Source organism: Symsagittifera roscoffensis, chromosome 1 (assembly GCF_963678635.1).
Source record: "Symsagittifera roscoffensis chromosome 1, txSymRosc1.1, whole genome shotgun sequence".
NCBI lineage: Eukaryota > Metazoa > Xenacoelomorpha > Acoela > Convolutidae > Symsagittifera > Symsagittifera roscoffensis.
The window spans coordinates 6,665,194-6,809,372 of NC_087062.1; the positions used below are offsets into that span (position 1 = coordinate 6,665,194).

Below are 144,179 nucleotides of genomic sequence, written 5' to 3' on the forward strand. Positions count from 1 at the left end.
TGCATATTATTCTACTTAATTTCTTTCCTCGCCGATTTTAAAATTGCGATAAAAATTATTTGATCTACAACTACAAATCAAACTTGCCAGCAAACCAGCAAACGTGTAAGTTTTATAGAGTTAAATTTTACGTAACTTTTTTTTCAAATTCGAGTATATTTCTAGGATCTACTTAACTATCTCCCATTTTTGGGACCTATGGATGCGCAACCTCTGTGGAAAAAAAAACTTTACCTTTGTTGATTTTTGAAACTTCAAAAAAACCGCTAAATATTTTTCTTTTCATCTTAGGGAGTTATTTGAGTTAAAAAAAGTGGGTGCCGGACATCAAGCCGGCGGGACTTCAAGCCGAATCGTAAAATTAGGGACTTCAAGCCGAATAGTTCTTTATAAACTCGTGAAGTATGATTAATTTGAAAACTTTTTTGAAGAATTTCTGAATTTCATGATTCGCCCAATCGTTTTCGCCCAATCGGTCCTTCGCGCATGAGAATAGACCCCCTATGGATGCGCACCTCTGTGGAAAAAAACCTTTACCTTTGTTGATTTTTGAAACTTCAAAAAAATGCACTTTTTTCTTCTACTTAGGCAATTATTTGAGTAAAAAAATTGTCGTTTCAAGCATAAAAATTGATTACAATGTTTGTTATTATTTCGATTTTTTGTTCACTCTTTTTTTTTCGACTAATTAAGACTAACTTTTGGTTTCCGTTCAGCAATTCGACCTCGCAGCCGAATGATCCCGCAGCCGATAAAGTTGTGAATGTCGCAATTTTATCGACTGCAATTGCGCAAGGGGGCTTATTCGTTAGAAGGTACCATAGGGGGGAGATAGTTCATTTGATTTACAAATTTTCCTTTCTTTGGAATCTGGATACTAGAATACAATCAGAAAGTGCAAACCCACAGAATCGCATTCCCGTATAGCCGAAAAAACTGACAATTTCATGCTATGGGAATTAGGAACAAAACAGCATGACTAAATTAGCAAATTCGGAAGCTTTTTACATATTCCGCCCTAAATCGATATTTCATATTCTTAAAATGAAATTATTGTGCTCGAATTGGATGATGGCTGAAAATAGCCAATCAGATAATAATATATCAATTCGAAATTAAAAAAAACTTTTAGCAGACCCATATAAATCAGGCGAATTGCTCGAAAGTATAGATTGTTCTTGTAAAATATTCGAATTACTCTCAGCTGATCAAGTTAACATCCTCCCCCCCCCCCCCCCCAAAAAAAACCCAAATACCACGTAAAATGTTCGATGATTCTGATTGGCTGAAAAACAGAAAATAGTTTCAAGAGAAAAAAAAATATTTTGACCACCCTCACATTCACCCAAATAGGCACGCCATTTCAGCCTTGTTGGCAATCGTCTAAATAAAAAATTAGCGAACTAATTGTACTTAACTACCATAATTACTTTCATTGTTACGACTTTCGAAGAAAACCGAATGTTTATGCTCGGTTTGATTTTTTTTATTCAATCAGTTTTTCGCCGATCGAAATAATAAGTTCGACAAAATTTTTTGGTTGGGTAAGACAGTGCCGAAGTAAGAGAGTGCCGAAAACAAAAATTTGTTAAAGAGTGCCGAAAATTTGTTAAAGAGTGCAGAAACTGACTTATTTGTCGTGAACTAATTGAGAAAAGAAAAGAAAGTTTTGTTTGCTCATCGATTTTGGCGCCAAAATTGAGTCTGAACAAGTTTATTTGTCGTGAACTAATTGAGAAAATAAAAGAAAGTTTTGTTTGCTCATCGATTTTGGCGCCAAAATTGAGTCTGAACAAGTTTCAAGTGTCATTATTAATTTTCCCGCCAAAAGCTAGCCTCTTAAATTGCGTTCCAATATTTCCCGCCTTTTTCGGCACTCTCTAACTTCGGCACTGTCTAACGCCCCCAATTTTTTATGCCCGACTTCTTGAGTTCAAATGTAACAAGACTGCTCGTATCAGGGTGAAGCCTTGAATGTTCCGACTGACTTTTAAGGTCTATGGAGGAGCAGTGATAACATTGATAGCAGCGAAATTAAATGTAATAAATTAAAACGATTTTTTTTAAATTTGAGATTTTTTGGGAAATCATCCCTCACACGCCATATAAAAGAAAAAGTTATAGATTTCGCTCCTTATAACAAATCAGTTATGGCGAGTAATCTTCCTTCAACCAATTTGGATTGATTTCTAAGATGGATTAAATTTCCGCCTTAGCGTTAATAGCGCGAAATATATCGCGCGTTAATTGTCCCAAATTGGCCAAAATGGCAACATTTAAACCCCCATAACTGTACGAAAAATGATCGCAGGTGAAATATCTTTTCAAATTTAAGCTTAAGCTCAGGACAACCATAGCTTTTGAATGATTTAAAAAAATTCCGTCAAAAATGGCTTGTTAAAAAGTCGAAATTTGTCTGAAGAAAAAAAACCCACCCGAGCACAAATATTCCGTTACTTTTGTTACGAAAGTGGGACCGAAAAGATATTTTACCTCCGATTATATTTTGTAAAGTTCCGGAGTTTAAAAATTGCCAAATTGGCTATGTTCTGGACTAAATTATGCGCGCTTTGAAGAATTTATTCATATTGCTGAGAGCATAACGCGAATACTTTATGCGTGGCGAGTTATACCGCACAACAAAATTGTTCCAAATTGATATCTGGCTAGCTAATCAGATTGGTCGTATTTATTTCGTACGACTCAAAATTTCACACTTAGATATTGTCCAAAATTATACGTTATCAATTTTTTCCTCAAAAAATATTCGATATGAATTAAGGGACAGTCGGAACATTCAGGGCTTTGCCCTAATATACGAGCAGTCTTGTTACGACTAGTGCTTTGTTCTTCGCTTTAATAATTTGACTTCACAAATTACAAAATTTGGGCGGAATAAGTAAAAAGAGTAAAAGACCCCAAATTGGTTTCAAAATTGCAATTACTTTATCCGAGAAATTGAAGCACCGCTTTATTATAATCAAAACTATAAAGTAATCAATAAGCGGGCCATGTACTTTGCCAGACCAATTTATACTAAGCCGACTTTCACCAGACAGACGTTTTATCAGACCAGAAGTTTAACTTATCAGAGCTCTTTTTTTATTCGAATAAATAAGAACGCAAAACACAGTAATTTTTTTTCGAAATATTACAACACAAACAAACCCGCACCAATTTTGCTTGGATAAAATAGATTATGTTGAAAACATCTTGCCCAAAATTTGGTCATTATAACCACTTTTGTTTAAACAATTTAGGCAACATTGGCTATTATAATAGCTAGAAAATTTATTATCTCCACAACGATTATATTGCACTATATTTCCATCAAAACCTTTTTATCCATATAATGTCAAGATAATCTATTTTATTTGCCATATCAATTTAATTTCGCCGCCTAAAGAATATTATCCTCCCCAATCCATTTAGGGGGGAGGATGTTAACTTGGTCTGAGTTCGAATTTTCAGCCAATCAGAATAGAGAATTTTACATGCAGCGCTAAGCAGATTTGAATTAAAATGAACGCTGGGTTGGAGGATCTTAATTTGGTCTATTTGGGGAGGGGGGATTTTAACTTGATGCTTTTTGTCATATAATTGCAACAAAATCAATTCTCCAGAAAATCTATTTAAACACATGTCACACTTTAAGCATAAATGTTTAGTTTTAATTTTTTTAGTTTAAAATTGAAAACCAGAGCAACCAACATGGATCACTGCGACCTCAAAATAACTAAAAATTATCTGTATTAGTTATTAATTTTTTTGCTAGAATTTTTAAAAAGTTTTTGATAATTTTCAGTTCCGAAACATTCTAAGGCAAAAAATTTAGGCTTAAAAAAACAATTACTTAAAAACCACAAACAACAAAAATAGTGCATCAGTAAAAACGTCAATTTTGGCTGGCTAGAGTTTTTTTAAAGTTCCTGATTAGTTTGAGAAACCATCTAAGGCAATAAAGAGAGACATAAACGTGCAATTTAGTTTTAAAAAAAATAAGCAAAAAAATGGAGCATTTCGACGATGAATTCATTAAAAATTGTTAGTAGAAAATTCAGCTTTAGTTCCAAAACAATCTAAGGCAATAAATTGAAGAATGGATAATCTATCGTTTTTTCTTTTGATAAGCCCAATAAAATATATCTTTTTTGTACAACATAATGACATAAAATCTATTGTCCCCATAAATTTGCAATACAAAGATGACGCATTGTTTACATGATTTTCTATTTTAAAACCAAAATAAAAATCATTGCTTTTATAAAATGCGCTAATAAACTGAAAATCAAGATTGATAAAAAAAGTTAGTGCATAAATTGAATTCACTAGTGTTAAGATTCTATAAAAGCAATGTTTTTTATTTTGCTTTTGAAGTAGAAAATAATGATTAGACCTAGTCAATTTTGTATTGAAAATTTATGATGAAAATAGATTTTTTATTGTCATTATGTGGTACAAAAAATACATTTTATTGGGCTTATATGAAGAAAAAACGATGGATTATGTTGCAGTTCTATGGAGACGAAAAATACTTTTCCTTGGTATTATATAGATAGAAAAACAGATTCTAATTCCAATATATATGGCAAAAAAAAATTCTTAATTGTTTTGGCTATATGAGCTTTCACTTTCCTATAATTGATTATTAACTAACAGAGAAAGTTCGGTGCGGGAAGGGTTAGCCCTGAATAGCGTAGTTTCGAAGAAGTTGACATTAAATTAGCGCTATTTCATCCCAATAATCGTACTCAGATATATTTCCCACGAGGTTCAAGAATTTCAGGTTCAACAATTTTTCGATCCAGTTACCGAGTTTAAGTTATACAATCAGAATTTTGGGGCTTTTCTCAAAACGCACTGAGAAAAATGGAACACGCAACCGCACAGTTTTGACGCAAAAAAAGTTCTGGAATCGCAGGCAAGTCAGTCTCATAGTCAGGAGTTATGTTGTCTGTCATAAACAAAATTCCAATACTTTCTTGGATTGTTTATCGTAAAAATCCAATATTTGACAGATTTCCTGCCTTCTTTTGCCTGAGGAAACCCATACGACAGGAATTATCCTCTTATCCTTTCTCAAGAAGACCCAAGTATAAATTAAAACTGGAAAAAGGGTGGAAGTGCTGTCTTAAAAGTTCCATCTGCCAATACTTTTTTTGATAAAGCCATAAATTCAAGGCCGTTGCTCGAAAAAATTACAGTTTTGGTTTCTTGATGCAGGAGAAAGCGTTTCATGTTCACATTCAGGGTCCATGGGGGCTCTATTTGAGCTCAGTCAGAAGTGTAGAAAAAATGGCAAAAGTTTGGATCTCTTTTGACTCATAATTTGGCGGAACTGTTCATGTCAGTATTTATTTTTTTTAAAGAAATTTTGAAAGAAATTTTTTAAGTTGGCAGTCGGATCGTTTTCAAGATTTTTAACTTTTGATCGAAACTTTTGGTACGCTATCTTTTCAAATTGCTGTAAATGGGTGTGACTAACTACACGGCGGGTCTTTAAAAACATTTCCTTAAGACAAAGGAAAGTCTCGACCCAGCTTTTTAAATATAATTATATTTGAGATAGAATCTACCTTTTTTTTGTCTTTTCATAAGAAGTCCTCGCAAATTAGATTTTTTCCACATTTTTTGCCCTTACTTTTGCAGAAAAAATCATTTCAAAAGTGTTATCAAAATAACCACTCTTATTTTTGAAGTCTTGTGATATCATATGAATAATCTTTTCGATAAACTGGTTTTCAAAAGATGTGGTTGTTTTTTTTAACTTTTGTGCCACTCTGTTTTTTTAACCTAAATCAATTCACATATTTGACGAGCATTGGGTGGTTTTTTGAATTTGACTACTGCAATTATAGTTTTTAGTTCATTTTGTTACACAGGCAATTTCAAACTATCTGATTATTCGGCCGAATTTTCCACAATAAGTGCTGGCAAATTCTCTAAAAACGAGAACTTTTGAGTATGAGTTGTTTGAAACCCGATAAGTGCAAAAATAGTACATCACTCATTTTTTGAAAGTTTTAGATCCATTCTTTGGCCAACACAAAATTTTTATCGGATTTTTACAGCCAATTTGATTCTGTGTCCGAATTCCGTGCTTTCAACTTCGAAAACTGGACAATCTGTTGCGGAAAGTTTTCATGCATTTTTCCATTTAAAAGTTGAAAGGAAGGCAAACTGCACAATCGAATAGCAAGTGTTTAAAAAGCACGCAAAACGTGATCGATTTCTAGTTTCGAAAGTGGAAATTAATTTACAGATTTCCCAACGGAACAGAAATGTTATCAAATAATCTAGTTTTTTTTCAAGTTGAGTTATTTTTATCAAAAAAAGTTTCAATCACAATTATTTTTTGAAAATCAAAGAGCCTTAAGGCCATATACATATTTTTTGATTTTCGAAATTTGAAGTTTTTTCAAAAAACAAGTCATTGTTTTTTCTATTTCTTTGTGTGCATGGCCTTTTTCGGACTGTCTGTTGGCTATGTTGTTTTATCAACTTGAGTTATTTGTTTTGTTTTTATGCACTTCAAATTAATACTACGACTTTCGATGAAAGTGAAGGAAAGTTTGTACTTGGTGTATTTTTTTTCGTCAGACAAATTTCAACTTGTTGTTGTTATGTTTTTTAAGTTACCCCACTAAATGGCAAATTAGATTTTCTGAAGAATAAACAAATGTTATTGGCTAAAATAAATTTGCAGTTAAACTTTTGTAACGCAGTAGTTTTCGTTAAAGTCGAAATCATTTTAATGGACAATATATTGAAAGACCTTATTGTTTATGGAAAGTAACATTGTTTTTTAAATTTTTAATACATTTTGAAGCCAGCAGTTTGGTTTTATTAATATCGTTTTGTTTTTTACATAGAGTGTAGGCAGATGAAACAAGATATAAAAAAGTCAAAAGTCAGTTTTTCAAAAATTTTAAAAAAATTTGTTTCAACTAAAAAAAAAATTTTATTGACGTTTGCGGAGAGTCGTGACATTCAGGGCTTCACCCTAATATGAGCAGTCTTGTTATGATTGATGAATAATTTTTTTTGAAAAACTATGAGTTGAAGTTGTTGGCGTTTTTTGGCTGATATGAATTGTGGCAATTGTATTTCGATCCCCTGCTATGGCAATGATAGTGTGTGAGGAGAGCTCTCACTTGACCTCTAGCTTCAGGTCTTACAGCGTGACCAAGTTCGGCTGCAATAGTGGTACCACGTGAAGTTCTAGACGCGTGACCAAGTTCGGCTGCAATAGTGGTACCACGTGAAGTTCTAGACGCGTGACCAAGTTCGGCTGCAATAGTGGTACCACGTGAAAGTTCTAGACGCAAAAAAAACGACTTTGAGTCGCAAAAAAAGCTACGCTCATCAAAATAACTCAGTCTGGAATGTAGGGAAATAAGAGAAACGGACCATGCGTAGACAAGCTAGATAGCTTTTCATTGATCCTCTGCCAATCGCAGAAACCACAATTATTTAGTTGCTCTTGAACTGAGTTTGTGTTACCTGATCTTGCGGGGAGAAAAGAGCCTGAATTTAAAATCGTTTCCAGCAAAAGAACGGAACAATAAGTCGGTTAGACTAAAAATGCTTTCGGCGAGAAGAGCTAAGTGTGAAAGCGTGTCGTTTTGCCATCCAAATTATTGGTTTATAAATTTTTTCAAACAATATTATTAGGAAACTAAGGATATAATAAGCACCAGATAAGAAAAAAAAATTGAATTGAAATCTCTCAATTAAGTAATTTTCAAAAAGACCGTTTATTCATGCCAACTGAAGATCAGACCAATTAGCATTTATTCAAGGTAAATTAAATTTTAACTAGTCACAGTTTTTCATCTAGATTGTTAGTTTTAAATAGTCCTCGGGTTTTTCTTGACTTAAAGCTAACAAAAAATAGGGAAGCTTTCAAAATTTTCATAATTATTTAAAGGCACCTAGATCTCTTTTCTTTGTAATTTTATTAACAAATTGCGATGTGATGCTATCAGGTCTTAAAAAAGATAACCGTTACAGAATATGTTTTCATACCCTTCGGAATTTCAAATTTGATATCTTACGCGCCATTGAAACATCGTCATTTCAATCGCAGTTTCATTTTTTGACCCGAGGCGAGAAAAGCAGCTGAAAAGATAGTGGAAAAATGTCAACTGGTTTTTGAATCAAGATTTGGTCAACGTATTCATCATCCTTGTAAGTTGATCTTCTCCAAATTTAAGTTTCATCTTGCTAGCCTGGAGAAACGAGTGAATTCCTGCATTTCTGAATACTCTCGATATCAAAGACAAACAAATTTTTATAAACTTATTTTATTTTTTGTTTCAAAGGGTTGTAATTCTTTTTCAGTATTTTTGCTCCCCTTTGAATTAAACATTTATAAAATTAATCATTTTAAAGCAGGCGCGATTTTAGGGGGGGGGGCACGTGCCCCCCCCCCCCCCTTTTGAAGGGAACCAAAAAAAGAACCAGTTTTTTCATACATATTTGAGTACATAATTTTCCGAAAAGCGCCTTCGGCGCACCATTTAATGACTATTTTTTCCTTGAAAAATCAGTTAAAGCGAAATATTTCATATTTCAGAGAGTTTATAACCAAACGGAATGTAAAATGGAATGAGTTCAAAAAATGGAATGAGTTTATCGTTGGAACTCTAGTCGTCGGTTCTTCTGGCTGAAACGGTTGATAATGTCGTCCAGGTCAATCTTGAGGTCTGAATGTACGTACATCATTGCAAGTCCCGTCAGACGCTCTTCTCCCATTCTGGACCTCAGATACGTCTTAAGGAGACGCAAAACAGAAAAGGAGCGCTCTGCTGAGCAAGTTGTCACTGGAAGGGTCGCAAGCACCGTAAGAAGAACACTGACATTCGAGAAGAAAGCTGGATCACAGTGCTCAAGAGCTTCCACGGCGGTTGATGGGGCATTTTCATCGTGAACCCACTTCTGTTGCCACAGCTCGATCTCGGCTGCGACACCAGAGGAACTGGGAAGAAGGGGGCCGTAAAACTCGAGGCAATCGCAAATGTCATCAGGATCAAGTGAGCAGTCGTGTATGCTGGAAGGCAGAAGACGAGCGAGTCCTGATATCTTCTCGGAGTGTTGCAGGAACCGATCGTTGAAGTCTTGTAGCAAATAATCTAAGAAAGGCAAATAAACTGTATGCAAATAGTGCGTTTTCGGGTCTGATGCTGTTGGTTGAGTAGTCGTTCTACGTCGTCGGCTGGCAGAAGGAAGGGCATCTATCCGAAGTTCGCCAACCATCTCTTCAGCATCTTTGTACTCATTGTCAAAAGAACCGCTCCCAGATCCGTCTCGCCATGTCTGTAGAAGGTTGCACACAGTCCGGATGTGTTTGAGACATCCCACCAGCTCGAGATCCACAGCTTGCAATTTGATGCTGACGGGCTTTGTCAGGATGAGCACATGTTTCAAGCACTGCAGAGAAATGACAAACTCATGACGGGAAATGGCTGCAAGAAGACATATTGCCTCGGAGGCAGCTTCTCTGTCGTTCCACTGGCTGATCTGCTCCAAAGTCATCGCAATTGAGTCGTAGAGCTCTGCGAAGACCAGGACTGCATCATGTCGCTCGACCCATCTGGTATCCGACAGACGAGGTAGCACTGTGTGGGACGTTTCGGGGTGGACAGCCTCTACTGCTGCTTTGAAAACTTCTGATCGTTTTGCAGATCTCCTCAGATGGTTGGCTACCTTGTTGATGAGGCCGTCAGCCGCTGTAATAGCTGGAACGTTGCTACTTGATGAGATTACCAAGTTGAGGCAATGGGAGGCACAGTGCATCCAGATTGCACGTGGAAACAACTCACGAACTCGCGATTGCACACCGCTGTGAACTCCCGACATCGCCGATGCCCCATCGTAACTCTGTCCGACAAGGTCTTGTGGGTCCAGTCCAAGATGGCGGATTGTTGAGAGTATTTTTTCTGCTAGCCCTGAACCAGTCAAGTCTTTGACTTCCACAAAAGCCAGAAACTCCTCGTTGATTCGCCCATCAGTGACGAAACGAGCACAGAGTGACATTTGCTCTTTGCGCGACACATCAGTTGTTTCGTCTGCGATCACTGTGAAAAACCTCGCTTTCTTGATCTTCTTGACGATTGTCTGTTGTATCTGGTCTCCGATGTCCCCAATGATCTCGTTCTGAGACTGCATGCCGAGGTAGGTAGCGTTTTTCTTGCAGGATATCAGGTGCTCTTTGAGGTCTTCGTCCCCACTGACCGCTCTGAATTGTAGAAGTGCTCTCAGGTTGCCACACTCGGCGTCAATGTCTTCCACCGTCTCTGGAACCGTCAGCGACCCAGAGTCTCGATGACCGCGGAGAGGAAGTCCCATCCGACCAGCAAAAACAATTGTGCTGACGATGGGCTTGAGGCGTTTCCGGTTTTCTGCAACTCTCTGATGAACCTGTTTGTCCAGTTGTTGATCTATTGACTTGGCGGGATGCTCGAATGCGTAGATAAAATCTAGTGCGACCAGGGAGGCGTCCTTGTGGTAGTTTGTGTTGCAGTGGGCGTCGAAGTATCCCTCACTGCCTGTGAGCCTGCTGTATCGGGTGCATCCTTTGTTGATGAAGGTCACGGGCGCTGTGCTGCCATTTCGTCGTCTGACCGCGTCCCGATCTGCGAAGAACAGGCAGACTTTGCAGAACAGTCCAGCTGGTTCATGTGAGTAACACAGCCACGATCCATGAATCTCGAAATGCCGTGCATTGAGGTGTCTCTTTTTTCCCGATCTTGTCTCATGCGGCCAGTTGTTTCCGGGGAAAACGGGTATTTGTCGAGTCTTCAGAAGAGCATATTTCTGTCCATCAGTTGCTGACGAAGGATCGCCCACAAAAACACCAATGTCAGCAGGGGTGTCCGTTGAAGCCTCATGGACTGCAGGTTGGGTACCAGAAGTGCTAGGCTGATTCTCGGTCACGACATCTGATTCTGTCACGGGAGACTGGGATAGGTCGCCTGAAACAAAACGTAGAGTTCCACAAACGATCAAAACGCTAACCAATAAAACAAAATTTTGATTGAAAAAATAATGAAAATAAAAATTGAAACTCACTGGATTGTGATGCTTGTGGAGTTGAAAAACCAAAGAAGGACGTAATCTTTGAGGATGACCTCGGTGACGGATTTGTTGTCGAACTGCGTTTAGACATTACTCTGAAAGTGAATTTGAGTGGAATGATTTTGTAAATTTAGCGTTCAAATATATACTGAATTTTGCGGCCAAAAAAACAAGTGTTAATAACATGTGTGAATTTCAAAGGACTCAAGTTTTCGCATCATTGTATTTCAAAAGTATTCATCCAGAACCGCTAATCACACATATTTCTGAAAAAGGCGACAAAATGAGGCGTGAATTTAACAGCTGTGACTCATTTTCGGAAAATCGCATTATGTTAGAAAGTGCCCCCCCGTTGAGAAAATCCTAGAATCGCGCCTGTTTTAAAGGTATTTGAAGTTCAAGTATTGAGGCGAATTGCTCTATTGGCGCGACCAATGCATTTTCCACTTGATCACAAGTGATTAACTTTTTACTTAACACCAGTTTTGAATCTAGGGTTTTTTCTTTTCTCTCCCAAAACACTATAAGCATCGTATTTTACCATTTGGGTGGGCAGGGGGCTGAAATTCCCCATATTGTAGCCAGGGGCGGATCTAGGATTTTCTTTGGGGGGGGGGGGCGGATTTTCAAATTTTTTTCAGGTCGACCAAATTGGTTTTCCGAGCTCTCTTAAAGCACTAAAAAGAAAGACGCTGTTTTGGCCAAATTTTCTGCGCCGCAGTAAAATTTTTGAAAAAACACGTCAAAAAAGCCGTTTTTGGGCACTTTTTGGAAAATTTTGACAAAAAAATCGCGTTTTTTTGGCGCGCGCTTCTCAAAGTTAGTATATATTGGCGCCTAAGGCGTCTTTAGAAAAATTTTAGGGTCGGTCGGCCAAAAATGGATTTCTTAAAAAGTACCAAAGGGGACCCTTTGGGTCGGCAGGGGGTCTAATCCCTGAGAAGGGGCGTCCACCTATGATAAGGTAGTTTGACGCGGCCTTAAAAATATTTCTTTTACAAGAATTCGAATTTAGCTGCAAGTGATAGAAAAGCTATTTTATCTGAAAGGCGATAAAGTTAGGTTAATTGAAACTTAGAAAACCGGTTACTCCTAGAAAACCATTTTTTTTCAAGTTCGAGATTTCCTAAGTAACCAACATTTACTCAATGACGATTCAAAAATGACGTTAGAACTTCATGTTCAACCAAATTTCATGTTGCTCCAATCTTTTGTCTCCTTAATTTGATTTCCTTCGTGTAATCTTTTCGTTAAAAGGTCAAGTGAACAATTTTGTCTTAAAACCAATCAAATGAACCTGTCTTTCAATATCGGAAAAACAAGCTTTAGCATTGGGTTAACTTGGTACAAAATTTTTAATTTCGATTGACAGAAAAAAAGACTATTAAATTACGCGAACCCTTTACCTCATTAAGTGATTGCAGAGGAAATTGCTCACATCAATGTCCGCTTTTAATAGAGCAATCAATGGTTTTACGAAGGTGACTGTTCTCATGACAGAAGAACCGAATAGCAGAAATTTTCCAGCCCCTCAAAGTCCTTTTAACTCTTCAAAAATTTGACTGCAGCCACGATTTCTTTAAGATTTTTTGAATACTGAAATTATTTCTTTTGCCTTGTGATTTCCACCCATAAAGGAAAGTGTTCACGTGATCCACTTTCGATCGACCCGTCTATCAGTTATTTCACGACATTTCCTGACATTTTGCTTTGATTTGGCTCCGGTCGGGTGGTTCCATTTAATGGCTCGGCTCTCAAGTTTGCAGCCGAGATTAATTGATAAAATTCTAGAAATCAACTCAGCGTAAACCCTCGATTGTTTACTTAATTGATATATCAGCTGAACAGAATCAAAAACTCAGATCAATGGTTTTTCCAATTCAATTGCTATATTTTTGTTTCCTTGCGTGTTGGCTCAATTCGAATTTGATAATCAATTTTTTAAATCATTTCTTTTTATTTAGCTTGATCGAATTGAAATAGAAATAAAATAAAAACTTTAAAAAAAAAAGTTTTGGCAATAAATTTCATTAATTGAAGTAATTGAAAATTAGTTGCCCTGGCTCATAATGACTATTAAAAAGTTGACCGAAGTGAACTTTACTCGGAATCCGCTTATTATAGTTGAAGATGTGTCGGTTACAGCTGAAAGTATCTCTAAGCAAGATGATTCAAAGGTAGGTTCAACATAAATTAAATTTATTCTTCATTTTTGCTCCGACCATTCGAAAAGTCGAAAAGAATTTTGGGTTCGGGTCGCTTTTGCTAGCCAATTTTGATAACTTCAAGAACGCTCGCAGGGGGTGTGTCGTAACAAATTAAAGCCCTTTTGGTCGTGATTCGGTTCCTATCAAATTTTGAATAATTTCTCTCAGTTTCGAGAAAAACGTCTGAATGTTTTCGTTTTTTTTTATTGGCAATTCATGCATTTGTTCGCCTTTTTCAATAGCCTTTTCTGGATAAAAATAACAATTTTGGCAAACAATTGGGGCAAAAAAATGCTTTCCTTATTCTTGGTTGTATCTTTAATCAGGTCGGAACAGTCTGTGCTGCACTACAGGAATCGCACTACAATATTATAAATGATAATTATTATCTTTGATTTGAAAAATAATTACTTAAAAATTTAAATTTCGTAGAAGTTATTGATGAAAATCAACTAGTCATAGTATTGCCTTCATTTTAATATATACGATGGAAATGTACAATTGCGTGTTCCGCAATTTTTCTTAAAAGTCATATGCTAGCGTTCGAATTCAGTTAACAAAAGCCTTTTTAGGAGAATTTTTAGGAGCCTATTGAAAAATTATCTAAGAAAGTCTGTATGTAGTTGCCGGGTAAAGTTTTGATGTACATTTTTTGGAAAGTTCTATGACTTAAACAAACGTAAAATGTTCTTTTTTGAAGAATTTGTCGAATACTTCAGGAATTAAAAGCATTTTTTTCAATTTCAGTCATCAGAACATAGTACTTCGCGTACAAGATAATCGATTTCAGTTCACAACGCTGTCTTTCTAGAAATTTGTGGATAATTAGAATACATTTTAATTTGCTAAAAACAACGAGTCTGCCGAGAAACTAACCTTTTAATTAGAAACTATCCGAAAGCGCATGTTTTTTGTGTAGAAAAATAGAATTTAATAGATTTTTTGAACCCCGTTTGTAACAGATTTATTGTACCGGTGTAAAGTTTGTAGTTCAGAAGAGCAGTATTTTCCTCTCACTTAAACATTTGTTGGTAAAAATCGTAAAAGTCTGATTTTTTTTTGAAATTCTGTATCAGATTGAGTCGCAGAATAAATCAGTAAAACTCCAGCTTTTTCAGAACAATCTTTAGAACTGGAAACTGTTAAATATTTCAGACATAGAAAACTTTCAGCCATTGTGACATCAATGCATGATGTCATGCATTCCTTATTTGCTATTTTATAGAATATTTTAAATAATTTATTTTGTTATTAGTTTCGAGCTCAATCATACTGTTTGCTTAAGTATATAAACATTGATGGTTACTGATACCAATCATAGGAAGGTTTAAACCGAGAAATATCTCGAAATCCGATTTTTTTTCTTTCGAATCAAGCGTTTTGTAAAACTGGCTGAATTGTCTCAGGCTGAATTTTACTCTGAGACAAAACTCTTACTCATCAATGATCTATTTCTACAACAGTTCATAAGATTTAAATTTTCGAACTTAGATGGCTGCATTGGCGCACAGACAATTCGGCCAAAGACAATTCAGCTTTATTTGCTATTTTATAGAATATATTAAATAATTTAATTTGTTATTAGTTTCGAGCTCAATCATACTGTTTGCTTAAGTATATAAACATTGATGGTTACTGATACCAATCATAGGAAGGTTTAAACCGAGAAATATCTCGAAATCCGATTTTTTTCTTTCGAATCAAGCGTTTTGTAAAACTGGCTGAATTGTCTCAGGCTGAATTTTACTCTTAGACAAAACTCTTACTCATCAATGATCTAATTCTACAACAGTTCATTAGATTTAAATTTTCGAACTTAGATGGCTGCATTGGCGCACAGACAATTCGGCCAAAGACAATTCAGCTTTATTTGCTATTTTATAGAATATATTAAATAATTTATTTTGTTATTAGTTTCGAGCTCAATCATACTGTTTGCTTAAGTATATAAACATTGATGGTTACTGATACCAATCATAGGAAGGTTTAAACCGAGAAATATCTCGAAATCCGATTTTTTTCTTTCGAATCAAGCGTTTTGTAAAACTGGCTGAATTGTCTCAGGCTGAATTTTACTCTTAGACAAAACTCTTACTCATCAATGATCTAATTCTACAACAGTTCATTAGATTTAAATTTTCGAACTTAGATGGCTGCATTGGCGCACAGACAATTCGGCTAAAGACAATTCAGCCAATTTGCTATTTTATAGAATATGTTATCCGATTTTTTTCTTTCGAATCAAGCGTTTTGTAAAACTGGCTGAATTGTCTCAGGCTGAATTTTACTCTGAGACAAAACTCTTACTCATCAATGATCTAATTCTACAACAGTTCATTAGATTTAAGTTTTCGAACTTAGATGGCTGCATTGGCGCACAGACAATTCGGCCAAAGACAATTCAGCCTTATTTGCTATTTTATAGAATATATTAAATAATTTATTTTGTTATTAGTTTCGAGCTCAATCATACTGTTTGCTTAAGTATATAAACATTGATGGTTACTGATACCAATCATAGGAAGGGTTAATTGAGAGCTGATTACCAATTGATGAGAACACTAACGTAATAAATTCCAAAACAGCTCGTACTTACCACTGTAAATAACTATATAGCCGTGCACGCCGTCCCCAAGGCACGCTATAATGCAGCCCGCGTCCAGACAATTCGGCCAAAGACATTTCAGCCGATTTGAAATTAAGACAATTCAGTCAAAATATGCAGACAATTCAGCCAGACACAATTCAGCCTATAATAGTGACAGCCGCAGTCGCGCCAACGTGTTGCGAGCTTGCCAACAGAGGGTAGGACTCTATACGATTTTTGGAGCCGGTTATCGCTGCGAAGCGGCGACGCTCGCTTAGTGAGCCCACGGGCGACCTTAAAGCGAGAAATATCTCGAAATCCGATTTTTTTCTTTCGAATCAAGCGTTTTGTAAAACTGGCTGAATTGTCTCAGGCTGAATTGTCTGTATACTTTTGACTGAATTGTCTGAATTTCAAATTGGCTGAATTTTCTTTAGCCGAATTGTCTGTGCGCCAATGTAGCCATCTAAGTTCAAAAATTTAAATCTAATGAACTGTTGTAGAATTAGATCATTGATGAGTAAGAGTTTTGTCTCAGAGTAAAATTACAGAAAATATCTAGGAGTTTCCGTTTTAAACTCTATTTGTCGGAGGTCCTAGATGTATTGTGTACATAATATAACAAGACTGCTCGTATCAGGGCGAAGTACTGAATGTTCCGACTGCCTTTTAACGTTTATGGAGCATTAGTAACATAAAAAAAATTAAATGTAATAAAATAAAATGAATTTTTTTTCTTCTAAAATTTGACATTTTTTTTATGAAATCATCACCCCACACGCCATTTAAAATACAAAAGAATAGATTTTGCTCTTTGTAAGAAATCAATTATGGCAAATAAGCTTCTTTCAACCAATTTGGAACGATTTCTATGACGGATTAAATCTCCGCTTCGCGTTAATAGGGCGAAATATATCGCGTGTTAATTGTCCCAAATTGACCAAAATCGCAATCTTTAAACCCCCTTAACTTTACGAATAAGTATCACAGGTGAAACATCGTTTCACATTTAAGCTTCGGACAACAATACCTTTTGAATGATATAAAAACATTACATCAAAAATGGCTAGTTAAAAAGTCGAAATTTGTCTGAAGAAAAAAAACCCACCCCGAGCACAAATATTCAGTTACTTTCGTATCGAAAGTCGGATCAATAAATTAAACGGGTAAGGGTATTAGGTGCCGAAGGAAGCAGGTCCGAATTTGTGGCAAATTTTGTTCACGACTTTTTGAAATCCATGATTTTTGTAACCAAAAAAATTGTTAATCAAATATTATATCTGATATAGCAAAACAAGCAGCACTGTTCTATCGATGCTTAAGTACTCCTACAGAACAGGAATTTCTTATCTCTAATCAGAGTTAAAGTGGCACTCTCTAGAGGCTGAAATAGGACTGGAATTTTACTGAAAAAATTACTGAAGCCTGTTTGATTTGCACTGCGAGAACACTTTTCTTGTTTGAAAACATTTGCGACGTACTTTCAAATGCCAATCGATTATCTAATTTAAAAAAAAGACCCATATACTTCACATGATCGGCTTCAATGGATTTTTAGGGTGATTGATATTCGATCAAAGTATCTTTTGCCTCAAAATTAGCTGAAAATGATATCTTCAAGCTAGCAAAGGAAATATTTGAAGACAAATTGTCTGCGTTCCAATCGGATTGTCGACGCCATCAAAGCCACTCACTTATCAAACTGCTCCATCTTTTCAGACATAATTATCACAATTGTTTTTCCTTTTTTCGCCTCGATGAATCTTGTCTTCGTCTGCCTTCAATTTGTCAGCTCTAATTAATTAACGGCGATTAATAAATTAGCCGAATATACCTCACGGTTACCTAATAGTTATGTAGCAATTATGTAACAATTACGAAATTCATGCAAGTTTCAATCAAATGAGGAAAATTTTGGCTGATTTACATAATCTTTGACATAATTATATGCTGGGTTATATGCCGGCGCAGTTTCGGCTGGTTTATACTTCGGCTGTTTTATTCACTCTCTAATTAACTACTGTCCTCTCAATTTTTTTGGGAGTGAAAAAATGCAATATTTGTATTTTTAAATTAGGCAAACAAATTTTAAGTAAAGTCAAAGTGGTTGCAATTTTTGCAGCTAAATGTCAACTTCAGTTAAACAATCGACCTTAGTCTGCGACGAAGTTGCTTTCTTGGTAAATGTAGCAAGCAGCATCATTATTTGGTTCCCAATTGGTTCAAGCGTCTCTCAATAATTTGAGGTAAGAGTACCTGGTTTTTGAACGACAGAAATTTTAGAGACAATTTTATTTAGATTAATGATGTGAAATTTAGCAAAGCTTTCATTATACAGATATGATATGGATGCAGTAACAGTTGCAGAAAAATGTTCAAACTTTTTAAACAAAGAGTTCGCCTATTTGGAACATTCAAAGCAAAATCGCCCTGTGAAGGCATGTATTTGGTGTTTGATTTATAGATAATGCCGAATTGAAGGCAGCACTTTTTGGTCAATGAGTCATGAAGACGTTCATTAACCTAAAAATGCTCATTTTGACATCCAATTCTATTTTCAGTTTTTTCAAAAAAGTCAATTACCCTAAAAATTACTTTTTCTAACAGATTGAAGCGAAGGCTGTTTATCCACGAGGGTACAGACCAGCATACGAGCTGTTAAGCTCTTTACGGCATCAACAACTACAGACGTTCAAAAAACGTTCCCGACGTTTTTCATTCGTAATGGTTTCTTTTGGCAGAATCACGTTGAATTTTTCTAGAGCCAGTACTTTTGCTTGAGTATCGGATCGTAATGAAACAATTTTTTTCTGCTGTGATCATTAAGCTAGGATATATTACCCTAAAATTTCCCTGTATCTCAAGAAAGTTTTTGAAGGAGAAGCATCTTGCTGAATCCACTCTAATCTTCATTCAAAAAACCCGAAGTAGCTTCGATCTTTTTTCAATCCAGTTTTTGAGTTTACTATTAACTGAATCTCAGTTAATTGTTCCGACCATTGAAAATGGGGAGCAACTTAGTATTCGAGTTTGTTTAGTTTTTTTTTGTTTTCCACCAGGTACCACGAACAATCATCAGACTGGGTTAAGTAATATATCATATTAAAGCCCTTTCAGTCGTGACTCGACCAACATTAACAATTTTTTTAAATCCTAGTGTCTAGAAAAACCGGTTTGAAGTTTTTGGTTTTTCGTCTAACTTCGACCGATAGTGATGATAGCTTTGGTAATTTAGACTAAAAAAGTATATTTCGTTTTTCCAAATGAAGGCTAGTTTCAAAAGCTATATTTGGCACTTCCTTGGCAAGAAAAGGAAATTTTATAAATTTTTTTATAAATGTGCAAAAAATAGAGTTTTTTAAAATTACTTTTCATTTTTTGTTTTTTATTCTTTTTTGAAGACAACCGTTGTCGATTATGCCTAATTTACTAACTTTTTGGGCGTTTGTATAGTTCATCATCACACCACGTACAAAAAACGACCTAATTGGAAGAACTTAATAATTTGAAGAACTTTTATTTGTAGTTTTTATGAATATTGTCGGATCATTCTAGGCTACTTGCACAGCAATCGGCTATCCTGGTTTATTATTTGTTATTTTTGTATTTTTCCATAATCATTTGGTAATCCATTCTGGTTGCCATATGGGATCACCTCTTTGATACTATTTTACGGTATCCATTTTTGGATGGTCAACACTAAATTTTTCTAAAAGCGCATTGGGGAATAATTTTGAGGGGGCAGCACGCGCCAAATAAACACCATATTGTGGCTAAACTTTTTCAAAAGAACCCAAAAGTTTAGTTTTTTTTTAAATTTTGCTTACGCGCAAAAATTTTTGGCAGCATACCGTCCTTATCTAGAATAGGGTTTAAGGGAACTCGAATAATCAAATTGAATAACCAAAAGTAGATGATCGACCAAATTTCCAAAAAAAATTTTTGAAAAACGCTCATTCGAAAAATTTCTGCGGATGCTTTTGTAGTGATTATTTTGAATTTCCGAGAATGTGCGCAACATATACAATTTTTATGGTGTTTCAATTTTCCCCTGATTGGGTTCTTTCTATCGCCAAATCAGGTGCCGTAAAAACGCAAAACACGTTCACCTTATTAGCTCGAAATTAGATCAAAAATTAAAAGTTTTAAACCGGTTTTTCTGGACATTGAGAAAACTTTTTCTAAAATTTTTAATGTCGTTCAAATGACGACCAAAAGGGCTTTAATATTATATATCATTCGAAACAATCCGATGATACCACTAATCTCACTAATTAAATGTTTATTGTTCGAAGCTTTTCTGTCGAAATATGTTGATTGTCTTTTTTTCGATTTTTTTGGACCGCTATGTGATAAAGAACCATATTCGGAATAATGTGAGAGAAAAATATGTTTTCTAGAAAAACTTGTTATTTTCTGTTTATTTTTGCGAAGATAATTTTGAAAGGAGTTTTCTGACCTAGATCCGCCCCTGCTCAAAGAAGCAAGAAACTAGATTTGCTATGCCCTAAAAATCCGGTGTGAACTTACACTTTTAAATAAAAGTGTTAATTAGTAGAATTTAGGCTGAGTAGAATTTGTGTATGATAATTAGAATTAAACTGATGATGTTCTATGGAAGTATTTTTAGGGGTGCGTATAGTAAACCGATGTGTCAGTAAGTTACCAGATCAATACGCCGATTTACCGTAATAGTTACATCAATTGCGGATTTAAATATTTATAGAATAAATGTTTCCTGAGCTAGAGCAATAATTTTAAAACTACGGGTCGCATGGGAAGAGTTATTTTATTCCATTTTTAGATTCAATTTTTGTTTTCAGGGAAAAAAATCACAGTTACATAATTGAATCATGAATTTTCGGCTTACTGATCTGGGCCGCCCGTTTTTGGTTCTCTGATACATCGGTTTACTGATCTACCACCTATTTTTATATCTCAATGAAAGCGGTTCATATCTTCGTCGGGGTTAAATTAACGCGCGCTGTTAAGTATTGTTTATCTCGTTTATCACAAATTTGTTTATCAAAAGTTCTGCGATTTAGTCCGCTCTCAAATTTATTACAAATTGAATTGATGCCCGCTGATTTGTCTGGCTGGTTTCGTACAAGTTTCTATTTTTTTAAAACTTTTTTGCTTATTATTTTTTCAGCACAAAGTATGCAAGACTATTTGAAGGACAATAGCTAACTCAAAGTTTTGCCCTGGTTCGACAGTATGGTTTAGCTAAATTTCCTGGTATTTGAGAAGTACATGTACGTTGGAACCAATACATTTTCCAATCTACCCCGTAAATTGTTTCCGGTCTTTTTCATTGTCCTCGATTGAATTGATGGCAACCAAATAATATAAACACTGCTAGTATTTTTTCTATTGGACATTCTGTTGTTATCATTCACTTGGTAGCTACCAGCTACCTCAACTTAGCTTTGAAACCTCACTGGAGAGTCTCAATTAATAATGCGCTTCAGATGAAAACAGCAACCAAGCGGCCTTGAATCTTCTTTGTCTTTTCCGTCTCATTTGGTAAGATGATTATCTCTCAAATTGGCAAAGCAGACAGTAAGATTAGCGAAGCGAACTGACTTTTGTTCTCATTATCTCCACTAAAGCGGGTTTTCAGTTACTACTCTTATTTTCTGTTTTTGTAGTATATAGTTATTCAATTCAATCCAGCCATCTCACTGAACTCATATTATTTTGAATCAAATGATAAAGAAAAGTTCCCGATTTTACAAACAGTCATCAACTAATGCCGTTGGCATCTAGTTTTTTTTGCGAATCCCAAAAACCGAAAACACCCGATTCAATAAAAACAGGGAGGCCTAAGGTTCGAGCCCCTGGACAGCTATTTTTTTGCACCATTCTCTGTTTTTTAGAGTATGTATCTTTTCAATGTCTGAAATGACTCGTACTGTAATTACCTTGGTCGATGTGGTACCCTACATTGCAATAGCATCCTGTATTTTTTAAATTCAAACTTGTGATAATTAGAATGCAAAAACAAACAAGACTGCTCGTACCAGGGCGAGGCCCTGAATGTACCAACTGCCTCTTAAGGTCTATGGAGCAGTAATAATATGAAAAAATTAAATGTAATAAATAAAAATGAACAGTTTTTTTACATGTGAGATTTTTTTGTGACATTCATCCCCCACACGCCATATAAAGAACAAAAGGATAGGTTTCGCTCCTGGTAACAAATCAATTATGGCAAATAAGCTTCGTTCAACTAATTTGGAACGATTTCTAAGACGGATTAAATCTCCGCTTACGCGTTAATAGTACGAAATTTATCGCGCGTTAATAGTCCCAAATTGGCCTAAATGGCAATCTTTTAACCCCGATAACTTTCCGAAAAATCATCACAGGTGAAAAAAATGCCGTCAAAAACGGCTAGTTAAAAAGTCAAAATTTGTCTGAAGAAAAAAAAACCCAACCCGAGCACAAATATTCCGTTACTTTCGTTACAAAAGTCGGAACAAAAAGCAAGGATAACCGGTTTTTGGGCAAGTACATTCATAAAAATATTGGTCAATTTGTGAAAAATGACTTTGGTAGAAAAACAATTAAGCCTGCTCAATTGCTTTTCGACCGAAATTAAACCAAAATGTTTACATAAATGTTTTTTCTCCGATGGGTATTTACCGATACCTTTACATTAATGCTTTTTTACCGATAACTTTACATTAATGTTTTTTTTACATAAATGTTTTTTGCCGATGGATATTTACCGATAGCTGCCTTTTTCCGATAAGTATGATCGTATACCTGATTGTTCGTGAAGAAGAAAAAAGAAAAAAAACCAAAACAAAAAAAAAGAAAAACTAAAACGCAAAAAAGAACAAAAACTGAAACACATGCGCGCGAAAACAAAATAGGTCGGAACAAAAACAATTCATTGCCTATGCTCATTATTTTCCTGCTCCGAACACTGTCGCTGGCTAGTCAAATTATTCATCAACATGCGTAGTCTTACAGCCCATGTATGCCTCACCAAAGACAAAATCCAAGTCTTAGTTTGGACCACCATATTATAATAAATATATAAGTTGTGCAATAATCCAACAGAAAAGAAAACTCATCATTAAAAAAACACCACCTTGAGCAGGCATAGAGGGTAATTCAAGCTGTTAAAATTTTAAAACTCTTATGTTTCACTTTGTTTGCATCTTGTTAATATGTTTTTTATAGAATCTATTCGAAAAAAAAATTCAACAATTTATTTCAATTAATACGGATTTTTGTGGATGTACGCTTTGTCAGTCATTGATTTTTTATCTGAAAATCTCGTTGATTTTTAGTAAATCATTTTGTTGAAGCAGTCGCAATCAATCAAATCAGTATCTTTTATTTTAATTATTAGGTTGTCTAAAGACTATTTAGGCTCAAGTAGAATGTTTTTGACGATATTCATATTGAAATTTATAAGAGACTTATGTAGTGCTTTATTTGATCAGTCACTTTTCATTGTTTTTTTTGTGTTAATTCTATTTGAGTGTTAGTGATTTTATTTTTCTAGTGGTGTCAAGTGATTTGTCTAGTTCTTGATTTGAAATAAAGTGTGTCCATTTTGTCATATGCATGACTGCAATTCGAATTTAAAGTTTTTTTGGAACTGCAGATATTTAGAGCGGTATTTTTGGCAACTCCATATGCTGAAATATTTTATTGATTTTTTGGTTGAATAAATTGCTTGTAAATTCATATGAGAACAGATGAGCTGAGAAACTAACTTGTTTGATTAAAAATGGGAAAGAATCGATTGCTTTTTTTCTTATTGTTTCAAAATGCTGGTTGAGTATAAGATTTTTATCAAACGGTGATTCAAAGGGTTTTATTTTAATTTAATTTTATCGAGTTCAGTTCCAGGAAGTTTTTTCAAAATTTTTCAATCGGTTAGGAGTCAGTCTTGATGTTTTTCCTTTGTTTGTAAATTTTCCGTCTATTAAGATTTTAATTGCAAATTTGTTTTTAGTCCCATAGTTTTGCTAAGTGTTCCGAAATTGATAGTGCCCCTGACATAAAGAATACTTTCACTGTGTTGAGGTTCATTTGGAGGACGATTGATCTAAATAAGAAAAAGAAGGAGACCACAAACAGAACCTTGCGGTACCTTCTTTGATGTTGAGCATTCTTTTGCATTAAAGTTGTACTGGTTTCTTTTGTTGAGGTATGATTTTAGTGATTTAAGAGGAACGCCTTTCAGCCTATAAAGCTGACATTTATAAATAAAAAGTGTGATGATTCACAGTATCGGAAGCTTTAGATAGATCTGAGTACGTGCAGTGTGCCAATTCATCAGAGTTTTTGCTGCAAATGAGACCTTTCAAAGTTTCCAGAGGAGCATCATTTATAAAACGTTCGTTGCGAAATTCAAACTGTTTATTGCTTAAGGCCTCAAAACTATTTTAAAAATGATTATTATCTTCGATAGAATGTTCTTAAAACATTTTTCTAGATTCGTAATTACAAAAATAGGTCTATAATTGCATGGAACTGACTTTTTGTCTTCTTTGAAAGAAGAAATGTTTTTTGCTGCTTGTAAATAAGTCGGATAAGCTGCTTCACTACTTATCTGAGTCAAATTACTGGTCACATACGCTGTTTTAATGGAATTTTTTAAATTAGTTGGGTAGTTTGAGAGACTCATGCCGTCCTTAGATTTTTTGTGGGTAATTGCTTTATTATGTCATTCACTTGCTTTTCATTAGTTCGTGACAGGAAAAAGGAATTCATTTTGTGATATTTTCAAAAAATCATTCTTTTTGTGGAATCCAGATGACAACTCTGGAACTATTGTGATAAAGTAAATGTTCAATTCTTGTACATTTCTATGATTTCTTTCAGTTTTTGATTTGTTTTTCCTTTTATCGCTTTTAATATCTCTAACAGAATCTTTAAATTTTTGCTTGGGTTGTCAGTTGCTTCAAAGACTAAGCCATATACATAATTTTATTTTCGCGTACCCCTATTTTGACCTTGGCAGTTTGCTGTTTCAGTTTTTACTTTGCTTCTAAAGTCCACTCAGTTTGAGAAGGTTTCAGTATTTTGTCTTTTTTTAGCACTCGGCTTTTTTTATTTCATTCGATATCCAGTTTTGTGAAGTTTTTTTTTTGACAACGGTAACATTGCATTCAGAGTAATGTGAATTACTGTTGCAGAAACTCATGTTTTCAAAGATATCAGTTTTACTGCCCAGGAATTCAATTTCGACTAATTTTAATATAAGAGCTAGCTCTTAAATGAAAATTAAAAGCTTTCTTCCGTTTCACATTTTTCTAAAAGGCCAATGATAAAGTCTTCTGTTTCAAAAAAATTTCTTCCGTTTCACAGTTTTCTAAAAAGCCAATGTTAAAGTCAACTTCTACACCAAAAGATCAGTGATTGCGTGTTCATTTATTTTGGTGATACATGGAGCGTTTGCAAACGCCAAATCTAGGGTTGGTTGACTGTTCTGTTTAACTCGTATAATTTCATTTTGTTCACATATCAAATTAAAATCAAGCAGTTTTAATTTTACAATTATTTTTATGCTATCTTGTGTCGCAACTGATACATCTATTACAAAATCCTCACTTACTGCATGTGTCTTAGCGTTAATTTTTTATTCAAACTTATGGGTCACTAAACCTTCAAGGACAATTGCTATTTTTCCGCTGGGCGACTTGTAATTCGCAGTTAGAAACAATTCTGTTTCTTACAGATCGTTGCGAAAGTAAGAAATTAAATATTTCTTTCAGGTTGTACATTTAGAAGTTTTTAAAAAGTTTTGTTCCCTGAAAAGAATTGCTACCCCTCCAGCTCTTTCTTGGTTTTGTTACATGTAGCAATTTGTTTAAAATCATTTTGGCAAAAATGTTAAGATTAAATATGTCCCTCAGCCAAGTTTCTGTTCGATCAACAAAGAAGTTTTGCTGCTGAAGCAGTTCATTCATTTCATCAAAATTTGCTCCAAGAGAGCGTATCTTTGTAGAAAAAGTCTTTCGACTTAAGGTTGATGTAAAAGCTTGGCCGTTTTGCCAGAACCGCTGTTAGTTATTACTATACAATTTTTGTCGCTAATAGTTGATAATGTTTAACGTGTAAAACGCGTCTTATGTATGTGTGTGTGTTCAAAACTAGTTGAGATAAAATTTCATTTTTGTTTCATTATTGATTTTTCACAAAGAAATCTGATAAGTGATCAGTTCATGCCTCGCTCTTTGTGGCTTTATTAATTTGTTTGAAAAAAAAGAGATGGTTTGGAGACGTCAGAGAAAATCGTTCTGATCTCCCGTAATTTTACTGTTTTCAAGTAAGCAATCAAACACTTCATTCAATTCTAGCTCCTGCGGCGAATCGCCGTTACCAGACATGAAAAATTTATTGCTAGCTTTAAACTTATCGTGTTTATTGACTCATGAACCCATTTTGTTTTTTGAATTTTCTATTTATTAAGATCAGCGGACAAACGCTTCACTTGGCACAAAAAAGAAGCTATCACGCTTGTAATAGATTTCAGTGGAAATAGCTTTCATCCATTATCTTATGTAATTCTAGACTAGTGGAAATTGTAGCCATTTTGTCGCTTTCACGTTAGCTTATAGGACATAAGTAATCCTTGTTTTTTTGTTGTCGAGATTTGTTTCCTTATTATAAACATTATACCATTGTAGACGGAAAATGTCAGGAGAGTTTCAAGTTTCATAACTTAACGTGAATATTAGGATCCGAAAAGAATTTTTGCGCAATATCTTATTATTAGGTTCTTATTAAAAAGCTCGGTATAAAAAGAATTTTAAAACAAAATACTTTCATTTAAAATCATTGGAATTTTTTCGAGATATCACCATATTTCAATATAAAAAGTTATTTTACTGTCGTAAATCACTGTGGAGTAGAAGTAGTATTACAATGTTTCTTAGTGAATCGGTATAATTTGGCATATATAAACCAAACTTACAAAGTCAGTTGAAAAACTAATTAGCATAAAATTTAACTATGAGATAAATTGATCAAACTTGTCAGCATAGTGGCACATAGCTTACCAATCATAGTAATCATCCAGCTAACTTTGTTTCGGAATCACATTGTTTAGTTTTTGAGCGCATGATTAAACCGTTTCAAAACCTTGATGATTGTAGTTTAAACACAATTTTTTCTTACAGCCGATAAGTGTAACCTAGTACCAACAACACGATAGCGTTACCTACAAACTAGCAAGAGCCAAACGTTTGATACATGTACTCTATTGTTTGTTTGTTTTTCTCTGCTCCTAGACAAATTAACAAATAATTCAGCCGATTTTTCATTCCTCATCACGGGAGCAATGTTTTGCTTGAAAGGGCTAGAACTGGAAGAAGTTCTCCCTTTAACGTACCGATGCTGGTTTTTCATAATGGTTTTTGCAAGAGCAAGTACATCTTTTGGTGATTTCACTCGTCGAGTCCACGTTTTTTTGCTTGCATCTTGTTGTCAGAGCAAAGAACAGATATACTGCACTTTTTCGTACAGTTCACATAATTAAGTGAGTCAGCAACATTCTTAGAGCAGGCTAATTGGTAGTAAGCACTCAACTTTAAAGATGTTTTTAAAGTTCATCTCTTTTCTATCATCTCTGTCATGTCTTCTGTGTCTCGGACTTGATTGAATTGGGCCATTGCTTTACTATCGTTAAAAAAATTTAAACTTTGGATATTGATGAATTATAATTTTGGATCAAGTTAACAAACATCCCTCATCTCCCAAATAGACCAAGTTAAGACCCTCCACCCAGCGTTCAATTTAATTTAAATTTGCTAAGCGCTGCCTGTACAATGCTCAATTTTGATTGGCTGATATTTTGAACTCTGAACCAAGTTATCATGCTCAACCGTAAACAGTTTTTTGCTGGGGGGGGGGGGGGGGAGAGATTGGGATGTTAATTTGGTCCATACTTTATTCCTGTATTTTAATTTTTTTTTTGTAAAAGCATTGATTATAAAAGTTATGAAACTTAATTGTTTTTATATTAACTCACTTTTATTTACACTACTAAATTTCATGTTTTTCCCGGTTGATCGGAGATATTGATACTTTTTTGTTACAGTTTTTTTTTGTTACTTCAAACAGTGGGCGAGAAATAAACGGCTGATCAAGTTTAGTAAAAAGAATAATAATAATATTAATCATAGTCCTAATGATAATTTCCACAGTCTGTATTCACACAACTCATAACAATAAAAAATCCAATCCTGGAAGAACACCAAAAACGCTTACTGGCCTTTTTGGTGTTTTAGCATGATGGCATTTTTTATTGTAATGAATGAGTTAAATAAAAATCGAATGGGGAGTGAATTCGGTTATCTTCTCGAATGAGTTTTTTTATTAGAGTAGTTTGTACTACAACTGCTGGAGTTTTTTCATATCGGCTTCAGAGCCTGCCTTATTAATTTTCGCGCTTCGCTCATAGCTTTTATTCTTTTTGTAAAGTTGTGACTTCATTTTATTTTTTTTCATCACTATGATTTAGAAAAAAGGCCTATTAATCAAACATATCATAATTTTTAATCAACAAATTCGAGCCATTTGATAAGTAGCTTTTGAGAGGTAAATCATCATTAGCTTTAACTAATAATTTTATCGGTTTTGCGGCTTTTCATGTGAATTTAGACTTTGCAGACCATTTTGAGAACCATTTCTAATTTAGTCTCAATTGTTGAAGTTTGAGCTCTCAAAAAAGGCAGAATCATACCGTGATCAGAACGTGATCAAATTACTACCACACGTATAGTTCGAATTCAGAAGTCAGGTAAGAGCTTTTACTGTTGTTTGTTCAAAAACCATACAACAGTTTTAGTGTAAATTTAGCTAAGAAAAACATATCATTCCGGATCAAAAGCATTTAATTCACTTTTTAAAGCCCCTTCCTGGAAAGAATTTCAGAGCCAAAAAGTCTGATGAAGTTATGAAGTTTTGTTAACCCAACGCTGATTTTAGCGAAAATCTTTTTGAGACAGTATTTTTAACCATTAAGCTTAATGTCGCAGTAAATGAGTTCTGTTTTTTTTCGGGCGGATGGTTTAAAATTCCCATGAAATCTTTTAAATATTAGACCATTTAAAACTTCGATTCATCATATTGATGGAATTCCTACGCCACGTGACTTCACACAAACTAAAATAATTTTCCACAGATTAGTCCAAGTCATTTTCTCGATATAATAAATAGCTCATAAGCTTTCAGATTATGGTTCAAATTGCGCCATTAAATTGCGGTTTGCTGCCTTTTCGAACAGACGCTCATTTTGTTGAAATCGGCTTTTGATTTAAATATTGGTTCCTTTCGTCTTTTCAAAGTTTGCTAGACAAAAATTGCTTCTCTAAATTAATAATTAGGACGCAAACTTAATATAAATTATTGTTTCGTTGTAACAAGATTTTATACCGAGACAAGATCCGTCTTATAATTTATATATCTGAATTAATTTTTCATTGACTAAACTTAAATCTCTATTTACTTTATCTAAAGCTTATTTCGCGTTTTAACTTGAATTGTGCTCAGGAAAATAGCAAGAAGCGATCTAGTTCAAGTTCAACCCAACCGATCAACGAGACACGCTCCAAACTGGACAAGCGAAGCTCAAACAATAAAGTAGTGGTGACGAGCTTCACCCTAGGTGACTCGGAAGCCAGCGACCGCGCTTCCAACAGCACCCTCAATAACCTTGAAGGCGATCTCGGACGACCGACAAACCTCGGGGTGACTCCTGGACCCGAAAACTCCTCGGATGCAGAGCAGTCTAAAAAAGCAACCAGTCCGACTTCTAAAGTCAGCCCCAAAACCCCGAGCAGTGACTCGGCATCGCCGAACAGCACGACAAGTGCCAACGACAGTCCGATTGTAGATGTCGAACATGGAGTGGAGAAAGATAAGAAAAATGGGCGCAAAAGCGCCGTCCGAGAGACACCGAAGATTATAGTGAGCAGGACAGAAACGGACGCAAAGAATGATCTGGCTAAGAAACAAGTGGATCCCAATTCAGTCAACATTGAGATGGTGGGAAAAGGAGACAATGAAAAAAAGGTGGGAACTATTTTAAGTTTTTTGGTCCGACCATTGAAACAGGTGTTTTTTATTTTTCTTTTCTGTTTTTCATGCAAAATCAGGTACCACAAATAATCATCGAAATAAATCAAGTGATATATCATATTAAAGACTTTTCAGTCGTGTTTCGAACGACATGAGAAGCTTTCAAAAAATTGTCCCAGTGACGAGAAAATCCGGCTTGAGTTTTAGTCTAATTTCGAGCGAGTTAAACGATTGAGCAAGCTTGTTATAGAAGAATACGCCATCACACTTTCAATCAACACCTTAAAAATTTGGTTTATAAAAAAACTACAAAAATTCAAAAAAAAACATTGAGAAAATTTTAATTTTTTTTCGTGTAATTTTTTGAAAAAACGGTCGTCCAATATGCCTATTTTATTAATACTATCGGATCTGCTCAAGTTTTAGGCTTTCATTCAGATCCTTCGATCACAGCACGCACGAAGCAAAACGACCTTAATTTGGAAAAATTGTTTTGAAGTTTTTTTAAATCTGGTCAGAACATTGTGCTTGCTAGTTACACACGAATGGGCTATCCTTGTTATTTTTTGTCAATGAAGTACATTTACTTATCCTAAATATGTAGCAAAAAAGTTACAAGCGTAGTTAAAGACTCGGTTTCCGCTAGCTTTATATGTGATAATTTTGATTTTATTTTTCGACTTGCAGCATTTCTGATTGTGCATTTTGTGTTCAGTTTTTGCTTGTTTTTTTTTCAGGTCGCGATAATTTTTTTCAGGAAAACTCTTAAAATTTATCAGGCTCAATTTTACTTTTTATCGGTTTGGTTTTTAAATTTTTTAATTTCAGATAATTTTCTGTCTTAAAAGAATGGCTAACTCTACTATAGAACAGCAAAAGGGTAAATTTCATGAATCACGCGATTGACTTCTGGTTTCAAAAATAGAATTTAATTTTCAGATTTCCCAGTGAATTGAAAACTATACCTGTTGATCAATTTTTCTCGAATTCGGTTAATTTTATCGAGAAAGTTCCTGTACTTAACCTGTTCTAGAAATTTAAATTAGCCTCAAACCCATCTTTTTTAGAAAGTTGAGACTTGTTCAAAAAAGTCAGTGTTTTTTTTCTGTACACATGGGTTCATTGACTCTTTGCCAACTGTCTGTTAGCTATTTTTGTTGGTTGCTGATTTAACAACTCCGATTTAAGCATATACATTTTTTTGAGTAGTTCGAAGTGCATTTTTTTGAAATGTTTTGGGTTGTTTCAAAATTGTTTTTAAAATTAAGTTTTCAAGATTGTTTAAAAAAGCACATTTTTTGTGTCTGCTTAAAAATTGTCAGATTTCTTAGCACTTTGTAACTTCTGTTTTGATGCTTATTCTATATTCAATTGTTTTACCTCCTAGCATATTTTTGTAAAACAAATCATTATTCTAGACGAAGTCCAGGCAAAGGTGATAAAGTTTTTGGTAGATCAACTATTTCAATTTTTTTTCTAAAAGTGAAATTTTCTAGGTTCCATCTCTGTTCCTGACAGATAGTTTGTCATGCTATGTATGTCTAGTATTGCAAGAAATTTCTAAAGATGCACGTAACTCAGTTCCAAGATTTTGGATTTGTTTTGCATTTTTTATATTTTTTTGATAAATAATTTTTGATAAAAGTTTCTTCGAGAGTCGATGAACGTATTTCAGACTCTTCTGTAGATCGTGATGATTTTTTTTCTTTTTCATGAAAAGTCGTTAAATTTTTTTCGGGCTCAAATTTGGTTTTTAGCTGTTTGACTTTTGATCTTTTTAAAGTTCAATTCTTTTTCTTGGTTAAAAGGATGGAAAACTCCACTATCGAACAGCAAAAGTGTAAAAGTCACGAGAAACGTGATCAACTTCTAGTTTCAGAATGGAGTTTAATTATCAGAATTCTCATCGAAATAAAAAAAATTTACTAATAAAAAGTCAATCATAAATTGTTCTAGAAATTTAAAAAGTCGTAAGGCCATCCATTTTGTTCTCTGAAATTTGAAAGTCAGTATTTTTTTTTGTTTTCATGCTTTTGATTCTTTTTCAATTGTCTGTTGGCTATGATTGTATTTTTTTCTAAGAGCAATTCTTAAATTTATTCATGCTCATTGTTTTTTGCGGCTGTTTGAATTTTGATTTCCTTTCAAGCTAGATTCTCGAATTGATTTTTTTCCAGCTTTCGAAAAAAATGAAAGAAAATTTTTGCTTGGAGTATTTTTTTCCAGACAACATTCGTGATCTTTTTTTTGCAAAACTAAAATGGTTTGAACGTGGGACTACTTTGTTGGCCATAATTTGAATTGGGATCAAATTTGTTGGCCATACTTTGTGCGACAGTGAGTATATTGCAAGTTGTCTTTTATTGCGAGTTGTCTTTTGTTGCGAGTTGTCGTATTACGCGCAAGTTTTGCGAAGCTCTGCTTCGCCTTTGTGTTTAATTTTAGGTTAGTGATTTTGAATAACATTAGCTATAACCGCTTCATTGAAACGCATTCAATGATGCATGGTTATTAATATTAGTGTGTGAAAATGTTTTTTGCCAGCTCCTATCTGTTAAGGCAAGCATGTGTGAAAGCATAAGTTTGTATTAAAAAATTAGGTTGCAAGGACTTAGAAGTCTTGAATATTGTGTTTTCCTTGGCCTTGAAGCGGATAATTTTGAGTTCATTATCAGCGTGAAGTTTCCTTTTTAATGTTTTGTTCTTTTTCAAAGCTTTTTTTGCCTTAGAAATTTTTTAGAGCTTCTGTTTGCCGCTTTTATTTTGTTTGCGGACTACAGCTTCGCCTCTTTGTGAAGCATTAATTTAAAAGAAAAAACTTAAATACAGATTTTGTGTGTATTTTGTTTCATTTGCTCAATATTTAAATGGAGATTTAACAGAAAAAAATCTGCAGATCATCTTAATTTACTTGAACATTACAACATTTAAGCATATTAATTGCACGATCTTCAATTTTTCAGCCTGTTGGGAACGGCCTTATCTTCGAGAACAACGGCTATGTTTCAAATGACGACACTTTAAACAGTCGCCCAAAACACATGGGAAGGTTCAAAGCCCAAAAAGTGCTCCTATCGCCGCCCCATGATCACCGCGGGCGACGTGGGTCGCACTCGTCGTATAACGACTCGAATGCGCCCGACAATGATAGTTCGGACGAAAACGGAACTACGATCAACAGTGTGAGTGATTTGAGGGCGCAGAATTTGAACTTCATCAACTCGGAAGAAGTAATGCTGCTGCACTCGGAACTGAAGAAGGTTCAAGTGAAAGATTTCACGAAGGAAGTGCGAGCTACAATGGATATCGAGGACTTCTTCAAGGTCAGTTGAGGTGTTTCAATATCCAGCCGCCTCTTTTTCGGTCGCCCCCCCCCCCCCCCAATTTTATAAATGCTAGATTTGGACTGAATGGAACATTAAGCAGAATTAGACAGATGCAGAAATTTGTTGTGCAGAAATTTTTTGACGAGGAGGATGGTGTGTTTTCGAGAAATTAAAATTAATTAATATTGGTGCCGATGTCCTCCCCAGAAACGTTTTTTAGGAGGAGGCGGATGACACTGAGGTCCCTCTGATCTCATCCGCTCCCGTTCCTCTGATTTAGGTGAAACTTTGTTTGCGGACAATTTTTATGACGGGATAATGTTTGATATGGTCCTATTCCTCAATTGAAATATATGTTCGTTTACAGGACGGAGACGTGTTCATTGACGTGCATGCAAATACACTTGAGGAAGTGCTGGAGCACATTCTGGACAAAATCAGACACAAGGAGAAAGATATCGGAATGTTCGATGCCAAAAACAGCATCCTCACATTCCCACTCGATGTCTTCACCAACTCGCTACAGGTAACAAAATGCTGAAATAACCTGACGCTAATAATGGAGGTAAATAAACCAGCCGAAGTATAAACCAACCGAAAATGTGCAGAGTGTATAAACCAGCCGAAAAGTTTCATCTTATGAATGAAATTTGCATAACTCCCGTAACTGTTACATAATTGTTGCATAACAATTATATAAGACTTATGTATTTTCTGCTGGTTGATACTTCCACTGGTTTGTATGCCACCGCTTATAATATCCTTGAATGGTTGACCTAAATTGTTAAAAACGTGAACCTATAGTGATGCTCAGGCGCGGATCTAAGATTTTCTCGAGTAGGGGAATATCAAAACCTTTTTTATCGACTTTTCTTAGCTCACAAGTGATTTTCCAAGCTCTCCAACACATTAAAGATTACATTTTACCCCATTTATCTGCCTTCTGGACAAATTGCTTAAGTTTCTGGAAGCTTGGCTAGTTTGTTTTTCGGTGCACGGCTCGCTCTTTACAACTTAATGTATTTTTTAAGACATTTTATCCAAGAGGGAAAGACCAACTTACGAGCTGTTCAGCTCTTTAAGGAGAATAGCTATTGTGACCTGGTTAAGAATTACATGTGCCTATAGATAAATTTTGAAATTTCTCTTTGATAAAAAGAGGTATTCTGAAAATGTATGGGATCGGATTTTTTTAATTATTTGAAAAAAATTTGACGCTTTGGAAAAATTTTTCACTTTTTTCTAAAATTTACTTTTTCTCAAAAACTACTCTGCTGATTTTCAAAAAAATGGCACCAATGGGAATTCCGCCTACTCCCCTGGGTGACTGATTTCTCATCTGATCTCTTTTCACCGTATCCCACTTTCTACAGCCTTCGAAAAATGCGTGGGTGTCAGTTTTGTTCCATATTTTTGGATTTTATACATTTTCTCGAAAACTACCCTCCCAAATCTCAGATTTTGGTTTCAATGGATAGAACAGGTTGTGCGAAGCCCCCCAGCCTTAGCGGCTACGCCCAAGTTTTTTCTACTCAAAAAGTTATGGCCCTCGGAAAAGTCAAGTTTACGATTTTTTGACCGTTTTTTGAAACTTTTCAACTTTTCTCGAAAACTATCATTCCAAAGTTGAGATTTTGGTTTCAATGAGTGGAACGGGTTGTGGAAAACTCCGCTGCATAAATTATTACGCCTAATTTTTTTACACAAAAAGTTATGACCCTCGGAAATGTCAAATTTTCGATTTTCTTACTATTTTTTAAAACTTTTCGACTTTTCTCAAAAACTACCCACCCAAATCTAATGAGCAACGTTTTTAGCATCTTTCAACCTAACATGCTCTTGTAATCACTTCAATATTTTAAAATTCTTGATTTTCTCGGAGGTTATTCTACCAAATCGATCTCAAAAAAATTCACTCCTAGTTAGTTTATAAGAGAACCAACTAAGGTTTTGGGTGAAGCCCAGTTTTTGAAATTACCCTTGCCCTTCCGCATCAGTACAAAAAAATCAAAAATTATCAAACAGGTATTTCCAGCTTTAGCTGGCCTCTAGTAAGTTAAGAGTCTAGAAGTAAAAGTCTATTTCGTAAACGTTGCAATCATTATGAAATCAAAATTCGTGATCTTGTAGATGCTGGTTGCCAAAGATCCCATGTCTACACGCTTCACCTCTTTTTCTTCGTTCTCTGTCCGTGAATTTTCCTGGGCCCAGAGGCGACGCAGTTCCAGGACTGAAAATCCAGTCGCTTATACGACAAGACGACTACAAACGTCTTCTTCGCTCTCTGTGCAACAAGCAGAGCGAAACAACGTGACTATACAATGCCTGCTTTGTTTGTTTCGTCTTTTTAAATCGGCTGTCAAGTTTGTTGCAAACGAATCACCTGTTTAATGGCTTGTGTGTAGCGGTGAACTTGACTGGGAAGCCCGAATTGTTTTTTAGGAGAACTCAAGCATTTCTTTTGAGAATTCAAGCAAACAATTGCTCGAATTTTCTTATGTAGGTCGTTTTGGACTAGAAAAAAAACGTCATTAATTTTAAAATATTGCCTATCCCTGGTTATCAGTTCAGCGCAAAAAAAAACTCTGTTCGCTTGTATTTGTATAACTAGTGGAACCTGATCTAAACTACATTTTATGATTGGATAATTTAGATATTTTACCAATGTAAAGTATTTAATATTAACCAATCATGATCCATCTAACTAACAACCCACTTATTTGTAAGTGCTGAAGTTACTTGTAATTTCAGCACCAGAGAGATTTGAATTTAACTTAGAAATTAGTTGGACTCTCCCGAGCACTTCAGCAGCCGCAATAAACCAGTATACCCTAGATCTATTGAGCCTAGCAGAGACTAGTTAAACAACCTGAGACTAGATAGTATAAGAGTAAGATTAGGATCGGTATTAGACTAAGAAGTTGCACGAATCTATCCGGCCGAAAATAAGATAGCGTGACGAGCAGACGGTGTACCCTATCCGAAATTACTCTATGAGTTAACCACTTCGGTCATAACTCATCTGGTGCGACCATAAGTCTCGAACAAGACCTTAATAGCTTAGAATTAACCAAAATAGATTAGAAATTAGACAAAAACATTTACAAAATGTTATACGACAATAATTTAATCGAAATGTCTCTACGACTCAATAGATCAGAGCCAATATTCCGAACCATAACAGAACTACCCGGAATTGGAAGAAGACCTCGAACCAGAGACGACATACGACAAAGTAGAAACTTGCCATATAGCTATATGATAGTTAGGCAAAAACCAGAACAAACTTTTATATTTAGAATACTACTGGCAATGAATTTAGATTTTCATTTGCAAACATAAAACCTTGAAGTTAATCTTCAAAATCATTTTAGGCGCTAAACAAAATTATTAATATACAATAACGATTGATAAAAAGATCTAAGATCGTTTTCCTAAAATTCTGCAGTAATATACAAAACATGTTTGAAAAATATTTATTGAAAAATAAAAAATAAAAATTAGTAGCATGACAATAAATGGTTAGTAATCATAAATCATCCTGTTGTTCCAGCTCCATCATCTAAAACATAACAGCAATCATAAACCAACTAATATCATCAAAACACTAAATCTTTCCTTTACACACATTTAAAAATTTATTAAAACTTAAATTCACTTAATTTTAAAACCAGATCATCAAGGCTTATCCTTGGATCTTAAATCATTTTCTACTTAATTAAATTTCAAATTTGATCATCAAGGCTTATCCTTGGATCAAACAGAACAACTTTGTTCTCCCCCACCCACTTAATTAGTGTCTAACGACCTCAAACGTCGATTCACTACCCAACCCTTTCTAAAGACCCAAGACTAATAGAAATTTTTAAACAAAACTAATCATTCAAATTAGGATAAATAGTGAAGAACTTCGGTTATTCATCCTTCACTTGACCCCCCCTCTTACTAGACCCAGGATAAATCTTAGACTTAGTAAGTTTAAAATAGTATCTAACGAACTACTCGCGTTCTAATTATACCTGAACCTTGTGGATCGATTTACTATTCTCCAACCCTTGAACACAATCACTACCCCTAAGTAAGATTAAGTAAGTTAACACCTTAACTTATACTAGCCACGAGAAAGTAAAAAATCATTCTTCGGAATCGATATACTTTTCTCTCCAACCCTGAACAAACAGACCCAGGTTAAGCTAACCAAAAAATCGTAAGAACTAACAGTTTAGGAAAATAGAAATCATTTAACAACCCTTTGCATCCGTCATTCTAAACCTTATGTCATTTAAAAACCTAGGAAATAAACAAACAATCGTTTTACACAATTGTGAAATAGATAACAAAAAATACGACCTTGTAATCACACCTCATACACAAACAGTTGGATACATTCGAACAAAACGACAAACACTAAAGAGAAAAATAATAACTAAACAAAGACAAATAACACGAAAAAGATTTTCAAAAAATCGAAACGCATTTTCAGAATCAGAAACCAACAGTTTAGACGAACTTTATAAACTAAAAGAATCAATAGATAAAAATTGCCCAATTCACGATCAATTATATTTCTCTGACTCAGAAACAACTTCAAATTCATCACAAAGAGGAAAAAGAAGAATAAAAAAGCAGTACAAACACAAACCAGTACATTTATACAATTGGAATCAACCAATTCGACACATTAATAATTACATATTAACAGTAATCGAACGAAAAAATGAGCTCAACGCACACTCCAGGTGAAGAAACTCCAGATGATGATGAAATCTTTCCTTTTATAGTAGACGCAGATACTGATAGAGGACAACACATATTTTGTAAAAATTTACTCGTAAATTTATTTGAACCCGGAATTAGTCCATGTAAAACAGAGTTCCCAGATGTAAAAATCAAAAGACAAATCATAGACCACTACTTAAAAGATATATGCAACATAACACAACAGTATGGAATCTACTCCATAGAATTCACCTCACCAAACCATAATAATAGAAAATATACAATTCAAACAGACGACCTTGATTTAGAATTTTCAAAAGTTTTTTCAGAATATATAAAAAGCATCCAATATCATAACTCACAAAGAGCAAACTCCATATTCACCAATGAAGTTTTCGCAATAATATATAGTTATATTTCGATATTAGAAAACGAAATCCCAATAACAAATGTCTCACCGACAGAAACATCTAAACATTTAAGAGTACGACATGAAATCACACTACTCTCTAGTTATTTAAACATCATTAAAGAAAATTTCACGAAAGACGACGTTTCACAACATACAAAACACGATCTACAAAAAATTTTGGCATGGTTCATAATAGATTATTTCACACACAATATTGATTTAATTGCACAAGCAAGAAAAAATTTTAGACCCCAAAACTCGAACGATGATACCGCTATCACAGAACAATCAGATTATGTTTGGGACCCCGAATGGTCTCATCCCGCATTTATAAGCTTCCCACAATCAATCTCAAGTCAAGCAATAAGTACGATATCTTACATAAGAGATTATGTAAGAGTAATACCATTAACCATTGATGCAACACCATTAAACTATAATACATTTTTGCCCGATACACAAAATAATAGTTTAAACTCTACAGTTATACACAATGAAAACCTCAATGGAACTAGGAATCTTACTCAACAAGATATCCAGACACCATCACACTTCATAAATGAAGAAATTGTACACACAACAACTACACAACAAAGTATTTCACCAATACGCCCAAATTTGACAACACCAAGAAATACAAATCCTTCACAAACACAGGTAACCTTACAATCAACCGTTAAACCTTCGGTTGCCCCTAAATATTCACATATGGATTACCAAACATACAGACCCATGACAATACCATCAAAAACACGCAAAACATTCACTAGAAACAACTTTACAGACCATAATTATAATTATACACATCCATCAAAAACATATAACCAACCACAAAGAAATTTTAACCAATATACAAGATCTCGAAATTGGGATAACCCAATGACCCAACCTAATTCAATAAATTTCCAAACAAATCCTCCACAGGATCACAGTGAAAATTACCCATTTTTTCAACAAAATAAAAATAAAAAACAGACATCTTATCAAATGGATTATTTATCCTCAGATGATGATTTCTTACAACCAGATATATTTGCACCAAATACTCAAGAATATCGTAGACAAGGAATACAGAGAACACGTACAAATCATAGAAATTTTTCTCCACAACCAATAGATGCACAACATCAACAACCAATTCAACAACAAAATCTAATTAATACACAATCCTTTCAACCAATTCAACAACAAAATCCAATGACTGCACACTCGTATCAAGCATCACAAATGCAAAATGAAATACCACTCCCATATTATCTCCAACAACATGAAATAACAAGAAACCAACTTTCAAATTTTTCTCAAATGCCAAATGCAGCAGAATCATTACAAATGACAATGAATCCATACCTTATGGGTGGATCATCAATAACATCAAACAAATCTTTAATGGTTTTCACAGGAACAGACCCTGAATACTCTGTAGAAGATTATTTAAATGCAGTAACAGCAAACCTGATTTTAAATATTGGACCTGAACCAATTAATACGCCACTACATCAAAACTGGATACATCGACGCACAGCGTTAATACAAACAACCTTAGATGGCGCAGCCCAAAAATGGTTTTCAGTACTACCTCTAGAAATAAAATCAAACTGGAAAAGGTTTACACAGGAATTTTCAAAAATGTTTGACTCCGAAAGAAACAAACAACAACAAAGAGTTTTATGTAATGAAATTCGCAGATTACCAAACGAAACCATCAAGCAAATAGCAGTACGAATCGAAACACTAGTTCGAAAAGCATATTCATTAAATACACATGACTATAAAAACACAAAGATGACAGAAATCTTAATGATGACCTTAACACCACAATTAAGGAAAATAGCAATAAAAAAGAGAGCATCCCATCCTTCTTCAATTCGAGAACCCGATTTAGATTTTCGAAAACTAGTAGACAAATTAGAACAAGCAGAAATCACGATGAAACTAGAAGAAACGGAAAATCTGAAATTACAATACGTTAACAGAATTGAAACGACTCCCACTAATATTAATAATATACAGGAATCAGAGACAGACCTCGTTGAAAAAATCACTGAAATACTCAATATTTATGAAAAGAACCCGAACTTTAAAGGCAAACCATCTTTCAAAAAATGGTGTAATTATTGCCGACGATACGGACATAGTATTTCCGAATGTAGACAAAAACAGCAAGACAATCAAAATAAACCTCAAAAATATAAAGAACCAAATAAATCATTCTATCAATACATGAAAAAAGATCAAAATCTACCGAACAAAACAGTCTACAGCAACAACAGTTCAGGAAAACCACTCCCGAACAATACAAATTATACAAGAAATCAATCACCATATAACTCAAGTTATAGAGGAAGATCACCAGAACGAAGAAACACGAATAATTCATCACAAAATCACTACAATAGACCAAATAGTCGAAATAACTACTCCAGATCAAATTCAAATACACAACGATTTGTTTCTAGATCTAATTCCCAATCAAGAAATAACTACTATCCAAACAACCAATCACGAAATTCATCATACAATAGGAATAGAAACTACTCCTATAATCGAAATAGAAGTTATTCAAACAACCGAAACCAGAATTACCCGAACAGTCAATCAAGGAATAACTCATATAATAGATCGAACTATAACAGACCAAACAATAATTACCAAAACAGATCGCGAAATAATTCACAAAATCGACACTCAAGTTATAATAATCGTTATAGAAATTATTCCCAATCACCACACCGGAATAATAATAACTATAATAATTCTAATAATCGCCACAGAAGTAGTACACCTAAACATCAAAGACATATTAATCAAGTACAATCTAACCCAGAAACAACATCAGACCCTCCAGGTATTGATGACACAGTAACTGACACGTTACAACTCAATCAAATAAACTGTACATCATCAGATTCAGAAAGTGATACTGAAAACACTCTTTCTATCAATATGATAAAAGTCGAAAATGACTATGAATCTGTCATATATGAACAACCCTTTTCATCACACATATATGAAAATCAATCAGAATTTCTTCAAAATTATTACACTACACCCATAAATTCCACACCAACGACGCAAGAAACAAATGAGATTAACACTACAAATCAAACCAATAAAAATACCAAAACAAAATGTTTGAATACAAACCACATTTATCAAAATATACAAAAAGAACAACCCAAAGAAAAAATTTGGACAATACCATTTCTCTTAGAAAGCCCAAGAAACAAAGAATTTCAACCACCAGACCTTGAAATAGATTTTTTAATTGATTCAGGAGCAGAATCAAACATAATAAACATCCCCACATGGAATGAAATAAAAACCTTACACCCAAAGCTAACACCTCTTGAAACCTCCAGCAAACTAGCAACAGCACAAGGATCAACATTGATAAACTACGGAAAAATCCAATTATTTCTCCTCCCCACCAGAACAATGGAACAAAGCAAAATTTTAAATAAGCCATTTAAACAAATATTCCATATCACTGATATTAAATATAATATCATTGGAATACCATTTATTTCGAAGTATATACCAACAATTAACATACTAAATAGTAAAATATTAATCAAAGATAAATATACAAAAACAAAAGAAACATCCTTAACATTTTTTCAAAGATTAAATAAACAACCACCATTCTTTTCAAAATTCTACCCGATATTTAACCAACAAAGAAAACACCTAAAACCACTATCAGGAAATATCTATAATTTTTCAATCAAACAAGTTCACCAATATGATAAAGAACAAAACAAACAAAAATTTTATATGTCAGAATTTGAATTCAAACCTATTCACAAATTTTTCAAAATCACAATCTCATCCATAAAATATTTGAAAAATTCGAATTCCGATATCATTTCCTTACATGTCTATAACAACACACCTTACCAAGTAACATTACCTTTAGGACTTTTAGGATATTGTGAAACCAACGCTACAATATCACCAATACACGAAAAAGCCTATCGCGTAAATAATATACTCCAATTACTAGATATTTGCCAATCTACAATTCTTAATGAAGAATTATCTATAAATAATATAATAAGTAACGAAAACAGAAATACGGATTATTTCACAAAAACTCCATATTTCAAACCTACATTCAACATAAGTAACTACACAGAGGACCAACAAAAATTTTTAACAATGTTTAATTTCCAACATTCACAAATAACACAAGACGAATTCGAAAAGTTAGCCAAACAGCTAATTGAATATTCATCAGTCTATGCAACATCAAAATTCGATGTTGGAAAAATCAGTTCATCACTACATCTCCCGTTAAAACCAGACGCAGTTTTCAAAAAACAGAGAGCAAGTAAAGTACCAATTCACTTACATGATAAAGTGAACAGATTACTCGATATTTTAGAACAATACAACATTATATCACCAGTTAATAAAGAAGAACAACCAAAAGGCAACACATTTATCAACCCCGTTATCATTCTAGCTAAAGGAGAATCATTAAAAATCGTTCTCGACGCTAGATACCTCAATTCACTCATAGATGAATCAAAATGTAATTGGCCCATTGAACCAATACAAGTTATTTTAACAAAAATAAACGGCAAATACTTTACAACCGCCGATATGAATAGTGCATACAATCAAATGCCACTAGATGAACAATCACGACGTTTAACACAATTTGTTATCGGAAACCAACAATATGAATTCAACCGCTTATTCTACGGAATATCCATAGGACCAGCAGCATTTTCAGCTTTTATGAGCAAAATTTTTAGACCACTAATACTCAAGAAAAACGCAATCACCTATTTAGACGATGTTTTTATGCAATCACAAACAAAAGACGAGATGTTCAATGTTTTAGAAAAATATCACCAAATACTTCAGAACGAAAATCTGAAGGCCGCCCCCGATAAATCCCACTTCTTTTTGACAAGAGTTAAATTCTTAGGACATAATATAGAAAGAAAAACAATCACTCCATTGAAATCACGCATTGACGCTATTCAAAAACTTCAACCACCAACAAATAAAAAGAAAATCCAAGATTTTCTTGGAATGTTAAACTTTTTAAGTAAATATGTTTATAAAATGCAATTATATCTACGACCATTTTATAACATCCTTAGACAACAAAATAATTTTGAATGGAACACAGAACATCAAACACGATTTGAAGAAATAAAGAAACTTTTAACTGAACAAATTTCAAACACAATTCCAGATTCAAATCAACCATTTTATGCAATGTGCGATGCTTCGAACTTTGGCATCGGTGCAGCACTATTACAATCACATAATGGTACAAATAAAATGAACCTCATATCAGCAAATTCTCGATTATTCACTCAAGCAGAGCTACGACTCTCAACTCTAATGAGAGAATGTACAGCCATAATATATACACTGACAGAATATGAATTTCTGATACTTGGATCAAAACATCCAACAGTTCTATTCACAGACCATAAACCAATCATCTTTCTCTTTACACAAAAATCTAACCCAAACCACCGAGTTTACAGATTTCAACTAATTCTAATGAAATTTCCAAACTTACATATAGTTTGGACTGCAGGAAAAAATCTTGCATTACCAGACACCTTAAGTCGAAATACACCACCTGAATTACTTACACGAAAAACAACAGTTGAAATACCCAAAAACATAAAATTCTACCTTGCAGAAAACGAAACATCACCCCGATTGGAATGCAAATATGCAGTAAAAACTGATATTGAACAATCACAAATAAATAGTTTACAACATTTCCCACTTTATTTAGATTGTCAAAATAATCATTATGAAGTTGATTTACTTGGAACATCAACTTTCAAACCAATCCCATATTCTCAATGGATAAAAAATAACACTCAACAAAAACGAACAAAACAACACCCGCCTAAGAAAGACCATTTTCCACTAATTGAAAAAGAAGATTTAACTGATAAAATAAATTTATCAGGACCACAAACAAATGATTCAAAATACACAATAAATCAAGTTTTTGACCTTCACGACCCACTTGATACAATACCCTTATCTAAATTAGAAATCGAAAACATTTTTCTCCCCCCAACAGAAATAATTACAATTTCAACACTGAAACAATATCAAAACCTTGACCCAGTAATTCGACAACTGAAATCATGGCACAAATATAAAACTAAACCTATCAAAGCAGATTCAACCATTTTAGGAAATAAAACACTCCTCCGATATTTTCGAAAATTCAATAATACAACAATTAACGAAAACACAGACCTTCTAGAATACAAATTAAATGAATCTACAGTTCCATGTCTCCCTTTAAGTATGATTCTTATAGCTTTTAATATTTCACATACACAAAATATTAAAGGACACTCTGGATCAGAAAAAACATATTCAAATTTTATACAAAACTTTTATTTCCCAAATGCACCAATTTGGATAAAAGTACTATGCAATGACTGTATAGTATGTCAACTAAATAAACCTTACCCAAATCAAAAACAAATAGCACAAAAACAAGATTTTAAAGGACAAAGTTTGTACTTCAATCATCGTATCTCATTTGATACTAAAGGACCAATTTCACCCTCATCAGAAGGAAACTCCTACATTATGGTAATTGTTGACGCATTTACACATTATGTAGCACTTAACCCAGTACCACATTGTAACGCTTATTACGCTTACACAACACTCTATGAACACTGGATAGCAAAATTCGGACTACCAGAAATTTTAGTTACAGACAACGGTACAGAATTCATAAATAATGAAATTATCACACTATGTCATTTATATAACATTAAACACAAACCACGTACATCTCATGCACCTTGGACAAACGGCTTAGTCGAAGGTATGAACCGTTCATTACAAGAATATCTCAGATGTATCATCAACGGAAATGATACAAAATATACCGAATGGTCAGCAGATGTAAAATTATTTCCCTTAGCGTATAATTCACAAATTACGACAACTTTAGGAATGTCACCACACGAAATGGTTTTTAACCAAAAGCCACGCAAACCAATAATGTTTACAGCAAACTCTCATAAAAACGCACAAGGTTATTGTCAACCAAATAAAGACTCAATTTGTTATAACCTACCTTTACATACACACGATGAAGATCATTTTCATCACCCACAAATTCTTAAACTAGCCTCCGGTACACACACCGAATGGATTCTAAATAGAGATAAAAAACACAATGAAATTTATCAAAAAATAACAAAAAAGTTATTACAAAGACAAAACATTAATGAACAAATCAATTCACGTTTTACACCAGCCTCCGAATTAAAAATTGGAACATTTGTTTTAATACCTAATTTTAATACACAAAAAGGAATTTCTAAAAAATTACAACCCCTTCGAAAAGGACCATACCAAATAATTGCAAAACCCACTGATGTCACATATAAAATTACCGACTCAAACAAAAAAGAAATCGTTCAACATCGAAACAACCTATTACCTTATTACCCAAAAGAATACGCACTCCGCGAATTAACTCAATTATATTCTTTCACAGGATTAAAAATCATTCAAAATGAACCACATCTGAAAAACACAGAACAAAATGATAACCCCACCGAAAATCAAAACACAAAACCAATCGCCACCAAAAACATTGCACAAAACCATAAAGAATCCCCAAAACAAAGAAAAAATAGAAAAATGACCGAACAAATAATACCCCAAGAACAAATCGACAAATCAGAAAATAGAAAAACAACAAGACTCCGAAATCAACCACGTAAAAACTATAAAATATTCATCCCCCAATCTAAAATTTTAAAGAAAGTAGAATTTCAAAAGTAATTTTAACATTTGCTTCACAATCTTGAAACCTCCGAAACATTTTTCATTTACATTTTTCAAAATAACATGCTGACAAGTACGTAATAATTCTAGTTCAAAATAGACCAATAGGATTCATCCAATCCGTCACTTTCTCTAACTCAAACTAAGACCAATTAGACGAATCATATAGAACTCCAGGCACATCTATAACTATAACTTTACGACCTCCAGGTCAAAAATAAGCAAACCACTCCAACTTGACAACTAAAATAAATATCACCATAATACCGTACCCCTCCCTTATCTAATAACCCAAAGATCAACAATATTTCCCCAACTCAGACCACGAATACCCCCAAAGCAAATTTGTTAACTTAGCCTAAAGTAACAAAATGAACATTTTAATTAGCCTAAAGTATAAAAATCTCACCATACCCCGGATCATTTGACAAACAAAAATAAAGAAAAAGACGACCTCCCAGTCACCATGAAAATTGCCCCCAACAATTTTTTACAAAACTCAACCCACTTGTCAAAAAAAACTAATAAATAATCCGACCACACTAGAAAATCGCCTCAAACAGCAAAAAATATTCGACCAAGAGATCATTTCTTAAATGCTCTTCTCTCAATCAGTTACTCAAATACTCATAAATCTTAAACATTTTTTTACAATACTTGAATCCTTTATAATATTTCTTTTTGATATACTTGAATCTTTTCTAATAATCCTAATCATTTTTTGTAACATTTTTTTAATTTTCTACACTATTCTCGAACTATTCCTCCAACTTTCCAAAACCCTTGATTATATCCACAGGTACGATTTATACAACTTGTCTAAATGATACGAACAATTTTCAGTAGAACCGATATTTTTTTATTGTTTGTAATTTTCATAGCATTCTTATCATCCCTCATTTTGACCATCTGTAAATGTATAAAGAAAGCAATCCTCACATTTGCCCTAGCAACAGTCCTTCTAATTCTTTTTTTGGAAGAATATTATAATAAACACAAAATTTCTCACTAAAGTAATAATTCAAAAAACCATCAAAAATTGCTACCCAACAGTCACAGAATCAGTCTTCACCGACATCATCCCAAGATAACCAAACACCACCTTCAACTACTCAAAATCCTCAAACATCTACACGAATTTCTTTTCAAGACAATCCATACACTTTTGAAGAACGACATGCTCGTTTATCAGAACCACTAGAACCAGTTCAACGACAAGCACCTTTAAGCGAACCAACATATAACCTATACCCAACACTACCACAAGAACTAAGTAGAATAAAAAATTCTAGTCAAAACCAAAATACAGTCGAAATAAATAAACAAATTATACATCCTCGACGAAACAGAAATCTTCAAACTCCACGAGTTCACTTTGATATACCTCAATCCCCATCACAAAACACTCCAGAAAACACCATTGATACATTACCAGAAACCCCTACGATTCTTTCACAACGTAGCACCTCAAGCCTACCATCAGATTACTTAGGTTCAACACCAACATCTGAGCAAATACGTGAAAATCCTTTCAACCCCACAAACCAAACATCACGATTCCCATATTGGACTACACATTCATTTACACAAGGTGAACCAAATTTAGTCAATGACCCCATAGATATTTCTACGGATACAACAACATCCTCATCACTACCAGAAACATTATCACTACCATCAACACCATCAATAAGCCAGTTTTCACCACCACCCTTTAACTTAAATTTTCCAAATAATCTCGACGCCAGATATCGAGAACAATCAACAACAAATATTCCTTTAAGACTAGATTGGAATACATTTACAGCACCTCCACCACTATTTGGACAACATCAAGAAAGTAACCGCCTTCATAACTGGGCACTTAATAGATTACAATATCGCCAAGATATTCACAACGATATCCGTGATCACAATATTCAAATACTCCAACAAAACAGTTTACAATTAAAGTTTGAAATCACAGTTAAGTTAAACAATATTACCCAACATCCCTACCCATTAAATCCACCTAACATAACAGCTCAATCACTACCACCACCGTTTATAACTACTGAAGTAATATACAAATACGACAGATATACCAAAAACACAATTGGCTACATTACATTTTATAATCCATACTCAGGATTATCATACACATGTATATTCTAAAATTATTAATTTTTCTCCAACTCCTTTTTCTAGTAATCTCAAATCAAAACATAAACCCTTCCCCTCGTACAGGACCACAAGATTTACTAGTAACACATTACGATTGTGAAGAAAATGAACAAAAAACACTACATAAATATGCAATAAATCAAGTATCACAATGTGAAACAGAACCACAAGCTATAGAAACCACAGATGTAATAGCAACACTCTATTCAAAAGCCCGAGCAACAACAGTTACAGGTTATAAATTCACAGCAACATTTTCCGAAAAGAAAGTACATTGTTCACAAGTCTCGAACGGAAACAAAAACCGACTAGACCATGAATCATTCTATCAAAGTAATATAGAACGTCTTTTACATCTCAATCCCGACGATTGTAAAAATGAATTACTCAGACTAAACATCACACAAAATAAAAACTCCCAAAGAAAGTTAGTTAATTTTCAAGTTTTTCCAGACTCTGTACATCAATCACAACTTGAAAGACACCAAGGACATATAAAACTAGACGAAAAATACCCGTATAACGGCGCACACGGACGATTAACCTATGACCTACACGATAAACATTGGATACCACACATTGGTATAAATGACCCATCAAACTGCAAAGCAGACACAAAAAATAAAGGATACCAAGAAATAATGTTTTTTGATTGGAAAATACAACTCGAAAAAATACAACTAACACGAGATTTATCAGATAATACAATGATCTATCAAGGAATCCGATTACCTTGTAAAAATGATCAAGGTTATTGCGACCCTACAACGAGAACACAAGCAACAATTGTTTGGTTCCCCGAAGATACATGTACAACATTTCAAGTAGCAAAAATACACGCTCGTATGATAAAATTTCACGAAAAATATTTTATACAATCAATTCCATATGAACAAGTCCATCCATCACGAAAACTAAGTTCTAATTTTAGAAACATAGACAATATAGAAAACAAATTGACACGTTTCCAAATATATCAAGAAACAGAACTTGCATGTAAATACAGGAATCCACTTCACAGAACACAATACTCTGAAATATTAGTTGAATACGAAAAAGGATTCGACATGACCACTGGAAAAGTAAAAATCGACCCATATGCCACAGGTCATCCTCTAAACGAAGGAACATCCTATATACCAGTTAATTTTGAAAAAAGCAACGGACAACCTGGTGGACATCTAAAACCCCATGACACCAGAAGCACACGCTTACAAGAATTATCACTAATGAATACTACATATTTCGGTAATATCCACTATGATATTCATTTAGATATGAAACTAGATTATACAATTAGCCGAATTTTTCAAGAAATGTCACTCTCAGAATTAGAAACACTACACCACCTATGCGAATTAGAACGAACACAAATATTACAATCACTTGCACTAGCAGTATTAAAAATACCCTATGCAGGATACTTATTATCTGGAAATAGATCAAATTTTTTAGACTATGAAGGAAACATCTTATGGTTTTATACTTGTACTAAAAAAGTATCACCACTATACGTTTTTGAAGATAAACGATGTTATAAAAGAATCCCTATCTTTTATAAGAATAAAGTACATTTCGTGGATACACTTTCACGAAGAACCTATTTCTGGGATACCGCAGTCCCATGTGGATCAGAAAACAGCCACAATGTAGTACAACTAAACCCTGATGAAAATAAATATTATCTTCTCACTCCATATCCCACATTAATGCAATCACTCAAAAAATTTTCACCAGAAAGCATTCGCGCTATTGCTCGAAACCCAAATATAGACTTACAATCAATAGGAATCTATTCAAAATCAGATATTCAACATCACATTAGAACACAACAATTCCAAGAATTATTAACACAAATGGACACTATACAAAGACAATCAATAGACCAAAATTTACGCAAACTTGCAGAAACCGCAGGATTTGCCGATATCTACACGCAAGACTATAGCGGATATTTTAAAGACATTAAAGATTATATATATCTAAACGGTGAAAAATACCGTCCCCAAGATATATCACCAATTAACATTTTTAGCTTTGTTACACTCAAAAATGAGATCCTCGATTTTCTAGGATGGCCCTACTACATCTTAGAAAAATTGACTATTTTATACGCAATGTTTAACTTTATTGGATTTCTTTTCTCACTTTTAAAAGGAATCTACAACACATGTGCTATACACACACAGGTCAATCGACAAGCAAGTGTAGCACGCATACTCTTTGCAGGATTTTTTGGAATCTTTTCTACATCTATAAACAAAATTCTTTTAGACGCACAAATAAAAGAATATAACACAAAAATAGCAACACGACAAAATACATACGACGAAGAACATAACAATGTAGACATAACGCCAACGGCACCACAATTACCACCCCTACCAAATAACCATCCACTATCCCTAGTCCCACGAAATTTTCGAAACTTAGCCATCACACATAATCCAAATTTTCGACTCACCACATCACAAAGTCCCATTCAACATATAATGACACACCAGTCACAAGATGATAATACTTATGAACAAATTATTGAACAACCCCATACCACCGCTTTTCAGTCTCAAAATAATCATTTTTTTAGCCCACGATGAGCCGCCAACTTGGATCACTACACCGATCAAATTCCCACCCAACCAATCTTACCTCCCCAATCCCAATAATACCACTTTTTGCTTTTCCGCCACCCGATTTTCCATCTAGTAATGTAACATCAGGCATGAATTCCGATACTAATTCACACATCTCAGTTTTATATTCCATCTCACAACTCAATAACCCGAATATTGAAACCCCCGATGAATTTGCCGACTCAGAACCATCCCCATCCAATAATTTTCATAACTCTTCTAATTTTTCTCAACCCCCTTTTCAACCCATATTATCCAATAACCCTGACCCAATCACCCCCACACCCTCTTATGCTTCCCAAGTTACCCCAACCTACTCCTCATACCATTCTGACCAATCATCTCATTCTCCAGACACCCCCCGAATCTCCCCAGAGCTAGATAATTTTATTACCCTTCAACAACAACCCTACCACCTTAATACCCCAACCATAAACCAAATCTCCTCCACAATAAATTCATCCAACCCCCCTACCCCTACACCCTCTTCAAATTATACTGAATCATTAGCACCATCATCAACATCAACTGAATCTTCACTCAACACTAATAGAGCTTACCGCACTTTTAAAAGAAAGTTCCCCAACCATCCTTTCCCAGCAAAACCAGGAACAGCCCGTGAATACATCAACCACCCCAAGCATACTAACACAAAAGAATTTTTAGCCATCACCTTACCCTCATTCCCACAATACACATTAAACACCCCCCACGACACTAACGAAACACGCAACTTCGTAGATGAATACGTTTTAATGCCCACTCTCTCTTGGACCTCATATTATCATTTTACTAACCCCCTTTGCTTACCATTATCTAACACTCACATCGATATAGAGCGAAATACGGACATGCTATATCGACTCACTACACCACTAACCGCTAGACAATTTACTTACGTTGGATATAAAAAATCACTAAAAACACACACTGCACCTAGAGCTAACGAATATACACTCGAATACTATGATCACAACATCATCAGAGCTAACCAAGATCAATTCTTAGACGACGATCGCTTCGCTAATCCACAAATTACCGAGAAATTTTTCATCAAGACACCATATATATTCACACTAAACATCTTCGACCGAAAGTTTGATCACATTATTTCAGAAGCACTAACAGACACACAAGCATACGAAAGTTTCAAAGAACGCTTCCAAATATTTTCACTAACCTTTCATTTCCTTGCACCACACGAAAGAGATTTACACTGCTCACACGATATTATGTTGCGCACTAAACAAACCCACACATATAGTTATTATCGTTTCATCCAAAATCACTTTGACCTACACACACCCTCTAGACAACCACACCATCGTTTTCAATTCATTAATTCCAAATACACTTCACCATTTTTCCTAAATTTCACATATTGTATTAAAGACACTAACCTCCATGGTATTCTTCGTAATTATGACCCCATAACCCAAATGTACATCTTCTGTCCCATCACCAAGACCTTCAACGCCGAAGAATCCCGACCCTTCCTTATCCCGCACGAGTTTGTACAACCTATAGAAATCCCAATTTTAGAATTCATCCACAACACTAAATTCAATCACAAATTATATAATCTAATCCAAAACACACCTTATGAGTTTGCAGTTGGCACTGAAGAACTAACCACTATCAAGGCACTTCAATTGCTTTGGCCACTGCTTCAGACTAAAAATATCATCCGCATCTTAGCTAAACTACTAACAACTTCAGAACTAATTCACGACATTTTCCCCCACGGTTTTTTCCCGACGACTAACAGGTAAGTATGAATTAAATGAATATAACTAACTAATTGAAATATTAAAAAACTCACCATACTTTATCCATGTTTTCTTTAGATTTTTAGCCTTCATCCGACGATCACCTACAAAAACCACAAAAAACAAATAAAGATCGCAAATTTCATCAAACAGACTTCAACAATTCTATTAATCTCTTACACTTATAAATTTATAAATTTAATACCAATGCAGTAAATTCATTTCTAAAATTTTCCCCACAAGCAGTAAATCTAATTATGATGAAAATTTGTAACTTAAAATTCCCCCATAACTAGCAGTAAATTTACAAATTCTATGCAGTAAATTAATAAAATGCAATTGCAGTACTAACCTTTTGATATTTTCATTTATTCGCACAGAAATTCTATCCACACTCGCACAGCTCGCCCACGAAGAATTGTTTAAAATAATGAATTTCAGTTTCAAGTTTTCACACTCAACAACTCTCACATATAATAACATGTTTCAAACTTTCCTTTAACCCGGTTGGAAAGGAATCATATACTAAACAAAACTAACCAACGCAGCTTACTAAATACCACAAATCATAGAATAACAGCATGACTAAGAAAAGGAAACCAACGGTACCCAAACCGGATTAACCCAGTTTAAAACTGGATAATTTATTCTTTTGAAGACTATTATAAAGTCTAAGAAAGAAATAATAAAACACAAAAAAGTCGAAAGACAAACCCATACCACAAACAATTTGATTTTTGAAAAAAGGACACAACCAACAAAACATAAGAAAAACCACAACAAACCCAACATAAAACGTTGTCACATAACAGGACCCCTCACAAAAACCGCATGAAATCATACTCCCACTCCTGGCCTAACCCACCAGGAAGGACGTCCTGAGTATGCTCTATAGCCGGCCTAACCCACCGCGCTACATCCACGCTTTGTGACCACACCACTATTTTTAATAAGAGCTACTCAAGTGTGAGTAACTCTTCAAAATAACCGAACTAAAACAAAAAGCTTTTGTGAAAACAACTAACTAAAATCATAATTAAAAAATATTAAACTAATAAATGTTTTATAAAATGTAAATTACATTATGCAATACATAGATCAGAATACAACACCAAGGACGAACATCTAAAGACAAAACGACCCCACTACACTCGAGAGAGAATGACCAACCACAATCGATATGCCACTCACAATCACAACTCAAAGGATTTAGAGTACGACTTGACTTCGCAGAAAAGGACTTCATTGAACTAGACCAATGACCACCTCGATGTTCAAGTATACGTACAGATCCGAGTAACCAGGCATCCCCTCCACGCACAATCTCCACGCCATTCCCAAACTAGACCAGACACAAAAGAAGTTCTCCACGCAGAACAGAAAAACCTGACATAGCCAACCATTCTGAAATCAGATTTGAGTTTGTTGCGAAGACTTAGTCGTTGTCACTAGAAGACACAACGTCTTATGTCTCTAACTCCAGCTTCCTGGAACTTCTTTAACAAAAAGGAAACAGAAGAAATAAGATGTTCGCCAAACACCAACTTCCATCATCCATCCTTCGAATTGCAGAAGAACTATTCTAAAAAACTCTGTAAAACCCGGATGGGTGGAACCTGATCTAAACTACATTTTATGATTGGATAATTTAGATATTTTACCAATGTAAAGTATTTAATATTAACCAATCATGATCCATCTAACTAACAACCCACTTATTTGTAAGTGCTGAAGTTACTTGTAATTTCAGCACCAGAGAGATTTGAATTTAACTTAGAAATTAGTTGGACTCTCCCGAGCACTTCAGCAGCCGCAATAAACCAGTATACCCTAGATCTATTGAGCCTAGCAGAGACTAGTTAAACAACCTGAGACTAGATAGTATAAGAGTAAGATTAGGATCGGTATTAGACTAAGAAGTTGCACGAATCTATCCGGCCGAAAATAAGATAGCGTGACGAGCAGACGGTGTACTCTATCCGAAATTACTCTATGAGTTAACCACTTCGGTCATAACTCACTAGGCTCTGTTCTACTATAGTGATATTCGCATAATATTTATGCTGTTTCAGAAATTTAGTAAATCGTTTTTTTTTCTTCTAATAACTGCCTTTTTTGGAGGTCTTCCAAGATACAATTTTTTCTAAGTTTTGCTAATAACTCGATTAAAAAAATTGTTTCCTTCTTGAAGAAAATTTCTTGAGGCGCCCGAAAACAAGCCCCTGCAGCCTGATAGCGTCCTCCCAATCTAAAAAAGTGTATAAATTCCTGATATAATTATGGTAACCTAGATTGGAAACAATTTTGTATGTTATTATTATTAAATTTATATGTATAATAAGTGCTTTTGCATCGTTTCAGGGTACGTGTGTGTACGACGGGTGGGTAGATCTGGACCAATCGTGGATTTGTGGCCTTTGCACCATGACATCCATTTCCACTCGGCGTATCTGCATTGCGAAGTTGAAACATGCCATGAATATGGGACCAACTACACAAGAGGTATATATTTTATTGTTAATGATTTAGTTTTGAAAGTTACGGAATACGTGCCTGGTATGCATGATGATTGTTTCTTCAATTAAAAATTTTTTTTTTAAAGAAGAAATTTCGAATTTAAAAATTTCGAAAATTAAAAAAGTTGATTTTATTCCCATCAAAACTAAGTTGCTTTACTAATTAAATGAAAATTTTTATGCTAAGATATAGTTATTGGATCTAATCGCTCGCTTTACTCGATCGAAAATAGACTAAAACACAAATTATTCAAATAGCATTTTCTCGACACTGGGACAGGTTTTTGAAAACTGTACTGTTCAAATCAAATCACGATGGGAAGAGCTTTAAAATGGTATATCACTCGACCTATTCCGCTTACTATTTGAGGTACCACATTTTGTGAGGATTAAAAACTAAAGCACGCCCGGTCAATAGTCGGAACAAAAATATTAAAGTTCAATACTGTTTGTCTTGTATAGGTTAGGTTCGTGATTCTGATCCTGACCCCGGCCAACTCTAAGAAGACAAAAAGTGAGCTGGAAGTGGGCAGGACCATCTCCACCCTCTTCTGTGACGTCAACTTCCGCTCGGAGATGATGAATGCGAAGAGCGACGGCGATGTGTTTGTGAGTAGCTCCCTTTAATGATCTATTTTTCAAGCTCAGAACTTCGTTTATTGTGTTTTCTACACAAGCAGACACTTGTTTTTTACGAGGTAACTTAGTTCCAAACGGTCTCGCATAAATTAGAGCTCGACAAAAGTTTTGTTTCAGTATCTGTGTACTGCTGTAATTCAAGTTCTATTTGGAAATTTAATAGTAGGTTTTATCCGCTTTATTGGTGGCTGGTAGGTGCTAGTTCGCAGTTGTGAAGACATTAGACTCTAACTCTGGAGGTCGGGGTGTTCTAAATAAGTGTCCAAAAAGTAGAAGTGCGAAAAGTTAAAGTTCAAAAAGTAAGAGTTGTCTTAAAACTGTAACATAAGGAAACTTAAGTTTTTAGATGCGCAAAATTGATTGAAAATTATTTTGAAAACATTTGCTTTGTGATTTTTAAATGTTTCTTTGAAATTTTAAATGTTTCTTTGAAAGAAGGTTAAATTTCAGTTAGATGTGACCTTAACTTCCTTTTTTATCATTTCTAGAAAGCGATAAAGCAAAGAGTGGAAGTCCTCAAAGACACCAGAACACGTGCAAGACTGCCGAAGGTATCTTCCGGAGCTGAAGTTACTTTCGACGAGGAGAAATTGCACATCCACAAAACTCCAGAGGACGAGAACTCAACTGCATTGCAATCGTATGGACGAAGAATAGCTAAAATGGACTGGCTGTTCCTAGGAGTCAGACAGGATATTTTGAGAAGGGGTCGCTATTATCTGAGAGATTACGTTGATGGTGTGACGGGAGTGAGGGCGCTTTCGAAATTGATCTCTACGACTCTCTTTCTGTACTTTGCGATACTGTTGCCGCTCTTGGGTAAGATTATTGTGCTACAGAGTTTTGCTGGCTATTTTAGTCATACAAGGTCCAAATGTACTACAGAGTTTTGCTGGCTATTTTCGTCATACAAGGTCCAAAAATTCGACCAATCAACATCTTGTACTCTGTCCATAACTGATTGATTGTTCAAGTTTCTGTTTCGACCACTGAAATTTTATCTTTTTTAAAGAGTAATGAACGTAGTGAAGACTCTTATATAGGTCTTGGTGATTTTTTTTGGTTTTTTTCAGGAAAAGTCTTGAAATGCTCTAATAACTACAGATGTGCATTCATACATATTAATAGATTTATAAATGTACTTAGTTATATATGCACTTTTTAAGTTCTATTGAAATTCATCTGCTGAAGGTTACGTAATCAGCACTCTCCAAATACGAACATGGAAATGGCGCGAAAAAAACGTGACCGGCTTCTAGTTCAAAAGAGGAATTTAATTTTTAGATTTCTAGCGGAATAAAAACTTTCCTTCTTGTTCAGTTTTCTCAAATTGAGTTAATATTATGAGAAATGTGCCAATTATTACACTTGCGAAGCGAGTGTATTAGTACCAACATTCTTTTTTTGCCAATCTCAGTCACAAATATTGGTGCCACTTTTAGGGCGCCTTTACAGCTTTTTCAAAGCATGTGCTTTGACATTCAAATAGTAATAATATAACACAGTTGATGCATTTTTAATTCATCAAATGAACCGAAAAAAAGTGATTTGTTTCAAACAACAACAATCATAAAAACTCGATTTCAGAAATTTTCTAACTCAATATATCTCGCAATTTTTTGAAATGCATAATTTATACATAATGTGGCTTTATGCCTTGCGATTTGTTACATGCAAAGTTAGTGTGAATGCCTTCTGTTTTTTATATTCCAAAATTTAACTTGCAAAATTGAGTCTGATTGTACTTGGTGCCACTTTTGCTGAATAGCATTGGCAGTGTTTTTCGGTTGTTAAGCTTGCGTGGCTGAGTATGTAGTGAGTGAGACTCAAAATCTCTTGATTGCAGTAGGTGGCTGGTTCGAATCCTATACGTAGCAGAGTTTTTGCTAATTCGAGGCTAATTTTGACTTTCTCTTATTCCGTTTGAAAGAGCTGCTTTTTGGCCGTGTTCTCACAAGTGTTTGCGATGCGCAGCTTCGCTTCTGTGTAAATTTTTCTAAAAATTCGAAGAGCTTAAAGGTCATCTATTTTTTTTTCATTGAAATTCGAAAATTGAGATTTTTTCAAAAGTCAGATTGTTTCTGTTTACTTGCGTTCATTTCTCTTTTCCAACTGTCAGTTGGCAATGTCTATGGTCAAAATGATGTATTAAGTGAAATTGAACGAAGTAAAGGATAAATGAATATTGTTCTTAAGGTTCGAAGAACGTAATTCAAACTCTTCTATAGGTCATGATGATTTTTTTTGTATTTTTTTTTCAGGAAAATGTTTAAAATGCTCTAACAACTACAAAAAGTGCATATATACATATGAATGCATTTATGAATGCCCTTAGGTGTATGGGCACTTTTTGAGTTCAATTCAAGTTCTTTTTTTAAAAGGTAGGTAAAATTCGCTCTCCAATTGAGAAAGTGTAAAAGTCACGAAAAATGTGATCGAATTCTAGTTTCAAAAATGGAATTTAATTTTCAGACTACCCAGAGGAGTTAACATTTACCTAGCTTTCCAGTTTTCTCAAATTAGGTTTTATTTTCATAATGAAAGTATCAATCATAAATTGTTTTGGAAATTCAACGACTGCATAGTCATCTATTTTCGTTCCGCCTTTCGAAGAAAGCGAGGAACATATATGCTCGGGTGTTTTTTTATTCGGACAAATTTCACAAAACTCTTTGCTCACTCGGGGGATCGATCTCCTAATCTGCATGGGCTTATCCGTGTGTGCAAACCACTATAGTAACCTGCTACGGTTCTTCATAAACTGCCCGTGTTTTACTTTACACTTGGCGAATGAACCCGCACTTCAAAATGTTCCAAATTTAATTGAGGCAGCTAATTGGTCGTACTAATTCCATATGCGGATTAAATTTTTCACACTTTAAATTTGATTTTATCAGCTTAAAATTCATAGTTTTGTCAATATTTTAATAGCCAAAAACTATTCGAGACCAAATGAAGGGTAGTCGGAACATTCAGGGCTTCGCCCTGATACGAGCAGTCTTGTTTACTTTGAATTTTGAAAGTTAAATTATTTTCTGTTTCTTTGCGTTCATGGACTTTTTCCAACTGTGTGTTGGCTATTTTTCTCTTCAGGAAAACTAATAATTTGTGGTTTTGTTTTCTTCGTCCTAAATACTGTTTACCAGTTCGAAATTTTGGTAAAACTCGGAATCCTGAAAAGTTACAGTCCGATATAATTTAAGAGCATAATGTGATGACAGAACTTTACAAACGTTTCAAAAAACGAATGTCAAAGATAAAAGCGAAAAATTGAGATATATATTTTTTATTTTTTTCATTTTTTTTGCAATTTTTATTTTAAAAAAAACCTTCATTGGCACGGAAGCGCTAAATGAAACTTCCAAAACAAAACTAGTTTTGTTTTTAGATCATTTTGCTTAATAATAAATAAGTTGAATTTCAGCACTTGGTGTGACGAATAAGAGCAACACAGACGGAGCGATGACTATCAAGAAGATGATTGTGGCCCAGGGCATCGGAGGGGCCATCTTCTCCTTCTTCGGTGGTCAACACCTGGTGATTTTGATCACAACAGCACCAGTGGTCATATTCACACTCATCATCAAAGAGATATCGGAAGACTTGGGCGATGATTTTTTCACGCTCTATTGGTATTTAGAATTTAAATTAGAATTTAGAATTAAAAATTAGCAAATATTTCGTTATAAACATTGCGAGCTTAAAGTCGTACTCTAAATCATATGAAGCCTAATTGGGAGGCGTTGATTTTGATTGAAGAAATCCAAAACGGCGGCAGTTTTGAAATATTATTAATTTCCACCAAATTTCAAGCTTATTCCAAAAAAAAACAATTGACATGATTCAAATAAGACTCAGATATGTTAAAAAGTATGTCTTTCTCAAAGTCAAACTATATTTTAGTACACAAGGATAGCCTATTGCTGTGAACTTGGAACAGAATTTTCGACTACAGTAATCGTAGTGAAGTTTTTAAATAATTGAAAGTTTGGCAAATTGAATTTTTTTCAAATTAGTTTTTAAATTGGTAAAAGCATGAGTAAAAGTATCATTGATTGTTTGTTTGTTTTTAGTGTGTCGGGTCTCTTCAACAGTTTCTTCCTGGCGATCTACTCGTGTACGAACTGCTGCTACTTGATGAAGTTTTGCTACAGGTCAGTGGATGAAGTGTTCGGCGTCTTCATCTCCATCGCGTTCGTAATCGACGCCATTAAAAGTTGCAAGCACATCCACGACGACTACTACAGATCATGTCCAATCATAAACGCTACAAGTGCCACTCTTGCAAATGCCACCACTGAAAGTGCCATCGGTTTGTTTATTCTTTATTCATATTTTCATTTTTTACCATTCACAAAGTGCCCGCACTAGGTAAAAAGAGAAAATAATCGATTATATTATAATTATAATCGCACTTCTAGCAAAATTATTATTAATTATAAGCGCCAATTTTAGATGTTTAAACGACTTATAATCCATTTTGATGATAAAATTTTGGTGACAATTTAATAAATTATAATCAATTATAATTGATGATAATTTTTCCGAAAATTTCTTATAATCTCTTATAATCTATTATAATAGACTATAATCCCTTTTTCTATCAAAATATTATTTTACAAGAAAACTGATTATAATGGATTATAATTTAGCTGTTCTTCAGTAAACCAGGGGCGGATGAGATTTTCTCGAAGGGTGGAGGCGGATTTTCAAAAACTTTCCAAAAATTTTATCGACTTTTTTTAGGTCGACCAAATTGATTTTCCAAACTCTCCCAAAGCACTTAAAAGACCTTTTTTGGCCAAAGTTTGTGCGCCGCAGGTTAACTTTTTAAGAAACAGGCCAAAAACTGCTTTTTAGGCATTTTTTGGAAAAATTTCACCAAAAAATTGTTTTTTTTTTGGCGCGCGATCCCCCTCAAAATTAGTTTTTATTGGCGCCAAAGGCCAAGGGGTCCGTCACCAAATATGGATATCTCAAAACAGTACAAAGGGGGAACCCTTTGGGTAGGCAGGGGGTCGAATCCCTGAAAAAAGCGCCCCCCCACCCCTCAAATCCGTCCTTGCAGTAAACAGTAAGAAAGTAAACAGTAAACAGTAAGAAAAGAAACCAACTGAAAAGCACACAAAACAAAACAAAAATAAAACGAAATGAAGCGATGACGTTTTTTGAATAAAAAATGGATTATAATCGATTAAAATGGATTATAATTCAATAAAGTTTCGGAAATAATTTTTTCAAACAATCATCTATTATAATCGATTATATTGGATTTTTTTTGTTTTGAAAAATGGTAACATTATAATCCAATTTTAATCGATTATAATCTCTTTTGTTTTGAAATTTATGGAGACTGACAATACAAATACATTATATTCTATTATTTTCTCTTTTTACTGAGTGCGGGTGAATACTTTTTTGTTGTTAATGCACGAAGTAAAAGGGGTGTTTAATTTCTTCATTTTTTAAGAGTCGATGAATAAATTTACTTTTTCGTGGAAATGAACGCAGTGAAGACTCTTATTTAGTTCTCGACTTCTAGTTTCGAAAGTGGAATTTATTGTTCAGATTTCCCAGCGATTTTAATTCTTTACGTATTGATACAATTTTCTCAAATTGGGTCATCAAAAAAATCGCAATTATAAATTTTTTAGAAACTCAAAAAGCTTTAAGGCCATCTATGTTTTTCTTTGTAATTTGAAGGCTGAGATTTTTTCAAAGAAAAACAAGTCGGTTTTTTTCTGTTTCTATGTTGGCTATGTTTTCTAAGAGCAAGTCTTTAATTTGTTCATGCTCATTGATTTTTTGGGCGGTTTGAGCTTTAATTTCCTTTGAAGCTCGGTTCTCAAATTGGTTTTTGTTTCAACTTTCGAAGAAAATGACTGAACATTTTTGCTTGGGGTAGTTTTTTCTCCAGACATCATTCGGGATTATTTTTCGCAACAAAATCATGGTTTGAATAGTGATCATCAACCCGCGATATATTTTGTTCTTATTAAAGCTTAAACGGCAAAATAAATCATTTCAAATTAAACCGAGTCCAACACTTTGCCAGGTATTATAGTTCTAACATTTTCTGAAGATCGGGAAATTACTGACGCTAATTAACAAAGAAAATCACTCCAATTTTGGAGCCAAATATCTGCAACTGCAAATTAAACAATTATTTTGGAGCCAAAATGTCCAAAATTGCAAACTAAACAATTATTTTGGCGCCAAAATGTCTAAACTGCAAATTTTCTCGCTCAAAATCTTAAAGTGGTACTTAAGATTTTAAACGTTCGCCGTTTAGTTTTTGATTGCCGCACTTACTATGATGAAATTTGTTCAAATTTTTGGCACTGTTGAACTAATTTTTTTTCGTCACTGTTGTACTTCGGCACTGTTGTACTGCCCCATAAAACCGTATTCACGCAAAATTGCCAGCAATTCACAAACATGTGCATTTATTTGAAAGTACAGCCTTGAATTATTTATTGTTTTTGATAATAAACCCTTTTAAAAAATATGGATTTTTTAGGCCACAAATTGATTTTAGTTAGTTTCAACCAAGATGAAGAGCTTCTATGTAGACTCATTAAAAAATTTGCGTCTAGCGCATGCAAACAATGAGTCTTCGTGTTTTTGTGAAATGAGTACCTTGAATGGGGTTATTTCGTGAAATCTGTTCGTATTTCGTTTTTTTTTCGAAAAGTTTCATGCGTCGAAAACGAATTGTTGTGGATAATTTTTACTTAACACGATTTTTTGCAAGAGTGATTTTTTGGTAAACTTCGAATAATCGCTCTCGAACTATTGGCTTGATTTTTTTAAACTTGTTTTACGACTTCTACAATTTCATTGTTCCCCCGCTATCAACGAAAATTGGAAAAAATGGTTAATAAAAAAACTTTACTCTTATGCTTAGAGATTTGGTTCGAACCATCTTTTAAGAGTCATGAATGCAGTGAATACTTTTATATAGATCTAGGTAATTTTTTTGTTTGTTTGTTTTTTTCCAGGAAAAGTCCTAAAATTAGTTGTTGCACGCAAAAATTTGTTTTCTTTTTGCGGTTTGACTGTTGATTTCTTTTTTTTTGTTGAAAGAAAAGCAAACTATACTATCGAGCAGCAAAAAAAATTACTTATTGATCCAGTTTTTTTTCAAATTGGGCTAGTTTTGTCGAAAAAGTGTCAAAATTAAATTGTACATATATAATTGAACAATTATAAAAAAATTACCTAGATCTATATAAAAGTATTCACTGCATTCATGACTTTTAAAATATGGTTCGAACCAAATCTCTAAGCATAAGAGTAAAGTTTTTTTATTAACCATTTTTTTGCAATTTTCGTTGATAGCGAGGGAACAGTGAAATTGTTGAAGCCGTAAAACAAGTTAATGAAAATTAAGCCAGAGTGATTGTTCGAGAGCGATTGTTCGACGTTAACCAAAAGGTCACCCTAGTTTTAAAAAATGTGTCTGTCTAGCAAATAAATGTATAAAATAAGATTCTAGGCGTTAAAAGATTCTTAAATAAGTTTTTTTGTTACTCAGCCAAAGTTTTTTGATTGCATTGATTTTCCGAGCGCTCCCAAAACAATTAAAAAACTCAAAAGAAGAACTGAAAGAACAGGTCAAAATGCCGTTTTAAGACATTTTTTGGAAAATTTTTGCCAAAAAATTGCGTTTTTTTATGCGCCGATCACCTTCGATATTAGTATATTTTGGCGCTTTACGCGCGTTTGAAACATTCAAGGGTTGAACGTTCAAAATTGGATTTCATAAAATAATACCAGAGGGACGACCCTTTGGTTAATGAGGTGGTCAAATCCCTGGGGGGGGGGGGGGTGTTAGTCGTCTGCCCCTATTTCAGATATTCGAAAATAAGTGAACTTGAAAACATTTTTCTATAATGATAACTGTACCTGCATGAGAACTGGAATATACATCAAATTATTTTAGTTGATTGGAAAAATTTCAGAATGAATGAACTAAAAAAGCTAATAAATAATTTTATTCCAGATATTAATGTCAGTAATTTCTTTTTTTTAACGGTATTTTATAAACTGAAAAGAGCCCAATTAACATTTTATTTTGTAATTTTAAGAATTTAATTTCAAATATTGAATGACTAATTAGTGTTTTTGTTCTGTTTCAGTTGAGTCGGCTGCCGACGGATGTGGCAAAGTAAGTTCTCTTTCTAAATATATTTCAAACCTTATCACCGTAACGGGAAACCAGCACATGGTAAGGGTGGGTCTGGCGAAGGACTTCCATAGCTGGAGTTCATGAGAATATAAGCGACATATAACCAGTAGAAACAGTTAAATACTAGAAAAACAACCGGGAAAAAAACACGTGCAGCTCTGTCAATTTTAGAAACGAAAGCATACGATGGTCTTTTTTTCTTTTTCGATTTTTCGACACTGATTAAGTTTAAATCGTTATTAGCCGAAGTCGTGGCGTGAATATTGCCATTAAATTCTTTGTTCATCAGCAAAGTTCCAGAGGGATCCGGTTTTTGAAGACTCTTCTTTGGTTTCCTATTTGCATCCTGTTTTGCTTTGCGCGACACTTTATCGTTTAAAAAATCACTCATTGCGAATTCAAGCATGGCGGCGATGACAAAACTGAAGCAAACCCAAATGTAAATGTCGAGCAAAGAAGTTTCGAGTGTAATGTGTTTCTCCATATTTTGCTGACTTTGAGTCGCGAGTGTCAACATCGTCAGGACTGTGGTGACTCCGACGCTAGCACGAGCGGGAGTCGCCCCCTTGTTGATCCAAAAAGTGACCCAACTTAGAACAACTAAAAGAGCCGCTGGGATGTAGATTTGATAAATGTAAACAGTATACAGGCGTTCTAAATGGACCACGCCTTCTAAGATTGTAAATGTGAATCCTGAATATGAAGCGTAGAAACAGGTTGAACTCATGTTGAGGATTTTGAACCCCATTTCGGAAAGAGGTTCGTACTCGAATGGAAAGGAAACCCCCTCCCCTTTTCCGTCCCGTTCCCACATTAGATATAACTCCCGGGCGTCGAAGCCGTAACTGGATATCAAAATACGACAGGTGGTGACGTCGAACGGGAAGTACTTCACTTGTGGCTTGCAAGGCGTTACTAGTCTGACCTTTCGGTCCAGAGTGACCTCGCCATTGCCCAGAACGCTCAGACTCAGAGATGACGGCGAGTAGAATATTGACCTATACAGGGTTGTCATACAATAAAGCCGGAGTCAAAAGCATGGTGAGAAAAAGGATTTTGAGCAAAAATGATATAGGAATTTTGAGAATTTGTTGCAAAAGGATAAAATATTATATATTATGATCAAAAATGCGTTATTGGTTTCAAAGTTTCCGTATGCGGAGAGATTGCACAAGCTAAGCGAAGTGAAATATTGGTGCATTAATTTCCGCTTGAAAGACTCTAAATTGTGGTTCAAAACGTAATTGAAAACAGTTTGAAATGAGCTTTTTTGTATGACGACTCTGTACCTGGCTAGAATGAAGTAAGTGTCTGGAATCCAGCAGTAGTTTACAACCCCCGCCCCGCTCATCCGGACCACTGAAAGAGGACGGTCGTAATAACTGTAGTCGGAAGATGAATTGTAGTCACTGCTCATATTCATGGACTTGTAGTCGTGACTGCTTTTCGTGTTGTAGTCGTGATCACTGGTTTTGAGTCGTTCTTCTCGTGGCTTTGAGGTGTATTTGGATTGTAGTCGTTGTTGTAGTCGTAATTGGATCCCTGATATTGGAATGCTTCTCGGTAATCTGTCCACGACTCAGTCATGTACAGGTCTATTGTAGCTTCGCCGGCAACGTCACGAATGCTAAAAAGTAATCCTTGTTCAGTTTTTGATTGAATATATTTCTCAGGTAACGTTCAAGCAAGAAGTCTCTGGTTTTTAGTTGTTATTAGCAGGCGCTGATCTAAAATTTTCAAGGGATAGATTTTAAAAAATTCTGAATCTTGACGATCGTGTTTTTGCTCGACCAAACTAATTTTCCTCAGACAAACTTTTGAGGGCCAAAAATGACACCTCAGGGCAAAAAAGATGGAAGGCTGCTGTGCACGTAGCACAGAATGTTCCGACCACTGTGACTTAAGTAATAAGACCAAAAATAAAGAAATCTGAAAAACATCGCACAGGAAATATATATATATATATATATATATATATATATATATATATATATATATATATATATATATATATTTCAAATTTTCATTTAACCTCTTGATTTTTTGTGAAGGATATTTAAATTTGGTAAAAACTCAAAAAATAAATTAAGTCAAAAAGAATTACGCTCAAAGTTCAAGCTAAATGTAATCAAGTTGATCTGAAAACCGACAAAATTTAGTTTAAAAATTTTTTTTTGGAATCTCAATCTCGAACAAAAGGGCTTTAATATGCTACTTTATTTGATATCTTAACTAAATATTTTTGAGGTATTCGAAATCTGACGTGAAACACCCTACGCAATAGTATTTTCGCACTACGTGAAATGACTGGAACAAAAATAAGGCCAAAAAGGATGCTGTTGTGCACTTTTTCGACGAATGTGACCTAAAAGTTCCATTTCTTAGGCCCACAATCGTCCATCAAGTTTAATATATTTTTTGACGCTAAGGACGCCGAAACCATTTCAAACTGGTTGGCCAAAAATAGATGTCGTAAAATAGCCTAAAAGGGAACCCTTTAGTTGAGCAGGGAATCGAATCTCAAAAGGTGGGGGATATTGCCCCTTTAGATCTGCTACGCTTTATTGATGTGTTAAAGAACGTAGGTTTAACCTATAGGTCTAGATGATTTTTCTTTTGTTTTGCAGGAAAAAGTAAAATTTGCTCATGCTCAAATTTGATTTTTTACAAGTTCACTTCATTTCCTTTGCTAAATGAAGGCAAACACCGATATCGAACAGCAAAAGTGAAATGGTCACAATAAACGCGAATTACTTTATTTTCAAAAGTGGGCTTTTAATTTCTGAATCCTTAGCGGAATAAACAAATTACATTTTAATTCAGTTTTCAATGTTCAAAAATTGTTCAACAGTTTTCAATACACGTTTTTTAAAATTTTCAATCATTTTTTTTTGGTTTTCTTGTTCTTTTACACCATCCCATTTTCCAATGGTGATGTTTCCTTTTTAAGTTCAGATCATTTCCTTTATTCAAATGAAGGTAAACTTCGCTATCGAACACCAAAAATGTAAAGGTTACAAAAAATGAGAATTACTTCTGGTCTATTTCATCGATTTTTTTATTATCGAAAGTACTTCATAGACCTTGAAGGGAAGTGAGAACTTGGACAGTTTTGTTAATATTTTTTGCATTTTTTTAACTTCTTTAAATCTTGTTTGGTACTTTTTTTGTTTTTTTCCGACCTTTGAAAATGGGGAGGAACTTTCAATTCAAGTGTGTTTTAGTTTTTTTCAACTTTTTGTTTTCCACGCAAAATCAGGTACCACAAATAGTCATCGGACTGGTTCGAGTGATTATCATATTAAAGCCTTTTAATGCGTTATTCGATTGACTGTTAAAAATTTCAAAAAATTTTCCCCAGTGTCGAGAAAAATTGGTTTAAAATTTTTGATTTTTCGTCTAATTTCGAGCGAGTGAGCAGGCTTATATTAGCTTACTTTAGCTTAATTGAAGCTGTAAAGTTTTGTTTTACTAACTAAGTAAAGTTAGTTTTTGGAGTTTTAAGTGCCAGTGTTTTTTCTAAGGAATCAAAAAAATTTGAAAATTTTCTGAAAAAAATGGAAAATTTTTTCAAATTTTTGTTACGATTTTTTTTTTCATTTTTCTTGTATTTTTTCTCCAAAAACTGTTTTCTAATTTGGCTGTTTTACTATGACTGTTAAATATGCCTAAGTTTTAGTTTTTTGTTCAGACCTTTTCACCACGCAGAAAAAAAACGACACTAATTTGAATTTTTTTTTTCGTATTTTGTAAGACTATGGGCGGAACGTTCTGTGCTACTTTCACACTAACCGGCTATCCTTGTTCTAATATGTTATTTTTAACTGACCTTTCTAAGCTGAGATGGACATGTATGATGATTGGCAGTCCATCTTCAGCTGGCAAAGTGTTCTTCAGCCGCAGATAGTTTTTGTTTTTCTCCATCATGTCACTTTTCTGTTCAGTATAGCTTCCAGAATTCATACCGTAGTCGTCTCCTGAGTATTTTTCGTAATCTTCACTTATTTTTTGACCATGACCTGATTGTGACGAGACATGAATAAAAGTGATCATGAGAATAATATGTGAACAAATCACGATTAAATGTTGGTAAAGCTGCATGATCAAACTTGGTAAGAAATTCAATGGAGACAGTTCGACTGGAAATGGTCAGTTTTTTGTGGCTCTCAACAAAGAAAATGACGCCAAGGGGAGGAAAATTTATTTAAGAGTGAGTAAACAAAACGGTCATACATCTTCGCGCAAGTATATTGAAATCATTTTCTGTTTTGTTTGTGCAATCTCCACAAAAGGTATTTGCTCCTCTATATCTAAATAACTTTTTTAGTTTATTCTTATCAAAACAATTGAGCTTGTTTGATCGAGGACTGGGCTTAGCAATGGGATAAATAAAAGATAAATCTCTATTTTTGAATCAATTGATTTTTTCTCTACCTGACGTATTGGATTCACCAATAATGTATTGGTAAAATCAGCTTCACAAATATGATGGCAAGTTGAAGGGAATTGTTGTTTCTTACATTTCCTGAAAACAAAGAACTTTTGCCTTTTGAGGTGTTATGTAGGATGATATCAAAGAAAATCTTCTCTTAAATCAGCATGAAATTTTGAACCCCGAAATTTTCCAAATTTTTTATATCCCGAACAAATTATTAATTTGCAAATTATTTTAAATGCTTTTGGATATCATTTAGGAATTATTCTCAATGATTAACCTGTCTTGAATTGTTTTTTTTAAAGTGCGGTTTATTTTCCTGCGTACGATGATAAACTCGTCCAGTGAGACAATAAATTCATCAACGATTTTGTTTCTGCCACCCAGAAAATCGACGGAGTATATATGTGCTTCAATTTCCTCGAAATTGGGAACCATAATAATCAGTCTGTAAATGAATTTCTTAGTAATCCTGAGCTGCCAAATTTAAAGTTTGGAATAGGTAGCAGAAAAGAAAAATTTATGAATAAAACTATTTCGAGAAATTAAATTTAGCGTTTTTGCGAAGGAAGGCTATCAAACGATGTATTCATTTTTTGACGAAGTAACAATGTTGCTCCTCAAAATAAATTCTACGTGCATTTATACGTTTTGTGAGTGTTAATGAGCGAAGTGATATAAACTTTTTTTGAAAACCGAAACTCGGAGTTTTTCCAAAAAAAAACAAATCAGAATTTTTTTCTGTTCTCTTGCGTTCATTGAATCTTTTCTAACTGTCTATTCGCTGTTTTCTGTAGGGGCTTGTTCTACGCAGAAAAGAGTCAATTGTAAAATATTCTAAAGAACAAAGAGCTTCCGCGGTATGTATAGTTGTCTTTGAAATTCGAAAAGTCAATCTTTTTTGGTTTACTTGAGTCACTTGAATCTATTAGATTTTTGTCTATGTTTCTTTATTGATAAATATCGCCTCCTTCAAGCAACGAAAATAGCTACAGGGAATGAGGCAGTTGGTAACCGAAGTTGATTTATTGATAACATGTGGATTGATAGGAAAGTGGCTGCTAAAATATCAGCGTATCAGTCGAAAGGTCGTTAGTTCGAGGCCCACTATGATGCCTACCTGTTTTCTATCAAAATTTCTAACCTGGAAAAAACCACGGGTTTCTACCTGCAGCTCTTTAAAAGGGGAAGAAAAGCAGTTTGCTTTAGTGAGCTAAGCATCTCGTATGTAGGTCTTTTTCATCGTAAATATTGTATTTAAGAGTCGATGAATCTAACTTCAGACTCTTATTTAGTTCGTGATGATGTTTTTTTTTCGTTTTTTTAGGAAAAATTTGTTCAGGATCCAATTTAGTTTTTCGCGGTTTGAATTTTGATTTATCATTAATTTCAGTTCTCTTCTTTTGTTAAACGTAAGGCACTATCGAACAGCAAAAGTGTAAAGGTCACGAAAAACGTGAACAAATTGTAATTTTTAAAGTGGAATTTAAAATTCAGATCTCCCAGCAAAATAAAAATTTTTCTTCTCGATCCATTTTTCTCAAATTGGATTAATTTCATTAAGAAAGTGCCAGTGATAAATTGTTCTAGAAATTCAAAGAGCTTTAAGGGCATCTTTTTTTAAATTCGATAGAAGAGATTTTTTCAATAAATAAATCAGAATTTTTTTGTTTTACTTGCGTTCATTGACTCTTTTCCAACTGTCTGTCGGTTATCTTTTGTCTATAAGCGGCTATTCATAATAACCAACAAATCATAACTATACTGCTTGTATCAGGGTGAAGCCTAGAACGTCCCGACTGCCTTTTAGAGTCTATGGAGCAGTGATAACATTGATAGCAGCGAAATTAAAGGTAATTAAATAAAATGAATTTAAAAAAAAAATTGAGGTTTTTTGTGAAATCATCCCCCACACGCCATATAAAGCACAAAGTGATCAATTTCGCTCCTAGTAACAAATCAGTTATGGCAAATAAGCTTCCTTCAACCAATTTGGAACGATTTCCAAGATGGCTTAAGTCTCCGCTTACGCGTTAATAGCGCGAAATATATCGCGCGTTTAATCGTGACAAATTGGCCAACGTCGCAGTCTTTAAACCCCCATAAATTTACGAAAAATGCTCACAGGTGAAATATCTTTTCCAATTTCAGCTCAGGACAACAATACATTTTGAATTATATAACTGAAAAAAAAAATCTGTCAAAATTGGCTAGTTAAAAAGTCAAAATTTGTCTGAAGAAAAAACCACCCCGAGCTTAATTATTCCGTTGCTTTCGTTACGAAAGTCGGAGCAACGGGCGCTGATTCATAACAACTCACTTGCGCTTTTACTCGGCCCGACTGTTAACTACAACTATGTTTTAATAATTGTTTTTTTTTTGAATTGTTGCCCAAATAAAAGTTACGAATCGTCACCTATTGCAAATTGTCACGTCGCAAGAATAGCAATAATAACGAATCATCAACCTAACGGCCTAAGTATCTATTTAATTTAATCTCGTTTAATTTTTTTCATGAATAGTTAAATTTGGGGTAATATTCAGCTCAATCTATAGTTCCTTCCCACTATAAATCCTAGTTTTATTGCAACTTGATTTGCATTTTCGAACTGTAATTTGAATATGACGTACGTGATAAGAAACGAAATATTTTCTCAAAGGTGTCGTTATTTCTGAAGTTAAATTACTATAGGGGCGAGGAAGTTTATATCTCAAATGCTAGCCACGTAGACGTTTATAATTTCAAATCTGATAAAATTAATGATGTATCAATATTTGATCTCGCATATACATAAAGCAATGAGATTATAGCTGGAAATTATGCATAAAAGAAATCCCGACATTACCGGAAAAAATATTTAGGTTGATCAGTCGGAAAACTGTGGGGATTTTTTCCAGTTTCCCACCCCTTGTAAAATTTCAAAATAAAGCCTTTCAAAAATTGTTCACACGGCATTTTGCATGTAATAAATGTGAAATATTGTTCACCTGTTCACGCTGACACGTTTAAATGCAGTTTATAACATGAAAAGTCTTTTTAATAAGTTTTCATATATCAAATTTCCGAAAAAATCAAAGGGGGGAACTGGAAAAGAGCCAACTATGGTTATGTTGAAATTAAATATACACCAGTGACATTTACAATCAGTGCTTTGTTTGTAGTGAATCTTCAATTTTCTGAGGTGTTTAAAATCGTTTCTGACAAAGGAATGTATTTGATCAACTTTTTTCAGACCGTTAAGGGAGAAGATATGTTTGTTTATGACGCAGCAGCAGCGGTTTTACCTGGCGAGACAACAGAAAATCTAAACTTTAATTCAATAGTGAACTAATTTTTGCAAATTTGCTTCGCTCCCATATTTTTTGTGTTACATATCCGAAATATTTTCTGGTCACGCCTTCAGTGATAAATAAATACTAATTTTTATGAAGGAGAGCTTGCAAAAAAGGTTGTTTTTTTTTGCTAAATTTTTCGACGTCAAAGAATTCCTGTGGCTAATTCGGTGATGCCAGATGTCCAATTTGTAGGACTCGTAAATTAATTGTACTGATTTATAATTGATTGCTGACTAAGAACAGTAGAAACGCTGAACCAAATAATAAACCCCGTTATTTATGGTAGTTAAACAGCTGAGGTACAGTTCATTACTGTAGTGATTTTTTCGTTTGGCCTTTCATTTTGGCTTATCGTATCGTAAAAACAATAAAAAAATATATGATGTAAGAAAAAAGTAGGAGACATTTTTTGGAAACGTAATGAAAAAATTTTAAGAGCTTGCTGTATCTGACTTAAATTACCTTTGGGACTAGTAGTAACATGCCGCAAATACTCGGAATGTAATCAAGTTAAATTTTGTGCCATGTCGAAAAGTAATTGAAAAGCTCTTGTCACCAATAAATCACAAACAAGGAAAACTGGACGGAGATAATTAGCAACCTTCTTTTCTACCAAAATTTATCACCCCTGAAGATGAAAATTTCTGAATAAGCATGTCAAATGAACGCGACTAGGAGTGTCTAAAAATGAACAAATTGTTGACATATGTCTTCATGTTCTAATGGAAATGTGGCCTTTAATGGTGAAGAATTAATGACCTTTAAGCCTGCAGAAATGTCTCGAAATGTCGAAGTTGAAGTGCAAATTCAAAATTTATGACAGTGTTTTTTTTGCTTCCTAAGCACGTGGAAGTTTACTTACGGTTAGGGAAGTATGAAATTTAATTTAAAAACTGAAAGTATGAAATTGAATCTAATATGTGGCGTTTCTTGAAAATTTAGAAGTAATCAGCTTTTGTATCGACCTTCCTGAAATTTATTTCAATTCCACAGTATTTTGATTTTTCAATTTCAATTCACTTAATCCGTGATTAACTTGGTAGATTGAGTTTGTTTCTTGTTTTTTTTTCTGTAAATTGAAATTATTCTTGAATCCTGCGGCTGAAAATAGCGAGAAATTAAGAAGCACCCTGTCTTTTCTTTGTTTTTTGTTTCACCTTTTCAATTATGGGTTGAATGAGTTTTATCTTTAACAAAGAAAGAGGCTGGGAGGAATTTTGACAGTAGGGAAAACTCGACCAAATTGCTAGAAGATCTGTTTGATTAGAGTTGAATCAACTACAGATAAGCGTATTTGTCTTAGTTGCACGAGGGAGCTTTAGCTTTACTCAACGGAGTCTCTGAAAAGATTACTAATTAATGAATTTTTTATCCTATCTCCCGAGGTAAAAAACTGATGTCTTTTCATTTTTCCGATTTGGTCAGATTAGTCAATTTGGTCTGATTTGGGGGGGGGGGGGGGGGGGGGGTGAAAACAAGTGTGAACCTTGTGTTTGGATCAAGTACAATATGATCATTTTGCTTCTTTAAATAGAAATTGAGCTTCTGATAAACGTCTCGACAATATTTTTTGCTGCGCTCTTTATCTTGATGAAAAGCGAAGACGCACCTTAAGTTTTCAACAAAAAAATCCCGGAACCAAACTAGCACTTTTATCGAAACTTTCATGAAGTTTTTGGGCAAACATGTTACTGTTAGGGGGGGGGGGGTAGTTGGAGGGGAGAAGGAGACAGTTAGGGTGGGGATTGGGCTTCACTAGTATTTCACTTTCAAAAGTTATTAGCTTGAGTTAAAGTAACGGTTAGTTGCATAGAAAAATAGCTTTTCAGTTTAATTTTATTTCAGTTTAATTTCAACACATTTTATCTTTATACTTTACCTTATAAAATAAATCGATGAGCCATTAAATTGCAATTGAGTTGAAGTTTAAAATGAGGAGCAACAGAGGAAAGTAAAAACAGACTGGGAATGTATTAGCTGTGCAAACTTCTTTTGTTTGATGTCAGCTCTCTTTCCGTTATTCACAGAGTGGCTCATTTTTTAAATTAAATTGCAGATGCTCAAGGGAAAAGCAAGGATTCTTATGTCCTAAAAGATCGGCTATAACTTATATTTGCCAACTTCAAAAAATATCAAAGAGAGCCCAAAACTGTCGATTTTGTTGCGTCAGTTGTTTGGGAAAATATTGCAATATTGTTGTTGTTTTTGTTCCGACCACTTCACGATTTGAAGGGAGGGAAGGAATTATGCCATAGGGTGTATTTTTGAACCTAAGTTTTGACTACCTCAAAAAAAGCTTGTAAGGGATCAAGTCTAGTATTATATTGAAGCCCTTTCAAGCGTGATTCAGATTCAAATAAAAATCAGTGTCGAGAAAAAATGGTCTGAATCTTTCCGATTTCCTGTCAAAATTTCACATTATTCGGTGAAATGGACAACACAATTTTGATGGCGCTGAAATAAACTTTTTCTAACCCGTGATGATGTTTCTATTTAAGTTTGCATACGATTTTCAATTGTTTTTTTTGCCATATATGGTTTAGGTCATTGCGCAAAAGGGAAAAAATTTTGGCTGTTTTAAAAAAGATTATCGACGAAAGTTAATCTTAGAAAAAAATACCCCGATGTTTCTCCTCTTTGCTTTTGTTCGTTCCAGTTTATTTCGAAGAAATTAGCAAAATATATCAGCTTGAGGTGTATTTTTTAAGAGTCGATGAATCTAGTGAAGACTTTTATAGAGGCCGTGATTTTTTTAAAGCTCAAATTTGATTTTTCGAGGTTTGACTTTTGATTTTGTTTCAAATTCAACTCATATCTTTTGTTAAAAACAACATAACTGTTTAGAAACGACTTAAATTTGAACACGTATTATTTGCTAATGGCTACTGGAGGAGGAGATGATCCAAGGAAAAGGACATGCTTGGATTTTTTAGTCAATTTTCGACTTCTTTACTAAGCATTTTTGACGGATGTTTTTCAAATCATCTGAGAAATGTTCTTGTCAGGTCAATTTAAAAAATATATTTCACCTGTGATCATTTTTTGTTAAGTTATGGGGGTTTGATAATAGCTAATTTGGGCTAATTAATGCGAGATATAATGCGTTCTTTTAACACGCGCAAGCGGCAAATTAAGGTGTTCCAAATTGAATTGAGGCCAGCAATTTAGTCTTTCAAAACTATAAGAGACGCTAAGCACACCTTATGTATCTTACATAGTATATAAGGGGGGGGGGGGGGGTGATAAAATGAAGAAAAAATTTAATAAATGTTCCCTAATAAATATAGTTTCAAAACTTATTTGAGACCCATTCAAAAGCAATCGAAACATCTAGGGATTTGTCTTTTTTATTTGAGCAGTCTCTTTTGTGCATGGTGGGGTGTTATTTTTCAGACTATTGTTGGCTTTCAAACTAGCCATTTTTGAGGGGAGTTTGTATAATTACTTGCAAATACGCAAGATAATTGGTCATATTAAGTCCATATACGAATAAAATTACAATGCTTACTATTTGAGATTGGATGTTGGGGTAGAAACAATTCAAAATATTACGAAACTTTATTTAAATATGGTCGTCAAAGGGGTAGGCGGTGACCCCTCCTTTCAGGTTTTCAACCCCCTGATCACACTAAGAGTCGACCTGTAGAAAATTATTTAAGGCGACTTCGGCGCTAAAATGTAATCTATCTATTATATATTTAAATGCGGGCTTCACTATCTCGCCATGTTTAAGCTTTTTCAACGTATTATTTTTGCATGTTTAAGCTATATCGTATATTGCAATGGTTAAGAAATTTTTTTCGGTTTTCCAATTTGATTTTAGTGGTTATTTTAACGAGTTTAAATTAAGCAGCCCAATATCGAATTAGGGGTTTCGAGTTTGGCCTCCAATTTTGAATGCCCGAATCATTTTAGTTTAAGAGATAAGACGATTTTTGAGATTTTTTCAAAATTTTTCGGAAAATTCAAATAACAAAATAATTTAAAAAACTTGAAGTTCCCAACCCTGTAGTTGGGTGCTGTCAGAGTACTCTAAGGAGTTACAAATCTTGCCTCCAAATATGACTGTTCAAATCCTTGTAGTTTTCGAGATATGACGTTTTTTGTGATTTTTTCAAAATTTTTCAGAAAACTTGAAATATTATTGGTTTTTAAAAATCTGAAATTCCCGGCACTGTATTTAGGTCCTGTCAGAGTACTCTCAAAGATTGCGAATCTTGCCTCCAAGTATGACTGCTCAATTCTTTGTAGTTTTCGAGATATGACGTTTTTGTGATTTTTTCAAACATTTTCAGAAAACTTAATTTATTATTATTCTTTAAAAATCTTAAATTCCCAACGCTGTATTTAGGTCCTGTCAGAGTACTTTCAAGGATTGCGACTCTTGCCTCCAAATATGACTGCTCAATTCTTTGTAGTTTTCAAGACGTGACGTTTTTTGTGATTTTTTTCAAAATTTTTAGAAAGTGTAAATTAATTATTTTTCAAAATTTGAAATTCCCAACGCTATAGTTCGGTGTTGTCAGGGTTTCTAAAGAGTTGCAAATCTTGCCACATGCGATTGCTAAACGAGACTGCTCAAATGCTTTTAGTTTCCGAGATGTGACGTTTTTTGATTTTTTCAAAAATTCTCAAAGAACTTATCTACAACGAAATTCAAAAAATTTGAAACTACTAACCTTATTGTCAGTGTACACCCAGGCGTCTCAAATCCTGCCTTTTGATATGAATGCTCAAATCCTTTTAGTTTCCGGGATAAGATGTTTTTTCAATTTTTTTTCGGGAAACTTAGGTGTTAAAAAATTCACAAAGTTTTGGATTCCTAACCCTATAGTAGGGTGCTCTCAGTGACTCTCAGCGGTTGCAAATCTGGCCTCCAAATTTCTCGAGAGGCCCATTAAGTTAAATTTAAAAGTTCGAAATTACCAACCCTGTAATTGGATGCAGTCAGAGTACACTAAAAGTTTGCAGATGTTGTTTCCAATATAAGCGGTTTTTCATGAGTTGCCGAAAAATTTCGAAGCACCGAAGGTGCGTTAAACGCTAGTAATTTTAATGTAAAATCGCGCGCCAAGAACGCTATTTTCTGCTCAAAACCCTCCATAACGTATCGTAAACGGGATTCTTTTTTTATTATGTGCTACTCGGAGAGCAGCCTGGTCTAGTGTTTAAGTCCGCAATTATTCAAATAAATAGTACAATTAAATAGTGCAATTAAATAGTAAACCCTACCTGATTGAAACGCGAGGAAAAAGTTTTCTGATTCTTGACTAAGGCTAATAACAGGTCAAAAATTTAATTATAAATTGTTCACTTATAAAATAAAACAAGAGAATTTTTAATTTAGTCTGAAATGGCGTAGGTGTATTTCTGTCCCCTTAGTGCTGAAAGTCTAACAAAGGACTTGAAGAGTAATTTTATTGTTTGTTCCTTCCCAAAAAGAGGAGAAAAAATTACTCAAAAAGGTATTTTGCTGTTTTTAATACTTTTTTGTTTGAAATAAGCTTTAGATGATAGTAAAGCTTTTCAATTCAATGGTTTTTTTAAAAAAAAATAAGTAAACGTGCCTTTTGTTTTTTTTTATTGACTTTCTGAAAAGATGAAATAAGAATCCAGCTTATATCAAAATGAATCAAAAGCTCTGTCATTGGTTTGGAATTGAAGAGTGTGATTTAATTTTAAAAAAATCAGCGCCAGTAACTAATAGTATTTACTGTGGATATCCTATCCTTATTATGGTTTGGAGTTTTTGTATCATTTTGTATCTGTAGGCCGTTAAGTAGCTTTTCTGCTTTGATGAATAATTTATAATCTCCGATAGGCTTCTATGGTAATGTTAGAGGAAAACTTCAATTTATCACAACTAACTCATACTATAGTCTCATAATTAAAAGAGGAATTTTGAAGCTTAGGGATTTACCTTCGGGCTATATCTAGTGAAAGAAAGGCGCTACTTGACCGCCGGGAAACTCAGTTGAAGAAAGATCTGTGAAGCTGGAAGTTGAAATCGATAACGAATTTGTAGATAACCCAAATGATCTTTTTCAAGCTTTCCTACTGTTGCTAACAGTCGAGAAATTTCTTGTAATTCGAGTTTGATCTATCATGAAATTAACACCAATATAACTTGCTGACTCGAATATTGCTGTTGTTTGCTTTTGGGAGAAGTTACACTTGGCTCTTGATTTAAACTTAACGCTAAAATAATCCAGAATGGCCTGAACCAAATTCCATTTGACAGATTGCGGCAGAAAACAGCATGTTTTTGACTATTTATGATCCAATGATAGTATGATAATCCAAGATTTAATGTACCATTTATGTGAATTATATCATTTGGCAAATAAAGTTGTCTGGGGCTAAATTTTGATGATTGTTTATGATTTCAGATCGAAAGGCTTCGAGGAAAAACAATTACGTAAACCCAGTTCTCCAAATAAAATGGCAAAATTTATGAAAGTTACACTTAAGCGGCATTTTCTGTCCATTAACTTTATTCACTGAAATGCCTTTTTTGGCAACGCACCGAAGTTGGTGAAAATTGACGTCAAAAAAGGATTGGCGGTAGCTGTGCAAGTAGCTCAGAATGTTTCGGCCACAATAATTGAAATCAAGAAATCAGAAAAAAAAATTTTAAACTGTATCTTTGTTTCCCCAAGATTCTGTTTTTTTCACTAAAGTAACAAACAGTCGAATTATTTGAAAAAAAATTAAAATTGAGTTGTAATTTGATAAAATATTGTATAAATTAGAGCAAAATTAAATTGAGAGTTCAGTCTCAACGTGTCATTTGTAATTTTCGTGTCATTTAGTCTGAAAACGGAAATTAGTCTGTAACCGATTCACCTTCAATTGGGTTTTATAAAATACCGCGCTTGAAACCTACGAGTTTCACTTAGGTACTTTTAAGTGAGGCAGAAGTTTGTGAAGTAGTCGGAATAATAATTTAAAATTCTTCGGATTTATTAATTTTTCTGTTCAGGAAATATTTCTTCTGGCGTTGCTGCTGATGTTGGGAACCCTGTGGCTGGGAGTCACTCTCTTCAACTTCACCAAGAGTCCTTATCTGGACTCGACCAAACGAGTACTTCTTGCAGACTACGCGCTACCATGGTGCTGTTCTCATTTTCTCATTCATCGGCAGCTATTGCGCAAAAGATATCAACTCGCCTACTATTGAAAGTGACGATGAAAGTGAGAAGTACTTCGAGATCCCAGACATCGCTGGACTGAGCATCGGTGGATGGCTGGTGGCAGTCGCCATGGGATTCTGTCTTTCTATTCTTTTCTTCATTGATCAAAACATATCCGCATCTTTCGTGAACAACCCCAAAAACAACCTCAAAAAGGGACCAGCGTATCATTTGGACCTTCTGGTTCTGGCTGTCATCAATGCAGTGCTGTCGATTTTTGCACTTCCCTGGATCCACGGTGCCTTGCCTCACTCCCCGCTGCACGTGCGTGCGCTCGCGGAGTTCGAAGAGCGTATGCAACAGGGTGTTATGACAGACGTTGTCGTGAAAGTTCACGAGACGAGACTGACTTCAATTCTGGCCAATGCATTAATCGGAGTCTCGATTTACATGTTTCCAACTCCTATCGAATACATCCCTGTACCGGTCTTGGATGGCGTGTTGTTGTACGTTGCGGCGGTGTCTCTTCTTGGAAATGAGTTTTTTGAGCGTCTGCTGTTGTGGGTGACGGAGCAAAGCGCCTACCCCCCAAACCATTATGTCAGACACGTGACACAAAAGAAGATTCACCTGTTCACCTTTCTACAGGTCCTGCAACTGTTAATCCTATGTGGTCTCGGGTTTGCCCCCCTTTCCTACCTGAAAATGGTGTTTCCAGTTGCCCTTGGAGCTTACATGCCGATCCGCCATTTCCTGTTCCCGAAAATGTTCGAACAGCAATACCTGGACGCCTTGGATGGTCATTAGAGTCCGATTGAAAACTGTGAATTCTTTTATACGAGCTTCAATTGAAAACTAAACAGAGATTTAGATTTACTTACACGGACATTCACTTGTATATTGTTAAATAATTATGAATTAAGTTGATCGTATGTGAGGTAATTTGAGCTTTATATTTTGTTGGACGAGTTTTATTTTCATGACCAAAAACAAATGGAAGTAATTTGTAAAATTTCAGTTTTGTGTTGAATTAAAGATGATAGTACTCAATTTTGTCGATCACATTTTGGGCAATGCGTAGCAAAATTTCTTCCAGTCTCAATTAGTAATACAAGCCGTAGCGGATTGGGCGCCCTCATTTCAGGGATTCGATCCTCTGCCGACCCAAAGAGTCCCCCTTTGGGGCTATATTTTAAGACAAATTTTTGGCTGACCGACCTTTTTTTAATGGTTTTCTAAAGGCGTCTTTGGCGCGAAATTATTCTAATTTTGAGGGAAAGCCCGCGCCGAAAAAAAACGCGGTCAAAATATTTCAGGTCAAAATTTTTCAAAAAATCCCCAAAATCTCCTGTTTCTGCAAGTTTTATCAGAATTTTGCTTGCTTTTAGAATAGAATACAAGCGAAGAATTCAGAGTGTGATTCTGTACTTAGAGCCAACTTCTCAAAATTGTTGCTAAATAGCTTATTATCGGTAGATCTTGCTGTTCTGGTCATAGTAAGAGAAAAAATTGTGAATTCAGGTGTGTTTTCATGCAAATCCGGGCATACAAAGACAGTTAAACTCCAGATGGAGTTGCATTAATAGCCATATCAAAGCACGTTAAGTTTTGATTCGATATGCAATGCAATCAAAAACTATACATACGCTGTGTATTTTCAGCTGTATTTTCTTGCACCACAGAGCAAATGATTTAAATGTAATTATTTAACACGCTATGATTTAGTCAGCGAAAGGGCAACAGAACGATGGCGGCTTGGTCTTTTTTTATATCATTATCGAGTTGGAATAATCATGTTCAAATTACATGAAATAACATGAAAGTGCCCTTTTACCTGATTGGTAATATAAATTGTGCAGAAAAGGTGGGGTAATAAAAGAGGGCAAATATATATAAATAGCGACAAAAAAAAATAAAAAATGTATAAAAAAAGAAAAGCTGTGAAGAGAAAAAAAGAAAACAAGAAAATAATTTTGAAAATAAATATTGTTTTAACAAATGCAATGTGTGTTCAAAGTATGCAATGGCAAAATTTGAATATACTGAACAATGTTTGAAAGCCTCAGACTAATTTAGAAAAAAATGATAGTGGTTTATCACATCCAATGATAGTAGAAAAAAGTAAATTTGATTGATTTTAAAAAAAGTTACATTATAATCCAGTTTTGATCGATTGTAAACGATACTGAAAATCAATTACATTAGAACATTATTCACAACACTCCTCTAGAGGAGCCTCTAATTACGGGAGTGCGGTCAAAAAGTAGACATGTCGTAAGCCAATCACTGCTTAAACGATATCGACAACAAGTCCGGGTTGAAGTCATGCCTTTATTAATTGCTTTTATGCAGTTCTCCAGTCAATTCAGCACTTATTTAGGGCCCTGGTTGATGTATAACTCCAATCTACTCAAACTTAAAAAAACTCAAACTGATGTATAACTCCAATCTACTCAAACTTTTTAAAAACTCAAATTGATGTGTAATTCCAATCTACGAAAACTTCAAAAAACTCAAATTTCAACTGCACAATTGCAAAAAAAAAGGAATGCGTCCTGCTATCTTACCTACTCCTCATGAATGACTTGCACAAAACAACAATTGAGAGGCCAGGGCACGTTTTTTGTCGTCGCATCCAACTCGCAACAAAAGTTGTTCAAAAGTTCCAATACATTTCAGATTTTCGCATAAAATAAGCATCTTGCAGTTGTTTAAAAATGCCAATATGTTTCACATCCTCGCATCCAACTCGCTTCTTGCAGTTGCTTAAAAGTTAAAATATATTTTGCAGACTACTTTTAATTTTTGCAGACTACCTTTTTTACTGAGGAAAATCCCCGCCCCAATTCTGTGAAGTGGCATTCACCCTATATCCTTGAAACACAGATTTAATACTTTCTTTTTCAGTTTTTCAACGTCTTTAATTTTGTCGGCAAATTTTCGGAATTGTTTGCATGGTACAAAAAATTTGTGATATCAATAGCGTCCAGATTAGATATTGTTTGCACCATTTTACATAATCTCTGTAAAATACCAGAACCTTGCAACCGATTTTTGGTATCGCCAAACTATCGTAACCAAAAGCTCTTCCAGATTTTTGTGCCAAGAAAATGCGTTGCTACTGGTCCATCCCAAGCAAATCTTGTCCGCAGCGGAGAAAATTGATGAACTATGGCATGAACTGAACTAGTTTTGATGATTTTGTCTGACAAATTCTTAAAGTCTAACAAAATAGCAATAATTCACTTTCTGAACTAAGTAGAGTAACAGAAAACTATATTAAAACAATCCAGCATCGGCGCAACTGAAACAAAAAACACAATTATGCAGAACTTGTTTCAATATAACAAAATATTTGAGTTTGATATGGATTGTTTTTGGAGAGTAAGTTCAGATTAAGTACTCCGCCTGTTTTCCACGCTATCTTTTTTTTCGACCTGTGATGTTCCTATGCTATGGGTGTTAGTTAGTAATAAAACAGAAGAGTAAAAAATTGTAATTTAACTCTTTGTGAAACTTGGTTTTAGTTTAGAGATCATGTTTATCTTTTCATATCTCTCTTCAGATTGCAAACGTCCAAATGACTGTTGCGTTCGGCCTGCATAAATGGCCTTGAATAATAATAACAATACATAACAGAATATTAATACCACTTATTCTCCAAAGTTACTGTGGCAACAGTACTACCCAGTACCACATTCCCCTGAGGACAACAAAATTTTATATAATACCTTATAAAATTTTATGATCAATATATGAGTTTGTATCTCAGTTTACTAAGTTGTTTAGTGTTTGACTCAGTTTCCTTTGTTATTTTTCTTTACTTCCGTTTTGTTTCTCGCAGCGTTCCACGACCCAGAATCGTCCAATGATGTAGCCCCAAATTTCCGTTTGAATAGGTGTCTCTCTAATAGGTTGAACGTGTTGTTTTCAGGCGTTGTTTCTTTGTTGTTGAGATTTAAATTCGCTAATCTCGTTCGCTTCTAGTGCTGCCAAATTTATCTCCGTGACGTCGTCCTCACAACTAATAAGTTTGACCGAATGGGATACTGGGCTACCAAATCTCTTTGGCCCCTGGTTCTACGTTTGCCTATTACTCCTCCTAACTGTCGTTTCCTCCTCTTCTTTGTCTGACTCGTCAAAAAACCCTGGTGGGGGACAAGTATCAGCTGGTCCTGCTTGTTGAGTTAGTAATTTTTCCGCTTCTTTTTGCACCCCTCTGGTCAAGACCTGATTTGTGAGTGCCTCCCATTCCTCGGTTCTTGCGTCGTGGACTTGCTCTGATAGCTTCTCGGGTTATGTACGAACGGTCCCGCTCGATTTGGCTTATTCCTTTTCCCTCCTAGGTTAATGCCCCCGCCCGTCTTTGTATCTTTCGACGTTGCTATGCTAGGCAAATTTTGAAACTTTTCCACCAACCAACTATCTTCTATTTCCTGGTCTCTTGGCCCCTGATCTTTTACGTCATGTTCTTCGGCCGACTCACTGTCACCGTCTTCATCCTGTGTTACTGTCTTTTGTTGTTTACTTCTTGGTTCTTCCCCTGTTGGGCTTCTCTTTTTCTCCGAACCTTCTATTCTGGACTGTACAGGCAGTTTTGATCTCGCTATGTCGCTCTTCCGATAAACTGCACCAGCAGCCGTTTTTACAGTCGATGGTGTCTCCGATACAACTTTCCCTTTTAGAGGTATTGTTAGGGCTTTTTCACTTTTTCTCTGTTCGTGTTTGCGAAGGAACCTACCCGACAAATTGTCAGTAACTGTAGGTTTTTTATCCTCAATACATCCTCGCTCCCATGAATATAATAGTTCTTTTCTCAGTTCGGGATTTATCGTGCTGGTCTCGTCTACGACTCTTCGTAACTTGCTGTCTGGAATGTCTCTTCGAGTGGCATTCCATCGCGCATTGGCCTCTAGTAGCTGCTTCAGTTCATTTGCTCGGGCTCTTTCTTTAGCTGCCGTAGTATTACGCAAAAATAGTGGGCTGACGTTCCGACTATTTTGACCTTTTTGGATAATTTTGACATTGTCTCTCGATTGATCAATGCGTCTCTTCAACTGCGATCTGTTAACGCCGATCTTTCCAAATGTTCTTTATCTAAATGATCAGAATCATTAAGAAATTTATCTCTTACAATTTTAAATTCCGTTTTTGGCAATCGACCGAAATGCGCCTCAAATGGTGACAATTTGATCGTTTTCTATTTTTTCTATCTTAAATCCCTAATTATTGTGCTCAGACACAGTTTAATCGACTGTACATTTTCATCGAGAAGCATTACACCCAATCGTCGTTTAATAGTTTGTATTGTGCGTTCGACCAAGCCACATCCTCGATGATCACCGACTGGACAGAAGTTTTGAGAAATATTATTTTCTGTGCAAAGTTTTTTCATTGCTTTTCCTTTAAATCCTGAAAACTTATCCGTTTTGATCGATTCTGGTATCCTATGTGTGTCAATGTAGGTACGCAGAAATTTTATTGTTGATTTTCCCCCGTGACCTTAACTGATGGAAACTTAGAGTATCTGTCAATAGCAACCAATAAATTTATCTGCTTTCCCTTATGATCTTCGAGTGGGCCTGCATAGTCTAATTGCAATTCTTGTCCCGGCTGTGTCAACAGTGGAAGTGGTTTTGCCGAATTTTTTGGGATTATATATTTAACTTTCTTACCGTAACCAGGGCAACTTCTACACTCTTCGGCCATGTTAACTATGTCTTTATGCATATGTGGCCACCATAAGTAGTTGGAAACCTCTAGCATCGCTTCTTGTCTGGGATGTCCTTGGTGAAGTCGACGAAGCACAGCTTGTCTCAACTTCTCTGGTACTGCTTAGCGATTATCCACTAGGAGGCGGTCATCTATTACAGACATTTGATGCCAGAGCGGGTTGGTGTAGGGACCCTGGGCTACCAAATCTCTTTGGCCCCTGGTTCTACGTTTGCCTATTACTCCTCCTAACTGTCGTTTCCTCCTCTTCTTTGTCTGACTCGTCAAAAAACCCTGGTGGGGGACAAGTATCAGCTGGTCCTGCTTGTTGAGTTAGTAATTTTTCCGCTTCTTTTTGCACCCCTCTGGTCAAGACCTGATTTGTGAGTGCCTCCCATTCCTCGGTTCTTGCGTCGTGGACTTGCTCTGATAGCTTCTCGGGTTATGTACGAACGGTCCCACTCGATTTGGCTTATTCCTTTTCCCTCCTAGGTTAATGCCCCCGCCCGTCTTTGTATCTTTCGACGTTGCTATGCTAGGCAAACTTTGAAACTTTTCCACCAACCAACTATCTTCTATTTCCTGGTCTCTTGGCCCCTGATCTTTTACGTCATGTTCTTCGGCCGACTCACTGTCACCGTCTTCATCCTGTGTTACTGTCTTTTGTTGTTTACTTCTTGGTTCTTCCCCTGTTGGGCTTCTCTTTTTCTCCGAACCTTCTATTCTGGACTGTACAGGCAGTTTTGATCTCGCTATGTCGCTCTTCCGATAAACTGCACCAGCAGCCGTTTTTACAGTCGATGGTGTCTCCGATACAACTTTCCCTTTTAGAGGTATTGTTAGGGCTTTTTCACTTTTTCTCTGTTCGTGTTTGCGAAGGAAGCTACCCGACAAATTGTCAGTCACTGTAGGTTTTTTATCCTCAATACATCCTCGCTCCCATGAATATAATAGTTCTTTTCTCAGTTCGGGATTTATCGTGCTGGTCTCGTCTACGACTCTTCGTAACTCGCTGTCTGGAATGTCTCTTCGAGTGGCATTCCATCGCGCATTGGCCTCTAGTAGCTGCTTCAGTTCATTTGCTCGGGCTCTTTCTTTAGCTGCCGTAGTATTACGCAAAAATAGTGGGCTGACGTTCCGACTATTTTGACCTTTTCGGATAATTTTGACATTGTCTCTCGATTGATCAATGCGTCTCTTCAACTGCGAAGCTGTTAACGCCGATCTTTCCAAATGTTCTTTATCTAAATGATCAGAATCATTAAGAAATTTATCTCTTACAATTTTAAATTCCGTTTTTGGCAATCGACCGAAATGCGCCTCAAATGGTGACAATTTGATCGTTTTCTATTTTTTCTATCTTAAATCCCTAATTATTGTGCTCAGACACAGTTTAATCGACTGTACATTTTCATCGAGAAGCATTACACCCAATCGTCGTTTAATAGTTTGTATTGTGCGTTCGACCAAGCCACATCCTCGATGATCACCGACTGGACAGAAGTTTTGAGAAATATTATTTTCTGTGCAAAGTTTTTTCATTGCTTTTCCTTTAAATCCTGAAAACTTATCCGTTTTGATCGATTCTGGTATCCCATGTGTGTCAATGTAGGTACGCAGAAATTTTTTTGTTGATTTTCCCCCGTGACCTTAACTGATGGAAACTTAGACTATCTGTCAATAGCAACCAATAAATATATCTGCTTTCCCTTATGATCTTCGAGTGGGCCTGCATAGTCTAATTGCAATTCTTGTCCCGGCTGTGTCAACAGTGGAAGTGGTTTTGCCGAATATTTTGGGATTATATATTCAACTTTCTTACCGTAACGAGTGCAACTTCTACACTCTTCGGCCATGTTAACTATGTCTTTATGCATATGTGGCCACCATAAGTAGTTGGAAACCTCTAGCATCGCTTCTTGTCCGGGATGTCCTTGGTGAAGTCGACGAAGCACAGCTTGTCTCAACTTCTCTGGTACTGCTTAGCGATTATCCACTAGGAGGCGGTCATCTATTACAGACATTTGATGCCAGAGCGGGTTGGTGTAGGGACCCATCATCTCGAATCCTTGTCTGTCGTTCCGCTCAACCACTCGCCTTAGCCGATCCATCCAAGTATCTTCTGATACAAATTCCGCCAGTAGACTTTTATCAAATAATTTTGTGAGCGATAACGGGCCATTCTCACCATTTGCTTGCTACGCTAGTTGATGTTTGTGTTTCCTGGATCTGTGGCTAACCCTTTTTTGTCTGTTGCGGCGTGACCACGCTAACCTCTAAACCATACTCCCTATCGTCAATGCTGTCTACAGTTAATTTCACTTCAACATTTTGTCCTGTTTTCGTTTCATCTCCTGATGTATTCTGCCTCGGTGATTTCGGGCTTTGCATTAACGAATCAGCTTCTAATTCTATTACTGATCTGCGGTCATCACTTCTCTCCGATCCCATGAGTTCCCAAAACGAGACTATCGATGGGTGGGCTGTTTCAGCAGTTGATGTTGACTGACCGTTGTTTGCAGTGCTTGTCCAGATTTGTCTATTCATTGAATGCCATTCCATCTGTGGTATTGATTCTGCGTCCGAATTTTCTGAATCTGATCTATTCGGGGTCCGCTGTATCGTTCTAGTTCGTTGAAATGTCATTTCCGTTACTTCTTCCCTCAAGGTATCATTCCGATCCTGTCTCCTGACCATCTTCTTTCCTTTTCCTGTCTTCGTTGTTTCTCCTGGGTTCATTTCTGTATATTTGCAATTTGCTAAATTTTTATTCAATTTAAGTGATTCAACCGACTGTATTCGCTGACAATTTTGAGATAAACTGATTTTTGAGTTGAATTTTGAATTTTTGCACATTTCTCATTGCAACGAACGCGAATTCGTTTTTTTTTATTCCGGTCGTGCCTTGTCCATTTTAAACCATTTTGGTTGCCATAGCAACTGTTGGATGACATATTCTGATTTGATACATTTTGATCAATTTTAGAATATTCTTGAACGTTTTCGTTCTGGTCGAGTCTATCGTGATCACTCAGTCGACTGTGTAAACAGTCGAGAGCTTTATGAAAGCTTTCAATCGATGTGACTACAAATTTTTCATCCAATACTGATTCCGGCCACGGTTCACCCTTCGGGTCTCTAGACAAATAATCTACTATCCCCATATCTTTCCCTGCTATATGATTAACCTTAAATTGATAGGGTAATAGTCTGTCTACCCATCTGGTTAACATAGCAAATAGTGTTTAAATCGGTCAACCGACCATACTACTGCAAGCAGTTCCAACTCATTTGTGGAGTATTTTTTTCTTGTGTGTTTAAATATCTCGACGCGAATGCGATCGGTATCCACTCCCCCTCCACTTTTTGTTGTTCCAACGATGCACCTAGCCCACTGTGGCTGGCATCACATTTTACCCTAGTAGCCAACTTAGGATCGTAATAGTGAATGTTGGTTATGTCCGCAACCACTGCTTTTTATCGATTCGAAATCTCCGAATGTTTTTCCTCCCATTCGAATTTTTTAACCTGGATTTTCACGTTTTTGAGTTTTTCCTTCTCATTCTCTTCTCGCAAGAGAAGTCTCAGTTTATCAGTCGAATTAAATGCGTTGGGTATGAATTTAGCTAAATGATTTATGGTACCCAGAAATGACCTGAGTTGTTTCAAAGAACTTGGCGGACTAAGCTTCAATATCGCTTCCGTTTTTGTTATTTTTGGTGAAAAACCGTCCAGCGATAACTTATGACCCAGCCAATTTACCTCATTCTGAAAGAATTCACCTTTCGATAATTTTAGTGCCAAGTTTTCTTTGTCTAACTTTTCCAGTACGTTCATAATCATTTTTTAATGTTCTTCTGCACTTCCCTTAGACACAATGAGTATGTCATCCAGGAAACAGAAAGTATTTTCGGCATGATTTAACGTTCTATCCATAGCCTTTTGAAACTCCGCCGGCATGTCTGCCAGGCCATAGAATCCGGTCAAAAATCTGTATGTTTCAGTAGTTTCCTCCTATGATGTTAAAATTACATTGTTTAGCTGTCTCTGCAGTTAGTTTGAGTTGACTGTACGCGTACTTCAAATCTAGTACTGAGACATACAGCGTGCCGTTTGTATTTGCTGTAATTATTTGGCTGACTCCATCCAGTAATTTATCAACATTAGGCATTTGATATTTATTTTTGAGTAACTGTCAGTTTATGGGTTTTGCATCTAGGGCCAATTTTATGGAATCATCTTCTTTCACTGTTATTACAATAGGCGCTATAAAACAATCACTAGTACATTTGTCCAGACGTTTTATATGCCCTTCTTTTAACAGTTTTTTTATTTCCTCATACACCTTCTCCTGTATGTGTATAGGAATTCGCCTCCCTTTTTCTTGTAAGGGACAAAGTGGATACTTGAACTTTGTACTGACAACATGATCCTTCGAACACCCCTGACGATTCTTCGAACACCCCTGTACTATTAAATTTATTTTTCCAATCTTCTGACTGTTCGCACAGTAGTACATCAAACCTCGTCTTGTCTTTGGGTGCCAACTTCTGTGTTGTGTGAATCCCCACTTTGCTCTGTAAATCCAGCCCCAATATACATCTCGTGCGTCTTTCTGTGATCAAGAACGATGCTCCCACTACTTCCCACCCTGCCGAACGGATGGTTGTAGTGATTGCGCCCAGTATATTAATTGGCTGTTTATTGTAGTCCACAAATTGAGCAGTCAAATTTAGATTTTCCCGTGGAGTGAACTTCGTATTTTTTCGAAGTCTCTAAGATTTGCTTTGCGGTTGCCCAATTAAGAAACGATACTGGACTTCCGGTATCAATGGTCATATTTATGATTTGATGATCTATTCTCACCAAAGCTTTCAATGACCTTATTTGTTGCGATCGTGTATTTCTGCGAATATCGACCTTCTGAATGTCCTTACCGCTGTCCCTGGTTTCTTGTTTTCTATTCGCTTGCTGTTTTATTTATTCGTCTATCTGTTCTAACGACGACAACTCAGATTCGATAGCCATTATTTCAAACTCATCGCACGAGTCAAATGACTGAATCAAATTACACTCTTCATCTGAGCTAGATGATTTTTCCGCAATCTCGTTTACTTGTTGCGACTTACACATTTTTGCAAAATGATTTGGTTTAGAACAATTTTTACATTTTTTGCCCATGGCGGGACATTTCTTCAGATGTCCTTCTCCAAGTAATTGACCACATCGAGTACACGTTTTCGAATCTATAGGATTTCTCCCCTCTCTTTTATCCGAGTATGATTTCTTTTTGTACGTATTGCTCGATTGTCTCCTCCCATTGTCATTCTTATTACGAATATTCATGATTGGATCTTGCTTTATTTTCATTGTTCCGTGAATTTGACCTGCACTTGCAGTCAGTGAGTTCGCTCTTTGAAATGCCTGAGTTGTCTGTTTGCTCTGTTCAAACTTCAATGCCCTCTTCAATACTTCCTCTGGTGAGAATGTTTCAAATGTTAATGTGTCCTGCAATACCACATTTTTCATTTTCGATATGAATAAATCACGCACTAGTTCATCTTCAAGTGTTCCTAACTCCGCTTTGGCTGCTTGGGCAGTTAATGCTGCATGAAAGGCCTCTAATGTTTTGGCTGTTTCTTGAGCTCGATTAAACAGTGTGTAACGCTCATACGAAACGCTTTGTGTTTTGTCAAATGCAATCTTTGCCAAAGCAACCATCTCTCGAAATTCTAACTTTGAAACTGCCACATGCGGATTCTTTTGTACAAATTTCTTTTTCCCTTCTGTTCCCAACGCTAGGAATAATCTAGAGGCTACCCTTTTTTGTACTTCTTTATAATATACGTTGTGTCCAACCTTTGGTCCTCTAGCTCTTCTTTCATCGTTTTCCAGAAGAATTTTGTCCCGTGCGAGTTGGTTTCTGGCCTCTCTCTCTGCAATCGCCTGTGCTTTTTCGTTTTCTCGTGGAGTCTCCGGCCTAGGTAACGGTTCCAACAAAACTTCCTTTGGTTCTTCTAACAATAGTTCCGGATTCACGCTCTCCTTTACTGTTACTGCCAGTAAAAATTGATCTAGCCATATCTTAAAATTCCACGTAGGGTCGGAATTCGCGGTTGTCCAAAATACAGGAATTCCCATATCCGTTCTATTGTCTTGGGACATAAATCCTGCTGACTGCGCCATGTGATGTTCCTATGCTATGGGTGTTAGTTAGTAATAAAACAGAAGAGTAATAAATTGTAATTTAACTCTTTGTGAAACTTGGTTTTAGTTTAGAGATCATGTTTATCTTTTCATATCTCTCTTCAGAGTGCAAACGTCCAAATGACTGTTGCGTTCGGCCTGCATAAATGGCCTTGAATAATAATAACAATACATAACAGAATATTAATACCACTTATTCTCCAAGGTTATTGTGGCAACAGTACTACACAGTACCACACGACCAAACACGTTCATGTAACTTCGTCTGATGATAATATTGCTGGTCCTAATTTTACTCTTTTTTTCTTGGTATCAATGGATCATATAAAACCTTGGTAATACGGTTTGAGTTGGAGATACCTTGAAATGTATCTATCCGAAAACGGTCTGAACGTCAAAATTCAAATTTCAGAGTAATTATGATGAAGGTTAGTTATTGAATATCATAGGCTATTAATAAAATTTTTACAATGGTATTCAAATTATTAAAGCCAGCGGTGATAAAAATGAAACGGTGATAAAAATGAAATTTTTATACCAGTGGTGATAAAAATGAAACTTGATAAAAATGAAACAAGTCTCATTTTTATCAAGTCTCATTCTAAAAAATGAAATTTTAGAAAGCCCAAATGCGGCTTTCTAAAATTTTCAAAAAAAAAAACAAATATTTTTCAAAAGATGTTTTTTTTTTCATTTCATGTTCCATCAAAGTCTGATTGTGTGATCTATGCTTCTGATGACCGTATTCTCGAATTCTTTGTGATATGCAGTAATCAATCAACGGGAAACTTTCACTCGGTCAGAGGGGCTGATGGTGATTAGTAAAAATATTTTTTTTTGTATTCTAAAAAAAATTATGTTGTGAAGAGTAGACTTGGGCTTTTAGATGCCTAATAAATTTCTTTTTTAAACCGAAATTGAGTTGAGTTACGTCTTTTCCGTCTAAAACTGGAGAGCAATTTTTTTTATGTCTCTGCATCTGAAGGGTTTTGTTTCAATAAAAAACTGTTCACGATTCATTTGGAGTTTGCAATCTCGATTCTAAACTTTCAAGCATTTAGTTATGTTTGACACAGCTTTTGGTTAAGGTACACCATGTGAGCTCTGACTTCTGAGCTCTAATTTTTTTAATGGAATCAATGGTGTAACTTTTTTACAGTGGCTCTTTTTGATTGAAGCTTGGAGCATACAGTGGCTCCTGCATCTTGCATTTATTGCAGTAAGTTGTGGGTCATAACGATTTGATATATTGAAAATTTGTAAAGTGTTTTTTTCTTTTATTCGTTCTCATCGCAATCAGTGGGTGACAGAACGGTCGTGGGGCTCAAATTTTGAAGTTTTTCGAATGTACTGGTTGTACTAACATTGCGGATCAGTAGTGATCAGAGCAGGCGCGGATCTAGGAATTTCTCGAGGGGGGGGGGGCGGAATATCAAAAAGTTTTGAAGTTTTTGTTTTTGTCGACCCTTTTTTTAGGCCGTCCAAATTGATTTTCTGAAGCTAACCTAAATCACTTTAAAGACCCCATTTTGACCAAATTTTATGCACCGCAGGCAATATATTGAAAAAACAGTCCAAAAAGGCGTTTTTAGGTGTTTTTTGGAAAATTTTGACCAAAATATCGCGTTTTTTCAGCGCGCGCTCCCCCCTCGAAATTAGTATATATTGGCGCCAAAGCCGCCTTAAGAAAAATTTTAGAGTTAGTCACCAAAAATGGATATCTCAAAATAGTACCAAGGGGGACCCTTTGGGTCCGCAGGGGGTCGAATTCCTGATGAGGACGTCCAAAACTCCCCGCCCCTTTAAATCCGCTACTGGTTCAAAGTAAATTTATACAAGTTAGAATATACATCTGTGCGATAATCCTGAAATTTTTTTTTCTCTAAATTTGTGTATTTTTTTTTTGCTTTCCTTGTTGATTTCTCGCCTTTGTAAAAGCAAAAACAGAGAGTGGGAGGTTGCTTCCATTGTGATTTGTGCAGGTGAAGATAGAATAGGGTATCATTTCAAAATTTTAAATTTCACGGTAGTTTCAATTTTCTTTGTTAACTCCTTTCGGCCTATGTATTGTGCTCTTGTTATTCAGGCTGTATATCACATCTAGTGTGCAATGTGGTTTTTACACAGCAAGTAAAATGTTGTTGTTCAAAGAAAACTCCGAAAAATGATGGGGTGTTGTTGGGGGGAGCTTTTTAACTTTCCTTTATTAGGCTGATTGTTCAGATAGACTAAAGTACTTTTTTTTTCATTCAGTATATTGAGAAGTGAATATAATAGTGTTTCAGGGGCTAGTGTTTGACTAGTTGTAAGTTTTAATTGTAAATAGACTATTGGAAGTAAAGTTGAAAATCGTAGCATAATTTGATTTCGTTCAAAATCATGATATGATCTCAACGAAGGAAATTGTGCTGATTCAATGTTTAAGTCTAGTGTTCGATGGTAAACAATTATATTTATACTTTTCTCTATTCAAAAAATTTGAAGAAAATTTTGATACAGGGGTTGATGTGTTTTTAGTAGTAGTTGTAAGGGTTCAAATGATGATGGGTGGTAGATAAAAACAATCGTGATCCAATGTAATTTTTTTTGGTTTAAACTTGTGAGCACTAAATTTTTCTAATAGAATCAATGCTGTAAATTTCTTTGAGTAGCTATTTTGCTTGAGTTTTGGAGAACAGATCAACTCTTGCATCTTAAATTAGTTTGCATAGTTTGCATTCGGTTGTGGGTCATATTAGGCTGTGACTTGATGTATTGAACTTTTGTGCAGCGTTTTTTGTTTAGCCTCGTCAAAATCAGTTGGTGACAGAAAGGTCTTGAGGTACCTTTTTGTTCCGACTTTCGATACGAAAGTAACGGAATATTTGTGCTCGGGATGGGTTTTTTTTCTTCAGACAAATTTCGACTTTTTAACTAGCCATTTTTGACGGAATTTTTTTTGTATCATTCGAAAACCATTGTTGTCCTGAACTTAAATTTGAAAAGATATTACACCTTTGATCATTTTTCGTAAAGTTATGAGGGTTTAAAGATTGCCATTTTGGTCATTTTGACCAGTTTGGGACAATTAACGCGCGATATAATTCGCGCTATTACCGCGTAAGCGGAGATTTAATCCGTCTTATAAATCGTTCCAAATTGGTTGAACGAAGCTTATTTGCCATAATTGATTTGTTACAAGGAACGAAATCTATCTTTTTGTACTTTATATGGCGTGTTTGATGATTTTCACAAAAAATTTCAAATTTTGGAAAAAAAAATTTTCATTTTATTTTATTTCATTTATTTTTTTATGTTATTTTGCTGCTCCATAAACCTTAAAAGGCAGTCGGAACCTTCAGGGCTTTGTACTGATACGCGCAGTCTTGTTTAGAGTTTCTTTTTGAGTTTAGTGGTTGTATTAGCATCGTGGATGAGGGTTAAGGTTATTATTATACTTGTTAGAAATACACTTGCATGATAATTGTGGAAAGCGGTTGTAAAAAACGTGTAATCTTTCGTTTTAGTGTCTTATGCACTTGTTGTTGTTCCGACTTTCGATACGAAAGTAATGGAATATTTGTGCTCGGGTGGGTTTTTTTTTCTTCAGACAAATTTCGACTTTTTAACTAGCCATTTTTGACGGAACTTTTTAATATCATTCAAAAGGTATTATTGTCCTGAGCTTAAATTTGAAAAGATATTTTACCTGTGATCATTTTTCGTAAAGTTATGAGGGTTTAAAGATTGCCATTTTGACCAATTTGGGACAATTAACGCGCCATATAATTAGAGCTATTAACGCGTAAGCGGAGATTTAATCCGTCTTAGAAATCGTTCCAAATTGGTTGAACGAAGCTTATTTGCCATAATTGATTTGTTAAAAGGAACGAAATCTATCTTTTTGTACTTTATATGGCGTGTGGGGGGATGATTTTCATTAAAAATTTCAAATTTTAGAGAAAAAAATTTTCATTTTATTTTATTTCGTTTAATTTTTTTAATGTTATTACTGCTGCTCCATAAACCTTAAAAGGCAGTCGGAACAATCAAGGCTTCGCCCTGATACGAGCAGTCTTGTTTGTGTTTGGTTTCAAAACTGTGTAGATAAAATGGGTTGAATTTTTCAAATGTAAAATCTCACGATAATTTAAAACTTGTTTTGCTTATACCATTTATCCAAAGAGTTTTCTATTGTGCTCATGTATTCCAAGTTTTAAATCACTTCTAATGTGTTATCTATTTTTTGACACAGCGATTGTTTTGAGAATTTTCAACGAGAAGTCCCAACTGTGAAGGGGGTTATTTCGTTTTCCCAAACTCGGCTGATTGGTCAAATAGAAAACAGTAGATTTTTGTATTTATCACTTCTTTATTTAAATAAAAATAAAGTAATTGGGATAGTGTTGTAATGATTAGTAGTTGGTGTACATTGCAAGTATATTATGAGAGGTAAAAATAATCATTCTGAAAGTTGTAATCCAAGTTGATTTTTCTTTTAAATGAGGTTCTCCACAAGGGAAGGGTGTGTTCATCCAATTTTGACGTCTAGTGTTCGGTAGTAAACGATTACATTTATCATTTGTTGTATTCGGAAAAGTTTAGATAAATATGATGGTTTTTCAACGGCTAGTGTAATACTACCAGTAGGTGTAGATACTTAGTACTTTTTGGGTGTTTTTTCTAAAGTATCTTGGTCCAATCTTTTTTTGTTCACACTTCAGATTGTGAGCACTTAGTTTTTCTTTAGAATGTTTTTTCCAGTGGTCCTCATTGATCGAGTTTGTGAGTTAAAAGTGGCTTTTGTATCTTAAGTTTCTATTTCAATTGGTTGCGGGCCACAATGTCTTGATGTATTGATAATTTGTGAAGCGTTTTTTGGTTTTCCTCGTCGCAATCAAAGGGTGATTGAAAGGTCTTGGGGGTCAGTTTTCGGTTTTTTCTAAATGAACTGGCTGTATTAACATTGTGGACGAGGATTAAGATTTTTTTAGTTTGAGTGTACATGTGTTAAATGATCATGAAAAGAAATTGTAAAAATGAGTTGTAGCTCTTTGTTCCAACTGTTTGTCTATCAACTTTGTATAATGATTAAGAGCAAATGAAAAGTATGAGGATGGAAAGTTAATTGTCTTGTGGTCTGCGGTTTTTTTGAATAAGGATCGTTGTAGGATGATTTACGATGGTATTTCAAATTTCACAATATTTTCAATATTTTCAATAATTCACTCTTTTTGTCCTAAAAGTGATTTATTAGGGCAAGGTTTAAAGATTTGGGTGGTTGTTTGCCCTATTTCTTGGTTGCTGGTCTTATTTGTTTGTGTTAAACGAGTCTGATAATACTCGTCAAAAAAAATACAACATTGAGAACGCTCTCTGAATATTTGTTTGGAACATCAAAAGTGGTTATGATCAAAGTGTAAAATAGAAAAATTGGAGATGTTTCAATTGAGGTGAATATTTTCTATTATTGAAACAAAAATTGGAAAAAATTGATTCAAAAGTTGTTTAATTTTTTTTTAATCAAATCAGATTTAATTTGAATTTGAAAGATATGATTCAAAGTCTAAGTCTATCATTCAAAAAAAAGAAGCACAGAATGTGTTTCTTTGGTTTGATGTTTTTTGTTTTAATTTAAAGACCGAATTTTTGACTAAGTATTCATTGTTTTGAACATTTAAATCAGGAATTGCGTGGGTTTTTACTTTTTTCTTGTTGAAGCAAAATCAGATGTCTCGATTGATTAATCATATTCAACCTCTCAGTCATGATTCAAATAACAGTTAAAAACTTCCAGAAATATTTCTCAGTGTCAGAAAGACCCAGGCTGAAGTTTTTTTTTTTTTTTCATTTAATTTCAAGCAAAACAAAGCAAGAGCAAGATTATTTTTAAAACCAAAATCAGTTAACACAAATGATTGTTAGAAAGGTTGATGTGGTTTAACACTTTGAAGCACTTTCATTCCTGATTCCAAGAAATTTGAATTTTTTTAATGAATTGTCCTAGTGTTGAAAAGAACTGCTTTAACATTTCTGAGTTTCCAATCAGTTTTGATTAAATGAAGAGAGCGAGCAGGCTCAACTCCCGTAGAAATTCTTTTTGAAGTTTTTTTTATAGCCGTTCTGAAAAATTTGAAATTATTTTTAAAAGTCTGCAAAATAATTAGATTTTTTAGAACTTTAGCTCTTTTTTTGTTTTTCTTATCATTTTTTGATAAAAACTATTGCTCACTTTGCCAAACTTACTAAACTGTAAGCTATTTCAAACATTTTATTTCACCACACACAAAATATTTAAAAAAAACTGATTTGAAAAAAAAATGTAAAAGTCTTTTTCAAGAATAAAGTCGAAAGGTTCTGTTCTACTTGCAAAGCAACCGGCTCTCCTTGTATCCTTACTTTTGTCGTCCATTTTAAATTTAGTAGTTCGTTTTTCAAAGTTGACCTTACTTTTCTTGGTTTTAAATGTGTTAGAGGTTTTTCAGCTCCTGGCATAAGAACTTTATTATTACTAAGCATGAGGAAATAAGAAATAGTTTCACAATTTTTTATCGTTCTTGGTTTTTTATTTCATTGCCAACTTTTACCAAACATCGGAGAAATTCCCTTGAAAATTTTTTCAGAGTTAAAAAAGAATGACGCGTGGGCTGTAAGAGGTCTGAACTTCATATTATATAAGTGGCATCACTGTAACTGTTCCTTAAATAACAAACTTTGTATCGACTAACAGGTTTTCCGAAGTTTGATATCAGATATCAGATAGCAGAATTAGTGGTTCTAGTACTGAAAAATGTTTAATTAAATGCATCCACAGATATAAGGATAAATCGTCCATTTGCATCGAGTGAAATTTAATGATTGGAATGAAAACTACTTTTTAATACCGTTTTTCTGCCAATTTTTTTAAATTGTAGGATAGATAATAGTTTGGTTTAATGGCATGATTGAAATCGCTGCACTTTGCTTGTCTTCAGATTAAGCATTTGGAAAAAAATGTGTGTAAATTTATTGGAAGTGTTTTTTCCAGTGAGGTCGTCAATACCCATTAGTTAGGAGCTTGAATACTGCTTGCGGTAAACTTTGGAGGCAATTTGAAGAAGTTTTGTCGGGGATTTAATATTCTAAACTTGTACTTTGTATATGCATTTTCAACATAATCTGAAAAGTGTTTTGTTTGCTTTATTTGGTGTTGTTTTACTTTGATGTCATGTTTTTAATAATTTTCGTTTGATTTAATGTAATTTTTGGTTTTCTTTATACCAACTGGAGATGATTTTGTATATGCTGGAGGTAATATGTTTTTTCGTTTTATATTTATTCAAAAGCATCTAATCTGCAGGAAAATTTATATTGAACAAATTTTAAAATGCATTCACTTCACCTTTCGGCTTTGATCTAGCAAGGTTACTATTTCTTACGAAGTTTTTTTTTGAAAGGAGGAAGGCTGTTTTTAATTTAGCGTTGTTTTTAGTCATTTTTGAATGTGGTTGATGTTCCAAAGTAGGTTATTCGCTTAGGTTAATACGGTAGTGATATTTTTTGCATTTGGAAACAAAAGAGAAATTTCCTATTGAATTTCGAATTGGTTAATATCTGTTTTCACTGCATATTTCCGTTTTAGTTCTGATGATGTTTTATTTTTTGCCAGAAAAAAATTGGTATCTTGATTCCAATTAATGTTTTATTAGTTTGGAAATTTGGGGTGTTGTCTCTGTTTATTATGCCTGGTAGTGCAAGACATTACCTGCTGTCAAATCTAAGTATAAGTTTTTGCTCCGACTATTCGGGTGTGTTTTTTGTTGTTTTTTGTTTCTCACGCAAAATCAGGTACCACAAATAATCATCGGACTTGTTTGAGTGATAAACCATACTAAAGTTTTTACAATTTTTATTCGAAGACATAAAAAAACTTCAAAAAATTTTTTCGAAAATCTATTTAAATTTTTTTTGTTTCTCTAGTATTTTTTCAACGAAAACTGATTTTCAAATTGATTTTCTTACTATGGCTGTCAAATATACCTAATCTTCAGTTTTTTTGTTCAGCTCTTTTTAGCGCACCACGATAAAAAAACGGCAAATATTTGAAAAACTTTTTGTTGTATTTTCTTACACTATGCTTGGAATATAATGTGCTGCTTGCAAAAAAACAACTATCCTTATTCTATTTTGTTATGATTAAATGAAATCTGTAAACTTCTCGAGTTGAAGTTTATTTATTTTAAATCATCGGCATTTAGTGTTAGTGAGTCGTGAATAAATATCTGTTTTGATTCCTAAACTGAAACATTTTGTTGCTTTTTGTATACTCTAGCTATGCACCCTTTTTAAGGCGGAGAGTCTTAACTTTACTACCATAACTTGATTTATTGAAAACAAAAATGATTTATTGGTTTTAGAAAGTTATTGTAGATGCGTTGACCTTTTCTGAAACTTGATGCGTCACTCATGGCACGAAATGATGATTCGTCGGTCTCAACTTTTGTATCTGTATTTTTTTCAGATATTAAATGAACTTTAATCGTTTTTGATGGTTTTTTGAGGGGTCGTAGGTATAATTGTTTTTACTAACGTATTTGTTTAAGAAGTTTAGCCTTCTTAGGACCTACTCACTTTTTTATTAGTCTTTGGTTGTATTTTTTGAACTGCCTTCTTTTTCTGGATTTCACTGGGGTAATTCTAGTTCTTTCAATAAAGCGTCCTGAAAATTTTTCTCTTCCAAGAAAAATGTAATTATCAATTTGAGTTAAACCTATTTGATAATGATTAACTTTCGTAAACATTTTTGTTTTTCTTTCTATTTGCATGAAAGCATCGGGTGCCGGACATCAAGCCGACGGTACTTCAAGCCGAATCGTAAAATTAGGGACTTCAAGCCGAATAGTTCCTTAAAAACTCATGAAATATGATTAATATGAAAACTTTTTTGAAGAATTTCTGAATTTCATGATCTTTCTTCACAACTTATTGGCGTTTTCATAAAATTTGAGCCTCCAAATGATGTTGCGGAAAATTGAAAACTAAAACATGGTTGAAGGTATTTTTCATGTTTATAATTTATGCATTCAAAAACCGGCTGATGTTTTTAACGGATGCCAATCACAAGTAGTGCATTGTCATGAATAACGTTTATTATAGACTAAACTTGCCAAAACTTTTGAAAAAAAAACGTTTTACAGATGATAAAATAGTGTTTTGTGGTGCTTGTGAAGTTTTAATTTCGGCTTGAAGTCCCTTCGGCTTGAAGTCCCTTCGGCTTGTTGTCCTAGACCCGAAAGCATCGTCTAAATTTGCTAATGTTTTTTTTGCGTAGGCTCGAAAATTGTTTACTCGAAAAACATTTCAAGAAGTTGTTGGCCTAATGATATTCCGCATTTTTATTTTTTTCTGATTCTTCGTAGTAGTTAATTTGTCGATTAATAATTCCGTGATTGTTCATATAGTGGCATTCAATTGTGTGCACTATTCAAGTCGCTTTCTATAATTTTTTTCTCTTGATTTGCTTTTTTTAGTCAATCACCAATCAGTTCATCAAGGAGCGAAATAAAGAATAAAGTATCTTTCCTCAAAAATGCAAGAATCGTTGCTGTGTTTATATATTTGTACTCTTCTACCCAAAACTTTCACTCAATTGAAAGAATGAGATTGTCTTTTTCCTGTTTTTTCAGCCAACCAGAATCAAAAATTTTGCACAAAACTAAACGTAATTTTGTAGAAGTGACTTTTATATTTCAATTTGCGTAATTTCTTAAAAACTTTTCATATTTGAGTCACACAGTCAATTTTTTTTACCTATCAGTAACTTGACAGTTTTTTTGATAATTTGGATCAATTGCTCGATTCTCTTCTTTCCCACCCACCTTTAACTGCTCTACCGTAAAATTTTGTCCTCTAGCCTTGTAATAATTTTGAAAATTAATTCCGGATAAAATATGATTTTCAAACAAAGGAGAAAAAAAATGTTTTGTTATGTAGAAGCTAATTTGTACTATCATTTATCCAAAACGTTAATTCTAATTACTTTTTGATTTTGGGTTCGAATTTTTCAATTGTTAGGCAAACAACCTTGTTTCTCATTTAGAAGTATGTCCCCACCATTCTTGATGAGTCCTTTTCAGAAAACTTGTTTAGATCGGGGGTGTAGCGATTAGCATGTGTGTCTATTAGCATGCGATAATTGTTCTGATTGGGTGTGCATTCAGATGAAAAACACATTATCCTAAATTTTCAAATAGTTTCGAAATTCACTTGATTTGTTAGGGGAATAAAAATTCAACTTTCGCCGTATTAAAAATTCGGCTAAATGCAATCTAAAAAAAAACATTGCAAATTTGAGCAAGCAAAACGTGAAAAGCGAGTATTCAAACTGCATTCTTTTATATGGACATACTAATTGGCGCACATGCTTAATAGGCCGGTCCACGTTTAGAACTGTGGTCCCGCCAAGACCACTTCAAATATTCTTAGAGTACTTCAAGTGGATGAAAACAAAAAGAAATCGTTAGATTTGCCACTAAAATTCTCTTTAAAATAGAATCTTTAAAAACTTTTTGTCGGACTTTTATATGGGACCATTGGTAGTTTTACGTACGGGACCATAATTCAAATTGAAAACAACAATCTGTTTTGTCCTTGATTTGTTTTCTGAAAAAAAAAACATATTCTCTCCCTAATTTGATTTGGTGGGAAATTTTACGGTTGAGCTGATAACTTTAACAACAATTTTGACCCAAAATATTACTTTCTGTCAAATTGAAATTATGCGGCTTAGTTCTAAACGAAAAAAAAAACAGTTTTATTCTAAATTGCAAATGTCGAATTGCAGTTTTGTGGTGGAGAGTTTTCACATGGACCGGAAAAGATTCAGTTTTCCTTTTAAAAAATGGAAAAACCGACCCACATGCGAAAACATAGACCCACCCCTTTATGACTCGTTTATGGTTTTCTTCACTTTTAGCCATTTATGATTTATTCATGAGTTTGTGATGATTTCTATACAACCAGCCGATTGAATTATCTGCTTCTAATAAGTAATAATAACTAATAATAATAATGCTTCGCTTCGCTTGGTGCACGCATAATTTATGCGCAAGGCTTACAGTTTGGTTGGTTTTGTCAGAAGTGCGAGAGAGAGAAAGAAGTCTTTCCACGAGAGGAGAGGCCGTGTTAGTGTTGCGAGGAGCTGTCAATCACAGTCTAGTGTTCATTACTCAGTTGCTAAAGTGTCGCATCGGATAGCCGACTACAAATATGCCGACCAGAGGTGAAAATATCTATGATTACACTGATAGTACCCAGTGTTTTGATCCTGGAAAAACGTGATCATGATTCATCTTGGATTCTCCAAGTAACATGAACGACCTTGGAATTTTAAAATCCTATTTTTTGAATTTTTTGTGTTGCTCAAATCCAAACTTTTGAATCATATACACTGTAATGAAGCTAATTTTTTTGCTCATATTTAAAAGTTGGCTAAATAATAAATCTATTTTTTCATTGTTTATACTGAACATGATTTTTGTAATTGTCGTTCTTTATTCTATAAAAATGTGACTCCCCGACGAGTCTAATTATCTTCTTATGTTCTCTTATCCGCCGTCGACTCAATTGTCTGTCTGCCCACAGCACAGCTATATGTTTTCAGTGTAATGTTGGACTGGTGAATGGTAGGTTGTGCTTTTCACGCTGATCTGCGTCACTCAACAAGGGGAGGCGGGACTGAGAAAACAATGACAACTGTCAATCAAAGCGCCTTAAGCACTGCTGCTCCACTCAGATGACAGCCACGCAGCGAGACACACAACCACACTACACACAATCACTTTGTGTATATGTGTGCATGTGTTAATCCAACTACGTCGCCTCGGTTCACGCCACCGAAACCACCTCTTAGCCGAAAACGGGGTCTTTTCAGTTACAGCTCCTGAATGATTAAAAATAAAAGGGTCCAAAGCTGAAAATTAAAGGACCTCAGCCCAAAAAGAATAGGAAAACTCAAAGATTTTCGAGTTTTAAGAATCACGAGGACTGTTTTGGGATCCCTAACGTCGGCATATTTAAGACGCTATTAATTAAATGATGTTGAGTCTATGCAAGTTCGTTCTTGGTTGTTCGGAGTAATGAGCAATTAGTCTAATTGGTACAATTGGCTATGAATAAATGCAAAAAAGTAGCCAACTGCATAAAGCACTGATAGACAGCGCAGTACTAACCAATAATAACCAACGCCATAAGTAGAGAAAGAAGTGCCACGACCACAAATTATACCATTGACGATTTACATACACATGTCTCGTCCTGCTATTATCATTGTTACCATGGCCCAGCCATAACCAACCAAACATTCACAACAGGGGTAGAATTGATCCATTAAGACAAGACAAGAGAGAACATACAAGAGCGGAGAGCGAGAGAGAAAGTACAAGACTTATAAGAGCGATATTGTTAGCGGCGGGGGAGAAATGAGAGAATTTGCAGTTGTCAAAAAAGACGCCAATGACTGTTCTGACCATTGATAGATTGTAAATTGACAGACGTGTGCTCCGCCTCTTTTATTTGCCCGCCTGCGTATATTAAGCTGGAGTTCTCTCCGTCCTTCCTCTCTCGCTACCCTCCAAGGATGTGGGTATATTTAACCCTATTTGTTAAAAAACTTGAAAAAACAGCCATTTTAATTGCACAAAATCTTGCGCTCGTCGAGTCTCAAAAGGTTAGTAAATTTGATATTTTTGTTGAGTTTGATTTTGACCTTCGATCCATGTTTCGCATGTTTCTAATACGCTACTTGTTCAAAATACGGCTAGTAGTTGGTCAATCATACCATTTTAAGTATTCTAAAAGTTAAAAAAAGAAGTGTACAGATCATCTTATCTATATACCAGATTTTATTTGATGAAAAACTGAAAAAAGTTGATTTTTTTTCTATTTTAATCCTAACTTTTTTGTGTGATTTTACTAAAAATTACCTTTGAATGAAATTTCTAAAGCTAGTTGACCTTTTTTGAAATCAGACATCTCACATTCTTGATAGTCTTAAGTTAGAGTCTTAATGATGGTATAAAATTTTTAGTTTCTCCTTTTTTTCTCGTTTTTTTTTCTTAGTTTGGTCAAAACTCTGTCTAAATTTTCATTACAAAACTTCAGGTTCAAGATCACAACACGGAAATTCTTCTTGAAACCTTTCAATCTTTTTTTCCGATTGTGGTCGTAAAAATTAACTTAAAGTAAACACCTTACAATAGAACGAGCGCAACAATAAAATCTAGTATAAAAAAGCAATTTGACAATGAACTGGCAGGTCTTATGGTTGAACAGGGAGGGGCAAATAATTGAGTGACAAATTCCCTATCAGTGAAATGATCAATAATCAAAATAAATAACAGGAAAAAAAAAACAAAAAATTGTGTCACCAACAGCAAACATCGCATTCGCATTCTATTTTTTTTATATCTTTTTGCAGATTTATTATTCAAAGCTTCGTTTCAAAATTAATTATTTTTGTTTATCTGTTTGTAAGTCACATTTCTCTTTTTCTTGACATTCATTATCGTTACCAGTTAAAAAGTTTTACTTGAGGAAAAAGCGAGTTAAATCAAATAAAATCGTTAGCTGTTCATTATCGGCTTAACATCGATTTTATATTAAACCCATATCCCCGTAGATAAATTTTCTTTGCAACATAATTTGGTTTTGCGGATGCGCTTTTATCTTGAGGAGGATCTTAGGCTGAACACTTCAATTTCATTATTTAATGTCATTTTCTCGTTGTCATATTTTAGGTTAATCTTTGTGGTAATGTTCTAACTCTTGATTATAAATCTTTATATCGGCTAACTATTTATTTTAATTATTTATACTGAAAAAATCAAGTCAACTTTCCTGATTGATGAAAAATTAATCAATTTTATATATCAATTGGATCGATATTTTTGATAAATATCGATTTTAACTATAGTTTAGCTCACATTTTTGTAATTTTGCAAGTTGATTCAGTGCTCTGGATATCAGCTCTGCTTTTCTCATCAATGTCGATCCAATTTAATTTTTATTTTTTCATCATCAAGTTCTATATCAGGGTGGGATAAAACTGAAAAGACTCCCGGGTACAAGTATGATAGTTAGGTCCAGTAGCGGACGCCCCCCCTTTCAAGGATTCGACCCCTTGCCGACCCAAAGGGTCCCCCTTTGTTCTATTTTGATAGCTGACGGGTCCTAAAATGTTTCCAAAGGCACCTTCGCGCGTCAATATATACTAATTTTGACGGGGAAGCGCGCGGCGACAAAACGCGAGTTTTTGGTCAGCATTTTCCAAAAAGTGCCTAAAAACGCTTTTTTTGGCCGATTTTCTCAAAATTTTGTCTGCGGCGCAGAAACTTTGATCAAAAAAGGATCTTTTTACTCGTTTGTGAGCGCTCGGAAAATCAGTTTTGTCGACCTAAAAAAGTCGTCCATAAAATTTTTGATTTTTTTTTGAAAATTTCCGAAACAGGTTAAAATTTCCGAAACATTTAAAAATTTATATAAGTGAGTATTTGAAATTTTCTCAAAAATCTCGGGACCCCCTTTTTTCATACTTGTGTTTCTCAGGGATTCAGCTATCATACTAGTACCGATTTACGAAAACGACTGATAGTCAAGTGATAATCAAGCTCTATATAATCTCCTCAAAAATACCTTCACCTTTGGAATTACCTAATGTTACCCTCTTATTATGCGTCTATGTAGATCCGCAATCTTGCTATACACATTCTTTATTCAAATCTCTATTCAATTCACCCTAATCTGGTCCGTCTAGCTACCCGCCCATCAAAGTTGTTATTGTGCAAATTCTATTCATTAGTGTCCCATAATTGTCATTGTAAGTACATGACATCGGTGCATAAAATATATGTGCTGCTAACCGCAAGAAGACAACATTCTACAAGCCTAGATTAAGATTGTCAAAGACTTAACTTCAAATTGTCTAAACCATTGATATTTGATAACAAAGTGTCCTTTTTATTGAGTTATGCATTAAGCCCCTCAAAATGAAACTTTGAAGTCAAAATGATGGGTAACTTTTATTTGTGACAATATGATAATTTCCCCAAAATTGGAACTTAACTTGATCAATTTACAGAAGGTCAAATCATATCGCAACTTCAGTTCATTGTTGTCAGTTGTGAGTCTCATTGTAGTTTCAGTTATTTGATCGTCTCTCTGTTTCTGAAATTCTAAATCATAGTTTTAATTTTAGTTAAATAATAAGTTAAATTTGGATCTAAGTGAACAACTTTGGTTTTTTTAGTTTTGAGGTGGCTTCAAAAACACTGAAACCTAAAGCTAGAAAACCAAAGATAATCACTGTTCCACGAAACTTTTCACACTATCTTTTTACTAATGTGAATTTAATTAACGTTATGTCTCTTCTCTCTAGCTTCATACTAGAATTCGAAATCAAATCAATGGTAAGTAAAAATCAGCAGAAATGTGTTCGGGACAACTATAATACTTCGATCCAAAAAAAAACAGATGAGTTGATCAAGATTAACCTTCATAGAAACGAGTTAGTTTGCATTTTAGAATGATTCTCGAAATTTTAGAACACTGGCTCATCCTTCATACAAATATTCCCGAGCACCCAATTATCATTTTTCTGCCATGTTATCTTTCAGGGTTGATGGCTCTAATCTCTTTTCTTTTCAGTATAATTGCAGTTACTTGAGGTCAGTAAAAGTTGAGTGCCAAAAAAATAAGTGTCCAACAGTTCTTAAAATCACTTTCGAAACAAGATTTTACGAGGAGTACGTAAAATGTAATTCACAAGCATAGTTACAAGCATTCGCTTTCACAATTTTCGCTCTAAATCCCAAAAAAGCCCATTGAATCCATTGCACAGTTGAAAAGGAGCTAAATTGTTTCAAAAATTTCAGAATAGGCTCATTTCCAGCAATCTGATCCAATTTTTTATTTTCGGCACTCCTAAACACCCCCGTCCTGTGGATCAGAAGAGGATTTAGGGTGAAGGGAGGAGGGGGGGGGGGGGGGGGTGGTCGCTCCTTTTCTTCAGGGATTTGAACCTTTGCGGACCCAAAGGGTCCTCTCTTTTTACTACTTTGAGTTATCCATTTTTGGCTGACTGACCCTAAATTTTTTTGAAGGCGCTAATATATATTAATTTTGGAGCGCGTCAAAAAAACACAATTTTTTGGTCAAAACTGTCCAAAAATAAAAACGCATATTGCGGCCTGTTTTTTTCAAAGACTTGCCTGCAGCGCAGAAAGTTTGGTGAAAGCAGGGTCTTTCTAGTGATTTGGGAGAGCTCAGAAAATAAATATGGTTTACCTAAAAAAATAAAAACGTTAAGCAAAATTTTGAAAAAAACGCCCCCACCTCGCGAAAATCTAGGATTTTCCCCTGCTGTTGGCCACTGAAATTGAAATGAGACTTAAGCGTTTGCTTAATTAGGGATCTTTGATTGTATGGTGCAACTAAGCGCGACGGTTCTTGAAAACTATTCAGGTCACCCATTAGAAAGTATCAACATTTTTCTAATTTTTTTGTTAATTTTGAAATTATTTTTCAACTAGCGTTTGCGGCTGCATGTTACAGCTATGATAGACGTTTGTTTCTTACAGTAACTACGTCATTTATGAAAACGTTATCTAGAATTTTCAGACTTAGATATAAAGACTTTTTTAGGTCAATTAGATAGGTTTCATAGAAAAACATGCCCCAATATATACAGTGCTGATTTAAATTTTACGAACAAAAAGAACAAAACTTGAATTTTCAAACACGTTTTTCTCAACTTGGGTTAAGGTTAGACGAAAAGTGAAGAGATTAAAAGTTACTTAGAATTTCATCAGAATTAATAAGAAGCAATTTTTGTCCGAAATTCTCAACCAAATTTTTACCCCAATAATGGGTCATTTTTGGCTTTTTTCAAATAATGAAGAATTACGCTGATACTACTTTGTTAATTGATGAGAAGTATATATCACAAGAAGCCTCTTACACAGCCCAACAAAGTTCTACAAGAGTTAAATCTACAAAAACCTGTATAAGAGAAACAAAACTGCTCGTATATCAGGGCAAAGCCCTGAATGTTCCGACTATCCCTTGATTCATATCAAATAGTTTTTGGGAAACAAAAATATTGAAAACACTTAAATTTTAGACAATATTAAAGTGTGAAATGTTGAGTGGTACGAAATAAATACGATCCGATTAGCTAGCCTCAATACAATTTGGAACGATTTTGTTGTGCCGGATAATTCGGCACACATAAATAATTCGCGTTAAGCTATCACCAATATGAAGAAATTCAGCGATATGAAGAAGCGCGCATAACTTAGTCCAGAGCATGGCCAATTTGACAATTTTCAAACCCTCAGAACTTTACTAAAAAAATTGAAGCTGAAATATCTTTTCAATTTTGAACTGAGGAAGTTGATATCTTCAATGGGGTATAAAACTATTATTTCGATCGGCGAAAATTGACTGAATAAAAAACCACACCGAGCACAAACATTCCGTTTTCTTTGAAAGTCGGAGCAAAAATAATTTTGCTTGATAGTCAAGAAATGTGATTTTTATTATTTCAAGCACAAAATCTTTGCTTAAAAGCCAATTTTAAACAATTTACGCAAAATTCCCGAGATTTCACCCTTCTAGAACTTGATTGGGCTGTGTAAGAGGCTTCTTGTGATATATACTTCTTATCAATTAACAGAGTAGTATCAGCGTAATTCTTGATTATTTGAAAAAAAACCAAAAATGATCCATTATTGGGGTAAAAATTTGGTTGAGAATTTTGGACAAAAATTGCATCTTATTAATTCTGATGAAATTCTAAGTATTTTTTATTCTCTTCACTTTTCGTCTAACCTTAACCTAAGTTGAGAAAAACGTGTTTGAAAATTCATTTTTTGTTCGTTTCGTCCGGATAATTTAAATCAGCACTGTACAAGTCCTTGTCATGAACACTGTTATGAGCTGTTAAAAGTGCGGATCGGATACTTTTAATTTCCAAATTACGAGATCATTTCTATTGTATAACAGATCCAAAAGATAATGTGTTTCATACCTGTAAACTACGGCTAGCACCAATAATGAACATATGATTTACAAGTATGAAAAGAACTTGAACTAAATGGACTTGAGTGAACTAATTTTTATTATAAATGATTAATCATTGAAAAAATACTCTAATACTTGAAAAATTGTTCAAAATGGGTTTTAAAATCAACCAGAGCAATTTTTAAACTGTCGCCTGAAAAATATCACAAATTTTTCCAGAAAAGTCACGAACTTAGTATTGAGGTTATTTTGTGGAGGATATCGTTCCGACAAATTCTGCTTTTAGCACGTTTTTCCTCAGATAAAATTTACGTTCGCGCTAGAGGAATATTAGGAGGAAATTCAGGAAAATTGGGTCAATTTCTACAACTTATATCAAAATCGTTCCGTTTGTCAAATAAAAAAAACACCAACTGGATAGCTGAAAGCCAGCTATAGTCTACAATTTTGTCGGGATAGCTTGAATCGTCTGAAAAATTTTGGTGTGGCAGGAACAAAACAATTAAGCCTGTTAAGGGTAAACCCGAATAGAGGTGGCCCAGTCACGTATCGAGTGTGTGGTCCGACTGAATGTCCGCTTTAGTTATACTGAACCCAAGTTATAAAGGTCGATCGAAAGTTTTGGCCGACCAGGGTCGATATATAGGTCGATCAAGGTCGATTCATGATTAGACCAGGGTCGATCGCGATCGAGAGAGTTGATATAAAAAATCAATTAGCCTACAAATTTCGACAAGTTTTTATAACGTTGTTTTAAATACAAAATTGCTGTCAAAAACAACTGAAATTGAAAAAAAAGCTGGTCATCTATGGTTTATTTTATGTCTACCATAAAATAGAAACTTTGTAAGAGATAAACTGGCAGCACATTAGGTATTCCTGATGTAGAATGCCTCTCATTTTTTCTCAAATTAAATGCAAGGAGAACTGAAACATTTGACAACAAAAATTTTCGAGAAGATCCGTGTACTATGAAAAACGCCAGAATTTACCTTAACTTTTTCTTTAACGAAGATACTAGTTTATGCCACTTAAGAAGAAAACTGATTTTGAGCTGTCAGTCTTCCAAATTAATCGAGTAAAAATGAACACTTCTTTTGAAATATCGAGCGAATTTGCTGGTACATCATAATAGGATCAAATCTTTTAAACTATTAGAACAGCGAAATTTCTCGTACGGCACAATTTGTTAACAAACATAGACTGACTTGCAATCCAAGCTTCAAAACCAGAAAACAAATTTCGCGAAAGTGAACAATGTTTTTTTTATAATTACCAAGTAAACGATACTGAACAGCAAAATTAGAAATTAAACCACCAAGTTCCAGTCATCTTGAAAATCTTGCCAAAATCTTGAAGATTCTTGAAGATTTATCAAAGATAGCAAAGAGAAGTAAAAATAATTCCGGATTTTTTCAATGCACCGAAGCGTCCAAACTACATGCATTTTTGCAACATTTAAAATTATTGCAATATTTTTTAGAGCAAAAACTGATAATTTCTGGTTCGTTGCATTGATTCATAGGCGCTTAATTTAGTGGCATAAATTACTTTATCTCTATCTGTTTGCCTAAGTTTGCTTCGAAATTTTAGCTTTGAAATTTTTTACTTTAATTTTTATTCTGATGATTATTGCGCACAATTTCATTGATTGTTTAGAATTTCATTCAGCAATTTCATTTTATAATTTTATTTGATTTTTTTGTAATCATAATTAGTCTAATTTTAAGTGTATTACATTTGAGTTTTAAAACCGAGAGTTCTGGATAATTTTTTATTTTTTTATTTTAAATTAATCTTCAATGAGAAGGCTAAAAATTTTGTTGAAATCTTGGAAAATCCTGAATGTAAAACACCCATCATCCTTACAAATCGTCAAAAATCTTTTCAAAAATCTTTGCTATCTTTATTTTTTTTCTTCAAGATTCTTTGAATTTTTTTGAGGAATCTTTGATTTCAAGAACTTGCCAAGACAGCCAAAGTTTTCTTTAAGATTTAACCAAGATTCTTCAAGATTTTTCAAAGATATCAAAGATTGATGGACTTGGGCAGCTTGCAAAATCTTTGAATTCTGTTTGACTGAAAAAGAATGCTTTTAAGCAAGTACGGTGTCACCAATATACTCTCTAAATTGAAATACGGGGATATAGCTCGCACTTGGTCAGTAAATAGATTTTTTTAAGGCTTCCTTAACCATTGTAAGGTATGAAAAAAACAAATTTTCTCCACCAATTGCGTTTAGTTTTCAACGGCGAAATTGGAAAAAAAAGCCAGAAAATTTTTCTGTTCATTATTGTAGATAAAGAGAACGTAGATTTGAATTCTGAGCAACATATTAATTGTATAAATTTGCACAAAAACCGAAAGAATCCAGTAGAGTATCCTATCACAAAGTGAATTAACGAGCCAACATATCTTTTATTTAAACTAGCTTGACTTGCGTTACTGATTTTTAATCATATTTAAGTATATAAGCCAGCGGAAATGGCGATCTCGTTCTATAAAAGTTCCATTTTTATACATTCTTCAACGTTTTCTTTCAAATATGTTTTTTCTGCATTGAGGTTCCGGCGCCGTCAAATCCTGCAAAAAACACGCTACGCTATCTTTAACGCTAACTATTTGGGATTGATTTAGCTTGACTTGTAGAACGCGTTATCGTTTGTTTGTAGTACCGGAGCTTCAAACCAGAAAAAAACTTAGATTAGAACTGACACAAAAATGTAAATAGAATGATAATTTTCATGAAAAATGCCCACAAGTTATTTAAATTATCCGGAGAGAATGAATAAAATTTGAAATTTAAAGCGCTTTTTCCTCCAATTAGGTTGATTTGAGAACAATCTTGTTTAAACTTGCATGAGAATTAATATGATGCAGTTTGTTTTGCGGAATTCGGGCCCAAAAGTTAACTCGAAAAACGACTAATTTTGGTCAGTCAAAACTTACTCCAAAACCATTAGTTCATTTATTGACAAAATTATTTCACTGCAAGCTTTTTATCTGGCTTAATTTAAGAAAAGTATAATTTTCTCATCTTTGTATAAATATTTTGTTTTTGTTTGAAAGCCAAAAAATCTCATTTTTAATTTATAAACAACAATTTTTTGCACCCACTTTTGGAGATTACACCCTGCCTAAATTTTGTTGGAATACGTAAGAGGCGTGCAGTTATATAGCTTTGTCAGTAAATGAACAACTAGATTTGGAATAATTTTTGATTGAGGTTTTTTTGGGCCCAATTTTGCGAACTAATTGCAGCAGATTAATTCTGTTAAAATTTTAAGCAAGAATGCTCTTCACCGTTTCTGTCAAACAACAACGCCTTTTGACAAAAATATTTAAATTTTTTTTTTTAATTTCAAGTTTTGTTCCTTTTTTACTGGATCATTTAAATAAGAACTGTATTACTTCCACTGATTTCGAAGTAAGCTGCATTCAAAACATGCAATGAACAATTTTTGATAGTTCTCAAAAAATCAAATCAGTCGCGTTTGTAGCAAAATTATTCAATTTTCAATGAAATTGAGCCAATTGGTAGTTCCCGGATCGAGATGTTCGATATACGTTTTGATTTTCTTGACCAAAAATTGGTATGTTTTAAACGTCTCGACCAAATTTCGGTTGGTTTCGACTCTCTCGACCAAATTTAAAAATTAGAAAAATTTTGGTTGTGCTCCACCTTTTTTACGACTTTCTCGACCAAAATTGGGTATGTTTTGACTTTGTGCTTGGCTTAAAAATGATTCTCGACCGCAGATGTTTAATTGCAAAACTGCATTTGCTCGTTTTTCAATTCGATACATAAAATGAGCACCTCGACCCGGGGAGCACCACAAATTATTTATTGCTGAAGCTGAAACGGTCGATAAAAGACTGCCGCATTAGTACCAACATGTGGCAAGCTCGTCAATAGAGGGTAGTTCTTTTGACAAAAAAGGAGCCAGCTAATGCACTGCTGTGACTGTTTTTTTTTCAGAAATGAGAAGAAAAAGCGGAATACTATACTTGAGGTGATTTTTTTCGGTCACCTTTTGAAATTTGAACTAAGCGTTTTCAACAATTTTTTTAAATCATCTCACAGAAATTGATGTCTGAAGCTCAAAGGTAAAAAAATCACATGTAATTTTTATCACAATTATGGGGTTTGAGATAACGTAGAATCCTATTGAAGCCCTTTCAACGTGATTTGGATTCAAGTATGGGATTCAATGGGTGTGAAATTTTTCCAATTTCCAGGCCAAACTTCACAAAAAATTGGCAAATTGACAGAATAAATATTTTTTTTGGCATATATGGTTTATATTCTTGCTTATACGGAGAAAAATTTGAACAAATTTAAAAAAGTTATCGACAAAAATTAATCTAACACAAAAGTTATCGCGATATTTATTTCTCATCTTTGCTTTTGTCTATTCCAATTTGTTTCCAAGAAGAAGCTGAATAAAAATGCTCAAGTATATTTTTAGCAGTCGATGAATGTAGTCTAGATTTTTTTTAGGTCGTGATTTTTTTTCAGGAAAAGTCCTTTTTAAAAGACAATTTAATTAATCACAGCTTTCAACATGCCTTATTTGATATTGGCCTATTTGATAAAGGAAGAGGAAAAATATACAAAATTCACCATTTGCATTTTCAATTTTTCTATAGTTTTTTGTTCCGACTTTCAAAAAACTGCGGAATATTTATGCTTGGGTTGTTTTTTTTTCAGTCAAGTTATGAATTCGTAACTGCGCTTTTTGGCAAAATTTTTTTTAAACCATCTGAAAAAGAGGATTTATTGTTAGGTTATGGGGGTTCCAAAATTGCTAATATAGCTTAAATGGGACAAGTAATACGCAAAATATTGTGTTCTCATTGTTTTTTAACTATCTGCAAATGAGGATTTATTGTTAGGTTATGGAGGTTCCAAAATTGCTAATATAGCTTAAATGGGACAAGTAATACGCAAAATATTGCGTTCTCATTGTTTTCTGTGATTATATTTCAAGATCAGTGTTCGCTCTTAAAAAAATGGGTAAAACTTTCCAAAACAAATCGTGAATTGATTAAAACTTTTTGAGATTTTTTTACCCATCCCACATGCAATGTTACAGCCAAAAAAGATTGCTCATATCAAGGCAAAACTCTGAATGTTCCAGCTAATTTTCAGTGTTTTTCTAATAGAGTCGTTTTAAAGAAATAATGAAGAGATAAAAAAAAAGAAAACATTTTTGAGTTTTTTTGAAAAGCATCACCTCACACGCTATATGAAAATGAAAATGATATATTTTGCATATAGCAAACTTTAATTATACCAAACTGCAAACCTCAATTCAAATCGGAAGGATTTCAAAAACTGATTAAATCTCCGCCTACTCATTAAAACCACATTAAAAATTTTGCGCAAAGATTGTCCCAAAATGGCAACCTTTAAATCCAAGAAACATAACGTAAAATAATTACAGGTAAATTATCTTAAATTGAACTCAAGTCCAAAATATTAGATCGCAAAAGCTTGTGAGTGATATAACAAAACAAAAGAAAAAGTTTTGTCTGTTTCTTGATTATTTTGACAATTTTTCAATCAAGCAGTTTTTTTTAATAGGCCTTAAAATGCAGTCGATATATTCAGGCTTTGACCTGATATGCAAACAGTCATTTTTTATTCGAATGTTGAGATGGTGCCGAATTTGAGTTGTGGAACCTATAACTGTGCACCCTTCAAGGAACTACATATACATTAAGGCGCAAATCTAGGAATTTTTCGAGGGGGCGGATTTTCAAAAAATTTGGCCGACTTTTTTGTAGGTTGACCAAATTGATTTTCTGAGCTTTCCCAAAATACTATAAAGACCCTAATTTGACAAAATTCTCTGTACCGCAGGCAAATTTGTGAAAAAAAAGGCCAAAAAAAGTGTTTTTATGTACTTTTTGGAAAGTGTCGACCGAAAAATTGGGTTTTTTTCGGTGCGCGTTCCCCTCTCAAAATAAGTATAGATTGGCGCCAAAGGTGCTTTTAGAAAATTTTCAAGGTCAGTCAACCAAAATGGGTATTTCAAAATAGTACAAAGGGGGACCCTTTGGGTTATCAGGGGGTCGAAATGAATGCCTTTTTTTTGCGTAAATCAATAGATTGTATAGAATCTACAATGTATTAAGAGAGGAAATAGAATTGGCGAGGTTTCAAAGTTTGTGTAACGATAAAAAAATGGTTAAAAAAAGATTATTTTTGTGATTTTTGTGTAAAAATCTCAAATTTTTGGAAAAATTTGGCGCGCGTCATCTAATCGATTGAAGTTGAGATTCTTTTTTCATTTTTTATCAAAAAATTGAGATTTTTCTCTAGAAGCTTCAAAACACAGTATGATTTGATCTGAATTGAGTTTTAATTTTTTTAATATGTTTTTAAAGCAAATTTTCTACGTAGATACCTTGAGACATGAAATCTACTGGAAACTACAGGAATTATTTCTTTACATAGTATTGAGATAGAAATGAAAGATAGAATAGGTAAACAAAACTTTTTTGAATCGTACAAATTACACGAGTTGTTCTTTTCTTCCGTAAAGCTTCAAATAACCCTATGAACAAAAATTCAAAAAAAAATGGTTGCCCAAAATTCTTTTAAATTTCCCATTTTGCGCAAAGATTGTTTTAAAATGGCAACCTTTAAATCCAAGAAACATAACGTAAAATAATTACAGGTAAATTATCTTAAATTGAACTCAAGTCCAAAATATTAGATCGCAAAAGCTTGTGAGTGATATAACAAAACAAAAGAAAAAGTTTTGTCTGTTTCTTGATTATTTTGACAATTTTTCAATCAAGCAGTTTTTTTTAATAGGCCTTAAAATGCAGTCGATATATTCAGGCTTTGACCTGATATGCAAACAGTCATTTTTTATTCGAATGTTGAGATGGTGCCGATTTTGAGTTGTGGAACCTATAACTGTGCACCCTTCAAGGAACTACATATACATTAAGGCGCAAATCTAGGAATTTTTCGAGGGGGCGGATTTTCAAAAAATTTGGCCGACTTTTTTGTAGGTTGACCAAATTGATTTTCTGAGCTTTCCCAAAATACTATAAAGACCCTAATTTGACAAAATTCTCTGTACCGCAGGCAAATTTGTGAAAAAAAAGGCCAAAAAAAGTGTTTTTATGTACTTTTTGGAAAGTGTCGACCGAAAAATTGGGTTTTTTTCGGTGCGCGTTCCCCTCTCAAAATAAGTATAGATTGGCGCCAAAGGTGCTTTTAGAAAATTTTCAAGGTCAGTCAACCAAAATGGGTATTTCAAAATAGTACAAAGGGGGACCCTTTGGGTTATCAGGGGGTCGAAATGAATGCCTTTTTTTTGCGTAAATCAATAGATTGTATAGAATCTACAATGTATTAAGAGAGGAAATAGAATTGGCGAGGTTTCAAAGTTTGTGTAACGATAAAAAAATGGTTAAAAAAAGATTATTTTTGTGATTTTTGTGTAAAAATCTCAAATTTTTGGAAAAATTTGGCGCGCGTCATCTAATCGATTGAAGTTGAGATTCTTTTTTCATTTTTTATCAAAAAATTGAGATTTTTCTCTAGAAGCTTCAAAACACAGTATGATTTGATCTGAATTGAGTTTTAATTTTTTTAATATGTTTTTAAAGCAAATTTTCTACGTAGATACCTTGAGACATGAAATCTACTGGAAACTACAGGAATTATTTCTTTACATAGTATTGAGATAGAAATGAAAGATAGAATAGGTAAACAAAACTTTTTTGAATCGTACAAATTACACGAGTTGTTCTTTTCTTCCGTAAAGCTTCAAATAACCCTATGAACAAAAATTCAAAAAAAAATGGTTGCCCAAAATTCTTTTAAATTTCCCATTTTGCGCAAAGATTGTTTTAAAATGGCAACCTTTAAATCCAAGAAACATAACGTAAAATAATTACAGGTAAATTATCTTAAATTGAACTCAAGTCCAAAATATTAGATCGCAAAAGCTTGTGAGTGATATAACAAAACAAAAGAAAAAGTTTTGTCTGTTTCTTGATTATTTTGACAATTTTTCAATCAAGCAGTTTTTTTTAATAGGCCTTAAAATGCAGTCGATATATTCAGGCTTTGACCTGATATGCAAACAGTCATTTTTTATTCGAATGTTGAGATGGTGCCGATTTTGAGTTGTGGAACCTATACTTGTGCACCCTTCAAGGAACTACATATACATTAAGGCGCAAATCTAGGAATTTTTCGAGGGGGCAGATTTTCAAAAAAATTTGGCCGACTTTTTTGTAGGTTGACCAAATTGATTTTCTGAGCTTTCCCAAAATACTATAAGGACCCTAATTTGACAAAATTCTCTGTACCGCAGGCAAATTTGTGAAAAAAGAGGCCAAAAAAGCGTTTTTATGTACTTTTTGGAAAGTGTCGACCGAAAAATTGGGTTTTTTTTCGGTGCGCGTTCCCCTCTCAAAATAAGTATAGATTGGCGCCAAAGGTGCTTTTAGAAAATTTTCAAGGTCAGTCAACCAAAATGGGTATTTCAAAATAGTACAAAGGGGGACCCTTTGGGTTATCAGGGGGTCGAAATGAATGCCTTTTTTTGCGTAAATCAATAGATTGTATAGAATCTACAATGTATTAAGAGAGGAAATAGAATTGGCGAGGTTTCAAAGTTTGTGTAACGATAAAAAAATGGTTAAAAAAAGATTATTTTTGTGATTTTTGTGTAAAAATCTCAAATTTTTGGAAAAATTTGGCGCGCGTCATCTAATCGATTGAAGTTGAGATTCTTTTTTCATTTTTTATCAAAAAATTGAGATTTTTCTCTAGAAGCTTCAAAACACAGTATGATTTGATCTGAATTGAGTTTTAATTTTTTTAATATGTTTTTAAAGCAAATTTTCTACGTAGATACCTTGAGACATGAAATCTAATGGAAACTACAGGAATTATTTCTTTACATAGTATTGAGATAGAAATGAAAGATAGAATAGGTAAACAAAACTTTTTTGAATCGTACAAATTACACGAGTTGTTCTTTTCTTCCGTAAAGCTTCAAATAACCCTATGAACAAAAATTCAAAAAAAAATGGTTGCCCAAAATTCTTTTAAATTTCCCATTTTTCTTGGTTATGCAAGACTAAGTGCGAGAGGTTTTGGTGCTCTTGCTTAAAATCTTAGCACAACTGCATTCCTTTTTTTTAAAAAAAATTATACAGTCTCAGTTGCCTAAAGAAATGAAGCATATATGTTTGAAATTGCCGCTTCAGAGATTTAACAACTTTTTATTCAACGAAAAAAAAACTCAAAAAACCAGAAAACAAATTTCGCGAAAGTGAACAATGTTTTTTTTATAATTACCAAGTAAACGATACTGAACAGCAAAATTAGAAATTAAACCACCAAGTTCCAGTCATCTTGAAAATCTTGCCAAAATCTTGAAGATTCTTGAAGATTTATCAAAGATAGCAAAGAGAAGTAAAAATAATTCCGGATTTTTTCAATGCACCGAAGCGTCCAAACTACATGCATTCTTGCAACATTTAAAATTATTGCAATATTTTTTAGAGCAAAAACTGATAATTTCTGGTTCGTTGCATTGATTCATAGGCGCTTAATTTAGTGGCATAAATTACTTTATCTCTATCTGTTTGCCTAAGTTTGCTTCGAAATTTTACCTTTGAAATTTTTTACTTTAATTTTTATTCTGATGATTATTGCGCACAATTTCATTGATTGTTTAGAATTTCATTCAGCAATTTCATTTTATAATTTTATTTGATTTTTTTGTAATCATAATTAGTCTAATTTTAAGTGTATTACATTTGAGTTTTAAAACCGAGAGTTCTGGATAATTTTTTATTTTTTTATTTTAAATTAATCTTCAATGAGAAGGCTAAAAATTTTGTTGAAATCTTGGAAAATCCTGAATGTAAAACACCCATCATCCTTACAAATCGTCAAAAATCTTTTCAAAAATCTTTGCTATCTTTATTTTTTTTCTTCAAGATTCTTTGAATTTTTTTGAGGAATCTTTGATTTCAAGAACTTGCCAAGACAGCCAAAGTTTTCTTTAAGATTTAACCAAGATTCTTCAAGATTTTTCAAAGATATCAAAGATTGATGGACTTGGGCAGCTTGCAAAATCTTTGAATTCTGTTTGACTGAAAAAGAATGCTTTTAAGCAAGTACGGTGTCACCAATATACTCTCTAAATTGAAATACGGGGATATAGCTCGCACTTGGTCAGTAAATAGATTTTTTTAAGGCTTCCTTAACCATTGTAAGGTATGAAAAAAACAAATTTTCTCCACCAATTGCGTTTAGTTTTCAACGGCGAAATTGGAAAAAAAAGCCAGAAAATTTTTCTGTTCATTATTGTAGATAAAGAGAACGTAGATTTGAATTCTGAGCAACATATTAATTGTATAAATTTGCACAAAAACCGAAAGAATCCAGTAGAGTATCCTATCACAAAGTGAATTAACGAGCCAACATATCTTTTATTTAAACTAGCTTGACTTGCGTTACTGATTTTTAATCATATTTAAGTATATAAGCCAGCGGAAATGGCGATCTCGTTCTATAAAAGTTCCATTTTTATACATTCTTCAACGTTTTCTTTCAAATATGTTTTTTCTGCATTGAGGTTCCGGCGCCGTCAAATCCTGCAAAAAACACGCTACGCTATCTTTAACGCTAACTATTTGGGATTGATTTAGCTTGACTTGTAGAACGCGTTATCGTTTGTTTGTAGTACCGGAGCTTCAAACCAGAAAAAAACTTAGATTAGAACTGACACAAAAATGTAAATAGAATGATAATTTTCATGAAAAATGCCCACAAGTTATTTAAATTATCCGGAGAGAATGAAAAAAATTTGAAATTTAAAGCGCTTTTTCCTCCAATTAGGTTGATTTGAGAACAATCTTGTTTAAACTTGCATGAGAATTAATATGATGCAGTTTGTTTTGCGGAATTCGGGCCCAAAAGTTAACTCGAAAAACGACTAATTTTGGTCAGTCAAAACTTACTCCAAAACCATTAGTTCATTTATTGACAAAATTATTTCACTGCAAGCTTTTTATCTGGCTTAATTTAAGAAAAGTATAATTTTCTCATCTTTGTATAAATATTTTGTTTTTGTTTGAAAGCCAAAAAATCTCATTTTTAATTTATAAACAACAATTGTTTGCACCCACTTTTGGAGATTACACCCTGCCTAAATTTTGTTGGAATACGTAAGAGGCGTGCAGTTATATAGCTTTGTCAGTAAATGAACAACTAGATTTGGAATAATTTTTGATTGAGGTTTTTTTGGGCCCAATTTTGCGAACTAATTGCAGCAGATTAATTCTGTTAAAATTTTAAGCAAGAATGCTCTTCACCGTTTCTGTCAAACAACAACGCCTTTTGACAAAAATATTTAAAATTTTTTTTTTAATTTCAAGTTTTGTTCCTTTTTTACTGGATCATTTAAATAAGAACTGTATTACTTCCACTGATTTCGAAGTAAGCTGCATTCAAAACATGCAATGAACAATTTTCTATTGGTCAATTGACGCGAATAGCAAACAAATTACAGTGGTAATTAGAATTTTGCTGTTGTTGTATCTGCTGATGTTTTTGAATATTATTTTGTTTTTTTTCTTTGTATTGAAAAATTGTTCAGAAGTAGATTTTGCAATCGCATGTTTGATAGTTCTCAAAAAATCAAATCAGTCGCGTTTGTAGCAAAATTATTCAATTTTCAATGAAATTGAGCCAATTGGTAGTTCCCGGATCGAGATGTTTGATATACGTTTTGATTTTCTTGACCAAAAATTGGTATGTTTTAAACGTCTCGACCAAATTTCGGTTGGTTTCGACTCTCTCGACCAAATTTAAAAATTAGAAAAATTTTGGTTGTGCTCCACCTTTTTTACGACTTTCTCGACCAAAATTGGGTATGTTTTGACTTTGTGCTTGGCTTAAAAATGATTTTCGACCGCAGATGTTTAATTGCAAAACTGCATTTGCTCGTTTTTCAATTCGATACATAAAATGAGCACCTCGACCCGGGGAGCACCACAAATTATTTATTGCTGAAGCTGAAACGGTCGATAAAAGACTGCCGCATTAGTACCAACATGTGGCAAGCTCGTCAATAGAGGGTAGTTCTTTTGACAAAAAAGGAGCCAGCTAATGCACTGCTGTGACTGTTTTTTTTTTCAGAAATGAGAAGAAAAAGCGGAATACTATACTTGAGGTGATTTTTTTCGGTCACCTTTTGAAATTTGAACTAAGCGTTTTCAACAATTTTTTTAAATCATCTCACAGAAATTGATGTCTGAAGCTCAAAGGTAAAAAAATCACATGTAATTTTTATCACAATTATGGGGTTTGAGATAACGTAGAATCCTATTGAAGCCCTTTCAACGTGATTTGGATTCAAGTATGGGATTCAATGGGTGTGAAATTTTTCCAATTTCCAGGCCAAACTTCACAAAAAATTGGCAAATTGACAGAATAAATATTTTTTTTGGCATATATGGTTTATATTCTTGCTTATACGGAGAAAAATTTGAACAAATTTAAAAAAGTTATCGACAAAAATTAATCTAACACAAAAGTTATCGCGATATTTATTTCTCATCTTTGCTTTTGTCTATTCCAATTTGTTTCCAAGAAGAAGCTGAATAAAAATGCTCAAGTATATTTTTAGCAGTCGATGAATGTAGTCTAGATTTTTTTTAGGTCGTGATTTTTTTTCAGGAAAAGTCCTTTTTAAAAGACAATTTAATTAATCACAGCTTTCAACATGCCTTATTTGATATTGGCCTATTTGATAAAGGAAGAGGAAAAATATACAAAATTCACCATTTGCATTTTCAATTTTTCTATAGTTTTTTGTTCCGACTTTCAAAAAACTGCGGAATATTTATGCTTGGGTTGTTTTTTTTTCAGTCAAGTTATGAATTCGTAACTGCGCTTTTTGGCAAAATTTTGTTTAAACCATCTGAAAAAGAGGATTTATTGTTAGGTTATGGGGGTTCCAAAATTGCTAATATAGCTTAAATGGGACAAGTAATACGCAAAATATTGTGTTCTCATTGTTTTTTAACCATCTGAAAATGAGGATTTATTGTTAGGTTATGGGGGTTCCAAAATTGCTAATATAGCTTAAATGGGACAAGTAATACGCAAAATATTGCGTTCTCATTGTTTTCTGTGATTATATTTCAAGATCAGTGTTCGCTCTTAAAAAAATGGGTAAAACTTTCCAAAACAAATCGTGAATTGATTAAAACTTTTTGAGATTTTTTTACCCATCCCATATGCAATGTTACAGCCAAAAAAGATTGCTCATATCAAGACAAAACTCTGAATGTTCCAGCTAATTTTCAGTGTTTTTCTAATAGAGTCGTTTTAAAGAAATAATGAAGAGATAAAAAAAAAGAAAACATTTTTGAGTTTTTTTGAAAAGCATCACCTCACACGCTATATGAAAATGAAAATGATATATTTTGCATATAGCAAACTTTAATTATACCAAACTGCAAACCTCAATTCAAATCGGAAGGATTTCAAAAACTGATTAAATCTCCGCCTACTCATTAAAACCACATTAAAAATTTTGCGCAAAGATTGTTTTAAAATGGCAACCTTTAAATCCAAGAAACATAACGTAAAATAATTACAGGTAAATTATCTTAAATTGAACTCAAGTCCAAAATATTAGATCGCAAAAGCTTGTGAGTGATATAACAAAACAAAAGAAAAAGTTTTGTCTGTTTCTTGATTATTTTGACAATTTTTCAATCAAGCAGTTTTTTTTAATAGGCCTTAAAATGCAGTCGATATATTCAGGCTTTGACCTGATATGCAAACAGTCATTTTTTATTCGAATGTTGAGATGGTGCCGATTTTGAGTTGTGGAACCTATAACTGTGCACCCTTCAAGGAACTACATATACATTAAGGCGCAAATCTAGGAATTTTTCGAGGGGGCGGATTTTCAAAAAAATTTGGCCGACTTTTTTGTAGGTTGACCAAATTGATTTTCTGAGCTTTCCCAAAATACTATAAAGACCCTAATTTGACAAAATTCTCTGTACCGCAGGCAAATTTGTGAAAAAAAAGGCCAAAAATGGCGTTTTTATGTACTTTTTGGAAAGTGTCGACCGAAAAATTGGGTTTTTTTCGGTGCGCGTTCCCCTCTCAAAATAAGTATAGATTGGCGCCAAAGGTGCTTTTAGAAAATTTTCAAGGTCAGTCAACCAAAATGGGTATTTCAAAATAGTCCAAAGGGGGACCCTTTGGGTTATCAGGGGGTCGAAATGAATGCCTTTTTTTTGCGTAAATCAATAGATTGTATAGAATCTACAATGTATTAAGAGAGGAAATAGAATTGGCGAGAATTCAAAGTTTGTGTAACGATAAAAAAATGGTTAAAAAAAGATTATTTTTGTGATTTTTGTGTAAAAATCTCAAATTTTTGGAAAAATTTGGTGCGCGTCATCTAATCGATTGAAGTTGAGATTCTTTTTTCATTTTTTATCAAAAAATTGAGATTTTTCTCTAGAAGCTTCAAAACACAGTATGATTTGATCTGAATTGAGTTTTAATTTTTTTAATATGTTTTTAAAGCAAATTTTCTACGTAGATACCTTTAGACATGAAATCTACTGGAAACTACAGGAATTATTTCTAAAACTTCAGTTCAAAAAATTGTTAAGAAACTCTTTACATAGTATTGAGATAGAAATGAAAGATAGAATAGGTAAACAAAACTTTTTTGAATCGTACAAATTACACGAGTTGTTCTTTTCTTCCGTAAAGCTTCAAATAACCCTATGAACAAAAATTCAAAAAAAAATGGTTGCCCAAAATTCTTTTAAATTTCCCATTTTTCTTGGTTATGCAAGACTAAGTGCGAGAGGTTTTGGTGCTCTTGCTTAAAATCTTAGCACAACTGCATTCCTTTTTTTTTAAAAAAAATTATACAGTCTCAGTTGCCTAAAGAAATGAAGCATATATGTTTGAAATTGCCGCTTCAGAGATTTAACAACTTTTTATTCAACGAAAAAAAAACTCAAAAAATTGGCAAAATAGGTTGAAACAAAAACATTTTGGAACAATTGGGAGGTGAAAAAAAATTAAAGCGTAGAACTATTAGAACCGGATCGTTTTCTCAAAAAAAATGGGTCAAAAAAGAGTCGCTTTCACAAAATCTTTTTCTTTAAAATCTTACAGTCTCAGTTGCCTAAAGAAATGAAGCAAATATGATTGAAACTGCCGCTTCAGAGGTTTAAGAAATTATTTTTATTGGACACAAAAAACTCGAAACATTCGCAAAATAGGTTGAAACAAGAACAGTTTGGTACAATTGGGAGCTGGCAAAAAAACAAATTAAAGCGTAGAATTAGTAAAACAGGATCGCTTTCTCAAAAGCTAGGTCAAAAATTGGTCGCTTTCACAAAATTATTTTCTTTGAAACCTTACAATCTCAGCAGCAAAGAAAACTTGAGCAGACTTGTTTGATATTTCCGCTTCAGAGATTAAAGAAATTCTTTTTGGACGCAAAAAACTCAAACCATTAGCAAATTTTGTTGAACAAAAACAGTTCGGAAACAATTGTGAGGTGGAAAAATTTAAAAGTAGAAATAGTAAAACTGTATTCATCTTTGGGAAAGTAGGTCAAAAAACAGTCGCTCTCGCAAAGACAATTTTGACAAGACAAAATGAGTTCAAATCAAAGTAGCCATTTTTGTTACGGAGCTCTTACAAACTCCCTTGGAGCTAAACTCCCAGTTTTGAGAAGAGTTGTTTGATCTCACACACAGGAATTTTTTTCCAGTACTTCTTTAGATAAGAGCACTATTGAGTTTGATTATGAGACCGACGATAAATTTTTTCATTGTGCGTTACAGCCATCTTAGTTGAAAGCTTCAATTATTCCAGCGAAATTTTTTGATGCTTTCAAGAAAAAACGCCAAATTTTTCTGCAAAAGTTTTTTTATATACTTTCAACTAAACTCAAATCCGCAGTTTGATGTCTTTGCGTGTGCAAAGATTAAAGATCCACAGTTTTGTTTTTGTTGCCGGCAGCAATCTACTATATAAAATGTGCGTCAAAAAATTCAATGCAGCGGCTCTTTTACGACTCAGTGAACATTTGTTACCGTATAAAATTGATATTCGCAATCTCGGATTGGCTTAGTGTAAATCAATCTGAAATTCAAATTGATTGCTCAATTGCAAACATAATTGAATTTCGGTGGGTTGGGGGTCCAGGTGAAAAAATAGATCAGCAAAAAAATGGAGAAAAAACGCATTAATAATGTAGCCAAAATCAAAATTTTGCAATTAAAAGTGATTGCTTTGTTTCTGTCAAAGTCATTTATTGCGTAAATCAATATTTAAAAAAATTCGGAGCGGCTATAAAGAATTATTCGAAACAAAAACGCTTGTCTCTGAATGCAAGGTGTTGGAGCTGATGTGGTGATTGGGATGTGTGCATGACTGACCCGATGTTTTAAGATAGGTTATAAATATCTGGTTGCTCTGGTATTGGGTAAAGAGTCCACAAAAAATTAAAATGGGGGAAAAAGGGTAAAATTTAACTTTTGGGTAATGGTAAGAAAGTTGTTTAAATTAGTATTTTGTGATTTTTCGTTAGAAACCCCGAACCTTTGGAAAACTTACGGCGCGCGTTTCTAATCGATAAAAGTCATTGGTGAAATTTGAAAAATTAAGGTTTTATAGAGTGTATTTTGGGTTCATGGTATGTCACTGGTCAAAATTTTTGCTCAAAAAATGAAACTTTGTCTAAAAATACTCATCTAACGATAATTCTTAATCTAATTTGAGTTATCATTTGTTTTGCAAATAAACAATGGAGATATACTATCTACAGGACACTACATGTTTTATCAGTCATTTACTCTTAGAAAAAACCGTTAAAAACTTCTCTCCATAGAATTAAGACAGAGCTAAGAGATATTACAAATCAATAAATTTCTTTCGTATCGTACGAAATACAAAAGTTGTTCTCTTATTCCGTAAACTTTCGATAATCAATTTTGAATAATAGTTCATAAAAAATGTGGCTCAAATTCAGCTAATTTTTTTTAGACAAGGAAAACTACGTGGAAGACTCTTGCCAGAATTGCAAATCTTTTTTAGAAAAAAATTTACAGTCCCAGCAGCAAAAAGAATTAGAGCAGATTTGTTTCAAATCTTCGCTCAAGAGATTGAAAAAGTTGTTAGTGGACGCAAGCAAACTCGGAACATTTACAAAAATGTTGGAATAAGAACAGTTCGGAAACAATCGGGAGTTGGAGAAACTTCAAACGTAGAAGAAGTGAAACTGTATTCATTTTTGAAAGACATTTTTGACAAAACGAATGAGTTTAAATCAAATTAGCCATTTTTGTTACGGAGCTTCTACATTTTTTCTTGGAACTAAACTCCCAGTTTTGAAAAGATTTGTTTGATCTCACACACAAGAAGTATTTTCCAGTACTTCTCTAATACTTTCCCAGTACTTCTAAAACCTCGGAGCTCAAATCCCAGTCCCAGTCTTAAAATCAATTGTTTGATCTCACACTCAAGTAATTTTTCCCAGTAGTTCTCTAAATAAAAGCAGTATTGAGTTTGATTTTGAGATCGATGATAATTTTTCTTGAATGTGCGTGACACCCATCTTAGTTGAAAGCTTCAATTATTCAAGCGAAATTTTTTGATGGTTACAAGAAAAAAGCCAATTTTTTTTCTGCAACAGCTTTTTAGATACTTTCAACTTAATTCAAATCCACAGTTGGGTGTCTTTGCTTGTGCGAAGTTTAAAGTTCCGCAGTTTTTATTTTGTTGCTGGCAGCAATCTACTGTATATAATGTGCGTCCAAAATTTCAATGCAGCGGCTCTTTTACGACTCAGTGAACATTTTTACCGTATAAAACTAATATTCGCAATCTCGGCTTGGCTCAATGTGAATCAATCCAAAATGCACAGTGATTGCTCAGTTCCAAACATATTTGAGTTTCTGTGGGTTGAGGGTCGAGGTGAAAAAATAGATCAGCAAAAAAATGAAGAAAAAATGCAATAATACTGTAGCGAAAATCAAAATTTTGCAATTAAAAGTGATCGGTCCCTTTCTGTCAAAACCATTTTTTGCGTAAAACAATAATAACAAATTTTCGGAGCGGCTATATGGAATGATTCGAAACAAAAAACGCTTGTCTCTGAATATTAGATGTTGGAGCTAATGTGGTGAGGGGGCTATGTGCATGGCGGAACCGATGTCTTAAGATGGGTTACAAGTTTCTGGTTCCTCTTGTATTGGGTAAAGAGTTCACAAAAAAGTAAAATGGGGAAAAATAGTAAAGTTTCACTGTGGGTTATGGTAAGAAAATTTTTTAAAATGTTTTTTTTTTGTGATTTTTTGTTAGAAACCTCGAACTTTTGGAAAAATTATGGCGCGTTATCTAATCGATAAAAGCCATTGGTGTAATTTGTAAAATGAAGGCTTTATAGAATGTTTTTTGGGCTCATGCTATGTCACTGGTCAAAATCTTTGCTCAAAAAATGAGATATACTATTTACAGGACACTACATGTTTTATCAGTCCTTTACTCTGATAAACAACCGATAAAAATTTCTTTCCATGGAATTAAGACAGAGCTAAAAGATGGTACAAATGAATAAATTTCTTTCGTATCGTGTGAAATACAAAAGTTGCTTCCTTATTCCGTGAAGTTTTGATAATCAATTTTCAATAATAGTTCCAACAAAATGTTGCTCAAAATTCACCTAATTTATTTTTTTTAGACATGGAAGACTACGTGGAAGACGTTTTCGTGCTCTTTTTTTTAAAAAAAAAATACAGTCCCAGCTGCGAAAAAATTGGAGTAGATTGAAAAAGTTTTTAGTGGACGCAGAAGAACTCAGAACATTTACAAAATATGTAGGAATAGAAACAGTTTGGAAACAATTGAGAGGTAGATAAAAAATTTTAAACATAGAACTGTAAGAACCACGTCCGTTTTTCAAAAAAGTAGGTCAAAAAACAGTCCCTCTCGTAAAAACGTTTTTGACAAAAGAAAAAGAATTCAAACCAATAGAGCCAATCTTGGTACGGATTTTTTTTAAATTGTCTTTTTTATAGCTTTTTGATGAATTCCCAGTTTTGGAAACAATTAGTTAATCTCACACACAAAAGTTTTTTCCCAGTATATCTCTAGATAAAAGCAGGACTTTGTTTGATTCTTAGACCGACTGTAGTCTCTTTTTGGATATGTCGTACCCATCTTGCTTCAAAGCTCTAACTGTTCAAGGGAAGAATATTTGATGCTTTCAAGAATATAACAGCAGAACGTATAGCAAATCGGAGGATGACTCAGATGAGGAGCAGAACCTTACCTCTTTTAAGTAAGCAATCTATTAAATTCCCTGTTATCAAATGCAAACTGTGAAGTTTAATTTAAAAAAAAAAGCTTACAACGTCAATAGAATATATCCTCAGAAAGCAGTGAAAATTAAAGGCATAACGTCAGTAGTGAGTAATAAAGGAACTTTTACTTCTCGTGGATATACTTTTGAAGAAGTCCCGGACGAATTGGATTCAAAACAGTTAACTGATAGAAAAACAGGAACAAGAATAATTTTCTCTCTATAGTAGGCCCGCCACTGATTTGTTTTCATTATAAACGGTGTTAGTACGAAATATGAAAGATCGAATTTAAATTAGTCTGATCATTCAAATATTAGTCTAAAAATTGTTGGTTGTTCGCTGTTTAAGAAAAAAATTTCGGTAGCTGCACCTAATCATCAGTTTTTGCAAAATTATCTGGAAAGGGAAATCGCTCAAAGCAATTATATGGAAGGTATATCAATAACAATTACCATTAAATCTCGGCGAATTTGGATCACACAGGAAAGTGTTTTTAATAAAGCTCCAATAAGAAGAATAGCAGTTCCAATGAAAACAAATTAAGCTGTTGCGAGATCTTAGCATGAAACATTTTTCAACTATCAATAGTTTTAAATGAGAGAGCTTAGAAATAATCGGAGCCAAAGTGCAATTGTTTCACTAGAAAAAACTTCTAATTGTCGCCCTTGTGTTACAACAGTTTAAGCAATGTAGCTTATTAAAAATTTTCCTGCTCATCTTGTGAATGACTTTTGAAGACAACTGATTCTAGGTTTTGATTTGACTCACTACAAGATGCAGCTACATAGTTGCAATACCTAGAAATAGGCGTAGAAAGCTTGAAATTAGAAATGTTTTACCACATTCCTTTTGAGCAAAAAAGTAAAGTGAAGACATAGGAGAAAAATTATCAATTCTTCAGATTGACAAACTTGAAATAATTGGAACACAAAATTTGAACAGTCGGAACAGCTTTCAAGTTCCTATTAAAATTTCGTACGTTTTTTAGGGTTTTCTTCGTTAACGTTTTTACTATCTGTTTTGATTTTCTTCTTTGTTCAGTTCTAAACCGTTAGCAAAATTATGCCATGATTGCTGCATAATTGAATACCCGAGAAATTTCTTTAACCTACACTGTAAAACAGTGTTCAATTACTTTTGTCCAGTACAGAAGTGAATTAATTACTTTCTTTGTAATTAATTTTTTTTCTCAAAAAACTTGATTTCAGCTTACTTTCAGCTATTTAAAAAAAGTTAAATTAGCATATAAAAAGGTACAGCAGAAATTAGATCAAATATTAACGTGTTTTGAAGTTTTTACAGAAAAACAAAAAAAATCTGAAATTTTTGCGCAAAAAATCATTGACTTACCATAGACCCAAAAAACATAGTATAATACCTTCATTCTACAATTTACAATAGTATTACGTACCAATTAGATAACACGCGCCTATTTTTTCCCATGAACTTGAGCTTTATACACAAACACGAAAAAATCACCCAGTTTCTTACCATTCTCTTACCATTACCCAAACACTAGAACCTTACCAATTCAATTCTTTGTCTTCATACATTGTACACTCTATACCCAATGTTAATACATAGTAGGGGGCGGAACAGAATTTTATAACCTATCTTAATACATGCTGTCTACCATCCAGGATTTCATACGACCTGTCGGGAAGCTGCAAAAACTGGCAGTATGGCAGCGCGGTTCAGTTCAAATTGAAGTTAATATTAAAATGCTGCTATATCAAAAATTTTGTTAATTAAAAAAACTGATTATTTTAACTGCGAGCAATGTTATACCTCTTGACTTTTTCTTAAAATAGACCCAAGTAAGCCCTTGTACGGTGTAATTTAGTTAATTTAAACCAATTCTTAAGGAGCAAAATTTCACGCAGTAATCTTTTGAAACTTGGATAAATGGTTGTATGCAAAGGCACCAGACAATTAAATCCTTTAAAAACGGAAAAAAACTAAGCAATTAAAGCAATTCAAATTCTATACATTACAATTCAGTTATGAACCCATGGCATTTTCTTTTACTAGAATAGAGAAGAAACACTTTATAACGAAATTTAAAAAAATGCACAAAAAACATTCAAAAAGTATAAACATAACTGTTTTTTAAACTATATCGTTTGTCTACCAAAACAAGGTCAAAAAAACCAACAATTTGTTTGTTTGATTATTTCTTTAAGCCCGGATTTGCGAGAAAAAATTCCAAAAAAAGTCATAGAAAATCGCAAAAACTGTCAAAAATGTCAAAATTTGGACATTTCCTAAGATTGTACTTTTTGTCATTAGAAAATGTAGGGTTTAACTGTTCGTGCAGAGAAGATCCCCACAGTATGTTTTCAACTCACCTCTTAGTCATAGTTTTGGGATGGTAATTGCTGAGATAAAAAAAACTCTCTCAAAACAGCCAAAACTTCAAAAAATGACCTTTATCTAAGATCTTCACCTTTTTTTGAACAAAAAATTGGTGCTGTGAGTTTATACAATAGCAATTGATAGGGCTTCAATTCCGGATTTGATAGATTATTTAAAAAAAAAAAATTTTAAGTTTCAAAAATTAAACAAAAATCTCAAAAAATGGGCTTAGCTGCTTAGGCAAGGGAGCTTTCTGTAACCATTTCTTTCTCATCTCAGATTTGGCAGCGCATTTGTAAAAACAAATTGGGCATAGCCACTCAACGGGGAACTTGGCCGAGTTAATTTTGAAATAAAGGGTCAACCATTCCCCCGACAGGGATTTTTGAAGTGTGTAGATCGTTGGTTCTACAGTTAGTAAAAAACAGACTAGAGGAACATGCAGACCCACAGGACTGTAGGCGTTCTTTCTGTTGCAGCGCAAATGTAAATGTGCGAGAGTATAAATTCATATAAAGTTGAACAAAAATGAAACAACAAAAAGCACAGTTGGCCGAGTGGCCTAAGCTAACGCCGATTAAATGTGTGACATAACAGTTGACGTAGGTTCGAGTCCCCCACCTGCCCATGTATTAATATACTTAAAAGGGGGTTATTTCCTATTTTAACTGTTTTGTTGATTCTAATTTGGTTCAGCCTTGATTAAGGCTGACCGCTAAAAAAGAGCAATTTGTCTCAAGGACATTACCGACCGGTTCTTGTGGCTAGCTTGCGCTAATTTGTTATTGAAGCGCTAAATTTGATGAATTTATGAACTCGTTATACAGCAAATTTTGGGATAAAATTATCAATATTGCCTTTGAATTTTGTATTACCGAGAATACGAATTCATTGTTGATTTGTCGGTTAAATTCATCCTACGGAGATTAGCGGGCACATTTTGGCGCCCCACAAAGGACCGTTACTCTATTAACGAGGGGAGTCACGAAGTCGGTCCAGCAACACAAGAGATACGATTAATATTCGAGTCAAATAGCTGAGAACTCAGTGAACAGCGGATAAAATTGACTACGTTTGATGGCATCCCGGTGATTTTATTTGACGAAGGTAAACGAATACGAATCTCTTCCCAGAATTCTCTGTCAGCGACCATAGAGAAATTCCATTCCCTATCCCCCACAATACAAAGTTTCAAATTTCATAAACAGACGAGTGAGGACAGCGTTGTTCGATTCCAGTCGATAGCAATCACGAACGATATTATATCAGCCGATATAAATCACGAGCACCAAAATGGCGATGAAAGCTAAGCTGCTTTAGGGAGCTGCTCAATTCCTCGCCCAACTTCAATGCAGCTATTGTTCACAAGAAAAGCGACTACCGCAGTCTGAGCTTTGAAACTGACGCCTAAATACAGTTATCTGGAATTGCTTGAACGGAGATCTTTTTTTCTACAGGTATCCTGAATTGAGGAAACGGAGCCCTTTAAACAGGTGTCGTGTATTGAAAGCCGGTTTCTGCAGCTGCCGAATCAAAGCCAGATTTTTGGTCGTGTAAAGGGTTAAACAACAGTACTGCCAATGACTGAAGTCCACCGGTGACCGCCCAATGCGCTGTAACCTCCACCAAAACTGTGGAGGGCCGTAACCTCCACCAAAACTGTAAGAAGGTCCACTGTGCTGTAACCTCCACCAAAACTGTAAGAAGGTTCCAAAACTTTTTCAAAAACCTTTCCATTCGTGCTATAAAATTATATACGATGTACTATATGCTAAAAAAATTTCCGCAAGCTAGCAACCGGTAATTTTTCTTACTACCCAAAATTTTTGGACAGTTCTGTTGAACTGAAATAACTTACAATCGATACTTAGTCAACTTACTTGGCATTTTTTCTCGATACCAAAAATTTTTAGATATTTGTGAACAGAATATTAATCCGACAATCGGATCATAGACAAGGGGTACTAGACTAGTTTTTTTGGATTGGTTTACGACTCGAACCTGCTGACCAAAATTTTCCGAAAAATTTTGGGAAAAAGGTAAAAAATTGCCAAAAATTCCTTAAAACGTCCCCATAATTCTGCGAAACTGTGCTGTAACTTGACACCAACCTTATGGTAAGTGGTCTGGTAGCGAAATATCAGGCAAATTAAGTTGAGTTTTTTCATCCTCAGGTTTTTTCCGCGTGTGTTGTTGGAACTTAACCAATTTGCCTGATCCCCCACCCACATTGGTGAAACTGAAGGCCAGTACGCTTCAAGTAAATCTAAGCCGTTTCAGCCCGTCCGATTATTGACTTCGTTGCGCGACACTAATGTTAAGTGGTCAGGTACGGCGATATTAAGTGAGTTAAGTTGAATTCTTTCATCCTCAGGTTTACTCCGTGTGCGTTGTTGGAGTTCAACCGACCTACTTAATTTTCCCACCCCATTGGTACTTCAGCGTAACGTAGCCGTCTCATAGGTCTCTTAAGTGTATGGTATTCATTCTAGGAGCTAGTTCCTTGGATCACGCGCTCCGTATACTATCCGCACCGTCTCAAAAGCGCGTTAAAGAGACTTGTTTCACAAAGCCCGGTTTAAGCTTTAACTTTAACGCCAGGGATTCGCAGAAAACTATCCAATACTATCTGCACCACTTTTTTTCGAATCGTAAAGATCTAGTTATTTGGCACGACGCCATAAATAACTCCATTTGTAAGCACCGCAGTAACAACAACCGTAGTTTGAGTACTGATCAACTTAAGAGCCTTCTTTTGAGATACAAGGAGAATATTACCGCTATTGTATACTGTCGCCGCAACGGTACGAACAAGATATAAGAAGAATTGAAAAAGACAGGTATTCTCGTTCTTAACGTAGTTGAGGATTTTATCTCAAAGCGAAAGGCCAAAGACCAAATACTTATCGAAAAGTATAAAGAGCTGCACCAGCCCCCTTCCCTTGAGTTGAAGACTCTGTTGTTACTTAGACGATACAGTGCTGACCTAAGTACACTGAAAGCTAAGAAGAAGCGGAATCGATTGTCGCCTAAAAATCGTAGCGCGATTCACAACAGACTTAAAGCGTTAAAACTTCAAGTTACTCCCCCTTGTAAGTTATTGATGTCTTAGAGTATTCTGTGGATTTACTTGAGTGAAAAAAAAGTATTTCTGAGAGTCGTTTATTTCCGAAATTATTAAGCATGGAAGTTAAGTTTCAGAAGAAAATTAGGAAGTTGTTTGAGAAACGTAGCAATCTCGAAAACGAACTTTATAAATGCCATGAAATAATTTTAGAATACATAGAGAGTCAGAGTCATTGCTCAAAAATTGATACCTATATTGAAAAATGTAGGAACTATAAAGAACAAGCGGTCGAGATAAATAATGAGTTGATTGATATGGCTGCAAAAAGTGCCAATCCCGACGAATTGATACCGGCACAAGATATGTGGCTTCATAAGTTGACTCAAAGCAACGATAAAGTTTTACAGGAAGCTATCACATTTAAAACAAGTTTTGAGGCAGTAACAGAGCCGAAAAACATAGATAGCAGCTCAAAAATTTCTCAATATTCTGAAAAAAGTGAAAAACCCCAGTCGCATAAAACAGATACCCGCTCTAAGGTGTCACACCGAAGCAGCCGACATCATCAATCGGAAATCTAGTCGTTATACCGCCGCTCCGTCGAAAACACTTTCTGAGAAAAAGTGCGACTTAATGATTTTAAAGAAACAACAAGAGGAACTTGAGAGGCAGGCAAAGGTATCATTAAGACTGAAAGAGCAGCAAAACAAGATGAAACAATATGTTTTAGAACAACAAAGCAGTTTAGAGTTGGAAGAATTGGCTGAAGAACACAGGAAAAAACTGGCAGAAATTGAGTTGAAAGGGCTTGAGATAGAAGATGAGTTGTCGGAAATTAGCGAGAATGCTGAGGAAAGTGGTTTAACTCGAATCTCTCCACAACTAACAATAGACGAAAAGGATCGTACGCGTCACTGGGTCGAATCTGTCGACCACAATCAGCCTGATGCTGTTGTAGTTCCCAATCAAGAGCAGCACGTTCGTTCAACAGCTCCTGAGGCAACTTATCCTGCATCAACAAATTACTTGGTCTCATCAAGTTTTACTGGAGTGAATAATGGCCAGGCAGCTTCTAGTGATCCGGGATTGTATTACAGTAACCACATTCACGGACAACAACATAATTTGTCGAATTTGGTTCGATCGCAGGTTTCCGTTAACAATCCAGTAGGGTTACAGCAGGTCATGCAACCTGTTTCCAATAATTTGCCTCAGCAAACTTTTTTGTCCACTCATCCGGTGCTAGGCAATCCAAACACAGGTTCAGTATTCCCGGTAACTTGTGAAAACTATTTTGCCCCACCAACATCTGCAGAAGTTCCTTCTGGTGTAGCACCGTTTGTTCCTGCATCAACAGCAATTAATCAGGTTTTTTTAAGTCATCACACTACAGAATCAGTAGTAGCTGGCTACCAAGCACCTGTAATCCCATCACAACAACATATGGGTGTTACCGTTAGTAGTTATAACTTTTCAAGTGACCACTATAATCCTTATAGTAATTTGTGGAGACCAGCTGTTGCTGCCCCTTTAATGTCAGCTCAACAACACTACATTCCTTCGACAACTGTTTTTTCCGCAGTAACTCCGATTGTTCCTACGAATAATTTTGTTCCTTACACAAGTGGAGGGACTGTGTTCTTTGCACAGCCTGAAGTTTCTTCACATGCTAATCAACCGTTCGTTCCTGATTGTCACGGTAACACTTCGAGTTACACAGAGCCAACTCCCGGTATTTCACCTGGTGCAGACGTCGAGCGTCCACTTTTGACACGAGAGTTGGTTAATATACTCATGCACAGCCGAAAAGATCACCTCCCTGAGTGGAAACTGACCCATTCCGATGGCAACCCACTTAATTGGCATGAATATTTTGGGCCGTTCATATCGACGGTCAATTCAGCGTACCTCAGTGACGATGAAAAGCTTACCTATCTGAAAACGCTCGTAGTGGGTAAGCAAAATCCGCAATCGCTGAGTATAGCTATAGGGGAGTACTATATAAAGACGCATTAGCAACTCTTCAAAGAAAGTTCGGGCAGCCGCATGCTGTAGTGGGGGCTCATCTAGATAAATTGAGTAATTTTCGGCCGCTGAAAATGCATAACTCGGAAAATGTAATTGGATTTTCCTCTGCAATTTCTGGACTTGTTGCCGTATTCAAGTATCTGTCTTTTAAAGACGAACTGAAAAGTGTTAACTTACTGAATCAAGCTGTGAGTAAGCTTCCCCCAAACCTTAAGGAGGCATGGTCGATGCAAGCCGTAAGACGCCAATGGCATAGACCAACTCTGCTAGATTTCAACGAATGGCTTAAAGAAGAGGGTCATAAGAGGCTAAAAACGATCAATTCTAAGGGTAAGTCTGAAGAACCAGTTATGCAAAAAGTAGGTACGAAAGTGTTTGCTAGTAACGCAAATGTAAGTAATAAGACTAAGGAAAAACCAAAGTACCCTCTATGTTCTGTATGTAAAGGTTAACACGCTCTTTGGAATTGCGCCGTATTCAAAGAGAAAAACGCTACGCAGCGAGCAAAACATGTAGCTGAACAAAAACTTTGCTTTGCGTGTTTACAGAGCAATCACAGTTTTCGTAATTGTAGCAAGGCCAGAAAGTGCCCCAAGCCAACTTGTGAAAGCACGCACAACGTACTCTTACATAGAGCGGAGAAAGTTTTTCCTCCTAAGGATGCTAAAAGTACCGGCGTCAGGTAACGCAAACACTAAACATGTATCGACTAACGCTGCCGTCGGCGATATTCATAGCCAGGAGTCAACTAAAGGCCTCCTGCCAGTTGCATCACTCGCCGTCTCTTCGGATGCGACGAATACTAATGCCCTAGCTCTTTGCGATAGTGCTTCGACGCACTCATGGGTATCCGCCGATCTCGTAAAACGCCTCCATTTGGTTGGCATTCCCGTTAACCTCACCATAAATGGATTCAATTCCACGAGCTTGATGTAAACTCATCAAGTAAGTTTTCAAGTTTCCGCCGAAACGAAAAATAGTGAATTTTCGTTTTCTTTTCGAGCTTATGTTAAGGGTCATATTCGCATTGGATCGGATAGCATAAGTATTCCTGAATTACAGGAAAAATACCCGCAGTTGGCTCCGATAAAACCTATACATTATGAGTACGAGAAAGTCGAAATAATTATTGGACAGGATTTCTACCATGCCATAAGACCCGTCGAGTACCTTCTGGGGGAGGACTCTATTTTACCGTGCGCCGTACGCCTTCCGACAGGTTGGGTTTTAAGTGGTCCGTTACCGCCGTCCTTTAAGTCGAACTCGTCTTGCTTTAAGTGTGTTGTCGAAGACATGTCTCTTGCGGACCAAATTAAAACTTGGTAGGAGTTGGAGTCATATGAAGCCTTCAAGCAGGTAGATGCCCGTTCCGCCGCCGACAAACGCGCTTTGTCCATTTTGAAAAATGACACTTTTCACGATAGTGAGAGGTAAATTGTACCAATGCTTTGGAACGATAAAGAAAGTACTTTACCGAATAACTATTTTTCCTCCTTAGCTCAATTAAAGTCTTTGGAAAAGAGGCTAGATAAGGATCCGTCGCTCCATGAAAAATACGCCGAAACAATAAGAGAAGATATACAAAAAGGATATGTCATAACCGTTAAGGCACACGATCCCAAATCACGAGCCGATCGTGAGTGGTATCTCCCGCATCACCCGGTGTTGAATCCGAATAAACCCGGTAAGGTGCGCCGAGTCCTCAATGGGGCATCCAAGTGTCATGGCGCTTCCTTGAACAAATCTCTGTTGGTTGGCCCGGATCTCCTTCAAAACCTCATTTTTGTACTTTTAAGATTCCGTCAGCATAAATACGCCGTTTCAGCTGACATTGAAGGGATGTTTTTACAGGTTGGAGTCCGTGAAGAAGATCAACCTTCTCTTCGTTTTTTGTGGCGGGAGGACCTCACATCAAGTGTGGTAGTTCACCAATATACGCGTCACATTTTTGGTGCTCGTGACTCGCCGACTTGTGCGAATTTTGCTTTGCAGAAGACTGCAACGGATAATCAAGCTGAGTACCCCGAAGCTGCTTCGGCTGTTGTCCAGAAGTTTTATATGGATGATTATTTGGATTCTTTTCAAAACAGGGATGACGCCTTGAAATTAGGTAGGGATTTATTCTCGTTGCTTAAACTAGGTGGGTTTCATCTGACAAAATTTGTCAGCAACGTGCCCGACGTAACAACCGCTCTTGATCCGGACAACCTGATTCCAATTCCTCTGTTAAAGATATTTGTGCGAGTCCAGACCAGTCGTCGCATGTTCTCGGTCTTAAGTGGGATCACGTAAAAGATACCTTAGTCGTTAGTAGAGGATTGATCGTCCACTAGACAAAGCAATCACTCAGCGTACCGTGTTGAGTTTTGTTTCCTGTTTTTGATCCAATTGGGTTAGTGACTCCGTATACCGTGAAGGCTCGCCTTCTATTAAAAGATATCTGGCGAATCAGCGGTCAAAAATGGGACGATGATCTGCCAGAGGAAATCAAAAAGCAATTCCTTGAGTGGCACTCAGGTCTTCATTTGTTAGGTTCTCTGACAATACCTCGCAGCTATTTCACTGAACCTTTCGACCGAATAGAACTTCACATGTTCGGTGATAGCTCGCAGGATGTTTTCTGTGTCGTCGCTTTCCTTCGTGCGCAACTTGTTAGCTCCCATCAGAGCAAATTAGCCTTTGTCTTTGGCAAAGCCCGCGTCGCGCCTATGAAAGCACTTTCTATTCCAAAGTTAGAGCTTCAAGCGGCTCTTCTTGCAACCTACTTAAAAGAAGAAATTTTGAAAGGTCTCACTTTCAAAGTTACGGATATTTTCATGTGGACAGATAGTACCACTGTTCTCCAGTGGCTTCACTCTTGTAGTAAACTACCCGTTTTTGTTGGTAATCGCACTGGTGAGATTCTGGAGTCTACCACCACTGATCAGTGGCATCACATACTTAGCGGTGATAACCCAGCTAATACCGGTACACGAGGGATTTCTTCGGAAGCCCTCAAGGAAAGCAGCTGGGTTAATGGCCCTAGTATTTTGAGAACAACTGATTGGCCGTTCAAGCCCGATACAAGGGTTATTGATAAAATAAGACTCAAAGGACCATCATGTGATATCGACATTTGTCTGGAAAATTCGTCAAATTTTGTCGTCGATGTTTTGACAGAAGAAAACCTTCCCTTCGGATAATGGGAGAGATTTAATTTAATTGTAAAATACAAACGCGCAGTAGCATTTTGTTAGGATGGCTGCCATCCCATAAACATTTCCGGTCGAGTATATTAAAAATTACAGACCCGTCTGAAATGGATATTGCTGAACAGAAGCTCATTTACCTGTCCCAGGATGAGTCATTCCCTAGTGAGCTAAAACTACTAAGAGCCGGTAAAGTTATCACGAGGAATAGTCGGATCGCCAAGTATTCGCCGTTTATTGGACCAGCTGGCATTCTTCGCTCGACCGGGCGCATCAGCCGCTTGGTTAATTCCGATTTCGATAGCAAGCATCCGATTATACTTGATGCACGTCACGCGGTTGTTCGGTTATTGGTTCAGCACTTGCACGTTAGGAATTTCCAGCAAGGCTTAGATTACATGCGTGCGGTGGTTAATTTGAAGTACGTTGTGTTAAATTTGCGATGGTTGCTGCGAAACATTAAAAATACTTGAGTTTCTTGCCGAAAACGCAAAGCGCAAACAGTAACTCATATTATGGCTGATCTGCCCATTGAAAGGCTGGGTTACAAGCAACCTGCTTTCTCTAACACAGGTGTCGACTACTTTGGGCCGTTCCTAGTTCCAATCCGGAGAAGTAAGGAAAAGAGGTGGGGTTTTTTGTTCACCTGTCTCACCACTAGAGCGGTGCACATTGAAGTGGTCCCCTCGCTCGACACAAGCTCTTGTGTGATGGGCGTGGAGAGGTTTATCGCGCGTCGCGGTACTCCGACTACTATCATGTCTGACAACGGAACGAACTTTGTTGGCGCTCAGAAAGAGCTCTTAGCTTGCATTGAGAGTTGGAACAAGCTCTCACCCGCTGTTTTTGTTCAGAAAGGGATCAAGTGGAAATTCAATCCACCCAGCGCACCGCACCATGATGGCTCCTGGGAGCGATTAGTTCGGAGTGTCAAGCGCGTTTTGTATGACATCTTAGGCAACAGAAGAGTAACTGAGGAGGTGCTAAGAACCACGCTGTGCCTTGTTGAGCAATCACTCAACGCTAGACCGATAACAGCCGTTAGTTCCGATCCGCTAGATCTAGAGGCGTTGACCCCGAATCATTTTATCCTTGGTCAACATGCAGCGAGTTTTCCGTCGCTAAGTTTCGAAGAAAACTTCGACCATAAGAAGCGGTTCGCTAGAGCGCAATCATACGCTAACGCAAAATGGACACGGTGGATGCGGGAATACGTTCCTTCCCTCAATAGGAGGGCAAAGTGGCACAACCAGTCAGACGTTAAGTTGAAAGCCGGCGACTTGGTTTGGGTCATAGAGCCTGACACTCCACGTGGACATTATCCACTCGCACGTATCCTAAGACTGCACTATGGCAAGGACGGATGCGCGAGATCCGCCGACATAAAGACCGTCACGAGTGAACTGACCCGCCCGACCGTAAAGCTCGCTCCCGTTCTTCCTTGTTTAGGGGTGGAGGATGTTGCAGCGCAAATGTAAATGTGCGAGAGTATAAATGCATATAAAGTTGAACCAAAATGTAACAACCATAAGCACAGTTGGCCGAGTGGCCTAAGCTAACGCCGATTATATGTGTGACATAACAGTTGACGTAGGTTCGAGTCCCCCACCTGCCCATGTATTATTATACTAAAAAAGGGGTTATTTCCTATTTTAACTGTTAAGTTGATTCTAATTTGGTTCAGCCTTGATTAAGGCTGACCGCTAAAAAAGAGCAATTTGTCTCAAGGACATAACCGACCGGTTCTTGTGGCTAGCTTGCGCTAATTTGTTATTGAAGCGCTAAATTTGATGAATTTATGAACTCGTTATACAGCAAGTTTTGGGATAAAATTATCAATATTGCCTTTGAATTTTGTATTCCCGAGAAGACGAATTCATTGTTGATTTGTCGGTTAAATTCATCCTACGGAGATTAGCGGGCACACTTTCTTTTGGTAACAGTTTTTGTTGAAAATTTTTGTGATAAGTAAAAAAATTTTCCAAGGCGGCGTTTCGAAAAAAAACTTTTAAAACATTTGTTCCATGCATTTTATTAATATCAGTTTTAATCAAACAGGGATTTCATAATACCTGTTTTATCAAAAAGGAATTTATCCAAAGAAGTTTTTTCCTTACGCTGTTTGCTCAAAAAATTTTTTTGCTTATGCGCTGAAAAAATGCAATCAAGAAACGCAGACAAAATAAATTTTTCAACTTTTGATTAATTCGGTGGAGTAAGAAGAATTTTGTGAAATAATACAAAACTTCATGCAATTCCATTTTTGGACTCAACTGGAAGACTACTTAACAAAATTAATGCTAAAATTCTCCACCATGAATGCAGGGGATCCAGCCATTCACTTCTAGACACTATTTACGAATCATAAAGCAAGAGATCTAGCGAAACATTGCCAAGCTTGGTATAAATTTTAATTTCAAACAAACAATCAAACGATCAAATAAGCCATTTTGTGCTTGTCTTTTTCTACCACCATCTCCCCTTTGGTCGGTCTGATTCAGATGATTTGGGCGAGGAGCTACGACGACTTTTTGAATCAGACGAGGTTTTCTTGTTGTCGGTTGCACCACTTTCGCCACCTGTTGATGGTTTCTGAGAACCTCCAATACTTCCAGTTGCGGCGCTGTCCGCTGCTGTCGACGGTTTCTGAGTTGATAACTGGGATTCTGCCATAGTTCCAGTTGCGGCGGAGTCCGCTGCTGTTGACGGTTTCTGAGTTGATAATTGGGATCCGGCCATACTTCCAGTTGCGGCGCTGTCCGCTGCTGTTGACGGTTTCTGAGTTGATAATTGGGATCCGGCCATACTTCCAGTTGCGGCGCTGTCCGCTGCTGTCGACGGTTTCTGAGTTGATAATTGCGATCCGGCCATACTTCCAGTGGCTGCGCTGTCCGCTGCTGTTGGCGGTTTCTGAGTTGATAATTGGGATCCGGCCATACTTCCAGTTGCGGCGCTGTCCGCTGCTGTTGACGGTTTCTGAGTTGATAATTGGGATCCCGCCATACTTCCAGTTGCGGCGCTGTCCGCTGCTGTTGGCGGTTTCTGAGTTGATAATTGGGATGCTGCCATACTTCCAGTTGCGGCGCTGTCCGCTGCTGTTGACGGCTTTTGCGTGGAAAATTGGGAGCCACTCGCGGTTCCAGTCGCTTGAGACTCCTCAATTGTTGACAAGTTCTTTCCCCGAGTTCCAGTACCAGATGTCTGGCCGCCTTTTGAGTCACTCAGTGTTGAAGTCTTATCGCTCTGTGAACCACTCCCTAAAGAAGTTTGACCTCCTTGCGATCCAGTCATTGTAGAACGTGGACCGCCGTGTGAAGTGACTTCTGAAGAACCTGGACCACCATGTGAAGTAGCCATTGTAGAGCCTGGACCACCATGTGAAGTGGCCATACTAGAACCGGGGCCACCATGCGATGTCGCCATCGAAGAGGCTGGACCACCATGGGAAGTGGCCACTGTAGAATATGGATCGTGATTTGAAGAACCCATTGTAGAACGTGGACCGCCGTGTGAAGTGACTTCTGAAGAACCTGGACCACCATGTGAAGTAGCCATTGTAGAGCCTGGACCACCATGTGAAGTGGCCATACTAGAACCTGGACCACCATGCGATGTCGCCATTGTATAACCTGGGCCACCATGTGAAGTAGCCACTGTAGAGTACGGATCATGATGAGACGAAACCATTGTAGAACCTGGTCCACCATGTGAAGTAGCCACTGTAGAATACGGATCATGATGAGACGAAACCATTGTAGAACCTGGTCCACCATGTGAAGTAGCCACTGTAGAATACGGATCATGATGAGACGAAACCATTGTAGAACCTGGTCCACCATGTGAAGTAGCCACTGTAGAATACGGATCATGATGAGACGAAACCATTGTAGAACCTGGTCCACCATGTGAAGTAGCCACTGTAGAATACGGATCATGATGAGACGAAATCATTGTAGAACCTGGTCCACCATGTGAAGTGGCCACTGTTGAATATGGATCGTGATGTGAAGAAGACATTGTTGAACCTGGACCACCATGCGAAGTGGCCGTTGTAGAGCCTGGACCATTCTGTGAAGTGGCCATGCTTGAACCTGGACCACCATGTGATGTGATGATTGTAGAGGCTGGACCGCCATGTGATGTAGCCATCGTAGAGCTTGGACCACCTTGTGAATCCTTCGTTATAGACGTTTGACCACCCTGAGATCCAGCCAATTTAGAGCCTGGCTCACCTTGCAAATCACTCATTGCTGGCGATTGACCACCTTGTGATCCAGCCATTTTAGAACCTGGTTCACTTTGCGAACCACTCATTGCAGACGATTGACCACCTTGTGATCCAGCCGTTTTAGAACCTGGTTCACCTTGCGAACCACTCATTGCTGACGATTGACCACCTTGTGATCCAGCCATTTTAGAACCTGGTTCATCTTGCGAACCACTCATTGCAGACGATTGACCACCTTGTGATCCAGCCATTTTAGAACCTGGTTCAACTTGCGAACCACTCATTGCTGACGATTGACCACCTTGTGATCCAGCCATTTTAGAACCTGGTTCATCTTGCGAACCACTCATTGCAGATGATTGACCACCTTGTGATCCAACCGTTTTAGAACCTGGTTCACCTTGCGAACCACTCATTGCTGACGATTGACCACCTTGTGATCCAGCCATTTTAGAACCTGGTTCACCTTGCGAACCACTCATTGCAGATGATTGACCACCTTGTGATCCAGCCATTTTGGAACCTGGTTCATCTTGCAAACCACTCATTGCAGATGTTTGTCCACCTTTGGAGCCAGCCATTGTAGAACCTGTACCACCTTGAGATCTAGCCATTGTAGAACCTGGAACACCTTGAGATCCAGCCATTGTAGAATTTGGACCACCTTGAGATCCAGCCATTGTAGAACCTGGACCGCCCTGTGATCCAGCCATTGTAGAACCTGGTTCACCTTGAGATCTAGCCATTGTAGATCCTGGTTCACCTTGGGAACCACTCATTGCAGAGGTTTGACCACCCTGAGATCCAGCAGTTTTAGAACCTGGTTCAACTTGGGAACCACTCATTGCAGATGTTTGACCCCCCTGTGATCCAGTCATTGTAGAACCTTGACCTCCTTGTGATCCAGTCATTGTAGAACCTGGACCGTCTTGAGATCCA

The 144,179-nt window shown here is 35.0% G+C and overlaps 4 protein-coding genes across 7 annotated transcripts; 1 reads left to right on the forward strand and 3 right to left on the reverse strand.

Annotated features, from left to right (window-relative positions):
• Positions 1-8,634: 8,634 nt before the first annotated feature.
• Positions 8,635-11,435, reverse strand: LOC134843967 (zinc finger MYM-type protein 1-like). Its single transcript, XM_063860398.1, has 2 exons — positions 11,074-11,435; positions 8,635-10,976 (listed from the first exon to the last, which is right to left on the reverse strand). The coding sequence occupies exons 1-2, from the start codon at positions 11,168-11,170 to the stop codon at positions 8,635-8,637; spliced, it is 2,439 nt and encodes an 812-aa protein (XP_063716468.1). The 5' UTR covers positions 11,171-11,435.
• A 17,065-nt stretch (positions 11,436-28,500) lies between these two features.
• LOC134857096 (solute carrier family 4 member 11-like) lies at positions 28,501-80,047 on the forward strand. The gene is given in 12 exon segments (XM_063873459.1): positions 28,501-28,645; positions 29,398-29,919; positions 32,889-33,248; positions 33,619-33,777; positions 55,121-55,261; positions 55,738-55,884; positions 56,403-56,733; positions 59,339-59,546; positions 59,988-60,226; positions 64,056-64,084; positions 78,859-78,987; positions 78,989-80,047. Coding segments are annotated over 11 exon segments (2,601 nt in total). The 5' UTR covers positions 28,501-28,645; positions 29,398-29,889; the 3' UTR covers positions 79,817-80,047.
• Positions 64,096-77,335, reverse strand: LOC134857097 (glycine receptor subunit alpha-1-like). 4 transcript variants are annotated; one of them, XM_063873463.1, is made up of 5 exons: positions 73,756-73,776; positions 72,339-72,635; positions 67,935-68,630; positions 65,395-65,732; positions 64,096-65,103 (listed from the first exon to the last, which is right to left on the reverse strand). In XM_063873463.1, exons 4-5 carry the CDS (start codon positions 65,526-65,528, stop codon positions 64,119-64,121), a joined length of 1,119 nt encoding a protein of 372 aa, XP_063729533.1. In that variant the 5' UTR covers positions 65,529-65,732; positions 67,935-68,630; positions 72,339-72,635; positions 73,756-73,776; the 3' UTR covers positions 64,096-64,118. The 4 variants fall into 4 exon arrangements, with proteins under 4 accessions (XP_063729533.1, XP_063729531.1, XP_063729534.1 ...); XM_063873461.1 differs by lacking the exons at positions 72,339-72,635; positions 73,756-73,776 and adding an exon at positions 77,109-77,335; XM_063873464.1 differs by lacking the exon at positions 72,339-72,635 and having other exon boundaries at positions 73,756-74,156.
• Positions 80,048-89,701: 9,654 nt separating the features above from the next.
• LOC134844031 (uncharacterized) lies at positions 89,702-90,442 on the reverse strand. The gene has a single exon (XM_063860526.1). It carries the CDS (start codon positions 90,440-90,442, stop codon positions 89,702-89,704), a length of 741 nt encoding a protein of 246 aa, XP_063716596.1.
• Positions 90,443-144,179: the final 53,737 nt, after the last annotated feature.

Coding starts and splice junctions, on each gene's coding strand:
- LOC134857097 (XM_063873461.1), bottom strand. CDS start 65,528: ATGAATATGAGCAGTGACTACAATTCATCTTCCGACTACAGTTATTAC. Junction 65,104..65,394: donor ACTTACTTCATTCTAGCCAG/GTACAGAGTCGT, acceptor AACCCTGTATAG/GTCAATATTCTACTCGCCGT.
- LOC134843967 (XM_063860398.1), bottom strand. CDS start 11,170: ATGTCTAAACGCAGTTCGACAACAAATCCGTCACCGAGGTCATCCTCA. Junction 10,977..11,073: donor TCCACAAGCATCACAATCCA/GTGAGTTTCAAT, acceptor GTTTTGTTTCAG/GCGACCTATCCCAGTCTCCC.
- LOC134844031 (XM_063860526.1), bottom strand. CDS start 90,442: ATGGTTGCTTTGGCAAAGATTGCATTTGACAAAACACAAAGCGTTTCG.